This window comes from Dermacentor andersoni, chromosome 3 (genome assembly GCF_023375885.2).
Source record: "Dermacentor andersoni chromosome 3, qqDerAnde1_hic_scaffold, whole genome shotgun sequence".
Classification (NCBI taxonomy): Eukaryota; Metazoa; Arthropoda; class Arachnida; order Ixodida; family Ixodidae; genus Dermacentor; species Dermacentor andersoni.
The window spans coordinates 155,830,465-155,974,643 of record NC_092816.1 but is presented as its reverse complement, the minus strand read 5'-3'; the positions used below and the strand labels follow the sequence as shown (position 1 = coordinate 155,974,643).

Below are 144,179 nucleotides of genomic sequence, written 5' to 3'. Positions count from 1 at the left end.
TCCTCCATGGACTGGAGCCACTGTCTAATTTGTGCGCATGCGCGAGAGAGGCATGTGACATTCTTCTCATCCACCCGCTTCGCCTTCACCACCGCCGAACTAAAGCCCGTCTTTACGCCGAACCATGGATGACACCTAGACATTCATCACTTCTCGGTGACAGCTGTGGCGGGCCTTTGTGTGTGCACCCCGTTCTGGGAACAGCATTTAGAGGGAGGAATGTACCTTACGGCCGATTTTGAAAAAGAACCTGACAGGACAGCCGGTTTAATTTCCTTGTGCAGTTACTGGCTGTATAATTTTATCTTTCGAGACAATTATAGTTTTTCAAACCGACTTTTTTTTCTAAATGTAATAAAAATAGAAAAATAAGATCATATAGGATAAATTATGTGGTTATTCGATTTTGCACAAGAAGATTCGTTACCAATTGTCACTGCCAAAGGAAAAATTTATTTTATGGCGTCCAGCGCAAAATAATGCAGAAATTTCTAGTAGTACTTTTATGGTTAAATGAATGTCCAAATCGTAACGGCTATGACGTTACCGGTTTTCAGACGCTCGAAGCATGGCCAAAGCATCTTCCTTAATATCCTGGCTCTTGGTACTCGGAATGCCATGCTTACGAATGTCGTAGGGGCTTCGCAAAATCTTATCGGAACTCAGAAGTTTGTCGCCGTGTTATGAAGCGAAAGCACTGAATATTAAGAGTCCATAATTATCCCTTTTCGATCCGTTTTCTCACACAGCAAGCAACCATCGCCGTAAAGCAGATCAGTTGACATAGTTACTTTGCCTTCAATTTGATGCAACGCCCTATTAGTTTCCTTTAATGTGCAGAAGCCGTCGGTAGGTGGCAGGGACGAAGGCGTGCGAATAAGGACGCGAACAAAGGTACATTTTCTTTTTATACAGTAAGGATAATTTCATTCTATTTTCACGGAAAGGTGTCACTTGCAAAGAGTTCATCTTTTCTTTCTATTAGACCTGTGCGCTTTCTCAGGTCAACAAACGCTCTCATTCAACAGCAGCTGTATTTTGCAGCCTTTTGGACGTTTGAGCGGCAACGTTCCAGCGCCGATTTACTCTGAGTTTCGGCTCTTTTTCTTCTTTTTAACAAATATTGTGATGCTACTGTGATGACATGTTCCAGCTTAGGGCGTATTATTTATATCGCGGAGTGCACTGACCTGATTATTTTAGTGCAAAGCTAATTGGTGACCTTGCAATAGCAGTGCGTGGTAAGGGCCGATTCACGCTCGAGCCGCACGCCCCACCTCCCGCCTGCCCGCACGCATGTGGTCGGGCGAAAATTTGCAGATTACAGAAACCGACATCACATATGCAGTGCCAAAATCTTCTAGTCGGCTACATACCCAGTGTCCCATGTCTGCTCGGTAAGACAGCAGCCAGCCCACACCTGTGGCCCAGGCAAAGAGACAGCTTGGGGCTCTGGGTTAAAGAGCTTCTATCATCATCATCATCAGCCTGCTTACGCCCACTACAGGGCAGAGGCCTCTCCCATACTTCTCCAACTACCCCCGTCATGTACTAAGTGTGGCCTTGTTGTCCCTGCAAACTTCTTACTCTCATCCACCCAGCTCACTTTCTGCCACCCACTGCTACGATTCCCTTCCCTTGGAATCCAGTCCGTAACCCTTAATGAGCATCGGTTATCTTCCCTCCTCATTACATGTCCTGCTCATGCCCATTTCTTTTTCTTGATTTCAACTAAGATGTCATTCACTCGCGTTTGTTCCCTCACCCAATATGCTCTTTTCTTATCCCTTAACGTCACACCCATCATTCTTCATTCCATATATCGTAGCGTCGTCCTCCATTTAAGTAGAACCCTTTCCATAAGCCTCCAGGTTTCTCCGCCGTACGTGAGTACTGGCAAGACACAGCTGTTATACACTTTCCCCTTGAGGGATAATGGCAACACGCTGTTCATGATCTGATAATGCCTGCCAAACTCACCCCAGCCCATTCTTATTCTTCTGATTATTTCCGTCTCATGGTCCGGATCCGCGGTCACTACCTGCCCTAAGTAGATGTATTCCCTTACCACTTCCTGTGCCTCGCTACCTACCGTAAACTGATGTTCGCTTCCGAGACTGTTAAGCATTACTTTAGTTCTCTGCAGATTAATTTTTAGACCCACCTTTCTGCTTTGCCTCTCCAGGTCAGTGAGCATGCATTGCAATTGACCCCCTGAGTTACTAAGCAAGGCAATATCATCAGCGAATCGCAAGTCACTAAGGTATTCTCCATTAACTCTTATCCCCAATTCTTCCCAATCCAGGTCTATGAATACCTCCTGTAAACATGCTGTGAATAGCATTGCAGAAATCGTATCTTCCTGCCTGACGCCTTTCTTTAATGGGATTTTGTAGCTTTCTTTATGGAGGACTACGGTGGCTGTGGAGCCGCTATACATATCTTTCAGTATTTTTACATACGGCTCGCCTACACCCCGATTCCGTAATGCCTCCCTGACTGCTGAGTCAAATGCTTTCTCGTAATCAATGAAAGCTATATATAAGGTTGGCTATATTCCGCACATTTCTCTATCACCTCATTGATAGTGTGAATATGGCCTATTGTTGAGTAGCCTTTACGAAGTCCTGCCTGGTCCTTTGGTTGGCAGAGGTCTAAGGTGTTCCTGATTCTATTTTCGATTACCTTAGTAAATACTTTGTAGGCAACGGACAGTCAGCTGATCGGTCGATAATTTTTCAAGTCTTTCGAGTCGCCTTTCTTATGGATCAGGATTATGTTAGCGTTCTTCCAAGATTCCAGTACGCTCGAGGTCATGAGGCATTGCGTATAGAGGATGGCCAGTTTTTCTAGAACAATTTGCCCACCATAATTCAACAAATCTGCTGTTACCTGATCCTCCTCAGCTGCCTTCCCCCTTTGCATAGCTTTCAAGGCTTTCTTTACTTCTTCCGGCGTTACTTGTGGGATTTCAAGTTCCTCTAGACTATTCTCTCTTCCATTGTCGTCGTGGGTGCCACTGGTACTGTATAAATCTTTATAAACCTCCTCAGCCACTTGGACTATCTCATCCATATTAGTAATGATATTGCCGGCTTTGTCTTTTAACGCATACATCTGATTCTTGCCTATTCCTAGTTTCTTCTTCACTGTATTTGGCTTCCTCCGTTCCTGAGAGCATGTTCAATTCTATCCATATTATACTTCCTTGTGTCAGCTGTCTTATGCTTGTTGATTAACTTGGAAAGTTCTGCCAGTTCTATTCTAGCTGTAGGGTTGGAGGCCTTCATACATTGGCGTTTCTTGATCAGATCTTTCGTCTCCTGCGATAGCTTACTGGGATCCTTTCTAACTAAGTTACCACCGATTTCTATTGCACACTCCTTAATGATGCCCACAAGATTGTCGTTCATTGCTTCAACACTAAGGTCCTCTTCCTGAGTTAAAGCCGAATACCTGTTCTGTAGCTTGATCCGGAATTTCTTTATTTTCCCTCTTACCGCTAACTCATTGATTGGCTTCTTATGTACCAGTTTCTTCCGTTCCCTCCTCAAGTTTAGGCTAATTCGAGTTCTTACCATCCTATGGTCACTGCAGCGTACCTTGCCGAGCACTAGAAGAGGTTCTATACAAAGAGAGATACCGTAGAGTGGGTGATGTTTCCAAATAAGGTTAACAGCATTGACAAGCGCACCCAGCGATCGAGTAGAAAGTAAGAGCGAGGTAATGTTCAGGATGGCGGCAGTATGCTGCATACGGGTGTTCGTGATATTGCAGTTGAGTTGAAAATCGTAAAGGAGTTGCGCAGGGAATGTATAATGCGTAGAACAGATAACTTGGGGGCCTTTAGTGTAACATAATGCCTAGACTGCTAAGGAATGAAACAGCTGCAGCCGAGGTCGTTAAAATTGACAAGTAGCTTGATAGTAAAAGGGTAATAACTTGTTTAACCGGCTACTCTCTTGGTCTCTTTCTAGTGGGCTACAGATTAATCTGCAAAATGCTGTGTTGTATTGCGCGAGAAACACGCTTTCCAATACAAACAACGCTCTCATGCATGGTGGGCAAGAAATAGAATTAGGTGACGAATACAAAGTACTTAGCGTCGCTGTTTAGTCTAACCTTAGCCTAACTTTAGTCTAACCTTAGTCTAACCTGTAGTCTAACCTTAGCCGACAGGGAAAAATTATGCATATCCCACGCACTGTGAGAATCGATGTGCGCGAAGCTTTCCGGGCTGGATGCTTTGATTGACGATAATTAGAGATGATTTTGACGGATGAAGCTTAATTTCTTCAACGTTTAGGCTAAAACGAGAGTGGTGAGTTGATGTTAAACGTTACCTTGCGTGAACCACTGCTGTTTGTCTTTGTAGTACACCGAACACACAGGGAGAGGTGTTTGCTTGAGGCGTTGTTGTGCGCCATATTTTATAATTTGTGAGAGAGTTGAGCGGTGTCATTTCCCCACATGGCACATCGCATTGTCGCAGAAGTATTAAACTTGGATTACGGGGCTGTACGTTCGAAAACCACACTCGGATTATGGCAAGCCGTAGTGGCGGACTCCGGATTAATTTTGACACCGTGATGTTCTTTAACGTTTCCCAAAATCTAAGTGCACGTGCGTTTTCTGTTTCGCCCCCATCGAAATGCGGCTGCCGCGATTGGGATCAAATCCACGACTTCTAGCAATGCCATAGGCGCAAAGCTAACACGGCGGCTACAGAAGTAAGGATTTGACGGTCGACCGCTTCCGTAGTGTCTCTTGGACCCTGCGGTGCGCTTTAATTAATGCGGCTCTGCTTGCACGCGCCCTGCGTAAGTTGCCCGCTTGCCATATTTGCATGGCATTTATTTTTCAGAAATAGCAGCAACGTACTGCACCTTACCTTGAACTTAAGCTTATCCTGTTTCCCTGCACCCGCTGGGGTTTCCTTGCCTTCTCACGTGGCCTCCCTCTCTCTTATATTGGGACTGCCTCTTCTCCCTCTCCATCTCCTCTCTACAGTTCTCTCTGTGTGCCCTCTGGCCTCGCACGTTAGTGGAAAGGGAAGCGCTGCAGTTTCTGCAATACTTCTGAGGAGAGTCACGAATAATTGCAGCTGTCAAGCTGCTAATGTACCGACGGCCAGGGAGCTCCAGAGGGCATTCTTCACATTCGACTTGGTGGGGTGAAAACGAGTTTCTCCCGTCGCCTGTTTTCTCTTACACGCGCTGTCATCTATATACACGCTCTGAACCCCACTCCGACGTCGTGTTCGCGACAGCAGCCCACAGCAGCAGCAGCAGTGGGAAAGTCGAAGGAAGAGGCAAAGAAAGCGTCGCTTTAAAATAGAGAAACGCAAACAAGAGAAACGTAAACAACTGCGATAAACGATACCCGTCAACAGCAACCCGTTACCGAAAGGGCTGCCAAGGTACGTGTGAGTCTTTTTGCACAAAGCCCGCAGTGGCTTCGCTTTCACGGCAGGCGTGCGGAGAAACGGAAAACCTATGTAAACAAACAAGAAAGTGCGAATAATGCTGATGACGAGCCAGGTGTGATGCTGCCACCTCAACGTCAGCCCGGACTTACTTCAACAACGGTGAAATGCCATCACTCCAACACGGAAACAGCACCCAATGTCTGACACCTGCCTGGGGACCTGCACCGGCTTGGAAGACGCGCGCCGGTGTCAGGGGGGCGCGGTGCGCTCTTTAGAAGAGTCGATCGTCGTGCAGCGACGGCTCATGCCTCCCCCGAATCGCCATGATCAATCGACTTGGAAACAAGCATGCACCAGGAAATGTAAAGTGCCCTCCCTACTACTACTTCGGAAACCAGACCGATGTGCCAGCCCTTTCACGAAAAATGTTCGTTGATCCATTCTTCCGGACCACACCGGCTTGTGCAAGCCGGCGTGGTCCGGCTTGAATGGTCCGGCTTGAATGTGTCGCCATCGGGAGCTGTCGACTGATTTGGAGATGTTTTTGATGGTGATCAGAACAGTTTAGGTGTTGTCAGCTCATAAAAGTGCGTCGGGGAGCCAACCGTGTAAGTCTTTAGGTGCAGCAGTAACTTGTCGATGGGAAGCTTTCTCGGCTGCGCAAACATTCGACTTGCATCACCAGCCGCGGTGCGTGTATTGTGAGCAATTTTGGGTGCACTGTTTTAAACTCGACGAAGCGCAGCGGTGTCTGTGGATTGACAGCGTGAACCGGAAACGTTCTCATTATTTTGTCGCTTGGCGGGGGAACAGAAATGTAATAGTGCTTGTGTGGCCAGGCCAATCCAACTACGAGACATCTAAGCTTCAATCAGAATCAAGAATGTTTGAGCCAGCCACCTGTCGTACGCTTTAAAAGTCTATGCTATGCCTACAATAGCCTCTTCCATGAGGCCGACAGCGTGGCTGCAAACACGACAATCACAGCGGTCGGTGAACCAACATGAAACGTAATCTTTCTATTTCGGGAATGCTTATTTGCCCTTTAAAGTAGTAATATGTGATGGGTATCGCATAAAGAGAATCTGATGGCTATTTGGGAGGACACAATTGCCGCGAAATTGGTGGGGGGGTCGTAGAGGCTGGGCCAAGACAAAGAGTAGGGATAACATGAAAACCTTCTCCTTAAAAGAAACGCTGGTGAGTCAGCTCGTGCTACACAGAAAATTCAATGCGCAAGTAAACGTTGGTTGAATAACATCCGCAAAAGAGACTACGGCGCACAGAAAAAAGAAAGTTCTGGAACCATGCAAGAGTACTCGGAGCTCCAACGGAAAATTTGTAAACGGGTATAAGAGTCAAGTAATATTGCGCAACAAAAAATGACACGGACGTAAGAGAAGAAGACACACCAAGCGTAATATTTGTTGCGCAATATTACTTGAGTAATGGATTACCAACTTGCCCAGAATGCTGCTCTCATTAAGGGTATAAGAGGTGAACATGGTAACATCTTCGAAGGAGACAATGCACTACGGCGCATCAAAGACCTTACTAGGGATAACTTCGGCACGACAGAAAGCGTAGTTCAGACTCAGACAGGTCCAGCAACAACAGAGAAGCCCGAAAGATCAAAACTTAGCTTGGAAATGTTTTACTGGAAGAAAGCAGAAGAAAATTTCTCTATTAACACAGCCGCAGAACCCGACAAAATCCCAATGCAGCTAATCAAAAACCTCGGTCCAAAGAGCAAGGCACTGCTGACTAATAGCAAGTGAAAGGGATTAAAACGGAGAAAATTCCGGTTTGATGGTGTGAAATCACGGTGAACATAATCTACAAAGGCAAAGGAGATAAGGATAAGACGAGCCTGTACAGGCCAATTACAGTAACGTCGGTGATATATAGAATGGTAATACACGCAGTCGTAGACACGCCTTCTAAGCCGCACGGTCACCCAAGTTGTATAGTACCTAGGGCCGCTAGGTGTGTGCTCGTTACTGTGACGCCGTCGGGGTGGTTGTATTGTCCTCGTAGATTTGTCATCGGATTCTCGCAATGTCGTAGTCGTCCCACCGTGGTCGTCATACACTCATCACGCATTGGCTGTTTTGCCGCCGTCGTGAAGCCATCGTGGTCCTTTCAATAACGTCATAAAATATTCGCTTTCTGACGCTCGTCATACTATCATTGTCATTCCTTGTACGACGACCCAGTGGCCCAAGTTGTCTAATGCCTTGCGCCGCCATGTGCGTGCTCGTAGCCGTGACGCCTTCGTGGTGGTTTCGTTGTAGTCATCACAGGTTTGTCATCCGATTCTGGTCATGCCATCGTCATCAAACTGTCGTCGTTATGCATTCGCTGTCGTGCCGCTGTTTTGAGGCCATCGTGGTCCTTTCCATGTCGTCATAAAAAGTTCGCTTTCTCACTCTCATCATACAGAAATTGTCACGCCTTCTACGCCGTCCCAGTGGACCAAGTTCTCTAATGCGTTGGGCCACTACGTCTGTGGTTGTGGCTGTAGCGCCGTCGTGGTGACTGCATTGTCGTCATCGCAGGTTTCTCATCCGACTGAACTCATGCCATCATCGTCACACAATCGTTCTCATATAGTCACCATTCGTGCATTCGCTGTCGTGGCGCCGTCGTGAGGCCATCGTGGTCGTTTAAATGTCGTCATAGAACGTTCGCTTTCTGACTCCCGTCACACAGTCATTGCCCAACCTTCTATGCAGACCCAGCAGCCCAGGTTGCCTAATGCCTTGAACCGCTAGCTGTTTGCTCGTGGCCGCGACGCCATTGTGGTGGTTGCGTTGTTGCCATCGCAGGTTTGTCTTCCGACTATCGTCATGGAGTCGTCTTCACGCCGCCGTCTTCATACAATGATCATTCATTTGCTGTCATGCTGCTGCCGTGAGGGCATCGTGGTCGTTTCAATGTCGTCATAAATGGTTCGCTTTCTTACTCTCGTCGTACATTGTCGTGCCTTTCACGCCGAGCCATTGGCCCAAGTTGTCTAGTGCCTTGGGTCTCTAGGTGCGTGCTGGTGGCCGTGACGCCGTCGTGGTGATTGCGTTCGTCATCCGCCTCTTACGTTGTCTTTCAATCGTGATGATACCGCCTTGTCATGCTGTTATCCTCATTGCGTCATCGTGAGACAGTTGTTGTCATGTGCCCGTTGTCATAGCGCCGATGTCATACCGTCGTCATCATGCCAGCTTCGTCATTCGGTTCTCGTTACGCCATTTCTATGGATCCTCTCTCTCCCTCCCTCCTTGTATGGTTTATTCAAGCGAGTATAATGTGATGTAGTTTATCGCATAAGAAGTTCAGCATGACTCATTTTAAACTTTTAACACTTCTTAGATAAGTTCTTGAAAGCAACGTGGATGCTGCAAAATATTCCAATGTTGGTGAAGGAGGTGTGGAACCTGAAAGAAAACACAAAATTTCATCTCTAAATGCATTTTTCTTTTGAACAACGTTCTGGCATTTCAAATTGCATGGTCCTCATGTACATCGCCATGTGTTCGTTGGTTTTGGCATAGCGCGGATTCAATGGAAGTCAACGTGAATGAAGTACCACATCTTATCTTGATGGAGGACACAGAGAAAGAAGCTACGAATTGTCTACCCTGTGCATGCACTGTTCTCAACGACCCGCACGTTCAAAGAAATTAAACGGAGGTGAAATTCAATCATGTTACGAAACGAGGATACCTGAATTGCTGACTCAATAACTGAAGACATTAAAATGAAACAAATAAATCAATAAGAATTCTTCGTTCCACGTGGCAGTATGGTTGCACCCGAGCGTGATTACCTTTGCGTGCCACCTGTTTATAAATAAAATGAGTTAGCCGAACTTCTACAAGCAGTTCATTACGGAGTTGTGAAAGCGAATAAAACCAGCGTCCTCCGGATTACTTCCCCGGCCAATTTTATTTGCTCGAATTCATGCACGGTGGTTCTTCGATATCTCAGAGTAAGATGGAATGCTTAGTGGTGTGCGCAAAAGCATAGATACGTGCCCAGGCAGCACACCAGCAATGGTCCAAGCCTGGCCCTATTCTGGCAGTAAACGGTACCAGTCCTCAGCTAACGTTGACGCAATGGCAGCGTGCAACCCAATCCAATGCTGGCCCAAAGTTAAAGCCGAGATTGGGCGAATATTATGCCAATGCAGCAGCCACTGTGTTGATAACGTAGTATCAGCTCTGAGCTTTATTAATGCCAGCTTTGGGCCCATGCCCTTTGAATGACGAATATCGTAATTACGTTTGCTCTAGAGTAGGCAACCGTTATTACCGCGAACCTTTTGCTATTGCCATTTTTATAGTAAATGTCGCCATATTGTCGACATCGATTGTAGCTAAGAAAACGCGATAGACATATATTAGGTCACGTAGCAAAAGTCATCCGCATATGCAGATTTACCGCTTGTTCACAAATAAATAAGGACAAACATGCATTTTCTGTGGACCTAAATGGGGGACGTTGGATTATGTTGAACCAGTTTATTTACAAGCCAGAAGCAAGTGCCAAAGAGCCACCTCTCGTGAAGCTAGGTGGATAACATTAGATGAGGCAAGTTGCCGAGGTCGGTGGGCTGTTCAAGGCTTTCAGGGCAGCTCGCTTACGTGGGTAGGCTGGTTGGTCAGTGCTCAGATGACGGCGGGCTCGTCTAGGCCCCTGAGGCCAGCGATAACACAGTGGTTCCAGTGCATTGGCTGCCACCTCCCAGAGCGATTTCCCCCTTATTTGGAGGAGATGCTTGCGCTGGAAAATGAAAACATATCAGAGATGTCGGAATGACAAATGTCTGTGGCAATGTTTTCATGTTGCAAAATCACCATACTGCAAGAATTGATATTTGAGCAGAGAGGTTGAAGGGGTGAATCAATAAATTTCGTGCACGAGATTTGTGAGGCAACACAATTTGATATTTCGACATGCATGGTATATTTCGTAGGAGGTGTTAAGGATAAAATTTAGGAAACAAACACGAAATGCGCAGGATCCGTCCATCTTGTTTGCATCCCACACCTAGTCAACGCAGCACTTTAAAATTGAGGAAATGCAACAAAACTTATTACAGCATAAAAAAGCCTAGTTTCAAATGGTGTAGATACAATGCGTTCTTTGTGCAAAATTTTGCACATGAAATGCGAGAAGTTGCGTTAGGAACCACTAGCAAAAACAGGCATTTATTACTCGGAAAGAAAAAAAGTGCTGTCCAGTGCGCTTCCTGGAAATGATGCTTCACCTAGAACAGTGAAAACTATCGCGGTTCCTCGCAATGATTAGCAGGATGAGGCAGCAATTATGGTGTGGTAAAATCAAAGTCCTGGAATTTATGTGAAATTCACGAACAGAGATTTACACGTGTTCTACGTTGGGCACTGTTCAAAGGCTGTTAATAAAATAACGTAGGCAATTAAGGGCACTCTATCTTAGCCATGGCTTGTTCAGTAGTGTATATACCACTTGATGATGCTTCGGTTGGTAGAAGTTTATGGCATTCCTCCTAATACAGCATAAAAGAATTGTCAGTCCAGTTCACAGCGTTTCTGTTCAGTAAATGTTGATATACATACACCAGAAATATATTAGCACCTAAACTCACGCAAGCAAAAAAAAAAAAAAATAAGATCATAGAGCAGATTTCAATTATTCTTTCGGCTCTGCGCTCCCTTGCTGCAATAGCAACATTTTTCAGCAGTGAAGACCACCATTTTATTTTTGATTGCCTGTTTGTTCCTAAAATAATTCCGTTTCCCCTGTACGGGGAAGTCGACAGTGATCTAGCAGTTATATAAAAATTTATTTATTTAAATAAATCGCATTAAAATATACATGTTATCACATTTGAAATATAATCACTACACCTAAATAGCTGTTTCACGTTTCTAGTCAACCTAAATTTACAATCCGCATATCACTGCCCCAAAATCAAAGCAACCAAACGGAACACAACGTTGCAATCGCCAACACACACCGTGTTCTAGGCCGTCTCAAATCGACAAATCGATGCAGTGCAGAGCAACGTGAATGATATGCGCACAAATTGTGGCATTGAAGCGACAATAAAATGCGCTTGTGTAGCTGGACGTAATATTTAAGACAACAGTACCCTAAAATTTAGTTCATTGGAACAATCTAAAACGCACAACTTAATGCGCCGTTTCTTAGTTCACTCCATGTGGCCCTTAGAAAATTTACGAGAGGCGGAAACCAAATACACTCACCTTTTTAATATCTACATTCCTGTTTCCGAGTTCATCCCAAATCGAACAGGGTGGCCACCAGATCCGACTGTTTTTATTTGTTGCCTTTACTTGTAATTATTTCTAGCAGTCACAAAAATCCGTGGCCACACTGCTGCGTAATTTAACATGTAGGCTTCGCAGTAGGAATGAAGACCGCAAGTGAGTATTTTTCGCGATAGCTGTGCGCTGAGAAGAACGGACAAGACTGCAAGCAGTCACACCTCCCCTTCCGTACGCTGACTATTGCATAGAAGGAAGGGGTATGAGGAACGGGCGAATGAGGAAAACGGCGTAAACGCCACACTCTCTCCCGCAGTACCTATAGCCTCACCGCGCTCTGCGCGTGGCAGCGACGGAGAAAGACACAAGGGACAATAGTGACCCCACCGCATTCCCCTGTGCCTGCACAGGTAGCAGCATTCAGCTGCCTGAGGGCCTCATTCATTGCACTGACTAGGCTTACGTGGCTGTGAGGGGGAGAGGGGGTGGGGTCGAGAGGCGGAGAATGAGCCCCCAAAAAGGCGAAAAGGCCGCTGTGTCAAAGGCAGGCAAGGACGAGAGGGTGTTGACCCGAACAAGCCAAACTTCCAACTAAATTTTACAGTAATTCGTTAGTAACCAACCTGTAAAGTAACAAACAGGCAAGCCTACTGGAATAGGAGCATGATGATTAAGTCGCCGCAACATGCGACGCGTGGAGCTTTCTTGCTGCTGAACAAATAGAAGCTTCACTAATACATACCTGCCGTGGGGGCTTAGTGGCTTTGCTGTAGCACTGCTAAGCACGAGGTCGCGGGATCGAATCTCGGCTGCGGCGGTCGCATTCCAATTGGTGGCGAAATGCAAAAAGCGTTTGTATCCTGTACATTGAGGGCACGTTAAAAATCCACAGGTGGTCAAAATTGATCCGAAGTCCCCCACTACGGCGTTCCTCATAATCAAATTGTGGTTTTGTCACGCAAAACACCAGAATTCAATTCAATTCACTAATACATGCTCTCCATCCCGAGTCAATATAAGACGGTTCCATCAACTCTCTGGTTGTGAAATTCTTGCTTCTGACCAGAATCTCGATCTTCTGAAGCCGCGGAGCGCAAATGCAAAATCTACAATGCGCATGGCACATGTGTTTCTCATCGAAAGCTCACGTTCCCTTGCACGATCAATAAAGCAACGGCTAGTTTGTTCGATATACTACTTCCCTGCTTGCAGCGTTAAAATTAAATTATGGGGTTTTACGAACCAAACCACTTTCTGATTATGAGGCACGCCGTAGTCGAGGACTCCGGAAATTTCGACCACCTGGGGTTCTTTAACGTGCACCTAAATCTAAGCACACGGGTGTTCTCGCATTTCGCCCGGGTTCGATCCCGCAACCTCGTGCTCAGCAGCCCAACACCATAGCCACTGAGCAACCACGGCGGGTCCTGCTTGCTGCGTTGTGCATTGCCTTTGGTTTTTAGGGGGGGGGGGGGGGCGCATTTCGGTGAGGATAAAGTGCACAAATGGCCGTGTACCATGCACCATGCATGGGTTACAAGTGACAAAACCACAGGTGGTTCCGATAAATCTTATGTCCTTCGCTATGACGTGCATCATAATCAAATTTTCGCTTAGGTACATTATACCCCAGATTTTTAAGTATGTATTGATTTTTCTAAACGTGAATTAAGCTTAGCAACTCGCACAAAAATACATTTAAAAAATCTGGAACAAGCGATTTCGTTTCTACAAGCCCTGTGTTGTTCCAAGAAAGCCAACTTAGTAACCCATGTTGGCAAATTCACAGGTATATGTCGGTCCACTAATTACCGCGTTGTTGAACGGTAGTGCTCATATTATTCTTTGCTATATGTGCAAACAAGGCCAGCTTTGGATCTCTATCAGAACGACACAGCCCATATTGGAACCGCGCTGTTAGTCTTAGGCCGTCATTGGGCCAGGAACTGCCAATACTTATCGAGCGCTGGTCCCAGCTGACGTGCCGCCTGGATTGCGGCCTCACTATACCGGGTGTTCAAAATTAAGCTTTATGGTTTTCTTTAAATTAGGCACTGCGAGGCATGTGCAGACCATCTGTGCAAATAAGTTATGTGGCCAGGGGGACACAGTATGAGATGATAATTATTGCTGTCAGTAGCCTAATTGAATAATTAACTTTTTGTTGACTACAGTAAGTGGGTATGTTCTTATTGAGAAGTTAGAGGCAATCGTATTTCTACACAGCATCAGTTGGAAGAATTATTCTAGCCTGTCTGTGTCCCGAGATATCCGAGTCCAAATTTTAATTGTCGTTTGCACGATTACGCATGCAAGAGAGTGAGGATCGGCGCGAAGCTCAACCCTGATGTGACCCGGCTGTTGCGTGCGGCGTTTAGTCTGACAACAGGGCGGAGGCATAGGCAAAGGTGATAATTGTTCCCCTTTCCCTCTAAGTGCCCCACCTCGTGGTATTTTTTCATATTTCGCGGGATTTATTTGGAACGCGGAAAAAGGGACCACGTGAGATATATCGTGTCGGAGACAATGTATTGAGAGGTTTCTCAAGGTGCTCTACAACTTTGCTTATCACACTTGGGGTCTGCAGCTAATACTTAAAAAGTTCATTAATTAAACATAACTAATCATTAGTTAAGGGGAAAACAGAAAAAATTGCACGAGTAACTCTAGGCCAGAGCCAACATTATGCATTCGGTTCAACTCGCGTCCGAAGTGCCTTTCATTTTTAAAACTTTGGCTCAAGTTATATGAGACAGCCTGTATATGAGAAATAGGAGGGGTCCAAGCACGGAGCCCTGCGGTACACCCGAATAAACAGGACTCAGATGAGAGGTTTCTTCGTTAGCTGAAACAAACTATGAACGGTTATTGTGGAAAACCTCAAGGCAGTACAAAATTTTGGGATCAAGGTTTAGTTGGTGCACTTTGTAGATGATTAAGCTATGGCGCACTTTATCGAGCGCTTTTACGAAGCCTAAAGAAATTAGGTCTGCAACTGAATAGTGGTCAAGCAATAGGTTCAGTTTATGCGTGAATGATACTAGTAGGGTTTCACATGAATATGTTTTGCGGAAGCCGTGTTTTCAACACGGCTTAAGCGAGTTTGCTTCTAAGTTCGCAGTGTGAGAAAACAGAGTATTCTCGATGATTTTGCATGGTATACTGGTTAAAGAAATAGGCCAATAGTTCAGTGGGAAATGTTAAGTGCTTGTTTTGCAAAGTGGAATCCCCTTCATCATCTTCCTATCAACCGGCAGTGAACCTTTGTCAAGTGATTGCTGGAAAATCTTTGTAAGGATAACGGAACCATATGTGTTATGTTTTTTAGAAACCTTGCATTAATTAAGTCACAGCCAGCAGCAGATGACAGTTTCAGTGATGCGATTATTTTTTCTACGCTGACGGGTTCAATTATTAAAGGGTACGTTGTGGTGTAGTCGTAAGATAGTGTAGTTGGGCGCGTTACATGAACGTGTTCAGATAAGTTACGCGTAAAAGCGTCGTTTAGAACGGATGCACAATTGGCGGGGGGATTGGCGCTATCAGTGCTATCAACAAGGGTTATGGCGTCGTCATGTTTTGGGTTAATAGTGTGCCAGAACTTTTTCGTATCAGTAGTTAGCATGGATTGTAATGCGTCATTGAAAAAGTTATCTTTAGCTTGCTTAAGCGCTGCTATATGTCGCGCGCTTGTAGGTTGCCCATCTTTCAGCATTTGCTGATGGTTTAGCTGATCGGCACGAAAGTTTTTGTTAGAAAGGCGCTTCATGTGGGTGTTGTACCAAGGAGCATAAACATTACAGGAAGTATTGTGGTATTTCATTAATTTTAGCAATAAAAATATTCCGCAGTTCGATTGTACACTGGGATTACAAAATTCAGCCAGGAAAGCGTCGAGGAAAATACAGAGCTCCTTGTTAATTGATTAAAAGTAAGCTTTCTTACAGTCGTGAATTGTCTTGATCTTTTTTTCTGATTTTGGACATGATATGTTGATGTTGAAATGGATAAGAAAGTGATCGCTTAAGGACAGTAAGTAAGCAATGTTCGAAATAAAATCGGATCGTGTTGCTAGCAGAAGCTCAAGGGTGTTAACAACTTGTGGTGGGATTCTGATGCAATGTGTTATCAGTTGACTGAAAGAGAACAGTGCGCACAAGTCAAGAAAATATTTTGCTAACGTGGAGAAAGGGTGTATTACAATGGGTTCGCTATGCCAGGCTATGTTTGGAATATTGAAGTCGCTCAGTAGAAACAAGGGTAAGGAAAGCGTGTTACGACGATGTGGATTGCGTATGTAACTCGTTAGCAAAAGGAGGCGGCGTCAGTAGGAGCGCGATAACATACGTCCATTATACTTTTTTTGGTAATTGATTTCCATAATTTTCCAGACTTAGTTAGTAGCAATATTGATGTGCTGAGAGTCTAGGTGTTTATTAATTGCCAGAAGAACGCCACCAGCTTGACGCAACGTACGGTCGCAGCGATAAACTGAGAAACGATGCGCGGTAGAGAAGATTTCATGGTCTCCAATATGTAGATGCGGCCAAATTTCGGTAAGTACAGAGATATCTGGGTTAAATGTGTCGATTGTGGAAGTGAAAGTGTGGCGTTTGTTTCTAATGCTTCGAATGTTAGTGAAGAGGACAGACACGGGGGATAAGTGTCTTCCACTGCCCCTCGCACTTGCCTATGGACGATTAGGTGGCGCAGTACACGGCTCGGTGTTAACACGCGTATGTTGTGACGTACACTCTATCACGCTGTCTGTCACAGGATCGTACATGTACTGCTTCTTGTTTACGACTATTTTGTTGTATGGAAGATGAAACAGGGGTTTGCCGGCTAACACGGCGATGATTTACTGCAGAAAGCAGAGCGTTCTATATCACGCACTTCACATGTGCGTAACTCATCAGAAATTGATAACAACATGCGAATGCGTCCGACCTCTCAAGTTACAGCACTGTGTTTGAAATTGAACTGGCATTATAAGCACCAAAGTTCATCCCTGCTTAATCTGAATACAATGAGTGCACGCATAGTGCAGACAAAGTTTTCAAGCCATGACAATAGAACACACGTAATGCTCCGAACAAGCAAACAAAGCGAGCAAAATACGCTCAGTTGCGTCCTCCACGTTCTACGCGAACACATTTCAGAAATTTTTGTACTCTTCAATATCAACTCAATGTGCTTGGGCTTATGGTATATTTCACAGCCATATTTCTTTACACTTGCAGGTCCGCTTGCGTTCATTTACACTCGCCTAAATTGACTCCGTGACGTCCTACTCTTCTGAAATTAGCAGAAATGAGTGAGACGGCTCTTGAGTGCGTGTCTAGCTGTAATGATATTGCAGCGCGTGCAAATGCTTGAATGTCATCCACATTCGAGCAATATTGCAAACACTTGTCTTTTGCTGCTACCCACCCCACTTTTGTGCTGACAAAATATCAGCCTTCTCGTTGTGTGCTTCATGATAAGCACATTATCTTTGCGCACTGCAATGAGGAGCCGCTCTGGGCCTGATTTTCGCTTACCGGTGCTGCGGTCCACTCTATAGTTGCACTGGAGAGCCGGGTGTTCTTTGCTGGCGTTGTTATTAGTATCGACCTCTCCCGTTTTAATCCTGCATAGAAAGAAAATTCAGTTAGGTGAGAATAAAAAGAAATTGCAGAGATCTGATAATCCGAGAAACAAAAAAAAATATATATTAAGGCCTATTTTGGGGCTAGTGGGTACCCGATGGGCGAAAATCAGCGCTACATACCAATCACTAGACATACAGAAAATGTACAGTCTTTTGATATGTCTTTTTGATTCTTTCATAGTTTTTAGCAATGCAGCGCTACTTTCTGACAAAGTTATGAAACCAGGAAAGCACAGAAATTGACAGATTTTTGAGTCTGCAATAAAACTTGGAACAGCTAGCTCGACGTGAGATATCACGCTGTTGAAATTTTGCCAGTGGCATAGAACTTCGCCCCTTCTACAAGTAACGAGTGCAGTGCTCCTCTCCAAGAGATATTGTGGCAAATTCTACTTCTAGGGCAAACCGACACGTTTTCTCTGCTGCTGCGTCGTCGGAGATAAATGATGATTTTCGTCTAAAACAAGCTTCGAGCTAAATTGGGCTTGGAATTCCAGTGAACTCGATGTTTTGAGCAGGAAAGCAAAAAAAAAAACACCGAGCAAAGTGCGTAACACACCAGAAAACTGTTCAAAATAAAGCCGTCGTTCGACGAGCTTAAACTACGAAATGCAATGATTTCATTTCGGAAAGTCCACGAAGGGGATAAAAAATAACCGGAAGATTTCATGGTTACAAGGCGACACGCGATTACTAGCGGCGCAATAAAACGCAAGCCCCTGCGAAAATCCACGCATGAAATTTCAACGAAAGGGCACCTGGCTACGCAAGCAAAGAACATCGCCAGCAATAATGCAATTCGAGGAAACCGAAACGGAACTACGCCTGCAGTTATAGCTCAGACGCCAAAACTTCAATGCGCGTGTCCGCATATACCTGTTCAGGCGTTTAATCAACGAGATTCGTTATACTCGTACTAATGCAACGGCAGAAATTAAGCATTTAGTAGTATGGTACATAAAAATCAACCTACCGTTATCAACACTGGTTCACTGCTGTACAGCACACACTCCAGGGCCCGACGATCCAGCACACATGGAGGCTCACCGCTGCCGATTGTCGCCGTGCGGTCGCACTCCCACGAGTTGTCGAAGTTGCACTGGCTTCTTACAATTTCCGGCAACATCGGCGGAGTTGAAAATCACTGAGATCACCGAGAGCGTTCATCGACACGGCCAAATGCCTTCACAACGCGAACACAGTCGCATCAGGCTCCGCACACTCTCAAGTTCCAGCGATCGCCACAGAGGGCGAAAAATCAACCGCGGTGCGTTCCAGCATAAGCGGGCAAGTGGAGCTACTGTAATTTGGTCGCATACTTTAATTTGCATTTATTCTGCTAGGGGCGCTCAACGCAGCTAAATATTGGATCTATAAATGTACATAAAATAACCGTCAAACATAGTTAACGTCCAGTTTCTTGCAAAATAAACAGAAAATTGTTTTTATTAAACCTATGTTATGAAAACGTGTGCTTTATTACTTGAATAAAAGTTTCAACGTGTGATAAGCAGCAGCCCACTGGTATCGATTGCAGTCCGTGCCGTTTATCGATTCAAATTGTACGGCGGCTATATTTGCGATAGGGGTGGTCGTTTCATTTCTGCAGCATCACGCAGGTTTCTTTTAATTAGTCCATAATATCTCAGCCAGCTTGTGCGTCCGACATTCAATAGCCGCTCCCAGGCGAACGTGTTTAAAGACGGTGAATTTTATCAGCTGCGGTGTTTCACTGGCGTAATGGCTACATACACGGCTTTCGTCGTTAGCGATCTGCCGCCTCTGGCCGCGTAATGACGGGTTGCTTGAAAAAAATATACTAGCTATCGTGAAAACTCGTCGCTGGAACCGGGCACAGTCTGTCTGAAAACTACCCAAGAAATCGGATTAACCTTGCAGCCTCTGGGTGCATGCACCGGTGTGTAAAAAAACACTGCTTCGCATTTTCAACTTTCAATTTCTTCGGGTGCAAGCCGGATAAAAGATTCCTGTAGTCAATTTTGTTTTCAAAGTGTAAAATCATAATAAAGCTATTGCTCTTCAAAGGCAATTCAAACAAGGCTCTTGTTTTTTTGCCACGTTGCTAAAATTCCTAACACGGAGTACAGTATAAAAAATAGTTTTGGCTGTGTCTGCATGAATGATACACTGCGATAAATTCACAGTACATTAGTGCAAGTGTACTTCCGGTGATACAGTCTGTATAATTTCATTTGACACATAATAAAATTACTGTGTTTATTACCTAGTAGCTGGCAAGAAATTTAATCGAGGCTTCATAAGCACAGCCCGCACAAGGACACCATGAAAGAAATGCACACTCAAAACAGTGTTGTGTGTGTGTGTGTGTTTGCTTTTCTGTCATAAAGTGTTTTGTGCACTGTTTATATTTATTTATTTATTTATTTATTTATTTATTTATTTACAGACTTCTGCAGACCGAATCGGTCCAAGCATCATTTCTTAGCCATACATGAATCACAAACTCCCCCGCGCTTCCACCATAATAATTGAGGCTTTCTTCTTTTGCCTCCAGCCTCCAAGATGCTGCTCATATTTGATCACCCCTTTGGACTCTATTGTCTCTGGACGTACAAGTCAACAGTGAATGTGTCACCACAGAGCCAGAATCCTCGCAAGGTATGTTTCTGAACACTTCAACTAGAACTGCGATTTCTTCATTAATCGGACAAGCTTTTGTTTCACTATTCTTTGCTTGCATGTTTGTCATGGCTTCATGATTTCTCTTTTGGGAAACAAGGACAAAAGAGAGATTATTGGTTTGCAAGCTGCCCACGCCAAGCCATAAGACGCTCAACGGTCACCATAACGACAAGAGGCCCTCTTGAACTACGTGCCTCACCATGAAATGTTTGCAAGTTTACCAGATAGAGGGCTGTCAGCGCTATCAGGAAAGCAGCAGTCTGCAGTTTTGTATCGTACCGAGCGGGAATGCTAAAATTTGACATACAAGCTTACTTGATTTTCAAGGCGTTTTATGACAATTGGAGAAGTAACCTGGTTATACAATGTTAGCTAATGTTTTGCAAAGAAAGGTTATCGGTGATGGCTACGATACTTCAGGGAAGGTGGTTCCATTCCTGAGATGTGGGGGGGGGGGGATGAAAGATTGAACGAAAGACTTCGTGTAGCAAGAATAAATCCCTGCGTTACTGCCATCATCGATGCAGATTAACATGTACTTGAGGCTGCGGTATGAAGTCGTCGTGAAGTGTGGTATGACGGAAAATTTTATGAAATAGCGAAACATGGTGACTGCGGTGATTATCTAGGGGAATAAGTGCTGGTTAGTTTCATTAAGGTTACAGTCGCTGTACGGTTATAATTAGAAAGAATGAAACGAGCAGAGTTATTTTGTACTAGTTCAAGTGAAGTAATAAGACTAACGCGACTGGGATCCCATATTGCAGATGCATATTCAAGTTTTGAGCGTATTCGTGTCTTGTAAAGGTGTAGTTTTAAAGTAGACAGTGCTTTGGAAAAGTTGCACTGTAAGTACCCGAGCAGATGAATAGCATTGTTAATGATATACTGGATATTGGGCCAATTTAAGTTGTTTGTAATGTGTACACCAATATATTTATAGGACATGACGAAATATAAGGGAACATTGTTAAGATGGTAAGTCATAGGATTAAAATTAGATCTGGATACTGCATTATTTTTCATTAACTACAAAAGGCTCATGTTCAGTTTCCATGAAATCACTAACTGGGCTAGCCCTGCATTGTAAGAGATGGCTAGAAAAGGCAACTTCACAGAAATGGCCTACTCCACACTTCTCAAACATGAAAAGCCAATAAAATCAAATTTTCTTTCTCTTAAAACAGCAGATGACATACTTGAGGACAGTGTGTTCACAAAGCGTTTTTGAAATATACTCGCAGTTTGGATTTGCATTCATTCTATCAATAGTGGACGAGCAAGGGAAGCCTCGGCATGGGAACTTCGTCACGGTGCTCACAAATATGTTTGATTGCTGTAACGGTGGCTATAGGCTGAAGCTTTCCTTGCTCACCTCTGTTACTCAACTAAAGTGTTAATCTCCTTGTAACCTTTTTGCATTGTTTGAACACGCAAACCGAAATGTTTCTCAAACATGAGACCATAAATTGCATTTTACAAGAATCCGTGAGCATCAGTTGGGCATACTTATGTTTATTTACTGTCCTTGTTTATACACAATATTTGCAGATGTCCTTGTAAGCACTGTCGTCTCCATAACGTTTCTCGCCTTCCTACAAGCACTCCACCTGTGTCAAAGCCTTTACTGCTGCACCTGAACACTAAATGTGCAGCAGAAATATCAAGAACACACAGTATGTGATCTAAAATTTAGCATAACGTTTCTTTTTCCTCTACACTTCGTGCCTATCGCCAATGTTTTATGAAAACAATGCGACATTGCTGCTCGAGCTTACCTTACTGACAGCACACCTTTGCCGAGCACTTCTTATGTTTCTTTTTTTAATCTAGCTGAAATCGTCGAAGGCAGACAACATACGTATTGTTTGAAACACGTCAAACAGCACTCTACGCAACACAAGTACGAGTGTAGCTGAGCACAATATCGTTGTCCTTGCTTTAGCGCCACGCCAAACACGATAAAAAACTTCGCTCGATTTCACTTTTTGATTCCGTTAAATAGATTACTATCTGTGTTTCTGTGATTGACAGCATTAGCTCCACCTGACCTCTACGAAAATTGTGGGCATGTGCTGCTTCATTCAGGATTGACAATAAACAATGTAAGCTTGTTTGTCTGACGTCTTTTTTTGCCAGTTGAGGCCTCTCGGTCACCTGGCGATATAATAAGGGTATCGCTAGGCATTTTAGAATATCGTACACACGAACGCCGCTCCGAAAGCGGTAGCAATACGCCCAAAACCGGCGAGCGAGCAGCGCAACGAACCCCACCAGCGTCTACCGTACCGGCCATATTGCTCACTACGTAATGATGATGATATTAGTTTTGATTTTGCAAGCGCCATCTCTCGGTCGCATACTTTAGTTCACAACTCTTTTTCACACTCTTAGTTCACACTCTTTTTGCCGTTGTACTGTGGAAGGTACAGTTTCCCTTCTCAAATTTGTATACGTGTTCTGCGGTCGCATATTGTCGCTGGTACAGAGAATTGACAATAATTGTCCTGAGAAGAATCGCCTCGCCCGCCGGCCCAGGCCACGTTTTTGCACGAGACGTTCGTTTGAGGGATCGTCAGTCGTTTGTGAGCAGGCGCGAGTAAGAGGGGGCGCGAGAGAGAAAATCTGGGGGCTTTTGCTCCTTGAACATATGACTCTGCCTAGGTACTACGGAGGAGGCTTCTTAGCGTGTGTTGTCGGCTTCTGTCCCTAGGCGTGCCGTTATTGCGGAGTGGGGTCGAGTGCTCGGACGCTGGCTGCCAGCGCGGTAAAGTAGGCCAAGCAGCACCCGATGTGGCGACCGCTGTGTCGGACAGACTGACTCGCAGCTGCGGTGCTCGTGCTCAGTCGTGGCAGATCTTAGCTTTCTCGCGCCTTACGGCAATACACCTTGTAAATAACATCACAGATGTTTCTGTGGGAGCAGTAGCGACTGTACTAGAGCCTGGGCCGCATATACTGAATATCTAGAAGGCAGAGCACGGCGCCTTAGCAACCGCGCTTGAACACAAGTGCCTGAAAGGCCGTCGGTAACGATGACTGACCCTGCACCAGCGCACGCCGCAGGCGCGCGAGAGTCTGTGCGACGTACCTTCAGAGGCAAAGTTCTCACTGGTGTTGCAGAAGTCGCGGGGCGCGGTAGTGCTGAACCTATAGCTTCATAATTTGGCGGCTGGACGTAATTACATTTATTCAATCGTGTTTTACTAATTGTAACAACGTGTCATTATTTCGCATTATTGGCGGCACCTCCGGTACACCAAACGACGCCTCCAGGGCGAGGCCTGCGCTTGCCAGGGGTGTATCGGTTGTCCGCTAGGGCTGACAGGCAATTTTTTATGTGAACACCCCCTGGCACGCTTCGGTCTCCGCGGCCTCAACCCACGGGTCGCCGTGCTTCCAGCTTCGATCCCCCCGCTACCCCTTGGGTGCCTTGGAGATCCTGCGCGCCACCTGCTTTAGTATAACCTCAGGTGCCTTGAGACTTCCGTTTGCCGATTACATGTGCCATCCTGGAGCAGTGCTTGTAAAGGTGCAAGCTATCGTCCCGACGAAAAAAGCGACCCGCGATTTATACAACACGAATCAGAACATTGCCCCTTCAGACACAGTGATCACCAAATGGGGCGTCCGCACGTGCCCTGTCTCACCGCACTCCGCAATGCCGGCATGTCTAGGGGACAAATGCATACAACACGCGCTAAGATGCCTCCTCCTTAAGTGCCTAGGTAGAGTTATATATTCAGGGAGCAAAAGCCCCCAGATTTTCTTTCTCGCGCCCGCTCTTACTCGCGCCTGCGCACAAACGACTGGCGATGCCTCAAATGAACGTCTCGTGGTGGACTTCCCGACCGGCGCAGTCTTTCCTCCTCCACCGCCATCGAAGCTACACACAGAGGCGATACCTTCTTTCTTAATGGATTCGCTCTCTCCATTTGCTTTTCGCTTTTCTTTCTCCCTCACAGCTTCTGCCTCATAAATCCTTGCCCCTTTCGCTTTGTAACGCTCTGTCAACGAATCTGCGGGCTTTTTGGGCGCCAAATTTGCAAGGCTGCATATAAATGTTGCATTTGCTCATTGGCCGCATACAGCCGTAAGCAGAGAGTCGGTCGCGTTTTTTTCACGCATGATCACGCTTAAAACAACCCTTATATGCGGTGGTCTGGGATAAACCTTAGAACGTACCTCTTATACGGAGGACACTATGCAGGGCTTGACTAAGAGTGTTATTCCATATGGATGCGCTGTATAGAGCAAGCGCTGTTGGAATGTCACATTTCTGGTATAATATTTAAATTCGTCCCTTTAATTCATTTGAGTAAACAGCCCGGTCGCAGCTAATCCCACAGACCGAACATGCGTCACATTTAAAGGCATCATTATCATTATCGCCGTCGTCGTAGCCATCTAGCAAGGCGGTCGAAACTACTCTACCGATCGCTACTTGGCCCATTTCCAGCTGTGGGCACGTTTCATTGCCTGGGATCATGATCATCATCACCGTCGCTCTCGCTCTGTGTGCCGTGCACGAGTGCACGAGTAGCGCGCCCTCTCCCATACCCAGTCGCCCGGAACGAACCACCGCTGTTCCGAGGGAGTAGCAGACAGGCCTCCAGCTCACGCCGTACGTCCACCGTCCACTCCTGCTGGCCAGCCTCGGGCGCGAAGAACGAAGCAGCCATGGGTAACGCGCAACGCAAGACCGGCGAGATACCGGACGAGATGACGGGCCTTACCGAGAACCAGAAGAAGCTGGTCCAGGCAACGTGGCGTAGCTTCACCAGCCACAACCGCGAGTACGGCCCACTCGTCTTCCTGTCCTTGTTCGTCAAGCATCCCGAGTATCTGCGTATGTTTCGCAACTTCCGCAGCAAGAGCGTGTCCCAGCTCAAAGACGACCCGATATTCCGTGCCCACGGCTGCTCCATCGGCTACCACGTGACCTCCATGGTGGAGAGCCTCGGGGATCCGGCCGCCTTAGAGGTTCTGGTGCGCCGCAACGCAACCGAGCACCTTCGCCGCAAGGGCGTCAAGCCGTACCACTTCGAGATACTGGGCCAGTGCCTGGTGGACGTCCTCCAGGCAAGGGAAGAGCGCCTGATGACGCCAGAAGCCATAGAAGGCTGGGGAAAGTTCCTCGCGGTGAGCTTGCGTGTGAACGCGTTGCAGTCTCACGTCTTTTTTATAAAAAATTCGACAGAACCCTTCTCACGATGAACGTTGGCGTTAATGTGGATAACATGCAACAAATGTAGCAACACGCCGTATTGACACTGCCTCTGTCGCACTTACCTCTGGACACGCTAGGTGATCAAGCGGTGCCGTTGTAAAGTCCGCGTGTGACGCATGTGTAAATATACTGACACGAAATTGTCTGAATATATACGACAGGGATTCGACTCCGCATAATACCAGCTAAATGCTGAATTATATTTTTTATAGGAGAGCGGCACATTGTCAGTGGCACACACCCAGTGACCGAAGTTGGCCCGACCGTTGGTTTGATAGCCGGTTCCATCAACCAACACCACCTAGATAGCACGGGGCCTGTTCCCCCAGTCCATGACGTCATGCTACCTGGCCAGAAATTCCCGTTGCCAAGGCTGGCGTGACAAAAGCGGTGAATTCAAGATCACCGTAGCTTACTCCGGAACGTCCCCATTAGTTGGTATGGCTGTCGGGCAAGCTATCATGACGTCATGGATTGGAGTGTACAGGCCTTGCCAAAACGTCCTAAAATTCGGCGCTCTGAGTTTTAAGCAAAACACTTTATTTCTCCCAGTGTATTAGGTAGAACTTCCTGAGCAACAACGACCAGAGAATGCTTCCACGGCGGCGCTGTTTTGTATATTCTAGAATGGGTAGCAGCATTTCGACAAGGGCTTCTGTTGGTATTCCTGACGTAGTACCGAAGTTGCAATCTTGCCAAAGGCACTGGCAAGTCATTGGCACTAGATGAACGTTGTTGTGCCCACGACGTTAGACACGAATGGGTCGTCAGCACATTAGCGAAGTCTTCATATCTACCCGCTCGTACCCAGATCATGCGACAAGGTCACATCTCTTGTCCTTCGTATGCTTGTTCTTTGCTGAGCAGGCTAGAAGATCAATTAGATGTGGAATTATATCGTAGACTAACAGTTTTTGTAGCTTTCGTGAAAATTACACAGTTCAAAGCGTGGCGCTCCATACTGCAGGTGCCGGCTGGACCTGCGTTTGCACTTGCTGAAATTAGCAACAACAGAGAGAGAGCATAACATGTGCAGGAAAAGTAACGGAGGTTTCCATATTCATGCACACATTATGGTTGAGGCGAGGCTTCGGGTCTAGCGTTTGGAAACTGTTTTCGCAGGGCAGTGCAATTTTTGTGAGCGCACAGGGAGCTTGCCCTGTACTGAGGCGTATTCCGTGCGTAGCCATTGTAATAGTACGCGCCGTCGAGGTGACAATTATCCTAGGCTTATGTGTGGTTCTGCAAAACTGCAACTGCGTTCTGCAAAACTCAAACAGGAGACATATGGCACGACTTCTTGTACGATTGCGCGTGCGCAGCGTGAGAATCTGTCTTGAGCCGATCGGAAATTTGCGTCTTTTTGTTTATTATACCTGGTCGCTTACTTAAGATCGAGCGCGACGTCGCACTGTGTGTCTCCTGGTTCCAAGCTGAGCATGCTTGACTGGATAATAACAGCGGCTGTGGCTTCACGTTGCTCTAGCAGCATCATTTACCAGATACAGCAGGCCGGCACTTGCAAAGCACTACTACTAGGAAACCCTTCCGAATCCCTGGACATACGAACCGTTGCGCTAGCGACCCGTATATTCCATCAATGGGGGTATAGCGCGCCTGTCTTAGATGCGACGCGTTGCCCAGCTAGTTGGTGATTACTTATTACGACGTATTGAGACGCGAAATAACGCTAGGTAAGACCATGTCATATAAGAAAGACGCTCTTTCCAGTCCTGGTTTTACCGTCCTTGGACGCACGCGGATTGCGTATAGGTCTGTGCGCCATGATTGCGCATTGGTTGCCCTCTGGTCGGGCTTGGGAGGATGGAACCTGATGAGCAGACGGTCAAAACGGATAAGTCAGACGCGTCGTAACACAGTACAATGAGATAGGAACCCTTGCGCAGTGTCAGGTGTGACGAGCGCTCGCAAGGCCAGTGGCGTAGCGAGGACTTCGAGCACCGTGCACGGCAACCCCCCCCCCCTCCCCCCCGTTAATTTCTGTGCTTATATGGGGCCTGCCCCGCGCCCCTCCTATAACCTTGCCCTCTCCAGCCGCGGTCAAGTCGGGAATGGGAAACATTATATCACTTCTGTTGAACGTTCTTGTCCGGGAAGGCTGCGTTTTGGTCTTCATGAATCATGACAACTGGCGATTGACACTTACGCGCATGCGCGCGTCGCGCGCTCTCCGCGTTCTTCCTTCAGTTAATGGTGCGCATCATCAAGGACGTGTACGAGAAGGCGGCCGCCGAGCGCGCCGAGCGCGGCTCGATTGCCACCTCGGCCAGCGACATTGACGACCGCACTGCCGAGATCACCAGCGGTAGTAAGGGGACGGGCGAAGGCTCGGTGTCGGCGACGGCGGCCGGCAGCTCCAGAAAGCAATCGTCGCACAAGATTGGCGCTGGGTGGAAGATAGGCGCCCCTAAGAAGGCCAGCGCTTCCCAGCCTCGCAAGTCGGACCACGAGACGCCGATGAAGACCCCGTCAGCGCAGGTGTCGCCCCCCGACAAGCACCACGACAAGCTGTAGACCGACAAGGACTCCTCGAACGACAACAACGCGTCTTGCGACGCAAGTGGCAAGCACGGCCAGGAGAAGTAGCACGGGCTCATTTCATGCAGGGCGAGAGGGTGAGCTGAATGTGCGATGAGGACAGCGCCCTGAAAGGAGCAGCACTGGCTGGAATCCGACATGCCGATACATAACGTTGATGTATTTTTGTAGCGATTATTATTACACGTGCGCGATGTTTTGACCGTGTTGTGTCGATCTGGTGCGCATTTGAAAGGTGTTCCCGAGTGTTGTGAGTGGTAGCGTCGCCGATATGATTGAAATATATTATGTGTAATAAACGAGAATTATGTTAACACTGCAATGTACTAGTATAAAAAAAATAAATTATGGGGTTTTACATGCCAAAACTACAATCTGATTATGAGAGACGCCATAGTGGGGGACTCCGGAATAATTTGGACCACCTGGGGTTCTTTAACGTGCACCTAAATCGAACTACACGGATGTTATCGCATTTCGCTCCGTAAAAATGCAGCCGCCGTGGCCGGGATTTGATCCCGTGATCGCGTGCTTATATAAGCTGATACGTATATATCGGACGCACAGTTCGAGAAGGAGAGTTCAGAAGGCCCGGCCCCTAAAGAAAAAATGACAACCATTCGACTTTGTGAAGATGGAACGGCAGTGAAGGCTGACGACAGTCAAAGCTCTCAAACGAAAAGCAAAGTGCTTTCGCTGCCATTCCATCTTCACAGAGTGAAATGGTGGTCATTTTTAGGTTGCCACTCACCCGTCGTTGCTCGTTCGGAGGTGCCCGGGCTCGCGATTGTCGTTTTCGTTCAGCATCGCGGGAACGTTATTCGTCGGTGGTCGTTTCGCGCCGGCGCCGTTTACGTTCTCGTTGCTGTTCGCCACGGCGCTCCTCGTACACATGTTGTTCTTTGGGTGTACGAACTATACGTGTCCGCCACATCGATAACGCAGCTGTTGAATCGCTCACACCTCCTTAATGGCTCATATGCGCGTAGACGCGGCCTCCCAATTACAACAGAAGAGAAGTGAATTCTACGCTGGAATGATGAGTGGCAACGGAGCCAGCTGTGGAAGAGGACGACGCTGGCGCGATTGCTGATAATGAAAGTTTTTTTGCACAACGGAGCCAGCCGTGTAAGACTACGGCGACGAACGCGCGAGCAGTGGCACTAGCGTGTTTGCGCGGTTGGCGCCGATGATTTTATGTCCTTTTTGAAAAACTTGTACGGAACATCTTTTTATTAAAATTCAGAGTTCCGCCCGAGAGACGAAGCACCGATTGCCATAGCAAATTAGTAGATAGCTGTACGAAGTAAGGATAGTAGTTTTATCGGCCGTATAAACTTGTAAACATTCGCTTACTCACTAAATTGGCAATGATAGAATGTGCAAGCGTGACTCGACGAGGACGTACTAAGGAACAGACACAGAGTCAGCGCTGTCTTGGTGTGTCTGCTTCCTTCTACGTCCTTGTTCAGTCGCGCTTACACATTCTATCATGGACTCAAAGCAACTAGTCCGTCAACGTGTTTTAACTAAATTAATCAGCATGGTGTCGCGCGCACAGGTTAACATGAACACATATCGCTCGATGAGCGCGGAAAGCCCACTGTGAAAATTCTGGAGTGAGGAATCGCGGCACCAGCAAGCGAATTGATCTTCATGCATGTCTCGCTTCAGCGCGAACGAAACGTCGAAAGCACAGTGCATACGAAGCTACCGGACCTACGCGCACTCTGCAAACATCGCAGGCCTCCTTGAACCTCTTTGAGCGCGCACTTTGGCCACAGAACACCTACATAACCTTAGCGAAAGGAAACTGTACCTTCCACAGTGCAACGGAAATAACAGTAGCGGTGGCGTTGCGAACTACAGTATGCGACCGAGAGATGGCGCTGGCAAAATCAAAACTAACGTCATCATCATTACGTAGTTAGCAATATGGCCACTACGGTAGCGGCTGGTGGGGCTCGTTGCGCTGCTCCCTCGCTGGTATTGGGTGTTGGAACACCTCTTTCCAGGCGGTGTTCGTGTGTACAGTACTATAAAATGACTACAGATGCCTTTGTTGTATCGCCAGGTGACCGAAAGGCCCCCCTCAACTCGCAAAAAACACGTCAGAGAAGTAAGCTTACATTGTTTATTGTCAATCGTGAAAGAAAAGATATAAACCCACAATTTTCGTACAGGTCAGGTGGAGCTAATGTTGTCAGTCACTGAGCTTACAACATAAAGAAACACAGATAGAAATCTATCTAACGGAATTGAAAGCTGAAATCGAGCAAAGTTTTCTCATCGTGCTTGGCGTGCCGCTAAAGCAAGGAGAAGGAAGCTTCAGACAACGATAATTGTGGTCGGCTACACTCGTACCTAGATTGCGTACAGTGCTGTTTGACGTGTTTCATACTATACGTATGTTGTCTGCCTTCGAGGATTTCAGCTAGATTGAAAGAATAAACATAAGAAATGCTCGGCAAAGATGTACTGTCAGTAAGGTAAGCTCGAGCTACAACGTTGCATTGTTTTCATAGCACATTGGCGATAGGCACGAAGGGTAGAGGTAAAAGAAACGTTATGCTAAATCTTAAATCACATACTGTGTGTTGTTGATATTTCTGCTGCACATTTAGTGTACAGGTGCAGCAGTAAAGGCTTTGACACAGGTGGAGTACTTGTAAGGAGGCGGGGAACGTTATGGAGACGACAGTGCTTACAAGAACCTCTGAAAATATTGTGTATAAACAAGGACACTAAATAAACATATAAATATACCCAAATAATGCTCACGAATCCTTGAAAAATGCAATTTACGGTTTCATGTTGAAAAAAAAAAAACATCTCGGTTTGTGTGTTCAAACTATGCAAGAAGGTTACAAGGAGATGAACACTTCAGTTGAGTAACAGAGGTGAGCAAGGCAAGCCTGAGCTTGTAGCCAACGTTTCAACAATCAGACATATTTGTGAGGAGCGTGACGAAGAAAAGTTCCCACGCAGAAGCTTCCCTTGCTCGTCCACTGTTGATTGGATGAATGTTAAGCCAAACTTCGAGTATATTTCAAAAACTTTTGTGAACACGCTGTCCTCAGGTATGTCATCTGTTGTTTGAAGAGAAACAAAATTTGATTTTATTTGTGTGTCATGTTTGAGAAGTCTGGAGTAGGCCGGTTGCGTGAAGTTACCTTTCCTAGCCAACTCTTACGGTGCAGGGCTAGCCTAGTTACTGATTTCATGCAAGCTGTACATGAGCCTTTTGTCGTTAACAAATGAAAAATAATGCAATATCCAGATCTAATTCTAATCCTAGCACTTACCATCTTAACAACGTTCGCTTAGATTTCGTCATGTCCTATAAATATATTGCTGTACACATTACAAATAACCTAAATTGGACCGTTACAGGCTACGTCATTAACAATGCTATTCACCTGCTTGGGTACTTACAGGGCAACTTTTCCAAAGCACTGTCTACTTTAAAGCTGCACCTTTACAAGACTCTAATACGCTAGAAACTTGAATATGCATCTGCAATATGATAGCCTAGTCGCGTTCATCTTACTTCACTTGAACTAGCACAATATAACTCTTTTCTTTTCATTCTTTCTAATTATAACCGTACCGCGAGCATAACCTCAATGAAACTAACCAGCACTTATTCCCCTAGCTAACCGTCGCAGTCGTTCGTGTTTCACTATTTCATAAAATTTTCCATCATACCCCACTTCACGATGGCTTCATACCACGGCCTCAAGTACATTTCAAACCGCATCGATCATCGCAGTAAGGCAGGAATTTATTCTTGTTACACGAAGTCTTGCATTCAATTTTTCATCCCCCGTACATCTCAGGAATGGAACCATCTTCCCTCAAGTATCGTAGCCATCACCGATAATATTTTCGTAAAACATTAGCATTGTGTAATCAGGAAAATCATTGCGTTACCAGAACTCACTGCTCTTGTTTTTTTTTTTTTTTTTTTTTTTTTTTACTCTACTGCTTTGTAACCACTTGCCTCTTTAAGGGCACATGGCCCTGAGCGTACTTTACATAAAAAATAACATAATGAAGTGGAAAATGACTGCCGGAATTTGTGAGCATGAAGCATAATTTCCACAAAATTGCACTCAGCGGTTTTGAAGGTATTAATATACTTTGCAGTTTCATGTAACAAATTAACGCTATGAGGGAGCATGTGATACTTGGTGCTATAATGCCCGTCAACCTGATTTGCAAATAGCAGATGACGGAGTTTGTGCATTAGAAAGCAGGAGTTTGCTGCATTGTTTCTATTCTAGTCGCCACGGCTATAATGACGAGAAAAGAAACAAGCTGGGACTCAACTTCTTACTTCTGCAATTGTCATAAAACGCTTTTAAAATCAAGTAAGCTTGTATGTCAAATTTTAGCATTCTCGCTCGGTACGATACAAAACTGTAGACTGCTACTTTTCTTATAGCGCTCCCAGCCCTCTATCTGGTAAACTTGCAAACATTTCATGGTGAGGCACGTAATTCAAGAGGACCTGTTGTCATTCTGGTGACCACTGAGCTTCTTATGGCTTGGCGTGGGCAACTTTCAGACCAATAATCTTTCCTTTGTCCGTCTTCCTGAAAAGAGAAATGATGAAACCATGACAAACATGCAAGCAAAGAATAGTGAAACAAAAGTTTGTCCAATTAATGAACAAATCGCAGTTCTAGTTGAAGTGTTCAGAAACATACCTTGCGAGGATTCTGGCTCTGTGGTGACACATTCACTGTTGACTTGTACGTCCAGAGATAATACATTCCAAAGGGGTAATCAAATATGAGCAGCATCTTGGAGGCTGGAGGCAAAAGAAGAAAGCCTCAATTATTATGGTGGAAGCGTGGGTGAGCTTGCGATTCATGTATAACTAAGAACAGTGCACAAAACGCTCCATGACAGCACCCCCCCCCACACACACACAACACGGTTTTGAGTATGCATTTATTTCAGTGGTGACCTTGTGTGGGCTGTACTTAGTGAAGCGTCGATTAAATTTTTTACCAGATACTAGGTAATAAACACAGTAATATTATTATGTATCAAACTAATTCAACTTATTAACAATTCAATTATTAATTCAACTGTATCACCGGTAGTTCATTTGCACTAATGGGCAGTAAATTTATGGCAGTGTATCACGCATGCAAACACTGCCAAAACTATTTATTTTTTTATGCTGTACTTCGCGTTTGGAATTTCACAACGTGACAAAATAACAAGAGCCTTGTTTGAATTGCCTTTGAAGAGCACTAACTTTATATAATTGTCCACTTTGAAAAAAAAAGAGGACTACAGGAATCGGTTTTATCCAGCTCGCAACCGAAAAAATTCATAGTTTAAGAGGCGAGGCAGTGTTTTTTTTTTTTTTAATTTTTTACTCACCGGTGCACACACCCAGAGGCTGTAAGGTTAATTTGATTTCTTGGGTTGTTTCCAAACAGACTGTGCTCGGTTCCAGCGACCAGCTTTGACGCTAGCTAGCATATTTTTTTCAAGCAACACGTCATTACGCGGCCAGACGCGGCAGATCACTGACGACGGAAGCTGTGTATGTAGCCATTATGTCAGGGAAACGCCGCAACGGATAAAATTCACCGCCTTTAAACACGTTCGCCTGGTAGCGGCTACCGAATGTGGGACGCATAAGCTGGCTGAGATATTATTGTTGTCTAAATAAAACGACCTTGCGTGATGCTGTACAAAGGAGACGACTGCCCCGTTTGCAAATATAACCGCCGTGCAATTTGAATCGATAAACGGCACGGACTGCAATCGATACCAGTGGGCTGCTGCTTATCACACGTCAGTGAGGTCTCAAAACCTTTATTCAAGTAATATAGCACAGGCTTTATTAACGTAAGCCCAATCAAAACAATTGTCTGCTTATTTTGCAAGAAAATTGACTTTAGCTATGTTTGACGGGTACTATATGTACATATATACATCAAATATTAAGGCGCGTTGAGCGCCCCTAGCAGAAAAAAATACCAACTAACGTATGCGACAAAATTACAGTAGCTCCACTTGCGCGCTTCATCGTGGAACGCGCCGCGGTTGATTTTTCGCCCTCTATGGCGATCGCTGGAGCTTGAGAGTGTGCGGTGCCTGCTTTAGCCTCGTCGCAGATCGCTTTCAAGACACACGAACGCCGGGAACGCGTCCTTACAGCGTCCGCCAGAGCGTCTACTACGGCGTCCGCGATTCCTGTGGCAACGCCTTAGTAGACGCTGTGGTTGTTTCCACTCTCTACGGAGCGGTGGGCGAGGAGGACAGCATGGCACCGTAGCAGCCGCCGGAGATGAACGGCCCTCCTCCCTCGCCTCACCCCTCGGGCTCGCGCGCCACAGAAGGGGGCACACATCCGGGCCGCGTTCCTCGCTCGCGTGATTGAACCGCGATCGCCGGCTCACTCTCACACACTTTCCCTCATACGAACCTCAAGGCGACGGCAGAAATGCGCCTGGCGTCTCCGTGTAACAAAACATCTGCTCTTCCACGTGTGCCTGGGACATCTTTGAGTACCACGTGTGACAAGAATAGTTCAAGGGCGCGCTACAGGTCCCCGAGCCTACAGGGGTATTTGCCATTGAGTTTGGACCCCTTCTGGACCATCACCAAGATCGGCTCACATGATTATTCAAGGGCGCGTTACGGTTTCCTGAGCACACAGGAGTATATGCCATTGAGTTTAGACCCCTTTTGCACCATCACCAAGATCGGCCCACATGATGATTCAAGGCCGAGTTACGGGTCCCCGAGCCCACGGCGGTATGTGCCATTGAGCTTGGACCCTTTCTGCACTATCACCAGGATCAACCCACATGATGACTTTTTCTGTTGCTGGACGCCGAAAACACTACGAGAGGTTAGTCATATACAGCTTTCGCTATAAAATCATGAACCATTCCACTCTGTGAAGGTGGTTGACCAGCAAAGCTGTTTAGCACACGACATGGAGGTGACGCATAATTTTGAACAAAGGTACAAACCCATGTATTGTCTTGATGTGTGTTCATTATTTCACTCGCAACTGCAATCACATCCTTCGATAATGTCAATTCGATGCAAGTACGCTGCTGGGTGTTCGGTTGGGCCGGATCGGTGTGGCATCGCAAGGGACATGTCTGCAACACGGAAGGCGTAGACCACTCCCTTTTCCGTACCGACACATCCACATTGAAATCACCGAGAATGACAATGAGGGTAGTGATATCTCACCTAATTCATGCAAAGCGAGTAGCCATGAACCTTTCGAGTCTATGAATCATTGTATTTTTTTTGCTTGCTTACAGGGGTATGAGCCATTGCTCACTAGGTATGAGCTATTGTTCACGAGGGTATGACCCATTGATGATGACAGTTTTCGACATGCTGTTCTGCATGTTGCATGCGTGATTATAAAGAATTTAAGCACGCTTCGCTTCACTTTGCGAAGTACTTGTAGCCTCTGCCTTAAGGGGCTATGAGTCATAGTATTTTTGTTTGCTTACGGGAGCATGAATGCTTACAGGGGTATGAGCCATTGAGGATGATAGTTTTTCTGCACGGTGAACAAAAATGCACGGAACCCCTAGTCATTGCAGCTTCGCTGTAAAAATCCGCTTTTCTTGGGTATATAGTTATTATCGCAATAAAAGTCGCAGTTTCACCCGAAAGACGAAGCGGCGATTGCGGTAGCAAATTAGTGGACAGCTATAGACCTTTTCATCGGGCGAGGAGGAAAGGATGCGCGGCGAGCCTTTCCTCCTCTCTGACTTTTGCGATCCGGCGCGGCGATGCTTGAAAGTATTGCTGTCGTGGGCTGCGGAACGATTTCGAGATGTTTTAGATCGTACTTTGTATGTAACATTTACGCAATCTCCGTTCATATAAGGTCGTCAGGAAAGCCTTTCTGTGCGTCGGTAACTACAGTACGCGGAAATATCTCTTGGGGTCGCAAGCATGCGACGCGCATTGTAAGCCGCGGTGTGTGTATGTCTTGTGAACTATTTTGCGTATGTCGGGTTTAATTCAAGGAAGAGGACCGGCGTCTCGGTATTACCAGCATGAAATGGTAAATCTACTCACTGTCTGATCGCTTGGCGTAGGCACTAAAACATAAGAGCGCATGGCCAACCTAAGGCAACCACGAAACTCCAAGCGGCAGGCGCTATCAAATATTTGCGATACACCGGCATCGTTCTCCGGATTTCAAGTCTAGTAGGCTTGAAATTACCATATATCTACGCTAGCCTTCCTGCATGAGGTCGATAGTGCTGCGCAACACAGCAGTTACTGCGCTTGGTGAACCAGCATGATACATTTATAAGCTATGTGCTTCGGCATTGCCTTTTTGCCTTGTGAAACCATAATATACGAGATGGATCGCATAAAAAGAATGCGATAGCTATTTTTGAGGACAAAATTTCCGTAATACGTGTGAGTCCGTCGTAGATAACGGAACGAACACAACCGAAAAAACGTCGGTCATCATCATCCTCTTATCATCATCATCATCATTGTCATGATCCTCTTTATCGAAAAAGAAAGAGAGAAAGGGCTAACGCCTCAGTACGATCGCACAGTCACGCCGCACAACGTTTATAGATCTATAAACGTTAAAGGGACCCTGAAACGATTTTGACGATTTTCTGCAAACGTCGTTAGAGTAGGTCCTACTGATCATTAATTGACACATCTAAGTGCTCCGCGTAAAGCGCGTCATTTATTATAAGGTTTTAAAAATGCACATCGCTGCCGATCGCAGCACACTGCTCGGCAGAATTTTAAGCCGCCCCTACCCATATGACGGAAATCGCCCATATGACGTCAGTGGGGCGAGCTATCCGATTGGCTGACCAGGGCGCGTGATCGATAATTTTTCTAACTTTATGGTAAACAAATGATGTTTGTAATAGTTGCAATGTTAGTTAATTTGTTTTTATAAAAAGAAAGTAACATAAAGAGAATGCACAAGAACAATATTTCAGTACACTTAAGCACTTCCGGCACACAGCAAGTGTCGTCTGCTTGTGTTACAATGTGCTCTGTCTTTGACGAGAGCTCCGCCGTCAGTGTCGGTCTGTCTTTTCGCGAGCGCCATGATTCGACTTTGTTGCGTTGTGGACTGCAAACGTAGCGACTGGCAATATGTCAAGCTGGCAAGCTGCGACATCGTGTCCTTCTGCAAGCCAGCAGACGAGTGGACTGGCTGCAGCGCATTGGACAGCCGCTATCCGATGGGCGCCAGGATTTGCGCGATTGCGGCCGTCACTTTACACCGGAAGATTACTAACGCAATAGCGTTTCGCGAGTCCGGTATTAGGGTAAACGCAATCGCAAGGGGACAGGGTCTGGCCGTGTCCCCTTGCGCGTCGTTTCAGGGGATGAACAGAAGCGCAAATGTGAATGGTCTGCACGGTGCACCCACCTGGTGGCATAGAGCTCAACCACACACAGTAGCAATAACAAAATATATTATTCTTTGCTGCTGGTGTAAATTTTTCGCAGGAGTGTAATCGTTGACACCATGTTTTTGTAAGTGTTTAAAATGTTTTACACTTGGTTAGAGCAATATGAGCTCTTTCTTTGGCAGGTTAAGCTCTGCGCCAACGGGTGGCTGGACCATGGAGACAGATCAGGCAACTCAAGCACGTCTACGCTGAAGTTCGTTTCATCAGCTTGAGTTTATGCCTCCACCGTTCCGTCAAAACTTTCTTCTATTGTGTGATTACCGGAATACCAGACACGTTCGGCGCTACGACAGAATGCTCGCAACGCACGCTGCTTCGATAGCTCTCGCTTGGGATTGACGGCCAAGCCGCTAGCGGAGACGTTTGGAGCGGGCGGGGGCGGGCTCCAAAACAACCGGAAGTGGACGCTGTGACGTCGCATCGTGACGCAGAACCAGTGAAGGTGGAGCTTAGCCCCAATCGCTCGGCGAACGAGTTGAGGAGGAAAAGCATGGCTAGGGAGGAGGGTAACTTGTAATCGCTTGTAGCTCCATTAATACGTAACGCTTCACTTAAATTGTTGTGTGGATGTTCTACTTAAGCTGTACCCTACGCGTCTACAAAATTTGTCCGAACCGTTTCAGGGGCCCTTTAATGCCGCATGCATGGACCATGCGCTATATCGATCAAAGATATCTGTGATCCAGCACCTACCACTGCTTAGGATGCTCGCGCAGTTCGTAAACGCACACTTTGCTGGACTAGTTCACACTGTAGGATATGCTGTTATTACTAACCAACACTATTTTATTCATGGGTGGAAACCTCATCCACTGAATCAAGTAGTCACGCAATGTAATCTGCAGCTAGCAGTTTGAACGCTTGTCAAAGTATAACAGCACAGCTCCTATCGTAGCAGAATGGTACCCACGCTGTCATTCTAAAACTCTCTATTAGCCTTCTTTAAAAGCTTTGCAACTGAAGTTCTCGTAAGTGGGCTTTAAATAAAACGCATGGCTCTTCTTTCTACCTGTTCTAGTTTGGCGATGTTAGTTTTTGTAAAAGGGTCCCATATCATTGCAGCAAATCTAAAATGGGCAGCACAACGGATTTGTAAGCCAGGTGGTGAACAGAAAGGGATTAAAGCTTAAGTACTCGCCTGAGGAAAAGGATTTTAGCTTCGCATTTGCAGTGGCAGGAATAATATGAGTATTCCAGTTGGGATCGTTCGAAATCCAAAGCCCTAAATATTTACAGTTACTAACTTCAGAGAGGAAAGTGTTATTAATACTGTAATCAAAGTGTAAATGTTTCTTTTTATTTGTTATTCTTGTGAAAATCGTTTCTCAACGTTTACCACCATCTGCGATTCTCGACACCAAGAAGCAATTTTCTGAAGTGCCCTGCTCAGCAATAATTGATGCGATTTGGTATTAATTTCGGAGTATAAAACACAATTGTCGGGAAAAAGTTTAATATTAACTAGAATATCTCGTACGAGATCCTTGATATATAGGAGGAACAAAAGTGGCCCCAACACCGTGCCGTGGGGTGCACCAGAATCCACCGTTACTGATGCAGATAAGCTGTTACGAAATTAAACAGACTGTTTATTGTGGGTTAGGCACGCAGCGGTCCATTCAGTTAGCAGATTATTTTTGAAAACGTTACGCAATTTATAGAGTAGTGTATTGTGAGGAACTTCGTCAGATGCTTTTGAAAAATCCATGAACATTGCGTCAATTTGTGTAGCACTCTTAATTGATGTTGCAAAATCGTGGATCGTTTCTATCAGCTGAGCACACGTGGAGAATCCTTTTCTAAAACCATGTTGATATATGGTTAAAAAATTGTGATTATCAAGAAAATTTTGGATTTGATTATGTATAATGTGTTCAAGTAATTTGCAAGTTCTGGATGTTAATGAAATCGAGTGACAGTCGGTAATGTTGTTGGCTCCTCCACTTTCATGTGACGGTTTGATCGTGGCTGTCAGCGAGTGGTCGTCAGCCAGTAATTCGGTAGTTCACCGTCGCGTAGCGACTTATTAAATAAAACGTGCAAGTACTTAGGCACCTACTCGGCATATTTCTTTAAGAAACAAATTTTGGTTGTTGTCTGGCCCCAGTGACTTCTTTGCATTCAGTTTTAACAGCATGTTGAAGATACCTTGTTCTGAGATTGTGAGGTCTGGCATACGTGGCAAGGGGGCGTCACATAAAGAAAGGGGGGCGCCATCATCTCTAATAAAACAGATTTGAAATGGTCATTAAATGAATTGGATATCAATTAAAAGTCTGCTACCTGTTCCCCGTGTATTTCAAAGGTCCCATTACAAGGATTTAGGAGAAATAGTTCCCCAAACCCTTCCAGTGATGGTATAATACAACTAGGTAATAATGCCCCGTAGTAACGCGTTTTGTCTATGGTGATTTCATTCTTACATTAAAAAGCAATTCTGAGATTAGATTTTCACAATACGAGGCGTTGGAGCAAGATTTTTCTCTTCTTAAGTCTCTTTAGCCGCCTCCGTAATTTCAGTTTCTCCTTGGGAAACCACGCATTCTCACTTTTGGTTTCTTAACAATGTTCGGCACAAAAGGCACTTGCACATACCCGTCGACACAAAGTAATATCCAAGATGCCCCTGGAAGTGTGGCAGATGCCTAGTTTCACGCGCCCAGTAATCCAAGTTGGTATGAACGAGGTTCACTGAACGGCGGCACGTAAGTTGTAGCACACGCCAAGTAACATGAGATGGCGGGAAAACGGCACATATGCAATGTCAGATACCCGTGATCCAAGTTGGCCCGACGCTCGCCTTCGAATCCGGTTCCCTGATATCACACAGCAGCGGGATGCTGTGAACCACAAGACCATGGACTACCCAGTGATCGAAGTTGGCTGGAAAACTTGGCTGGAAACGTTGTGTCCGGCCCTCCCATCTCTCCAATCACTGTACAGGCGCCACTGTACAGGGTGTCCTGCAAAGGTCACGGATCATTTCTACTACTGCATTCGAGTTGTCGCAAGCTACGACAGAATGACGCCACCGACGGGCACATATACCTTCACGGACTATTATATGATAACCAGCTTCGTGACAAGATGCGATGAACGCTTCTTCTTTCGAAGATGGGTGTATATTGTGAACCCACTACCGGTGAAACCGTGATTACGTGCAGCTGTACTTTGCGTCTCTGCGTGGAGCGCGTAATTACCGCTCGGCGAACTAGCCCAGGAAACATTTGATAATAGTGGAGGCCGTTGGACACGGTGTCACTTTGATTCCGGCTGCGGAGTCGAATCTCGGCAGAACAACGTGCGTGGCATTAATATGGGCAGGAGAGACTTGGGGTGGGAAAAGGTGTTAAGGGTTTGGTGCCGCGCAAACGACAAACGTATCTGTTGAGAAAAAAAAAAAACACGCAACAACAAAATAATTTGGCTCGCTGGTTCTCCTAAGCCCCGCCAGCGACACGCAGGCCATGTTTGTATGCAAACCTTCCAAACGCGGCCTGTTGTGGTGCTTTGGCAAATTAACAACTGCACCCTTTTGTTTTAATGCCCCCGTTAGCATTCTTAGGGTGCTTCATGTACTTTACAGGTGGTACGTATGCATGTGTGCATGCTTGTTACTTTGTTTTGTGGACTTCGGAGGCCACAAGCCGGTTTCGCGGCGGCAGCCTTTGTGTTAGATGCCAACAGCTGTTAGGGAAACGCGATAGAGAAGTTCCGCCGCAGTACGCGCCTCATTCATAATTCGTTCCGATGATGGCAATGCGTGTTGTCGCTAAAATAATTCGATATAAACGCATTACCATCGACCGTCATCGCAGGATGGGTTGTACCGCATCTTTTAATGCGAGATTATTACGAGGCTCATGAGAGCGGACAATCCGGCTTTGGCGTGACTACGCCATGCTCCAAAAAGGCTACGAACCTTCGACCTTTTGGTGGGTAGTGGAACGCACGACCTTTCGTGTTAATTAAGGCACAGTTAAACAAAGTCGAATTAAATTAAGGAGTCGCACCCACGATCTTTGCTAGGAGTCGAACCCACGACCTTTGGTGTTTAATAAGGCGAAGTTAATTGAGGCACAGTTAATAAAGGTAGAGCTAATTAAGGCGCTCTAATCCACGCCATTTGGTGGGAGTCGAAGTCAAAGAACCCCAGCTGGTAAAAATTTTTCCGGAACTGTTCACTGTCCCTCCGAAACCAATATCGAGTTTGGGGGCGTTAAACTCCACAATCCTCCAGGCTGATGATGATGATGATGATGATGAAACTCCACAATCTAGTTATTCTTTTTTCTCATACACGCAAGAGGCTTCATTTAGTTTGCCAGGATGTGAAGCACGCGTGAGAAGAAGCGCCCGGAACAAGAGGACGCCGAAGAAGCTGCTGGAGTGTGTTAGGCAGTAATAGACAACCGATGACGGAACGCGGATGCGTTTCACGTCGGCTCCGTAAACTTCGAATGATTGCCGGCGTTTTTCGACTGGAACTACGAAATTCACATCTCAGGAGAAGCAGGAAGACCCGAGCATCACCTGGGCACCTAATCAACCAGGTGGGCCATTTCCATAAATCGTTTCAAACAGCTTGCCACGCCGTCCGGGAAGCCTAAGCCTAGCGAGAGCATCCCCGTCGCCATGTATCACCAGCCACGGCGACTGACGGGCTGAGCCTATCGCCGCGATCAGAGCCGGAGAAAACCCTTCTACCCGGCTCTCGCAGAGCATTAAGGTTAACATGGAGGTGGTAAGCGTAGACGGTGAAGATATTCAACCAGAAGAATTGGACCAAGTCCGTTGGTACGAAATGAAAAGAAATCATCGAAGTGATAAAACACCACTTCAGCGAGCTCACGAAACTACTTGGAACAAGAAAAAGGGCAATCGGCAGATTCGACAGCTAATCGTCACAAGCCGCATGCCACACTTACCAGTGGACGACTACAGGATCATTGTTAGACCAAGAGGCGGACTCAACGTGACCGAACACGGTGCAGACCGCATCTGCCACAGCGTACGACGTGCTGCGAATGTTGAACGCACAGCGGATGAAGAAGATAATCTTTGCCTCAACCAGAAGCAGAACATTGTAGTCCTCAGCACACCATCGAAAGAAAGAGCCCAAAATACATCGCAGTAACCAGTCTGAGCATTGTCAGCAAGGAATATGAAGTCTGTGCCTATCGCGCAGCACCGGAGAACACCTCGAAAGGGGTCATCCGAGGTATCTCTGCCGATGAAAGCCCGGAAGACATCGTTAGGAAGGTGGTCAGTCCACGCAACCCCAGCGTCCTCTACGCCAAGCGTATGGGCAATACAAACAACGTAATTTGCATTTTTGATGGATATTACGTCCCTAGCTATGTGAACTATGGAGCTGTGCTCGTTCGATGCGGACTTTACAAGAAACAATTTGACGTCTGTTACGAATGCGGAAGACTTGGTCACCGAGCGGACGTATGCCTCAATCCTACTGATAAAATTTGCCAGAGTTGATTCGGCACCAAGAATCCAAAGCAAGACCACGAATGCAAAGAAGAATGCCAACTATGTGGAAAAGACCACCCGACCGGGGATAAACGATGCCAAGCAAGGTACCGCCTCCCATACCTCGTCAAAAGACGAAGATGGGAACGTGCCCGGAGAGAGAAACAAGTGGAATACGAAAACTACGGCGATAAACAAAGAAGACCAAGCACAGCCAGCAGGAACAGAAGAGCCACAAGCACATCACGCTCCGGCAACCGATCAAGGTCAAGGTCCCGACCCCGCAATGGCAGCCCAATCAAGCCACCACAGACCATTGGCAACAGCAAGGACACTACCGGCGACTACACCACCGGACCCCCATCACAGGTGAGCTGGGCTGACGTAGCTTCCGGGGCGCGCGCGGAGGCAGAGGCTGCACCTAACACTAGAAATAGAGAGTTAGAAAAAGAACTAGCAAAGATGAAACGAATGATGCTAGAACATCGTCAGCGGATTATTGCTCTAGAAGAAAACAGTACACTGCGGAAAGAAAACATAAACGGGCGGGGTATTAAAAAAGGGCGGGGTATTACACTGGATATTATTGAGGAAAAAGAGGCAGATATGGAAGAAGAGGCTCACACGCCAGCCAATTGCAAAGCCACGGATGATAACGAGATGATCACAGTTAAAAAGACCAAGTCCGTTAAGCCTCTTGAGAAAAGACAGAATGAACTTGAAAGCGAAATTGACATTCTAGAAAACAAACTAGACATCATAGATACACGCTTTAAAGAACTGGGTACGCAAATTACCCAGCAAGTTACACAGGCTATTATGACGCAAATACAACAACAATTTAACACTCTGTCGCTACAAAATTTGCCGACATTGAATCTCGTATGGGGACCACAAACCGGTGTAGGCGGCCCCATCAAAACAACCAGTAAACCATGTAATAAACCCTCGACACCTACGGTGGAGGGAACCGGAAAAGTGTAACTGCCGCCATGGATTGACACGACCATTATACTATCTGGCAATGGAATTGTCACGGATACAGTAGAAAAAGATCCCACTTACATCGACACCTAATCAATAAGGAACATCCTGATGTCATAATGCTATAGGAGGCACACTGTAAGGCCAAATTATCTGGGCCGATTCTGTAGTCAGCACTCTGTAGTCAGCTGTCAGCACTCTAGTCAAACGTGCCTACACGGTCTTTCAGCATGATACAGGCATTGCGGATGTACACAATATATTAATCGAGTTAATATACCTACCAGGAAAAACAAGGTCTATTTCTCCTTAATGTTTATAGTAACCCAAGAAACAAACGTCCCAATTACCGATTACTTCTCCGCAAGGCTCTCACTATCACAGAAGGCAGAGCCTTAGTAATTGGAGGGTATTTCATTGCTCAACACGCGGCTTCGGGATACAAATTTGAAAACCCCAAAGGTAGACACCTATGGCTAGACGCACAACAAGAGGGCCTTACCCTCATCACAGACCCACCAACACCTACGACCATCAACACCAACAAAACGGTCGCTATGGTAAGGCTAGGGCTGCTATCGTAATAGCCGCTACAGCGTATGTAGCCCGAGGACTCAGGTTTCGATTGATTCCTATCTCGACTCTGCACATGGCGTAAGAGTGTTCCGAAAAAGTTAATTTTGAAGCAGTCGTTCAAGTCAACGTAGTGCCTTTAAAAACCTAAGCGTATCACTGCAGAAGCGTTGAAAGCCGTGACCGAATCGTTTAATCGCTCGCAGCTATCGTTCCGCGTCCTGCTGGCAGTAGTTAGATGCCGTGCACCGTGATATAAATTTGTAAAATCCGCGTAGGACTTAGTTTCACAGCCTCCCACTAGATGGCAAAAACATTAAGATGTGATTTCCGTGTCGGTTTTTTTCAGGATTCCCATTCAAATATTATATTTTCACTTCCGAAACCGTAGCAATGTGTTGCTCATTTGCGAAGTCATTGCTTTTATAATGATATTTTATTCTTTGGACAACATAAGTACAAGATGCGCACATCTTTGTGTTACGTAAACAAAGGACTATAGCGCTTTCTAACGTGGAATGCACGTAAAACGACCCCCCGCCGTGGTTGCTCAGTGGCTATGGTGTTGGGCTGCTAAGCACCGGTTCGAGGGATCGAATCCCGGCCACGGCGGCCGCATTTCGATGGGGGCGAAATGCGAAAACACCGTGTACTTACTTAGATTTAGGTGCACGTTAAAGAACCCCAGGTGGTCGAAATTTCCGGAGACCTCCACTACGGCGTGCCTCATAACCAGAAAGTGGTTTTGGCACCTAAAACCCCATAATTTTGCACGTAAAACTCAAACAGGTCCGTGAAATTACAGAGGCCTCTATACTTGTGGCAAAGAAAGGAAATAGCAAACCGGCGTTTTTAATGCGTAAGTATTCTTACGCGAGTACCTCAGCAAAATGCGCAATTTGTGAAGTTCGGACATTTAGTCGATATAGTAGTGTAAGGTAGATTATTGGTAGCTTATTAACCGGTAAGGAACAATTGAAACAAAAGAAAATAAAACTGATCAGTCAGAATGCTCATACGGATACATATGGCTCCATTGAATGCGCGCAGGGAACCCTGGTAAGGGTGGTCCGACTGAAATTTTGGGTTGGGACAAAACAAAAAGTAAAATAACATACTCTGCTGAACAAACATTCCAAATAACAAACTCAAGCATTTGATTTACCCTTGGGACAATCAATGGTGTGCCAGACGTAAATTGGACATTTCCCTCACAAAATTACGATGTCGTATTCCACCCTCAAATTTTTATCGACACAGGTCTTGTCTGGCGCTGTCCCCTCTATTTCATTTCTGCAAAGAACCTGAAACCATTGATCATATTTTTTATTAATTAACCTGCGGCCGATTCACAATCCAGAGAAAGAAACACTTCCAAATCCCATTCAGAAAGTTAGGCGTTAATATAAATACTAAACCTTCTCTCGTTCGGGGCTACTACATTGGGTTTTAGCCATAGGAAAGTATGCTGGGCCGTATGCGAGTTCCTTGGTCACAGAAGGAGAATACCTGGTTAATTAACTGATTTATTATTTATCATTTTACAAAATTCCAATTTCCCTTCACTCACTGATTTATTATTTATTAATTTACAAGATTCCAAGTAACTTAATTAACATTTATTTATTTCTAGCTTGCTTTTCCTTTCAAAAACGCACGCTTTCCTATAACCGCTTTCCGTTTGACCGCCGGCTTCCTGGCCAGTTGCCCTTAGCGGGTATGCACCATGGTACAGGAAGCAAGCAAGGAAGCAAGCAAGTGAAATCGGGTTTACTGATTGTTAACTATTCAGCAGAAAACAAGTAAAGTTATCGCGTTTGGCCATTCTGACCCGGTCAAGTCGGGACTGAGGAACTTTACTAAAATTTAGGGACTGTTCTCCTAAACATAGAATGTTCGGCAACCCTACTGTCCATTGTTCGCTGTCAACTGGTGATATTCTGGAACTTGAATACCTCGACATAGCCGCCGTAGGTGCGCAGTGGCTTCGGCGTTGCGCTGTTCAGCCCGGGGTCGCGGGTTCAAATCTCGGCCACGACGGCCGCATTTCGGTGGGGACGAAATGCAAGAACACCCGTGTACCTTGCATTTGGTGCACTGTGAAGAGCCCCAGGTGGTCAAAATTGATCTGCAGTCTCCCGCTACGGTGTGCATCATAATCATATAGTTTGGGCACGTAAGACAACTCAATTTAATTTTTTTTACTTATTGCACCGACAGTTCCGGATTTCCGGTGAACCAGCTCATCATGCACCACTAGTCCACACGTAGACAATCGCAGATATTTCGTGTATTACATCCATGCAGTCGTGAAACGGACATTTATGTTATTTTCAACTATACGGAGGAAACGTTTAACTCCAAAAACAAATCTTCGGTCTCGCGTAATTCTTAAATTCGAAAGTTCCGCACTTGATTGTATTACGTCCGCAGCTTCGTAACAGAACGACTGCCAGCTTTATCACGGACGTTATACCCTTATTATGTCCGTCAAGTGAAAATTTCTTACAGTAATTTTTTGTCGGCAGAGCGAATATTGGAGAATAAGGACCGAAAAAGAAAGAGAGCTGGACAGCAGGAGGAATCGCCGACAGTACTCACACGGTAACAGCACTTGTTCTTGTTGCATAGTGAAATGGCGCAGCCCACTGTGGGGGATCGGCCATGAATCGGCCGGTGAAGGAACTGCTAGCTTTCTTTTTTAATAAATTGAGATTTAAAGTGTCTACTGTTACAGGTATGAATAATCAGTTTTCTAGATATTTAGTGAATTTTCTAAACATTATAAGTATTTAGAAGAATTCTAAAATGCAATTCGTTTTGTCTCACGCAGAAAGATGCTGAGGGTTTCACAAACTTTCCTGTGGCTGTAACCCAGTACGGTAGCCCCAAAGGAAAGAGTTACAGGAAGGGTCAAATTCAAGCCAAGCTTTTGGAAGGCTTCTTCTAAAAATCGTTTCCGTTGTATAATGAAACGGCGACATGTCAAGAACTGCTCTAGAGATTCAGGCTCATTGCACAAAGGACACAAGGGCGATATAGCCAGAACAAACACTACTATCGCCTCTCCAATGTATGATAACGTGCACATCCGATCTCCCTATCTCTGATTGCCAGTTCAACGCCGATCGACGTCGCACATATTCATCCTACGCGCGCTTTCGCTCTCGAGGCCGTTTCACATGCTGCGACTGGAACGACGCAAATCGGTGACACCGCACGCGTCGCAATGCGATTTTCAGAGGGCCATGTCACATGATTGCGATGTCAACAATGCGACTCAGGCAACGCCCAGGGTTGCTTGCCGCCAGGTTTTTTGGCACACGCCGCATAGTTATTTTAATGAAGAAAACGCATACAATATAATATTGTTGACATGTCTTTATTAGGAGCAATTCGCCAGGATTTTTGGCACACGCCACAGTTATTTTAATGCAATGAAGAAAACGCATACAATATAATATTGCTGACATATCTTTATTAGGATCAAATGGTATGCACGTTTTGTAATTTAAAAATTTTTTGAAGTCTAAATTTGTTTTGGAGTGCGCAACGGCGGTTTCTGAATTTCAGTGCAAACAACAGCTGTTTGCAGCTGGCTGTTGAGCGCTGTGTGTCGTATAATATGCCTTCTATGTCTGTGTCGTTCTGCCTACGATACAACAAATTACAAGATGACCTATAAACAAGCCCATGTAGCTACCCTCACCGTATTTTCAGTATTCGGAAGTCGACTGCAGCGAAGTCGTCTTGTCAGCGCAACGAGATCCAGGTGCTACCCGTGCTCAGCGCCAGCTTCTGGAGAAATGATGCGTGTGTATTGCTCGTAATTGCACATAAGCGGTGCCTGCTCCTAGCCATATTGTTACGGGGATGTTGCGAGTATATAAAAACTATATTTACAATATATATATACAGGATGAGTCAGAATAGTCAAGATGGCTGACCACCAACAATACGCAGCAGCCAGCGTCTCCGATCTTCTTCTTCCTTTGCCTTCTTTCGTCCTTCCGTAACAGGACCCCCGGGTGGCGAAGCGCCGCCTCGGCGCATGGCAGGCGAAGAATTTCGAGCGAAGTATGGCTTCAGCCGCGAAACCTGCACGATGTCGACAGGCATCTGACTTGAGGATGCATCAAATTGTAGCGGCGAAATCTCGTAATTGACGTCGTTAACTTGGCGTAGGACTTCATAAGGCCCTGTGTAGCGAGAGAGAAGCTTCTGGGAGGGGCCAACCTGACGATATGGTGACCAGAGGAGCACCCAAGCACCTGGTGCTAACTTAAAATCACGATGGCAGCGGTCGTAACGCTCTTTCTGTATATGCTGTGAGGCTAATAAACGAGATTGGGCGACTTGACGTGCCATGCCAGCGTGATAGATGACTTCACGAGCGTACTCAGTTGCAACACGTGGCACAAAAGGGAGGATGGTGTCAAACGCCAGTGTGGGGTCGCGACCATACAAGAGATAAAAGGGTGAATATCCTGAGGTGTCATGTCGGGACGAGTTATACGCGAACTTCACGTAAGCCAGCGTGGCGTCCCAGTCGCTGTGATTGTTGGCGACGTACAAAGACAGCATCTCTGTGATTCTTCGATTGAGACGTTCCGTAAGACCGTTCGTTTGTGGTGGGTAGGCGGTGGACAGCTTGTGCTCAGTGGCACAGGAGCGGAGGAGGTCGTCGACAGCTCGAGATAAGAACGAGTGGCCGCGGTCTTTGAGTGACTGTCGAGGTGCACCATGGTGGAGAATGACGTCGTGGAGGAGAAAATCGGCGACGCCAGTTGCGCAACTAGTCGGCAACGGTTTTATTATCGCGTAGCGTGTCGCGTAATCAGCAGCGACGGCGATCCACTTGTTCTCTCTAGTCGTTGTCGGAAAAGGGCCAAGCAGGTGAAGGCCTACGCGAAAGAACGGTCCAGAGGGAACTTCAATGGGATGGAGTCGTCCGACAGGTCCCAGGGGAGGTTCCTTCCGGCGCTGACACAATTCGCAAGTTGCGACATAACGACGCACAGAGAGGTAGAGGCCCGGCCAGACGAACCGGCGTCGTACGCGGCCGTATGTACGCAAAATTCCAAGGTGTCCCGCCGTCGGTGCATCGTGAAGTTGTTCGAGAACGACGGGTCGCAGATGATGAGGAAGGACAAGCTACAACTCAGGGCCGTCAGGGTTGATATTCCGGCGGTAGAGGATGCCATCATGCAGCACGAACATGCGGCACGTGCCGTCGGTGTTGCCAGATTGCACTCTGGCGATGATGGGCTGTAAAGATGCGCCGCGTTGTTGTTCGGTGCGCATGTCGGTCATGTCAGTCAAAGCCATCACGCAGGTCACCGCATCATGTGCACCAGGATCGGGAGGATCCACAGGGTGACGCGAGAAGCAGTCAGCGTCCTTATGGAGCCGTCCACTCTTGTAATGGACACTAAATGAAAATTCCTGGAGCCGCAAAGCCCAGCGACCAAGCCGTCCAGTTGGGCCCCATAGGGAAGACAGCCAGCAGAGTGCGTGGTGGTCTGTGACGACCAAAACCGTGCAGTCATGCAAATATGGCCGGAACTAGGCGACAGCCCAAACTAAAGCCAAGCACTCCCGCTCGGTGATGGAGTAATTTCTCTCCGTAGGTGACAGCAGGCTGCTGGCGTAAGCTATCACGCACTCGGTACTATTCTGGTGTTGGGCGAGAACAGCACCGATGCCATAACCGCTTGCGTCAGTGTGGACTTCGGTCGGTGCAGATGGATCAAAGTGGGCAAGTATGGGAGGGGTGGTCAGAAACCCGATGAGAGCGGCGAATGCTTGAGCCTGGTCCGGGCCCCATGAGAATGGCGTGTTCGCGCACGTCAGAGGTAGAACGTAGCACACGGAAACTGCGTACGGCGCGAACTTTTTCCGGATCTGGTTGGACACCGGATGCGTCAAGGAGGTGTCCAAACACGGTGATCTGACAGCGCCAGAATTGACACTTCGTGAAGTTCAGTTGAAGGCCGGGTTTTCGGAAGACCGCAAGAATTGCAGCGACTCTGGTATGGTGGCTGCCGAACGTGGGAGAAAAAACAATAACGTTGTCAAGGTAACAAATACAGGTGGTCCATTTGTAGCCCCGCAGAAGAGATTCCATCATACGTTCAAATGTCGCAGGAGCATTGCATAAGCCAAAGGCATGATTTTGAATTGACATAAGCCATCCGGCGTGACGAAGGCCGTCTTCTCGTGGTCCATTTCATCAAATGAAATATGCCAGTAGCCAGATCGAAGATCGATGGACGAGAAGTCTTTAGCTCCGTGCAAGCAGTCCAAAATGTCTTTGATGCGTGGTAGTGGGTAGACGCCTTTTCGCGTGATCTTGTTGACGTGGCGATAATCGACGCAAGTACGCCAGTTACCATCTTTCTTTTTCACAAGGACGACAGGCGAAGCCCAAGGGCTGGCTGATGGCTCGATGACCCCTTTGTGGAGCATTTTGTCCACTTCTAATTGGATGACTTGGCGTTCAGCATGCGATACACGATAGAGACGCCGACGAATACGATTCGTATCTCCAGTGTTTATACGGTGCTGAACAACAGATGTTTGGCCTAAAGGCCTGTCGCCGAAATCAAAGATGTCACTGTACGATACATGCAGGAGTCGTATGTCCGTGGCCTGTGCAAAGATAAGGTCAGGTGCAATCATTTTCGCGAAGTCACCCGTTGAGGAACCAGAGCTGTCAGCTGCAATTGACGCTAATAAGCCACTCTCGGCATTCAGATTGTCAATGTCAAACTCGCGACTACTAGAAACGCTGGGAAAGAACATGCCGGCTTGAAGCACTTGAGGGCACAGGCTGAAATTAAGAAGCGGTGGAACGACATCGTTTTTAGTAACCGCCACCAACGTATGCGCAACAGCAACGTTCCGGTTCAAAAGCACGTCGATGATGGGGTGAAGCACTTATTCACTGCCAGGAACCTGTGGCTGGGCGGTAAAAGTGACATAAGTAACTGCCTCGGGTGACAGAGGCACATCTTGAAGCGAGCACAAACGCGGTGGGGCGGTACTCGGAGCATCGGCGTGTTGAGGCAGTTCTAACTGAAGAACGCCGGTCGCGCAGTCGATGAGAAAAGAATGAGTGTATAAAAAGTCCAATCCAAGGACAACGTCGTGGGGGCAGTTGTCGATGACAGCAAAGAGAAAAGAAGTAGGGCGGCCGGCTATCATTAAACGCGCAGTACACATTCCAAGAACAACCAGCACGCCGCCGTCGACCACACGAAGCGCTCGGGCAGCTGCTGGGGTGATGACCTTCTTTAAACGTCTATGTAGGCGAGCACTCATCGTAGATGCGTGGGCTCCAGTGTCGACGAGTGCTTGGACAGGTACGCCGTCTATTTTAACGTCAATTATACTTCTCCTTGTGGGCACAGACAGAGGATTTGCTGCAGTAGTCGGCAATGCAGCAGATGCATTTCTTACTTTTCCGAAAGGATGCGGCCAAAAGCCACAGGGGACGAAAGGCGACGTGGTTGTGGCGAACGGGAAGATGGGCGACGTGTTTGCGGTGAACGAGACTGGTGTCCGCGCGGCGATGGTGAGCGGCTGTTCCACGTGTTCCGAGTAGAGTTGTCAGCGCTGTTAGACTCGTCGGTGGGCGAAACATTGCGGGTATTTCCATCAAAGCGGCTCAGGTTCGTCGGCGTTCGAGGTGTTGAGGGCCACGAGCTGTGACAGTATCGGGTGACATGGCCAATGCGGCGACAGGTGAAACATATCGGCTGGTCGTCCGCAGTTGTCCACTCAGTCGGGTTGCGATAACGTGGAGAGAAGCGTCAGAGTGGAGCGAAAATAGTAGAAGGGCGTTCGTTAGCTCTGGGATTGTAGACAGCACACACAAACTGTAAACGAATGTTTTCAAGTTCCTGGCGAACGATGGCTTGTACGAGGGGAACTGAAAATGTGGTAGCATCAGGGCTACGCGAACAGAAAGCTGCGGACGCCATCGCACCCAGTTCACGTCTAACGGTTCGCACCACGTCGCCTCGGCTTTTGGCCTGCTCGAATTGTCGGCACTCTTTAATGATTGCGTCAACTGTAGAGCAGCTCTTGCACATGAGCAGATTAAACACGTTGTCAGCAATGCCCTTAAGCACGTACCCGACCTTCTCAGCTTCTGTCATGTCGTGATCGGTTTTACAATAAAATGCCAGCACGTACTGGATGTACGAGACGTAGGACTCCGTGGGATATTGGGCACGGGAGGCCAGTTAAGAGTGCCGTTATAAATAACTTCAAGGCACTTGAGAGTGACTCTAGTTGTGGGACATCTTCTAGATTAAAGTTAAGCGACGTCTCTTGCGTCCAGTCAAGCTGCTTATGGCAGCTTTTAGCCAAGGAGGACGTTTCTAGTGCATACTAGAAGAATCAATAAAGTTAAAGTTGAAATTGATATGTGTACTGGGAAGGCTAGTTATCCAGCTAGCCTACCAGGTCCCTTAGATACGACAGCAAAATTTGGTAAAGGGAGTAAATGTCACTAGACATAGCAAAAAAATGCAATGTTGTCTGACACCTGAGTGAACGGGGATTCTGCTCAATCAAATATTCAGATATATCGGTGAAAGTACCAATGCCTGAGGGGCACCTCTTGTTTGCTTGTGTTTACGAGGAGAAAAGCCACTTGGGAAACAATACAATTCTCTCTCTTTAAAAAAAAATTCATTCAAACATGCTACAATCTAACCTGGAAAGCCGTGGCCCTGTAACCGAGTTATAATATTTTAGGTTCAATAATATCATAGGTTTTAGATATATCTAAGGTAACTAAAGCCGCAAACTGGTTTTTGTGCCAGGCGATGTTAATGCGACTTTGAAGGTCTACAGCGCGTACCGTACTGAATAACCAGAACTAAATACAATATCAGAGGACCTCAACAGTTTATTTTAATTTATAAACTCTATTATATGCTCAGTAAGCACCCTTTCATTAAGTATCACTATATTTGACCTTAACGCAATCGGTCTTATGTTGTCGACCGCGTACCCAGTCACTTGCATTTTAGGTAAAGGAATAATTCTCGCGTTCTTTTATTCGCGTGAAATCCATGCGTAGTTCTCTCTTGTGATTTTCCTTTTCTTTATTTTAATTGAAGGCCCTGATTTCTTTTCCACGCTAGTGATATTACGTGTGTTCGTCGTAACTTGGCGTTCCAGCATGCGTACAGCATATGTGACGCTCTTAGTATGTACCAAGGTTGAGTGCCTTGTGAAATATTTTCGATATATATATATATATATATATATATATATATATATATATATATATTGCCGCTAGGTGTCACGCGCCAGCGCTAAGAAAGAAGTGACTGGAACGCGCGCTCGGCAAGAGGTGGGGGCAGAAGAAGAAGAAGTAGTCGAGGCTGCGGACGCCGGCTTGAGTAAAACGTTTACTTTTAAGCTCACACGCCCAAATTGTTAACTCCCTTGTTATCATTATTATTTTTAGGCACCTAATTAAACCGCCCGATTCTTGGCCAATCCCCCACTGTGGGTATGTGCCACGGCCACGTAGGACAACAACGACAACAACAACAAGTTTTTGTGTACGCCATCTTGTACGACTGTCTGTCTCGCCGACACCTGGTACATCTTTAATTGTCTTTTCGTGACAAAACTGGTGGAGGTGCTGGGTACGCTTCATCCGATGCCACGAACCCCTCCTGGTAGCAGGAGTACCAGCCCCATACTAGTGGACACCCCTGTTCACCGGGCCAGTAGGAGAATCCGAGGATTGCCTCCGGAGCTTGACCATCTCTCCGTAGCAACATCGACGCCCCCACGGACCAATATGGAAGGAACATCGACCTCTCCATCGACCGTTATGCAAGGTACGGCCACAACGGCAACTCAGTACCTGCTGCAGAATCTCCGAGTGCCGAAAGTGTTCCACGGAGATATATTCGAGGATGTAGAGGACTGGTTAGTCCAGTTTGAGCGCGTTGCCGAGATAAATGAATGGACCGACGCGGCAAAGTTGAGGAACGTCTACTTCAGCTTGGAGGACGGTGCCCGCACTTCGTGGCTCGAGTTCCGTCGTGCCTTGCTAGAGACCTACACCAATGCTGATCGCCGTGAACGAGCCGAACGGGCGCTCCAATCCCGAATTCATCTGCCGAACGAGAGCGTGACGTCGTACGTCGAGGATATGACGCGCCTCTTCCGTCGGGTGGACCCAACCATGTCCGAGGAAAAGAAGTTGCGCCATCTAATGCGAGGAGTTAAGGAACAGCTATTTGCTGGCCTTGTTCGAAGCCCGCCAAAGACCGTGGCTGAATTCTTAACCGAAGCCACCACGATGGAAAAGATGTTACACCAGCGCTCAGCCTTCTATGAAAGGCAATTGAACCCAACTTCACCTTCGGACCAGCGCTCAGCTCCGTATGACAGGCACGCGAACGCTGCTTCACTGACGGACGCGATTGCCTTTGGAAACGTGGATGTTCTCCGAGATCTTATCCGCTCTGTGGTGCGTGATGAGCTTCAACGGCTTACCTGTCCGCCTCAGCCCACGCTAGGTTCCATATCTGCCCTCGTGAGGAACGAAGTGCAGCAAGCGATCCAAGGTCCCGTTCCAAGCAACAATGCGCCGGCTGTGACAGCACAGTTGCAGCGGCCGTCGTATGCGGAAGTTTTGAGGCGAGTCCCTGTCCCCGCTCCGACCCATTTCGACCCCGCCACGCCTTACGCCACGTCATACGTCCCCCCGCTCCCATCTGTGCAACCGATCCAACGCATGGAGGATCGTCGCCCGCTGCAAAGGAAATCTGACGTTTGGCGTACCCCGGACAGAAGGCCTCTGTGCTATCATTGTGGAGAAGCCGGTCACGTATACCGCGAGTGCCCATACCGCCGCCTCGGACTGAAGCTTTTGCCGTGGATTCGCCTAGGCCCAGATATGGCGGAAGGCCTAGGGCGATTGAAGAATACTTGACCCAGCAGAGTATGCCACTGTTCCCGCGGCGGCAGTCGCGCTCGCCGTCCCCCAGGCGTTTGTCCCCCGCACCTAGAAGCCCTCCAATGGCAGCGCAGGGACGATCGCCAAGCCCTCGCCGGGAAAACTAAGAACAGCGACCTTCGGGGGCGAGGCCGCTGATAATCGCCCTTCCGAAGACCTCACATCGACGCGAGCACGGTCCATTCAGCACGATTCAACGACGACAGCAGCTGAACTCAGCGACAGACTCTCGCTTGACATACCTGTTGTGCTCGATGGCCGCCACGTTAGTGCTTTATTGGACACGGGGGCCGACTACTCAATCTTGTGCGGAAAACTAGCGACGGAACTTAGAAAAGTTATCACGCCTTGGTCTGGAACGCAAATTCGTACTGCTGGCGGGCATATCGTAACACCGTTGGGCATGTGCACGGTCAGAGTACAAATTCGTGGGTCCACGTTTCCAGCCAGCTGCCTTATACTCCGCGATTGTTCTCGGGACCTCATCTTGGGCGTCGACTTTCTGCGAGAGTATGGTGCCATTATAGACCTCCGGGAGCGCACAGTGACTTTTTCGACAGAAAGAGCAGCGAATAACCGCGACAATTACCGACGTAACGCGCTTCGAGTTTACGCCGACAGTGTAACTGTACCACCACGCGCAAGTGTCCTGGTAATGGTCGTATGCGACGATCTGCGTGACGGCGAAGCTGTTGCAGAGGGCAATTCCTCTCTTATGCTGACTCATGGTGTATGTGCAGCCCGCACTCTCATTATGCTTCGAGGTGGACTTTCGGCGCTCCTCGTGACGAATTTCAGCCAGGAACATCGGTACCTATTTCGTCGTACTACTATCGCTTTCGCTGAGCCCATAGCAGACGTTGCTGAATGCTTTGCGTCTATGACAAAGGACAACCCAGCTCACACACTCAGCAACATCGACATCAATTCAGACCTTTCGGAGGAAAAGCAAAAAGCGCTGCGTGAGTTACTACTTCGGTTCAAGGAGTGCTTCGCATCTACTTCTAAGGTACGCCAAACGCCCATCACGAGACACCGAATAATCACGTATGACGATTCTCGTCCCATACGACAACTGCCTTATCGCGTATCGGCGAAAGAGCGCAACGTTATTAATGCACAAGTGAAAGAAATGCTTGACGATGACGTCATACAACCATCCCAAAGCCCTTGGTCATCGCCGGTGGTCCTCGTCAAAAAGAAAGACGGAACGCTTAGATTCTGCGTTGACTATAGAAAGTTGAATAACGTCACAAAAAAAGACGTTTATCCGCTTCCCCGGATCGATGATTCGTTAGATCGACTCCGGCGAACCAGGTATTTTTCATCCATAGATCTGAAGAGCGGATATTGGCAAATTGAAGTTGACGAACGAGATCGCGAAAAAACTGCTTTTGTTACCCCGGATGGACTACGAATTTAAAGTACTTCCGTTCGGCCTGTGTTCTGCACCGGCCACATTCCAGAGAATGATGGACACTGTTCTGACGGGTCTGAAGTGGCACATTTGTTTAGTATACTTAGATGACGTCGTCGTGTTTGCGGCGACCTTCGAAGAACATCTGAAGCGTTTAGAGGCGGTACTTAAGACGCTCCGCTCCGCTAGTCTCACGCTAAAGCCAGAAAAGTGTCACTTCGGTTACGAAGAGTTGAAGTTTCTCGGTCATGTCGTGAACGCCGACGGCGTCCAGCCTGATCCAGACAAAACATCTGCTGTTGCTGCTTTTCCGACTCCTCGTGACAAGAAAGCAGTACGTCGCTTTCTCGGTCTGTGTGCGTACTATCGTCGCTTCATCGCTAATTTCTCCCGGATCGCCGAACCACTCATACGCCTCACGCGAGAAGACACACCCTTCATTTGGACGGATGAGCAGGACGCAGCTTTCACCGAGTTACGGCAGCGCCTGCAGGAATCACCCGTCCTCGCTCACTTTGACGAGGACGCTGACACCGAGGTGCATACCGACGCAAGCAACATCGGTCTTGGCGCTGTACTCGTTCAACACCAGGAAGGCGTCGGGCGAGTGATCGCTTACGCCAGTCGCACCCTTTCACGCGCCGAGCTCAACTACTCCACCTCCGAGAAAGAGTGTCTAGCGGTTGTGTGGGCCATCATGAAATTTCGGCCTTATCTCTACGGTCGCCCTTTCAAGGTGGTGACAGACCACCATTCCTTGTGCTGGTTAGCCAACTTACGAGACCCGTCCGGGCGACTTGCTCGATGGAGTCTCCGTCTGCAGGAGTTCGATGTTACCATCGTCTACGAATCGGGCCGCAAACACGAAGATGGGGACACGTTGTCGCGCGCTCCCGTCAAAACTTGCGATAAGGACATGGACGAAGACGGCGCATTCCTTGGGGCCCTCACCGCATCTGACCTGATCAGACGGCAGCGCGAAGACGCCGAAATAGGCCCTCTCATCGATCACCTAGAAGGCAAGAATGCTACAATCCCACGACACATTTCTCGCTGTCTCTCGACCTTCTGCCTCCGACAGGGCGTCCTCTGCAAGAAAAACTCGAGTGTGAGCGACAAAAAGTATCTATTGGTCGTACCTGCCGCCCTCCGTGATGACATTCTCCTAGCCTGCCATGATGAGCCCACGTCTGGACACTTGGGATTTTCACGCACTCTTGCAAGAGTACGCCAGACATACTACTGGCCCAGACTTTCTACCACGGTGAAGCGTTACGTGCAAAGCTGCCGTGAGTGTCAACGCAGGAAATCGCCGTCTTTGAAACCCGGGGGGTTACTCCAACCCATCGCACCACCTAGCGCGCCGTTTGATCAAATCGGCATGGATCTTCTGGGACCCTTTCCCTTGTCAGCCAGCGGAAACAAGTGGATTATAGTCGCCACAGACTATCTAACACGCTACGCCGAGACGAAAGCTGTACAACGTGCCACGGCCTACGAAGTTGCCCAGTTCTTTATCGATCAGATAGTCCTCAGACATGGTGCCCCATCATACGTGATCACCGACAGCGGAACTGCCTTTACAGCCCAACTGAAAGAGGAGATATTCGAGTTGAGCGGCACGCAGCATCGCAAGGCCACTGCCTATCATCCGCAGACCAACGGACTGACGGAACGGCTAAACAAAACCATTGCTGACATGCTGTCTATGTATGTAGACGTGCAGCATAAAACATGGGATCAAGTCCTGCCGTACGTTACATTCGCGTACAACACCGCCATTCAGGAAACCACACGATTCACACCGTTCCGTCTTGTCTACGGGCGCGAGGTCCAGACCACGCTAGACGCAATGCTCCCGCATGACACCGACGCATCACTTACTTCCGACGCCGAGCAACTTACTCAACACGCAGAGGAAGCTCGTCAACTCGCCCGCATACACATCACGAAACAGCAGAGTACAGACGCACGACGCTACAACCTTCGACATCGGCAAGTTGAGTACCAGCCAGGTGACCAAGTCTGGGTGTGGACGCCAATCCGTCGCCAGGGCTTATCTGAGAAGCTACTTAGTAGATACTTTGGACCCTACAAAGTGATACGCCGCGTTAGTGAAGTGAACTATGAGGTCATTCCCGACGGTGCCGCGTCGCCTCGGCGTGGACAGCACCACTCGGAGATAGTGCATGTTGTTCGCCTCAAACCGTATTTCGCGCGTTAAGGCGGCGCCAACCCGATGTCATACGAATTCCATACTTCCAGTTTCTTTTAGTAAGCATCGTAGTTTAGTAAGCATCGGCGTCGATGCTTTTCTTTTGGCGGGGGAATAATGCCGCTAGGTGTCACGCGCCAGCGCTAAGAAAGAAGTGACTGGAACGCGCGCTCGGCAAGAGGTGGGGGCAGAAGAAGAAGAAGTAGTCGAGGCTGCGGACGCCGGCTTGAGTTTTTGTGTACGCCATCTTGTACGACTGTCTGTCTCGCCGACACCTGGTACATCTTTGTCTTGTCGTGACAATATATATATATATATATATATATATATATATATATATAGTATGTTTTGTACACCGCGAAAAACTACTCTTAACGCCACAAGATCCTCGGTGAGTTCGAAACTGCGCAAGAACTATTAGCAAGGAAACAAGGCTTCGATACAACGTATCACCACCCCCGAAACGCATCTTCCATGAGGCGCCTACTGCAGCGGGGCTCCTGTCTCGCACTCTCCTCTGGACACACTGCGCCGTCTAGCGGCGTTCGCAAAAAGTTCGCGCATGGTCTCCGAGATGCGTCATTGTTTCCTCGCTGGCCGCATACCCAGCGACTTGAACTTGGCGTGAAAGAGCTTCGTCGAAGAATGGCACGTACCCACTTCAATCATGGCGCAACTCGCTAAAGCATTGGAGTGAAAGGCGTTGTTGTTGTTGTCATGAGTGGCCGTGGCACATACCCACAGTGGGGGATTGGCCATAAATCGGGTAGTTCAATTAGCTGCATAAAAATAATAATAATGATAACAAGGTTCAGGTTGGTTTTATTATTATTAGACAATACAATTACAAAGAAAATGTAATACAGAAGGAGGTCCCAAAGTAAAAACTGTCAGGGGGACCTCCTGTTACAACATGTACAAAATATGTAATATAGGATTAGCAACGAGGGTAAGAACAGCGTGAAAATACAATCAACATATTAGAAGTAATTACTGAAACATTGGGTAGTGGAAGATTACACAAAAATTAGCAAAAATAATTCCATCTTGAAATACACATGAAGGTACTATCATTACAGTAATTGAATAGAAGTATAATGATTATGAACAAAAGTGCGCAATCCAACAGTGCAACAAAATTAATTTACAAACGGCTGATAATCCATCAACATAAATCGAGAAAAATAATGAAACGTGGCTACACAGTAATAAATGTATACACACACGCATACATAGATACATACCTATATATAGACACACATATAAACGTATGTGCACTTGTCGAATAATCAGGTAAGGTATGTTGTTAATAAGAACTGTTTTAGAAGCCGCCGGAAACAGTGTAATGAAGAGCATGATTTAATATTTGATGGCAGTGAATTCCAAAATGAAATTGCGGAAAAGAAGGCTGTCATTTTACCGTAGTTAGTGTTGACTTTAGGAAGCAAGAGATTATTATTTCCAGAAAACCGCGTGTTATTTGTATTGAAAAGTTGCGTTGAGGGAAGTAACTCAGTTGGAATGTCACTGTTTCTACTTCTATACAATATAAGACATAGTTTCAGTTGAAATGTGCAAGTTAAGGGTAGAATTTCAAGAGTGCGAAAAATGGGCGCTGCTGACGCGATGTATGAACTGTGGGTAATTATTCGGACCGCCCGGTTCTGAAGGTGAATGAGGGTTGTCAGATGTGCAGGATATGTGTTGCCCCATGATGAAACGCAGTAAGTAAGGTGACTGTTAATGAAAGCGTAGTAAAGTGATTTTAGTATGTATTGCTGAAAACAGTGTCTTGTTCGAATGAGCACGCGGATGCCGAAAGCAGTCTTCTTAGTGACAGAGTTTACGTGAATGTTATACTTAAGTTGGGGGTCTAATGTAACACCAAGGAAAGTAATAAAATTAGATGGGGTAATGACGTAGTTGTCAATGTATAGTTCAGGGGTTCTTGTAGGCGTTTTTTGGGACGAGTGAAATAACATAAACTTTGTTTTAACAGGGTTTACATTTAGCAAGTTATTTTTACACCAAGACACAAGATTCGTGACATCGGCGTTTAACTTTCTAAGTAGACTGTTAATGTCTTTATCACTAGTGAATATAGTTGTATCGTCAGCATAGAGGATGCACTCAGAACTGTTAAGCGATGATGGTAAGTCATTAATGTAAATGAGGAATAACAGAGGACCCAAAATTGATCCTTGTGGAACGCCCTGGTTTGTTGTTATTGGAGTGGATAAAACGCTTCCATATCTAACAACCTGGGTTCTATTAGTAAGGTAGCTTTGCAAAAGAGCTAAAGCAGGTCCACAAATTCCAAATGATTCAAGTTTAGCGTACAAAATGGAGTGGTTAATAGTGTCAAAAGCTTTAGTTAAATCAACAAATACCGCTCCCGCCCATAGCCCATTGTCGATAAACTGCTTTAGGCTGTCAGTTAGTTTTATCAGTGCTAATTCGGTTGATAAGTTAGCACGAAAACCAAACTGCTTAGAAGTCAAAAGGTTAAATTTTGTTAGGTAGTTCGTTAGGCGATTAACAAGGAGCTTCTCAATTACTTTACTAAAAAATGGCAGTATCGTTATAGGGCGATAATTAGAAAAGATATTTCGATCACCTTTTTTAAATACTGGAGTTACTTTTCCTTGTTTGAGACTCGTTGGAAAAACGCCGGTACGAAATGCAGTGTTAATAATATCAGAGAGGACAAAAGATAACTCACGAGCAACAAGTTTGACTTTTGATGGATGAATTGAATCTAGGCCACAGCCTGTGGTCTTGAGCCCTATTATAGTGCGATGAACTTCATTTGGCGATGTCGGTTTTAAGAAAAAGGAGTGAGGCACGCGGGGCAACTTGGGCAAGTTAGGGACACCGGCTGCAGAGCTCTTGAAAAATGATTCATTAAATGAATTTGCGACATCTATAGGATCAGTTAGAGTGCGGGTGCCGTCCGTAAACTCTGTCACAGGTGTGTCCTGTTGATTAAGATTTAAAAATTCTTTAATTACATTCCAATTCTTTCTCCAGTCATTCCCATTTTCCAGCACTTTATTTTCATAGTAGGTTCTTTTAGCCTGTTTAAGTAAGACGGTGAGAGTTTGTGAATATAATTTGAATCGAGCCTTAAGGGCGAGGTTAAATGGTTGGAGTTTTAATTTTTTGAAGAGGTTATCTTTTTTATTTATAGAGCGCAGTAGTCCTCTAGTGATCCACGGATGCCTGGGGGTGGAATACCACCGTGATATGGAGGATACAGACGTACAAGTATTTATAATATCTGTTAGTTTATCATTTAAAGTGCTGAATGCTTTGTTAACACAAGATTCCTCGGATAATAGGCCCCAGTCAGAGCCGGACACCAAATCCACAAATTTTCCTGAATCAAAAGAACTCTTAATAACCATTTTATTTTTATAAGTAGTTTGAGTATTTAGTAAGAGAAAAATTGGATAATGGTCTGTGAGATTAAAATTGACCACACCAGCTTTTTGATTAGTCATGATATTACTGAGTACATGGTCAATAAGCGTATTTTGACCGGAAGAAGCACATCGTGTTGGAGAATCTAGTAAAGATTCCAAACCATGTCCAATGAAGCACTTGGAGTACTGGACACAAGAACTATCGTTAATATTTGTAATGTTAATGTTGATGTCGCCGACAATGATTACATTATAATTTTTGGTAATGAACGAGTTTAATAAACTATCAAGTTCACTACAAAAATCATCGTAAGATGACGATGGGGAACGGTAAATTGAACCAATGATAGTTCTTTTGTTGGTTGGTAGAAAGTGATTGTCAAATTCAAGCCAAACTGATTCGCATTTGGCCATGGAAAATGAGATATCTGCACGCCGTTTATAAGATAATGTGTTGGAAATAAATATTCCCGATCCACCGTGGCGATCAGCCAGACGATGACAGTATTCAGAATGATAGCCCGGTATGGAAAATAAGGTATCGTCAGCTGCAGATAGCCACGTTTCCGATATACATATGAGCGAAAAGTGGTGATTGGTTAAAGTAAGAAAGTTAACCATATGATCAAAGTTTTTGGGTAAGCTTCGGACGTTAAAATGTATGATAGAAATCTGAGAAGTGCACGAAGAACTAAGTAGTTGCTTCAGCTCATGAACAGTGTGTGACGCCATGGTGACGCCATGGAGTTAACAATTTGAGCGTTGGAGTTTAAATGTAAACGTTTTGTGTTTGAAGAAAATATAAATAATCAGATTAAAACCGGGTATAAAGTAAAAGTTCATTAACGAGTGGCAGATACCCAATGCTTTCGTGGCGCAGCTCGCTAGTGCGTTGGGCTGCTTTATTATAGTAACCCGTGTGACTTTAGTTCAATTCTAGCCCGCTCAGGAGAAATTCTAATGGCTTCATTCTTTCTTGACGATCTCGGGAAAAACAGGTAGATAAGCATATGGTGGGGCATCAAACACTGCGTGAAATAGCGCGAGAATGCTAACTTTATTACAAAGACTTCAACCCACTCTTCAACGTCGGCGCCATCGGTCCCGCAGAAAGTTCCGGGATCCTTGGGTTGCACAACGACAGCCGAAGGTGACAGCGACGTAGCTGGCGACGGTGACGTTGGAGGCGGCAACGACGTTGATCCCGCATGCTCACCGTCATTTATGGTGAGGACGGTGATGTGACGTCCACTGCGGAGCTCCGTTTCCATCTGTGGTACCCCGCACCTCTCACCAATATGTTAGGGGGATGTTGCGAGTATATAAAAACTATATTAACAATATATATACAGGATAAGTCAGAATAGTCAAAATGGCTGACCACCAACAACACGCAGCAGCCAGCGCCTCCGATGTTTTCTTCCTCTCCCTTCTTTCATCCTTCCGTAACAATATTGCCCGACTGATAGTCGTGACCATGGATCCGGATCATGAGACTGAAATCATCAGAAGAATGAAAATGCGCTGGGGTGCGTTTGGCAGGCATTCTCAGATCATGAACAGCAGGTTGCCATTATCCCTCAAGATAAAAGTGCATAACAGCTGTGTCTTACCAGTACTCACGCACGGGGCAGAAACCTGGCGGCTTGCGAAAAGGGTTCTACTCAAATTGAGGACGACGCAACGAGCTATGGAAATAAGAATGATGGGTGTAACGTTAAAGGGGGGGATAAGAATAAGAAGAGAGCAGATCGAGTGAGGGAACAAACGCGAGTTAATGACATCTTAGTTGAAATCAAGAAAAAGAAATGGGCATGGGCAGGACATCTAATGAGGAGGGAAGATAACCGATGGTCATTAAGGGTTACGGACTGGATTCCGAGGGAAGGGAAGCGTAGCAGGGGGTGACAAAAATTTGGTGGACAGATGAGATTAAGAAGTTTGCAGGGACAACATGGCCACAATTAGCACATGACCGGGGTAGTTGGAAAAGTATGGGAGAAGCCTTTGCCCTGCAGTGGGCGTAGCCAGGCTAATGATGATGATGATGATGATGATGATGATGATGATGATGATGATGATTAGCTGTAGACGTGAAAGAACCGTTCATACTTAAAGGATGCTATGAGTCACAGGAAGGTATGCAACTGGCTTATTTCAATGCAGAGTTTTGATTTGTTTTTGTTTCACCTGCATAAGAATAGGCTGCTTACGTGCTTTTCGCATTGTTGTTCGTGTTACATGACGTTGCGGGAGGGTGCGTTGTCACTGTGCCACTGTAGCAAGTCAGTACTGTTACGTAACTGTTTAATTACCGTTCAAAGCGAGTGTTAATACAGGTACCGCAAGGATACAAAGTCCGCAACATATTAATGTTTTATTGGTTTCTATGCAGGAAAGAAATCCTTCGTCAGAGAAAAGATGCAGGTGTAGGTATAGTAACGTGCATGATATATTAGAAAACAATTTGACGACGTCGTTTAGTCAAGCCACGGAGTGAAATATGCTATCGTAGAAAATTCATTACGATAGCCTGCGCGTTTGGCATGTCAAGTTTAATAACCAAGTGAGGTAAAATAGCCTTTCAAAGTGCATCAGGAAATTTATGAGTGAAAAAAAACCGACAGGAAAAGAATGCAACTGAACGGTCGCGCGTTGAGCTCAACGTTGAAACTTCGCGTACTTTGCTGTCCTGCCATTTGCCCTCGCCGAGGTTGCAATTATTTAAACTGCTCCGTACGCGTGATTTTCGTATGCTACTCAACAGAGGCAAATTGGGACGACCCCAAAAGTCTATGTCGCTTCGTGGGGATCAAATACCTGTTAGTATTGACAACTCGCCAAGGTGTGTCTGTAGCATACGAAGCCAACGTGAAAATGCACTTGATGTTGAAGTTTATTCAAAAATAGGAAAAGTACACAAGAAATAATGTACAGGACATCTGAATCCCTAGCTCAAAGCTAGTTGGGATCCATGCTAATTATTATTTACAGTCATAACGGCAATACGACAAAGTTTAAATAAATCATGTACACATAAATATTCGTTTTTGAAGACAAGGCGGGGTACGTGTAATAGCTACAACAAGGCCACTTCACTTGCTACGTAGCGTACCAACGAACGCATGGAAATGGGAGAATGGAATCTGCGGTAGAAGTTTTTTCATTCGCCCTTCTCGTACGTACCGGATTCGGTAATCCAGGTCTCCGCGCATTGCACTTTTTGATCGAGACGCCATCTCCGAAAACAAACCGTGAAATATCTCGCAGTGTAATTTCGACGGAAAATCGCTGTGACGTTGCGACCAACCTGTCTGTCGCCGTCGAAAGGGGGCGCGGGGGACTCGGCACCGCGACTGCGATTTTCGTCGCATGCGGTGAAAATTTCCAGCGTGTTGAAAATCGGATCATGTGGAGCAGGCTTCAGTCTATATCGCGGGAAACAAGGTAGAGGCGTCCGATATTGTCGTCTACAACGGCCGTCAGCTGATTGTTGCCGGCGTTTGTCCATCCTCAGGCGATACCAAGGCTAAAGACACGGGCACAGGTGAATGCACATAGAGAACGACACATCGCCCTAGAAAAAGTTAAAGATAAACAGGAACGTAGGAAACGCAGAATACACAGAAAACCTAGAAAAACAGAAAGTGTAGGAAACGACACACAGCGCAACGTCTCGTTTTGTGTGTGTTTTATATGTGCCTCCTCCTGTTCCCGTGTCTTTATAGCGTTGCTCCCGCCTGGATATAGATAGCCAACTCTATAGCCGACCGTTGCTTTCGCGTTTATTTATCGCCGTTGTGATGACAGCTTCACCGGTCACTTGCCGATTTTTTAAGCCGATTGTCCAAAGACGGCGGCAAAATCCCCTCAAGCACTCTCCTCCCCCCCCCCCCCTTACACACACACATGCACACGCCGTTGTGACACCTACTGTGGCTGCTTGCTGTCGCTTTCTCCCGATTGTCTAAAGGAGACGGATGGATTCTCTCCTAGCCGGCCCCTCCCTCCCCCTTCTACACAAACACACATGACGTCGCTTCTCCCTCTCTACAATAGAGCACGTGAATAGAACCCAGACATCCATTCCTTATCGGCCGGATCCGATAACGAGTTGGAAACTTGAAGCCCTGGTCTCTTCGCGCGTCGGCGGTGAGTTCACTGTTGCCAGCGGCGCCTTCCTCCCTGCCAGCTCTGATTACGCGCGCTGCGCACCCTTCGCAACGCGTGGAGGTCAGCTGCCGCTGGTGCTTGATTTGTGCCTCTTGTTTTTCGGCAGCGACGGCTGCAGGCTTTGTTGCAGGAGACTTCAGTAAGCGAAGCGAGAGGCGAAGAGCTCTTCTAGATGGTCACGGGCTCTGACGCTTAGAAGAAAGGGTCCGCCATGAAGACTGCAATACAAGCCCTCACGCTCTCGGCGGTCTTTCTGGCAACCTCCGTATCCTCGGCGCCTTCTTCGAGACAAAGGAATGTGAAATGTGGATACGAGGTGAGTGCGTGCGATTCGTTGTAGGTCTACAGAGCCAAACGGTTGTCGGGTCTCGGACTGTGCTGGCTGTAGAGCACTCACAAACCAAAGAAAGAAAAGACGTCGTCTTGAGCTCTAGAGTAATGTTCGAGACGATGCCCTGGAGCATTCATAGATTCTGTGTCGACCTTGCGTGTAGTTAGAAATAGAATTGCTTGGAAATAAATTGGAGCCGAGGACGAAACACACTGATGAAGATTTCGTGGTTGGCATCGAGCGCAGGTGCGTCATATGCTTGCACACACGTCGCAGCCTATAAAGTCCTACACGCCAGTCATCCGTGGTTTCGTGCATAATTTATTTATCAAGTTTAAAAAGAAAAGTGCACGGCACCAGTTGAGCCTGGTAAATAATGCAGGCAACAAGGCCCGAATTGACAGAGATTTTTGTTCGTGGGTGCTGTCTCACATTGACCAACCGCGTATGTCAGAACCTCGCGATCGGCTGGCAAAGACTCTTACGAACAGTCCATGGGTAAGAACGTTTTATAGTGAAGCTGTTTAAGGGAGTTTAGTAACGCTTCTTGTGTGGCGTCGTCGGCGTCGGCATGAAAACAACCACCACAATAGGGCCAACAACGCATCTACGTCGTATCTCGAAAGCGGTGGTATTGTTAGTAATATGATTTGGCTTATATATTTTATTTTTTTAAACATTCAACTTTATAAACCATATATATTGAAATACCACGGTCGAGACGACGCTTTATTCCAAGAAGGAAAAATGGCGTCGATGCAAAAAACGAACATGAGCCGATGATTGATGATGACTTTGTACAGATGAAGATGCAGTCCGCATAAATGCTTACACTAATGTCCCCCGTGGACGGAAGCGGCCAGCCTAGCCGCGCATTAGACAGTGGAACGGAGATGAAAGGGCTTCAGGCGGGAAAAGTGCACGATCTCTGTTCCGCGGCAGCGTCGGTCAGTTGGGGCATCAACAGGTGTAACGCGATAGTTCACCGGCGAGGTCTGCTCTATGACTTTGTAGGGGCCAATATATCGAGACTCAAGCTTCTCACATAAACCGGGTGTTCGTGCAGGTGTCCATAGGAGCACATCGTCACCAGGGCGGTAGAAAACGACGCGGTGAGAGGCATCGTACCGATGTTTGCGATCGTCTTGGCTGGCATCAGTGTTCATACGGGCGCGACGATGACATTGGGCAAGACGAGACACAAACTGCTCGCAAATGAATGGTGAAGCGTTGATGGGGCCAGAGCAGAAAGAAACGTCGAATGATGAGGTTGGGTGGCGGCCGTATACTAAGAAAAACGGAGAGTATCCGGTGGTGCATTGAACAGACGTGTTGTATGCAAATGTTACAAATGGGAGAATCGCATCCCAGTTATGATGGTCAGGTTGAATATGCATGGATAGCATGTCGCACAGCGTGCGATGAAATCGCTCTGTTAGGCCGTTGGTTTGAGGGTGGTAGCTAAACGTTGTCTTGTGCACGGTGTTGGACGCTTGCAGAACTTGATTAAGAGTGCTTGAAAGAAATGCCTTGCTTCGGTCGCTCAAAAGAACGTGAGGCGCCCCGTGACGTAAGTAGATAGCCTGCAAGAAGAAGGCCGCTACTTCTGAGGCAGCTCCTGAACGTATTGGGGCTGTTTCAGCGTACCGGGTCAAGTGGTCAGCAGCAGTGACGATCCATCTGTTGCCGTCTGGAGTAGGCGGGAGCGGCCCGAAAAGGTCAATGCCGACGACAGACAAGGGTTGTGCTGGACAAGGAAGTGGTTGTATCGTCCCCACCGGAGCAGTAGTAGGTCGGTTACGGTGTTGGCAAAGCGTGCACGAGGCAACATATCTAGCGATGCTCGTGAAAATACTTGGCCAAAGGAATCGGCTGCGTATGTGCTCGTGTGTTTTGTGGTAGCCCAAGTGGCCCGACGTAGGGTCATCGGCTGAGGCCTGCAGAACTGCAGCGCGAAGAGAGCGCGGAAGAACGGGAACCCATCGATGGCCTTCCGGGTGAAAAATGTACCGGTAGAGCACGCCGTCTTCGAACTTGAACAGTTTGAACTCTTTCCGTAGCCTGGCATTGGGTGGAGATGAAACACCGCTAAGGCGCTTGATGACACTATGGCAATGAGAATCGGCGCGCTGGTGAGTGCAAAGCATTGAAGGGCGGTTTCATGGAGTCAAGAAAGAAATCGGTGTAATACACGATGCGTCCTCCGTGCAGCCAATTTGACTAGGAGATGTGACGTGCTCCGATGATGGTGGTAATGGGCATCGTGAAAGAGCATAGGGATCTTGGTGCTTCCTTCCTGACTTGTATAAGACATCGAAATTATATGCTTGTAATCGGAGTACCCAGCGGCCAAGGCGTCGAGACAAGTTTATGATGGTCGACAACCAACATAGGGCATGGTGGTCGGTCACAACCGTGAAATGTCGACCGTGGAGATATGGACGAAATTTCTGAATGGGAACAGACAACAGCCAAACACTCTTCTTCGATTATCGAGTACTTCTTTTCCGCGTAAGTCAGAACGCGGCTTTCTCAAAATTCGTGGTCGCGCTACAGCAGTACGGCACCAATTCCTTGACCACTAGCGTCAGTATGCAGTAATGTGGGCGCCTTGTCGTCAAAATGACAAAGAACAGGTGGGGATGTTAGTGTGCGCTTGAGTTCTTGGAACGCGGCTTCAGACTGATCGTTCCAATCGAAGGAACTTGAACTAGCAAGGAGGTTGTGGAGGGGCGAGGCAATGCTGGCGAAGTTCCGTATAAAACGTCGAAAGTATGTGGCGAGTCCAATGAAGCTGCGCAGTTCTTTTGCACGAAGTGCATGGGCGTGGAAAGCTGAGCACTGCGGAAATTTTGTCCGGATCGGGTTGGATGCCGTCTTTGCTAACGAGATGACCCAGAACTTTAATCGTTCTGCTAGCGAACCGGCACTTCCTCGTGTTTAGTTGAAGTCCGGCATAAGAAAGGCATGTGAGCACTTCATCTAAGCGTTGAAGATGGTCAGTGAAAGTCGAGGAAAACACGACGATGTCGTCGAGGTGACATAGACAAGTTTTCCACTTGAGGCCGCGAAGAACAGTGTCGATCATTCTTTCAAATGTGGCGGGAGCATTGCATAGACCGAAAGGCATTACGTTAAACTCGTAAAGACCGTCCGGAGTAGAAAAGGCGGTCTTTTCTTTGTCCGCTTCGTGCATTGGAATTTGCCAATATCCGGAGCGAAGAACAAGGCTGGAAAAGTATTGCGCGCCTTGCAAAGAATCGAGGGCGTCATCGATACGGGGCATCGGATATACATCCTTACGGGTGATCTTGTTTAGCGCGTGGTAGTCAACACAAAATCGTACCGATCCATCCTTCTTCTGCACTAAAACGACGGGTGATGCCCAAGAACTGGCAGAGGGACGTATGATGTTTCTTTTCAGCATATCGGCGACGTTCTCCTCGATGATTTTGCGTTCGGCCAAAGAGACACGGTAGGGACGACGGCGTACAATAGTGTGGCCATCGGTGTCGATACGATGGAAGGCAACGGAAGTCTGTCCGAGTGACGAAGTATCCATATCAAAGGAGGCCTGATGCTTCGTGAGCAATTTTAGCAACAATTCACTCTGAGCAGCAGTAAGGTCAGGACTTATAACGGAAGCAAGGGCAGATGAAGCAGATTTGCCCTGTTGTGGAAGAGCTTGCGAGGCGGCAAGAGGAAGGAGGGAGACTGGTTGGGTATCCACATAACAGGTCACTGCGGAGCCTTGAGGTAGGAGGATTGTCTCAGTGGTAGCGTTTAATGCGATGATTAATGCAGAACTTTCTTTGAACCGCACCAGGCAGGAATCGAAGACAATCCCACGGGCAAGACAGCGGCCGTAAGGAGTGATGAACTCGTCGCCATTGGTGATGTCCGTAGAAGAGAGACTTATGATTTGCTCGTAGCCCGGATGCAGTACAGAATCGGCAGCAGTGAGAAAACGCAGTCGTGGCTCATCGGTACTCCCGCTGCAATGAACAGTCTCGGTCATATGGACTACACGTTGACGGCAAGATATTAAAGCGGACGCTGACGAGAGAAAGTCCCAACCTAAAATTAGTTCATGAGCGCACGGGAATAAAATCGCGAACTTAATGTGATGACGGATACCATCAATGAAGACGCGTGCTGAACATTGGACTGATGGTCGAATGATTACTCCATTAGCCCCAATCAAGGATGATCCAATATAAGGCGTCGTCACTTTCCGCAGACGACAGCACAGGTCCGCCCGCATAACAGATATAGTTGCTCCCGTGTCAATCAGAGCTAACAAACGCACACCCTCCACAGACACCAATAACATGTTCGAAGGACGTTCAGGAGGACTTGGAGCACTTCGCGGCGACGCAGTTTTCCCTCCATAAACTGCACTCGTTAGTTTTCCGGTCGCTGGTCATGGCGTTGGGAGACAGGTCGAAGTGGCGAAACAGAACGTCGGAGTGGCGATGGGAAGCGGCGTCTCGAGGCACGTGTGTTGTGTGCGGTGTTGGAGAAGTCGGCCGGCGATGGAGATCGGCGAACGGGAGGATTATCGTCATAAGTGCGGTAGACGCGAGGAGATGGCTCATCGCGTTCAAAGGCAGCGTAACCACGAGATTCGTCTTGCTGACAGCGTTGGCAAAACCGGGAGATATGTCCTCGAAAGCCGCAGTAACAGCAGACAGGCCTCGACGAACGCCAGGCAGAGTAGTAAGGCGGGTTCGGAGCTCGGGCGACTAAAGGTGCCAGGTGATCGTGAACAGGCGCAGGTGGTGTGATTAGAGACGGCGCGGCTGGCATTGCAGCAACCTGGGCGTAAGAAGCCGGTTGTGGGCAAAGAGAAGCGTTGGTATGGTGGGCGTTCTGCAGGGAGGCCAATTCCTCATTAATAATGCTGCGCAGGTCAGCAGAAGCAGGTTGGACGTGAGCGCTGCTGCAAGGGGGTGAGCCATGCGCTTGCAATTCCTCGCGAATTATGGCTCGAATGATAGACCGGAGCTCAATACTGTTTGCCAGGGGGTTGTCGGAAAAGTCCGGTTGCAAGCGGATTGATTGCAGGGCGTCGAGGCGCTGACAAACGGAGACGACGTCCGACACCGTCGAAGGGTGTTGAGCGGCCAGTGCGTTGAAGGCAGTAGATCCTATACCCTTAAGAAGGTTTCGCACGCGGTGACTTTCTGGCATGGCACTGGCATGACACGGCGGCCCAGCGCGAGGATGTCCTCAATGTACGAGGTATACGACTCGCCATAGTGCTGGACGCGCTCAGACAGCCTCTTTTTCGCAACTTCCGAACGAACCGTGGGTGTGCCAAAAATCCGCCGTAGCTGCTCCCTGAAAGACGACCAATCACGGAAGTCCCTCTAGTGATTCAGGAACTATGTCTTGGCTACTTGAGAGACGTAACATGGTACGTTGTTTAACCTTGATGTCTCGTTCCAGTTGTTGTATTCGCTGACACGATCGTAGTTGTCGAGCCAGTCTTCAACGTCCTCACCAGGCAAGCCAGAGAAAATTTCAGGATCGCGATACCGGTTGTTGGCAGGGCTCGGAGTGGGGGTGGCTGGCACTTGAACCGAGATGGTGGACGCTGCGGTCTGGTCTTGCGACATGGCGGCCTCTTGGCGTAAACGGCGTCCCGAACGTAGCTCCAGGAGAGATCTTGAAGTGGATTGATGTCGAAGGGATCTTAAAGCGCCTCCACCACTTGAAATACCACGGTCGAGGCGACGCTTTATTCCAAGGAAAAATGGCGTCGATGCAAAAAACGAACACGAGCCGTTGATTGATGATGACTTTGGACAGATGAAGATGAAGTCCGCATAAATGCTTATAATATATATATATATATATATATATATATATATATATATATATATATATATATATATATATATATATATATATATATATACCACAGGCGGGAGCGCCAGTGATGTGATGTGATAGAAAACTATTCTGCAGAAACCGTCGCCGTCGACTGCCCGCGTAAATGAATAGCTGAACGCTGCACGAAAGTTGATCCTTTAATTGAAGCAATGATGCGCTTGTTGACGAATATTTGTTGATGTCAGGGTATTTATGTAGAGTTTCTTGGTTGATTTCGTAATTCCGTAGAGAACAGAAGCGTTAATCAGCACAGCTGTAGCGGTAGTATAGGTGGCTATACAAATAAACCGATTCGTCGTATCGTGTTGTTTCCAGTTGAGCGAGCGCCGGATAGCAGACGCCACAGGGGGGCGACTGCTATCCCGTAGCTGCCACATGGGGTCGGCAGAAGGAGACGAGGCCTGTCCTTCGCCGAGCGCTCCACTACATGATTTTGACCATCAGTGGTCCCACAGCTTTCGTGTGAGAGCATGTGCCTCTCAAAAATCTATAATAGCTGGCGTTCGGGGACCAACCCGGCCCGCAACCCATATATATACTCCTTTCCACGGATAGCAGTCACCCCTTCGGAAGCTACGCAAGAAGTTCGGCCAAGGAAAGTTATCACTCCGCACGTTCCGTCGATGCTTCGCTGGGCGTTTCGTCCATGCTTCGCTGCGAGCCAACAGCATTCGCTCGCGCGAGCATGCACGTGAGACTCCTCGCGATGGGTTACAAATAAAAAATCCGAGAGGTGCGTATGTTTCTAAGGATCGAAACTTTTTTCGTTCAATACTGAACCTATATAAAAAACAGTTTCACACAATTGCGCTCAAGAAACATCCATGGGCAAGTGCGAACGAACCCACCGCAGGAAGTCCCGCTATAGCCTCCGCAGCGTTCATTGCTACGAGTATGTATGGAACGGAGTATAGCTGCGTGAGAGCGTGCGGCCTTTGCATCAGCGGTGAAAGCCCAGCCGCAGGCGACCACCGACAACTAAAACGGGTGAAAAGGAGCTGAGAAAGCTATTCGCTTTAAAAGGCACCAACGCCGTCACACCAAATTCAGGACGCACAGTCAGACGCCTGCATTGGTTAAGGCGCAGCGAGTACGAACATGCGTCGGGTATGACGGAGAGACGCATACTATAAGCATCTGAAAATAGGCTCGGGTACAGCGAAGGAATAGCACCGGATACAGTGAAGCGTTTCCAAATTCTTGGGCAGATCTTGAGCACTGACAGCGCTTACCTCTAGATCTTTCTAAGAAAGGTTTGAGAACTCGTTTGTGCAGCTCCGCGGTCGTTGGTGTGAGAGTCGCTAGGATTGACGTTCAGTCGCGTTCAATATGAGCTTCAATACGGCAGCCACATTTACATGAGTGCGGCAGAATCCAGCAGTAGCGCGCCATGAGTAATTCGATCCGCCAACGTCTAGATCTAGCGCATCACCTATGGTGCAAGGCTGGCGGTATGCGCTTTCCTAGCGCATTAGCCCCGTTTACATCGGTGGGATGCGCTGGAAAGTTGATGCGATGCGATGCGCCAGTTGTCGCTTTCATGTAAACGCGGCTTATGACTAGGATCCCGGGATTTCTTTGCAAAACAAGCAAAAATAAGGCTGTCTAATACCGCCACCAATCAGACACTTACGCCTCTATAACTATATTCCGCTCCGCAAGGATACTGCCTGTGTACACCTCGTACCTTTCGCGGTGCGGCAAGTTGGTTGTGAGCTGTAGTATAGAAGAATGCACGAGACTGTTATCGGTAAGGTGCAGCTCATGACTTCAGAGTGCATGCATAAGTGCTTCAACCTTTCTTTTTTTTACAGCGAAACTCTTAAGGGCTAGTTAAGGAACGTGTCCGTGCGTTAACACAAAACTATCATGATCATGATTGGCTCCAGCGTCTTGGTCTTTCAAAGCTGGCTCGTTGGCACACCTCTGCGCTACTGCTTGAACACCCCCATGCCACTGCCCCAGCGTTCGTCGTCGTAATAATTAAATTAATTAATTCATTAGTCAAGTAATTGACTAATCATCTAATTAACTGACATGAAGACGTAATCTTTCGGCGATCCTGTTAAGGGTTAGTTCCCCAAGGATCGTGTCCGTGTGTAGACACAAAACTCCCCATGCGTGGGCCCATGCCGAAGATAGTGCTATGCCGGGCCGACCCGCGGCGGAGGCGAAGTTCGCCATTTAGGGGCCTGCATACACAGCTTCGCTGGTCATTCTTCTTCACAGAGTGTAAGGGCACTGACTTTTTTTTTTCACTGGTTTACCACGTTAGCATCTTTCCTAACCGAACTCATGAAACATCGCCCTGCAAAAACAGGAGCTAGGCCACCTTGTGCCGACCTACGTTCCAGCCTCCTTATTTTGTACCTGCGAGAGCTACGCACCCTCCTCATTTGCGCCTTACGAAATATACGAGTAGAGTCCACTACCATGGTATATTTTCTTTCTCAGAGCTGTCCACAGACCAGGCCGGGTATGTTGAACGTCCACTTGCTAGCCCACACACACATGGATCTGGGATGGCTAAAGACGGTTGACCAGTACTTCTATGGAAGTGAGTGAACATTTACCTTCGTTCTTGTTCGGTCCTGTTTCTTTTTTTTCTCGTTAAGCCAAGCGTACTTTCTAACGTTTTCGGGTGAACAAGAACTCTCAAACTGCACGCAGACTGGTGCTGATGTTGTACTTTTAGTGTGCGTAAATATATATATATATATATATATATATATATATATATATATATTTGAACGAGAAGACCGGGGATTAACCGAAGGGCCCGATTTTTATTAGTCATATAATAAGAAGCCAACAAACACTCACACCAAGGACAACATAGGGGAAAAAACTTGTGCTTAATAAATGAAATAAAGAAACGATAAATTAATTGAAATTAAAGTGCATGAGAAAACAACTTGCCGCAGGTGGGAACGGAACCCACAACTTTCACATTTCTCCACTTTTATAGCGACCCTCCTCGACATGACCACGGCTGCTGCTGCTGTCTTGCCGAATAGGCACGTGCCTCACGCGTCACGTCGCGTGCGCACGAAACCACGTTCACACGAGTGCATGCGCGCGTGCGTAGTTTGCTATTAGGCCAAGACGCAGGAATGAAATGTGAAAATTAAGGCAACCTTAGCCTTGCGCCTTCCTTCTCCCATCATACATCTCAACATTCTTCCCCCGACAAACATCGCCTTCCTCTTTGTAACGTCACTGCATCGAAGTCTCGCAGCGTGCATTCTCGTGAATTGCTGTTGGCATCCCGGCTTAGATGGTGATCGGTGTAGCGCATAAAGATAACTGTTGCATCACCTTAAAGTTGTGACCGGTATGGCGCATAGGCATCACCTTACACATTGCATAGATGACACTAAAGACAGCTGTACGCGTGGCATTTAGTTTTATAGAATTTAATTTTGTAGCATGTAATTAAACGCTTCACGAAAGTATCCCTTCATGTAGATTCCAACGTGGCCGTTGGATACGCATAATTTTTTTAACGCTGCTGTTGTGTCTTCTTTTTTTTTTCTCGCAGCCAAAAATGATTACGCCAACGTTGGCGTGCGTTATATCTTCGAGAGCGTGTTGGAGGAACTGGAGCAAGACCCGAGCAGGCGGTTCATCTTCGTGGAGACAGGCTTCTTCAACCTCTGGTGGAAGAAGCTGAACGAGACCAAGAAGGAGCGATTCAACGCGCTCGTGCAGTCCGGTAACGTTCCTGTGCATGGCGTATATGTCCCTCTCGTCCATGTCCTCTTCACTCCTTATTCTGTTTTCTTGCGCCGTAATTGTTACTTCTTCAAAAAGACGATGAATCTTGTAGCTTCCACGTGCCACGTGTGGTTTCGCATTTGCACAAACGTTGAAGGGAAAAGCTGGAATATAAGTCAAGCGTCAGCCAACTAGCAAAGCTCTAGCAACCAACTAGCCCGCCTCATGGCATTGACTACAATGTTAACACTCAGGTAGCACACTTCGCATTTTATTTCAATATATAAGCGAAGCAGCAAGTAAGACGTTTGTTTTCTATTTTCCAGGTTAAACTAATCCAAATCAGCATCCGAGGACTTTTTTTCAAGAGCGTTCTTACTTGGGCGCGTTTTGCATCCGCAGCTTATATGCATCCTTTATTTCCTTAGAAGTTGACCGCGAATATATTTATGCAGAGGCACCACGAAGTGGTTCTTTCTGACGAGCGGAAGGACCTAAGCATATACTCCTTCACTTCGCCCCCCCAACTTTCACTAAGGTCTTAATGAAACAGTACAGTTTCCGACTTTCTGAAGCCTCACGGCACGGTACCTAAATAAGGTTCCACTTTCCTTTCCCTCAGCTGATGTGCTGCTTCTCATAGCTCTTTTGAGTTCTGTTAAACAAAAAAAAAGAGTGGAACCTGAATTGAGCTAGACTGACTTGTGGAGACTGCTGCTTTTTACAGAGTGAAACAGGAGCGACTAACGACCTCGACAAAATTATAATTGCTAGAATGAGACATAGACGAAGGCGAGGAAAAGGCAGGGAAGTTAACGAAGGACGTGCCCTGTTGGCCACCCTACACTTGGGGGAGCGGGAAAGATAGATGAGACAAAACAGATATCAGAAAAATAAGGTAGAGGCAGGTATCAACAAACTCGCATAGGAAGGTTCTCTAACAGTAACAGGCGTTTGTACAGTCCAGTCGCCGTCTAGCAGCCCAATCTGGCTTTGTGGCCTTGTGCATGCGAGGCTGCTTAGGCGGAGGTCCGGGGATCTCCTTCTTCGAAAGCGCTCTGTTATCCAAACGGCTTAAGCCATAGCTCGCAGGGCGCATCGCTGACCGCCGAAGTTGTACCGTGGCGCGGAAGGTGCTCTAATGTATCCTCACAACCGCAAAATATTGCACGTGGAAGTGTTGCTCAAGATTGCTAGGCAACCTTGGTTTACTTACGGGCTCGCAAAATGAGCATCAAGGTATAAGAGAATGTGCCAAAGCAAAGCGAGTGCTCACATATAAACCTCGGGCTCTGTATGCAACCATGGCCCGCTCGAAACGACTTTGTTCAACAGCCCTATTAGCCCAACTTGCACGTTACAGAAAAAAAGGTAACCAATTACAATTATAATTGCCTCGTTCAAAATTGTAATCGATTACAGTGACCAATTAGTGTCCAAGGAAAGTAATTGAACGAATGGTAAAAAGTCTAATTATTTCGCGTTACTTTCCTGGCAACCTCGATCGACATTGTAAAAATGCTGTAAATAAAACCAGTCGAACTGGCTCTTCCAATCAGTCCTCTGCAGCTCTTACCCGCTGTTTGTATTCCCCAACAATAAGCTTTCAAAATTTTGCCCGGTCATCTTCTCTCGTTCCCTGTGAAAACAGCAGCAGCAACACTTGAAGCTCGCTCGATGTGTGCGCTGGAGGGCGGGGATGTAAGGTGCGAACGCATTGTGCATAAGATTGTGGTTGCTCAACGCCACGATGCTCGCGGCTGAGTCCTGTGTGAAGTGCAGTACTTCGTTGTAGCTGGAACAAGGGGGAAGGCGCTGCCAGTCGGGCCATTAAAAAACAGAAGAATTGCCCATAGCTGGTATCCAGGCAATAGCGTCCTAAGTGGACATCGCTGTCGAGCCATAGAAGCACCCTTTAAGTTTCTCGGCCAACACCTAGGGGACGTGCTCTCGTCGCCCTCTCCATTCGTTAGCCATTTCTACTTAAATGATAATTGTGACAAACGCCAGCAAACGTTCACGTTCCTTGAAAAGGTGGGCACATCTGCAATGTATATTAAAATAAAATTAGATGCTCATAATCACTCTATGTCCACTGCAGGAGGAAAGCCTCTATCAGCGATGTCCAATTACGTCTGTTTTGCGGTAGCATATTCGAAGTTATAGCTGGAAACTTCCTAGTTTCGTCACTCCTCCTAACTCATTGTCGTCCTCGGCTGCATTTCTATTTCCTCGGCACGCACTTTGTAACTGTATATTCTGTAAGCTGCATGTTATTCAGGCCTAAAAATACTGTTTGCGCGTTAGAATGTAAATACACACGCGTATATTATTCACGTATCATACAGATAAAAACATATATATGTTTACAATGGTCAAAAACTTCTGTCAATGTCAGAGAACTCGTAGGATGCACTAAGCGAAGAATTGAGTAGCAGTTCTCATCGTCTGTCAAGGCCGGTTAAAAGTGCTTCCAAAATAGAGAGAAAAATGTATTATAAGAGAAACGCTCCGAGGTCGTAGGTGTCCAAATCTGCAAGCCTGCCGTGTTGAGGTGGTCGAGGCATTGCTGCAGAACGCTGGTGTGGAAAGGAGGGGAACCATGTGCATGTTTAATCCCTCTACCTATTCCACCTAATAGGCCTTCGAGCCATCCCTTAATAATAGCATTTTTATCATCATCATCATCATCATCATCATCATCATCATCATCCCTGTGCCGAATGCGAATTGCAGACCACTGACACTCGACTAGTGGTCTGCAATTTAATTACACTAAGCGTTACCGTGTAGACAAAGTAATTGTTATATTAGAAAATTATGAAACTCGTTACGTCAAGTATATGGTAATAACGTTGCATGAGTTAAAAAAGAATACGTGATATAGTTTCGTGAAAGCGTGCCGTCTCATGTAGTCTGCATCCTGCAGGTCGCTTGGAGTTCATCAGCGGTGGCTGGGTGATGAACGACGAGGCCGGCGTCTACTACACTAACACAATCGATCAGATGACCTACGGCTTGCGCAAGCTCAAGGACACTTTCGGCAAATGCGGCGTGCCTAGGATAGGATGGCAGATTGACCCGTTTGGTCACTCCAGGGAATACGCCTCCCTCCTGGCGCAGGTAAGAAAGACGTCGTGGTCAGTCAACCTGGTCGAACAGGTCGCATTGGGGTGGTCGTTTCAGAACGCTTTGGCAGCGCTGCAAAGTTAATGTAGAAGAGGAACTAATTAGGTTACTGCTAGCGTAAGCAGGCTCGACCGACGATAAGGAAACCGGGTCATAACTTACATACCTGGTCGTTCTCATAATACAGCTGCAAGGCTGCTGCCGTTCAACACCTTCGCAGCTCGGCCAGAGCGCTCTCAGACGACCTCCAGAATATGCCATTAGACTCCATCAAAAGTTTCCACCACCGCATGGTTTATTGTTCTCGTAAACCTATCTTAAACTGGAAGCTTTCTTTGCGAACGCGTGATGAACCCTGCGCACAGTGGACTCGACCCAGTGTGCTTTGTCCCTGGTAGACGTTATATGCACTTGTTGGGGTGCTTTGCCAAGTTCGGATTACTGCGGACTATAAGCGCGACAAATTTTATCTCGAAAATGTTTTGTAAACGCGGTACCAAGTCTCAAGTGGTAAACTAATGTTTCAAAAGATCTGCTAGTATGTAGTGCTCGTGGTATTAAATAACAAGGCAAGGGTTAATGGTAAATAATACTGAAATTCGTGAATCATACCATGTTTCTTTACAACTGTGTGCCGAAGTCTCTCTCAACATATGGCGCAACTCTCTGTGTGACAGAAAACCCCTGATGTCACAATGTCCTTATGCGCTTGTGCCGCCTCATCAGCTGCTACATTCTCTGGGATGTTGCAGTGACCATGCATCCAATAAACAATATTATGTCAAGTTCTATACCTACTCTTGCAAGATGTTTTAGTGCCTCATAAATGAAAGTCGAGTTCGGCGAACTGATGTCGACATTACTAGGAGATGATAATGCTGCCTGGGAATCGTACAGAATACCTATTTCCCCCCGTTCTTTTGCTGTGTTTATGTGCCGTAGCACCTATAACTCGGCAAAAGGTTCTGTTGTAGTTGGTGAGGTCACACGAGTTAGTTTTTAGGTCTGTTCAAGGTTGCTTTCTGGAATGACCAATACTGAAATAGAAGAACCACCTTGACAAGACCCACCTGTATACGTTTGGACGTGGCCTGAGAATCTGAAATATATCTGATATAATTCCAATTCGTGGGCTTCAAGCATGAAGATGTCTTTTCTTTTTCTAATTATTCCTTCGACAGAAAGCTCTATTTTCGGATCTGTGGCTCGCCATAACGTATCATGTATGTAATATGTTGTATGTAACCATTATGTATGCATTTTCACTCGATATGCTCGTGCAGCGTCGGTCGTTTATTTCAACGTGCACACGTATTGTCTTCGTTGCAACGTATAAGTGCGCCAGCCGGAGGCTGCGGTCTCACCAGTTTGGTTTTTTTTTTTTTTTTTTTTTTTTTTTTTTTTTTTTTTTTTTTTGAGGAGCGCGCTTATAAGCGAAGCTTGAGCGGCGATGGAAAAACCTACCCCTTTACATGATCACTTGTTGGGCCGACATTTTGGGGCTTCAATTGCGTCCCACGAATCTCCCTCCTACTCGTTTCTTTCCTCCGTGTGGCAACTTAGAAATAAAATGAGCGAGATGTATACAAAAATGCTAGGATGAAAATCAAGTGTAGCTTACCTGAGTAATTCAAGCAGGATATGCGTGACTATTTGTCACCACCCCAATTCAAGGGGGATGCCGATAAATCATCATCCTGCCAACAAAGAATCGTTTTGTTCTTTACTTGTGAACGCGATGATGATTTATCGGCATCCTCTTTGAAACGGGGCGATGATAAATGGTCACCTACAGCCTGCTTGACTTATACTCAGGTATGCCATACTTGTTTTTCATTCTAGCATCTTTGTATACATCTCGCTCATTTTATTTCTCTTCCCCAAAACTTGTCTATCTAACCTGTACCGCTACGTGTGCCTGTACCGGATCCGGTCCTATCAATCTCTTCCGTGCTTTTTTTCCACCGATACTCTAAACGTCTCTTGCTTATCTGGATTGCTGACCGGTTGATTATTCCGTTCACGTTAAATCAACCACATAAAGCTGGTATGGCACCGCTTGACAGGACCGCTACAATGGTACATGCCAATTTTTTTGTAGTTTTCGCTTTTCCGTGGAGGCTGAATCTACTCAGCCTGTATGCGCACGCGCAATGATGAACGTGCCAATTTGCCTCCCAGCGGCGGCAATTTGTACTTTCGTCTACTCTAATTCCCTGCCTACACTTACGAAATGAATCGACTAGCCTAAACCAATTTTTTTTTTTCTTTTCCCCAATTTTTCTGTATTTGATTTAAACACAACAGTAAATTTCACTCGTGCTTTTATTCACTTCATTGTAGGTTGTTCTCATGGGGCTATAATTAGCAAGAATCGAAGCGCTCCCTTCGCCCTTTTTTTTGCGCTTTCGTTTTACTACACTTTCTGTCTTTATACAGAAGGCGGCTTCTTCAAGTTGACTTCGTTACGACAGAAGAACTGGAAAAGTGTTTCTTCTTTTTTTTTTTTGCGGCTGTCAATATGCAACAACACGAACAATATTTACTCATTGCTCAGTAACGTTCCTTGTCACTTAACAACATATAGCTTTTTATTGATGTTCGTTCTGCTGTTCCGCGCGGATTTGCACCCTGTTGTTATAAGGGCAAACGCGCAAGTTTTACTCGTGTGCTTTGCGCGACAGGAACATGATTATTATTTATGCGCGGGGCATGAACCTGAATGTTGTGAATTTGCAACTCAGTGAGTAAAACAATTCTATTTAAGCACGTCTGTCTAAACTCTAGCTAACCTTCACGCTGTGGATATTTTTTCAAGGAAATACTGAGTGAATAAAATAAGTTCTCACAATTGCGAAACCAATTAAGTGAATGTTTACTCCAACGGACACCACTCGAAACTCTTCAAGAACAGTGCGCGTAATATTACGCTTCTGTCACTGCTACAGCAGAAAAGACAATGCACCTCGAGAGCTACATGAATGGCCAATGCCACGCTCTGCAGCTGATCTACGAACCAGCACCACGCTGAAAGAATTCAAAACGAAGCCAGGGGTTAGACGCGACAGATTAATGTCATTACGGAGTTTTGCTGGACTTCCCGAACGATGTAGGGTTGCAGACATTTCTATCAGCTTTTTGTTTTATTCTTTTATAATATTCTCTAAGGCATCCCTCCTCGAAATAATAATAATAATAATAATAATAATAATAATAATAATAATAATAATAATAATCGAAAGGCAGGATAAAAGAGAAAGCATCACCGGGAAGTGCCACCAACACAAATGAAGACAGCTCGCACAATAAATAGCGTGTCACTGACTAAAGCTTTATTCTATCAGGAAAGGGCGATCGATGGTGCGCCCCTGCGAATGTTTACTCGAACTGGTATAGCGGAAAACAGTGTAAGGCTTACTGCGCATCACATTTCGCTAGCTATCGCGTGACAGCTACGCATTCTGGGCGGTGCCGTGCATTTCGTGGTGGCTGCATTGTAGCGCCACTGAAAGAGACGCAGGACAGACCGTATATATACACAGCGGCGGTCTTGTTTTTTTGTGTGTGTTTGTGTGTGGCGGTTTTGTTAGCGCTACAATGCCTTCACTGAGTATCAACCAACTAGGCAAAGAATAAATTATTTTGCAAATTTATCTCCTTGTGTGAGCTGCGTTGGGACTCACTCAAAAAAAAAAATATTTAAATCCACCGAGCTATGAGCTACAGGTTCCTTTCTTTCTTTCTTTCTTTCTTTCTTTCTTTCTTTCTTTCTTTCTTTCTTTCTTTCTTTCCTTCTTTCTTTCTTTCTTTCTTTCTTTCTTTCTTTCTATTATTTTGCAGATGGGAATGGATGGATACTTCTTCGGCCGGATCGACTACCAAGATTTCAGAGCACGCAAGAAGGACCACCGGCTGGAGTTTATTTGGAGCGCCAGTGATAACCTCGGTAAGTTCAATTCGGTGTGCGTTTGGCAGCACATGCAAAATAAGATGAAACAAATTAGGAATGTGGCAGCGCAGATGAAGATGTAGAAACTTAGATGTAAAATAGAAGACGCGAAATTGCCGCGCGCGACAATGTTGCATATATTCGAAGGCTTCTTTCACTTTCGGAAAAAAAAAAAACGCTTTTATGCAGCACGTACTCAGCAACGGAAAGCTGTATCGGGAGTTCTTTGATGTTGTTCTACAATGCTCTCATTGGCGCTTTTCATCTAATTATAATATTTGAGGTGTTGATGATTTAATTAACTGTAATTATGTAATTAGGCGAAATGCAAAAAGAAAAAAACTCCGAGTATCTCCAAGCGACGGCAAACAACATTACCTTTGTTCTGTCACGTGGCATTTGCGTATTTTTTTTTTTTAATTTTGGTGTATGACAGGGACACCGTGTACATGTCTTTAATTTACAACTAATAATTTTCTGCACTACATTTCTGTCCCTCGCACTGTGCACTGTGCTCCGAATTTACATACTTAAAGAGAAATTCCGTGGTGCTTGTTCTTTACTTTGCACAGGAAAGGCAGCCAACATTTTTACGGGTGTCCTCCCAAATGTATACAGTCCTCCGAATGGATTTTGCTTCGATATCTACTGTTCCGACGATGCCCTAGTGGTAAATATACCTTTTTTGTGCGTGTGGGTATGTGTTAGAATTACACGCTTAGCTTCTTTGTATACATAGTAAGCGATGTATAACTTTATCTTTATGTACTATACTACGATTGATTATGCACTTAACCTTGTAAAGCGTATGGGCTCGCATATGTTTAAGTTGGTGCATAGTGTTGAAGCTGTCCTCCATCACTACATATAATCGTGCATGGGAAGACGTCAGTAAATGAAATGAAAGAACTCCAAGATGTTTTATGGTGGCAGCAGTAAGGGGAAAAACATATGGAAAAAAAATTTGTAATAGCAAAACTATTTTCCTAGCGATGTTTGTGATTTCGAGAAGCGTGATTTATTGGTCGGCTTTCCGATTAACAGTCACTGCTCTTATCGTGATTCTTTTCCAATTGGGCAAATGAAAAGGGTAGGCAGCGAAAAACAAAATGTTTTCTTTTTTTTTTTTTTTTTTGTAACGCCGCCTGCACTAGAATATCGATTTCAAGTGCACAATGAATTTCAAACGACATTTTAATGAAAAACGCTGACACTTTTGTTCCTATTGCCTTTTTTTCTGGTTACCTGCCTATTCTAAGCTAGTCAGCGATTTATTCATTATGCTAACCGAAGAAGCTTTTTCGAACAATCGCCTTACAATACCTTTATGGACGCCAACCCTTAGCGTTCGTGTGACTTTGAGCAATCATCAACAATACGCGATGAAGTGCTAAAAATAGCCCCGTACAAAGGCTTCAAACTGATCAGGCTGGAAATTAATGCGCAAAGAACACAGCCCTTGCATCTGCATGTTTTTTAACACAGCCCATGCGCAGTCGTGATAAGCAGCGTCAGCTGCATCTTGAGGCTGGCAGTGATTTGTTGTTCTGTTCAGTCTGACAGTTCATTTTGTATTCGCCTATTTTCTTCAGTGACAGGTGCAAGTAGACCCCGAGAGGCACGAACTTCAGAGCACTCTGCTACGTAACATGGAGGACGTAAATAAACTAGGAGAGGGCGTTGCGTCACGCAGCCGGCCTCGACAAGCCGGCTCTCCGTGATGCCGTTCCCTTCGCTCTTTTCCTCGTAAGGTCGGCCCGACACGGGACGCCTGAGACTAGGCGTATTGGCCGAGAATATGTGGCTCCCGGTAGTTTCTAATCCACGTGGCGCTTGCTCGACTTATCTGCTATATTCTAGGCACTATATCTCTGCCGTGACTCTGCCTGCAGCAAACAGTTTCACACAATTATTACTAGCGGGAGCTCTCGCGATAGTGTCTACGGGATCTGCAATTGAGCGGGGCGGTTCAGGCAGCGTGGGAATGATGGGTAGTGCATTGATTGCCTAAACTTCGTTCCTCTGGCTTCAAGCGCATCCGTGACATTCTAAATCGATCATTTTCGACAAGGTGCCGTGTGATAAATAATGAAATAAACTTTAATTAAGTGGTTCGACGTCAGGATTCCAACGCGGGAGCTTTGATATTGAAATCATTACGCCACAGACGCATGCATCGACAAGTGGCATAGAACGCCTTTATGAATTTCTCGCAGGTAAGCCGGCGCGCGTTGAGACGTCCGGCACGTTTCGGTTTGCCCACCACGACAGGCTGAACCGCTGCAATTAACAGCGATTACTTCACCGGCTGGATCCATCCTTAAAGCTGCAAATGCCATCAAAAATTTCCCGCTCTGAGGCGACAGTATTGTGCCGCCTCGGGCTTGTGGTGGCATTTATGGAGGCCCACTCGTTCCGCATCGGAATGGCGGATACGCCCATGTGCGCCTCTTGCGGAAGCACAGAAACGATTGAACACATTTTATGTATTTCTTCTCAATACGACGTCAAGCGCGAAGTTCTCCTGACAGCACTGAACCAGCTGGACTCTAGACCATTTCCCGTAATGAAGATCCTTGGACCCTGGCCGTACGCGTCGATGGCACAGAAAGCCACGAAAGCGCTCTTGAAATACCTCAAGTCGACAGGTCTTGGGAACCGTGTGTAGACTCGCTGCGAACCTTCAACTGTGCGCGAAACTGTGCTCTCTCTCCCCTCTCTCTCTTCATCCCCATACCTCCTTTCCTCAGTGCAGGGTAGCAAACCGGACGTGCGTCTGGTTAACCTCCCTGCCTTTCCTGTCTTCTATTTCTTTCTCTCTCTCTTCCTGTGTCTCTCTATAGCGATCACGTCTGTTCACAGGGTCCTCTGCATTCATGCAAGTGTACATTGCTTGAAATTTAGGATAATGAAGGCAGATAAAGGGCATAATACAAAAAGCCACAAGAAAGTTTCAATCCACAAGCGCGACGATCAGATCAATCCGTGTACTGCCCATCATTCCCATGGTGGCTCACCGATTGCAGAGTTAGAGTTCCCTCTAGTAATTATTGCAGGGCTATGAGCTGCAGAGCGGGTGCACTAAAACGTACCGCGCACTCTGATGTGACGATCACGTGCTGGGCCGACACGTTCGACGTCTATCATGTGGCGCCTTGTTCTCTCCAAGTCATTTCCTTCTTCCCTGACCGGGGCACTTTAACTATTCCATTGATATACATTTCCGCGCTTCGTCGATGGTCCGAGAGATGATGCGTCCACGTTGTCACCAGAATAGGCGAGTCGTGAACGGTTGCTGATTAGAAAGGAATAGAATCAAGCGACAGGAATCTTCACACAATACTGGCTCACATTTACTTGACCATCTTCTGCCCTCAAAGGCAATTATAGGTTGGCGGCCGTAGGACGGAAGGACACCGCTCGAAAAAATTATAGGGTTTTACGTGCCAAAACCACTTTCTGATTATGAGGCACGCCGTAGTGGAGGACTCCGGAAATTTCGACCACCTGGGGTTCTTTAACGTGCACCTAAATCTAAGTACACGCGTGTTTTCGCATTTCGCCCCCATCGAAATGCGGCCACCGTGGCCGGGATTCGATCCCGCGACCTCGTGCTCAGCAGCCCAACACCATAGCCACTGAGCAACCACGGCGGGTAGGACACCGCTCGAGTGCCTCTACATGTGTTGTAAGCGACGCCTTGCTTCGGCTCTATCGCGGGATTTCGTGCTCGCTCGTCTTCTAACCGCACCCGCAAAAGTCTCATTGCATGAAGAATGTGGTGCTAGAGGGTGACGCAATGTGAAGAGGGTGTAACAGAGCGTATAGGAGTTAGAGCAGGAAAGCGTTTAAAATGAAGCTTTAAAAAAAAGTAATTCCCCGGATTTCCATGCAATCTGATTATGAGGGGCGCCTTAGCCGGGACTCCCGAATTATTTCGATCACCTGTACTTCTTTAACGTGCAACTAAACTTAAGTATAAACGGGTGCTCTTGCATTTCGCCCCATCTAAATGCAGCCGCGGCGGCTGGTATCGAACCATTCGAGCACAGCAGCGCAATACCATGTCCGCTAGGCTATACCGCAGCGGGTGCGAAAACAAAGGTTTCTTGCCAAACGACATAAATTATGCGATGAAAGAAAAACGGGAACAGTACCTACCGTGCACTTGAAGAGAAGAAAAGTAGAGCTGGAAGACTTGGTGTTCTGCCTTTCAGGCAGAACACCGAGTCTTCCAGCTCTACTTATTTTGTGGATTTCTTAGACTTTGCCAGTGAACTGCTATTTCCTCGGTGTTCTGCCTCGGTGTTCAGCCTCGGTGTTCTGCCTCGGTGTTCAGCGCTCGGTGTTCTGCCTGAAAGGCAGAACACCGAGTCTTCCAGCTCTACTTATTTTGTGGATTTCTTAGACTTTGCCAGTGAACTGCTGTTTCCTCCTTAACTTCGATGGGGATGGAGTCTAACGCGCGTCCGCCGGAGTCGGCAGTGCCCGCGGCGGCTGCCTCCAGGAAGCGCAACGGCACCGAGAGCGACACTGACAGCGACGACACCATGCAGTACTATGTCAGCGGTGAAGATTCTTGTGACGACGCCTTCGAGCTGGTGCGGAGTCGTAAAGCAAAACGAAGGTTTCTCAGCGCATCCTCGAATTCGAGTGAGTACACCGTGAGATCTTCGCGGAATACCGAGGAGCTCACCATCCTGTTCACGCCAGTTCTCGCAACTGACAACCTGAGACGCCTCAACAGGCAAGCCGTGTCTTGACATCTAGAGGCACTGGTTCCGAATGAAATCAAAGACATCAGAGTGAACACCCGTAAGTAGGTCCTAGCGATTGACGTAGAACACGCGGCTGCGTTGGATTCTTTGCGCAATGTCACAGAACTTGACGGGATGAAAGTCCGCCGTCATATTCCGCTGGGCAAACAAATCAGTAGTGGCGTAATTTACGATGTTGATGAGACCATTGTCGACTCCGATCTGTCGATCTTAATCGAGCCAGCTACAGAAAACACCATCATCACAAACGCGTTTCGTCTCGGCACGTCACGGTGTGTCAAAATCATATTTAAAGGCGAATCCCTACCATCGCATGTAAAAGTGGGCCACTTCCGACACGCAGTTCGCCCCTTCATATCAAAACCGCTGCAATACTGGAAGTGCATGAAGTTTGGGCATGTGAGTAGTGTGTGCAAGAACACTACCGCCTGTTCTCGCTGCACTGGGCCCCACACCACTAACACATGGGAAGAAAGTGTGCTGAAGTTCACAAACTGCAGCGGCCCTCACGATGCCTCCTCGAAGGAATGCCCTTTAATTCGCAAGGAAATGGCAATATTGAAGAAAATGGTTAGAGACCACTCGTCTCACCGAGAAGCAGCAACATCTATTAGGCGGCGACGATCGCGTCGCCGACGTCGATCACGAACCTCCAAAGCCTCTGCAGAGCGCCAGCCACGTACACTGCCACCCACTCTTCCGCCCAGGCCAAACGCAGTCAGCTCAAAGGACAAAGATGCAACGAACAGCCCTGCTGCTGACGCGTGGCCTGCACTCCCGAGGCTACATGCTCCTACTGAGCGAAATCAGACTTCTACAGCAAGGGACACTTCGACTGTTCCTGATAAACTGACAGACCAAGATCAAGAAATTGTTGTCATGATCAGCTCTCTGGTGAGTGCTATTCGTGTTATTCTGGACAAGATACAGACACCAACAGCTCGAAGTACGTTGCAAGTGCTGGATGCCATCAATCCGGTTCTAGCGAGCCTTCAGAAATCCAGTGCTCGAGAACTTCTACAGCAGAACCATGGCTCATCGACAGCAACAGCGATCGTTCCGGGATGATTTCAGAAGTGCCTCCATATTCCAATGGAATGCGAGAGGCCTAAGGTCACGTATTTCGGATTTTCGACAGTTCGTGTTTGACTACCACTTTCCTATACTGGTGATCTGTGAACCGAACTTACCAGCCTCCATAAGACTATCAGCATATGAACCTTTTGTTTCAACAACGTGTGTCTGTAGTACTAAGGTTCTGGTTTACATTCGCAAGGGCCTAACGTATTTTTCGCAACCCGTAGCGCCACACGACGGTAACCAATACGTCTGTGTTAGTGTGAAAAAGAAGAGGCTGTCTTTTACAATTATTGGCGTCTACCCATCCCCAACAAGTCAGTTTGACAGCAAAAGACTAGAAGATATTACTTCTACTACTCCCGGTCCTTGGATAATAACAGGGGGCTTCAACGCTCACCACCATATATGGGGAAGCTCCAGGATAAATTCGAGGGGCAGGTCACTAATATCATTTGCATCAGGTCACAACCTGTGTCTTCTAAATGACGGAAGTCTGACATTTCTGCGAGGAACAACGTACAGTAGCTGCCTTGACTTGACTTTGGTGTCACGTTGCCTGACTTCGAGCGTGCAGTGGTTCACTGATATTGAAACCCATGGAAGTGATCTTAATCCGACCTATGTGATAATCAATGGTCTAGACGCCGCATTACCGGATGTATCTCGCCAAAGCGATTGGTCAGTCTTTCAAGATCGAGTAGAAGACACCTGCAAGAAACATATCGCACACAGATTAGAAGACATAATTGTAGACGCAATGCAAGATTGCACGCGTTGCTTCACACATTCGAAAAAGCGTACAGAGAATGACATTGAATTGGAAAGGCTTCGTACAATACGTCGCCGTGCTGAAAGGAGGTACAGGCGCACAAAGTCAATTCTTGACCTCAGAGAAGCTCGGCGCATGCAAAAGAAGATAAGACGCCGAATGGATAAGCTAGCGGATCACAGATGGAAATGCTTTTGCGAGTCACTAGACCCCCGCAAGCCATTGCCCCGTGTGTGGCGTACCCTACGGGGTCTTTGCGCAAGACACCAGCAACGACACCCTTTTAACGCCCTCGCTCTCTATCAAAACCACCGTCAGATAGACGTTGCAGAGGAATTTTGCGCGCAAATCGCCGGCGGCACAGTTTTAGTCCCTGACATGGCTTTAAGCGACATCCCCGGTCCACGAGATACCAGTATGGAGGCTCCATTCTCTATGGAAGAGTTAGAAGCTGCTATGGCGCTCTGTAGGTGTTCGTCTTCACCAGTGCCCGATGGCATAACATATACTGCTTTGCGCCACCTAGGCCGAGGAGCACGAAGAGAACTCCTCAACCTTTTTAATAGTTCATGGCAAGATGGTGTCATCCCACAGGAGTGGAAACGCAGCCGCCTGGTACCGCTACTAAAAGCAGGAAAGTCGCCGCTCGAACTGGCATCGTATCGGCCTATAGCACTTGCCAGCTGCGTCGGGAAACTCATGGAACGCATGATCCTCATGCGTCTCGAATGGTACCTAGAACACCACAAGATTTACCCTGATTCTATGGCGGGATTTCGACGAGGCCGTTCATCGATTGACAGTGTCATCGATTTAGTGTCATCTGTAGAACAGCAAAAATCTTGGAAACGATTATCAGTAGCGCTCTTTCTGGACGTGAAAGGCGCTTACGACAACGTTTCCCATCAACCCTTTCTAGAAGCACTTTTGACAATTGAACTAGGGGGGCGAGTATATCGATGGATCAGAAACTACTTGACGCAAAGGTCCTTACGCACGGAAGATGGCCCGACTACCGACCACTACATATGCCGAGAAGTTCCCCAAGGTGGGGTTCTAAGCCCTATTCTTCTAGGGGTTCTTCTAGTATTCTTCTAAGGTGGGGTTCTAAGCCCCGAATCCCTACCGGAAGCAGTGAGTGTCTCAATCTACGCGCCGACGACACCTGCATCTGGTCATCAGCGGTCACTCGTCTGCAGGTTCGCGCAAGGCTGCAGAAAGCAGCAACACAGGCATCTGACTATATTCACACACAAGGCCTTACCATCTCAATAGAAAAATGTGCGTTAGTCGCTTTTACACGAAAACCAATGTCTCGTTATCCAGTATGCATTAAAGGGAAGCTGAAAGGTTTTCCAGAAAAAATGAGTGAACATCTGTACATAATGGTTTTCAACCCTCCGAATTCGAATATCGTATCGAAATTGAGCGAAAGAAAGCGCAAATATATTTTATTTCGACGAAAACTGCAGCAGCGGACACGCCCAGCTCGCGCGCCTCGTTTCCGCCTGTGATTGGTCGGGCGCCTCGTGACGTCAACACTAGTAACCGACCGCTGCCGCTACACATGAAGCGTGGTGCCAGGTAGTTTGGTGCTGTTTTTCTGAGACGGTAATGGAAAATGTAGAGAGACTGCGTTTTTCTGGGTAGTTCGGCGTTACTCCCTACATGTACGAGCCGATTGCGACCTCTCTCGATGAAGCAAACGATGCTGGTGCGAGCAGTGCTTTCGACGCGAACGAAAGCAAAGTCTTGGGATCTCCTCGTGTTGGAAATGCTCTTTGGTGAGTATGTTTTTTGCAAAGCGATCTAGTGATCTCGCGGATCTTTCGCCGTTTGAGTGAGCTCGTTTCCGGTCAAACAACTGTGGTGTTGTGTTCCTGCATGCCTCCTCGTGGAACGTAAGCGGGGATGCGATCGTCGGCATTTGTGCGCTGTCCAAAGCTGTCGGCAATCTACAAAGAGGGTTTAAATGCGTGAAAAGCTTCCCGGTTCATGCAGTACGTGTAGTGACCTTCATCTCTTGACTACCACGTTGACTACCACTCACGTTGATTACCTCTCACGTTGACTACCACGCACGTTGACTAGCATTCTACATACACGCAGACGCACCAACAAAGGAATGCAGGGCCGATCGAAGCAGATTACGATGACACGCACGCAGAAACAAGCGCGGTCAGGCACGGTCGCGGACGCTGCGAAGGAACGAAACACTAGAGTTGACGTCACAACACCGCGGCTTCCGGTCTCCGCTCGCATCGTCAGCGTCAGCAGCAGCACGCGGCATTCGACGGGGGGCGGAGCTACAGCGCAATTTCAACCGACGATTACGTCGCTCCTAATTGAAAAAAAACCCAAATTTTACCTACATGGTTTATAAAGTTCCCGCATTCGTATAAGAGCGTCTTATTGAATTCGACAGACTCTTCAGCTTCCCTTTAATGGCCAGCCTATCTCCTACAAGAGAAATCATCGGTTTTTGGGTGTCATTGGGGACCGGGACCTCTCTTGGAGCCCTCATGTTGCCCACTTGAAGAAGAAGCTCACATCTATTGTTCATGTCTTCAAGTTTATCGCCGGGAAAACATGAGGATCATCAGTGGGCTCCATGGTACAGTTATATCGAGCACTTTTTATCGGATTGCTACATTATAGTTCTCCCGTGCTTGCTAAAACATGCAAGTCAAACCTTCGAGAACTACAGAGCGTGCAAGCACAGGCACTACGTGTTTGCCTAGGACTTCCGCGGAGCGCCTCAACAGCAGGAACCATTATAATGGCTCGAGACCATCCGATCACGACTTACATTAGCATCGACACGCTTAGGGCCCATGTTCGTCATGTTTCACGCGTGCAATCAAGCTCTCTTGCCTGCCTGCCAGAACGCCGACCACAGGCGTCCTTGTCCAACGAGGTCAGCATCCATCGTGCCTGTCTACCATCGGGCTTCACACCCTCAGCACGTTCAACCTCAGCTTTGTGGTGTTTAGAACAACCTCAAGTGCGTCTCACGGTTCCACGGATAAGAAAGAAGACCGACCTGCCTACCTTGGCCCTGAAGCAAGCAGCTCTGGATTGTTTGAACACTTTCTACTTTGACCGAGTCCACATATGTACGAATGGCTCTTCCACTCAGACCAGCTCCACCGGCGCAGTGGTTATACCATCACGATCAATTAGTGTCCAATACAAGATTTCTCACTTGACAACATCGACCGGATCGGAGCTTGTTGTCGTCCGAGGTGCCGTTGATTACATTAACAATCAACCCGCTTATCAGTGGGCAATATTCTGCGATTCGAAGGCGGCCTTACAATGTCTTCTGTCATCTCTTCATCGCGGGTCGTGCGAACAACTAGTGTCGGAGATACGAGAAATGCACCATCGTATGATAACGAAAGGGCACGACGTCGTGCTTCAGTGGCTGCCTGGCCATCGCGGTATCTCCGGCAACGACCTCGCTGACGAAGCTGCTAGGAAAGCACACGAAGGAGCAACCCTTGTTTCTGTACCTTTATCGCGGACCGACGCAGCCCAACACCTAAGCAAGGTAGCACACCGTATGACATTAGAGAAGTGGCACACACCTGAATTAACCCAAGAACGATTGCATTCCCTCGACCCCTCTATGAAACTGCGCCTGTTACCAGGGCTTCTGCGAAATGAGGAAACAATGCTGTGCCGCTTACGCTTGGGCGTCGCATTCACCAACGCATATACGTTTTTGATTGGAATGACTGATAGCGCCGACTGTAATGCCTGCGGTGCCGAGGAAACTATAGAACATCTACTGTGCTACTGCCCATCTTTTCAAAACGAAAGACATGATCTCTGCACAGCTCTCAATCAGCTAGATAGAACACCGTTCACCTTGAAGAAGTTCTTGGGACCATGGCCTCGCATATCACAGCTACAAAAGGCCACAAAAGCTCTGCTGCGATATTTGAAGGCTACTGGATTGAGTCAGCGTCTGTGATCCGGACTGAGTGACCGAACGATATACCCAGTAGACCTTCTCTTCTTCTTTTAATCTTTCCGTCCCCATTTTCCCTTTCCCAAGTGTAGGGTAGCCAACCGGGCTCAGTCCTGGTTGTTGTTGTTGTTGTAGCAACAACTGGTTAACCTCCCTACCTTTCCTTTATCATTTGCTCTCTCTTCTTCTCTTTATTGAAGCCTGCGCAAATATATGCAATTCGCAACGGGCTTTGCGAGAACTTCGTCACAAACGTGCGTCTGGCTTTTATCGTGCATAGCATATGTGGTTGCACAACACGCGACTACATGCGCGCCCTTTCCGTCCGCGACCTAGGCCGATGCTGAAAGCTATAATGCAATGGGAACGCTGTGTCAACTCGATGACGCGCAGCCGCGCTACGCTACTCGGTAAGAGGCACTAACAACAGCAACTAGGTGAATCCCGAGATTAAAACGTCGCATTAAATGTAAAACAACGCGTGCGTGGCAGTATGATCTGCGAGTTGCGGACGGGTATTGTGATGCGGCAGTTAACGAGTAAAAAGTTGTTGGCACGTCCAGACGAACGGAAATTGCTTAATATTCTTGTTGTGTTCCCTCTCGCAGGATGACCCTGACAGTGATGAGTACAACGTCCAAAGTAGGGTGAACGACTTCCTCAACTACACAAGGGAAACGGTATGTACACCCCGCTGTGAAAGCTCCGGTGTTCTTAATAGGCAATCGTTTAGTGTAGGCTGTCACGCATCTTCGTGCATGTGTATAGGCACTTTGTACTCGGGAGCCAGAGGGCACTGCGACGCTTCCATTTATTACGACAGCGTTGTCGAAAATGGTTCTAAGGATCAGAAGAAAATGGGACGACAACGACCCAACCTTCATCGCTCGTCTAAGTGTTAGACAACGAGCCTTGCCTTGTTCAACCTCACAAACGTTCACGCTTCTCATCTCGATCGCAAACGTATACCCAATGATGTTCAGGACAACCGTACTTCAATATTACCTTCGTATCGCGGAAAATTTTTGCTCGTGGTAATAGCGAGCGGAGATGTCACAGTGACTGTTTGTCAAGTACATACCGTCTTTATTCCGTTGCTTGTCGGGCTGTGTGCTACGGATCGGCTGTCAACTGTCGAAACCTTCAGCGCAAGGTGCCTAAATTCGTGGGCCTGCACAACTCTTCGAGAAATGTATTGCGAGTCCGTATTGCCTCTCCAGAGTTAAACATTTCACCAGAATTATTTGTCTTACAAATAAGTAATTTTCCATGGTCTGTTTGTCTGCTGATTCGTTGACGTACAAACGCAACATAAGGACTATGAGAAAAAGCCGTAGTGGAGGGTTCCGGATCAGTTTCGAGCATCTGGGTTTCTCGAACTGGACCCCAGCCTCTGATAGGCCCACTTTTCCGCATTCTTGCCTCATTGAAATACGGGTGCTGTGGTCGGGAGTCGAACTCGCGACCTCGTGCTCAGCAGCGCAACACTGTTGCCACTGAGCGACTGCAGCTGGTTTGCATCGCCCAGATCTGTCTTTGTTGCGCAGCTTTATCGATGCTGAACAAGATCGGCTGGATGTGTCCGCTTCTTTAGCGCTTAATTATCACTTAATGTCTTTTAGCTCATTTGCGGTATATACTGAACGGAACATTTTCCCCTTCGTTGGAGAAGGCTTGATAGGCGAGCGGCGCGCAGAGAAAGCAGACATCGTCGCCCCCGAGTTCAGCAAAGTTAATTGCGCAATAAGATACAGAGTTGACGTTGATGTTATCTGGCGCCTTCAGGCAATTTTTTCAGCATTTACGACATGCTATGAGGAGCGTGAGAAGGGCAGAAATACAATCCCCAGAGCTGCAAGCATCCGACTTTGTGATCGTTCTGACCACTATACGTCTCTGTCCCTGTGTACACGTTTTCACTAAAAGGAAAAAGAAAGAAGAAAAAACGAACAGTGCACGCGATGAGGCTCTAGGTGAGTGACGCGCGAACTGTTCAAGAGGCCCGTGGCAGCTAAACGGTTGAGGAGAGTGTTGCTCTATCAGCTTCTTACTGTGTTTCATTTACTGACGCATGCATTCCTATGGATGAGTGTTAGCCGAACAGTGTGCGAGGGCCGGTCACGCACAGAATCCATTTATTATTTAACCGAGCTGTTTTAATATTGGTGCTTAAAGCGTACACATAGCTTCGAAATAATGTCGTGCACACTGCGCCGTGAGAGTGTATATCGCATTTTTATGCACTGGAATTTTTTTCTCGTCTCTATTAATACCTAATATTGCAGGCAAGCTTCTACAAGGCAAACAATATCCCAGTTACTATGGGCAATGACTTCAACTACCAGAGTGCCGGTCATTGGTTTACCAACTTGGACAAGCTGATCCATCACACTAACCTCAGGGTAAGCAGCGTGCTTGCGAAAAACATGAGCACACCTTGGTTTTCCTCACATGCTTTATCTTATAACGTAACTGCATGCAGACAAATCTCTAGGCACGTGGCAACCGCTCGTTCTTTTCTTTGAATATAAACCTTTCAGTACAAGGTTTGAATGTACTTTCATATTAGGATTAGATTACGGGACCTGCCGGTGTAAGCGGCGCGATTGATCTCAAATGCCTTTCCACATTGTATGCTGATGTGAAGGACTTTTGAAAATACTCTTATGTGTGTGTGAAGCTTCCTCTACGGCATATACTATGAAGATACTTGCGAACCTTGATAGCACTATATAGTGGAATTTAGTGCGTCGTCCAAAATATGTTTCCAATAATCTCTTACTTTCAATTCTTTTAAAGCATGAAACGCGGTTGAAACTTTCTAAATCAACTTCTCCGCGCTCTCACCTTACTCCTCCCTGCATTATTATTCCCCTTCGTCCTTGCGGCTATGTCAAGGCGAGCACTGGCGTGTATTTTACTGTTGTTTGATCTTAATGCAATTCGAAGCGCGGGCCTGCAATCTTAAACTGATTGCTGTTAAGATTACAATTGGTAATCTGAAAGTGGGGCTAGTTTTATGACCGCATGGTTCTCTTAACTGTGCAAGAAGATGAAGACAAAAGACGACAGCATAAGTGGTATCATGAGCTCTACAATCTCGAGTAGGCGTACTTCCGCACGTGCTTTGTTTACTACGGCCATGCACAATCTTACAGTCGTCCATCTCCTGGCTATCAGCCTTCATCGCCGAGGCAATTAGTCATGCAGCCAAACTGCCGCTCCGGCGTTAACAGTGGCAGAATGCGTTATGCGTAATAGATCAAGATGATACGAAGAACAAGTGGCAAAGGTGAGGCTTAGGAGAGGGGTTATCGGCGCCTGGCTGTAGTCACCAGACTGACAGCGCTTTTGACCTGTCCATTCTTAAAATATGCTACGAAATACACTGGTGATCCACTTGAAAGTATTTCCAAAAGCGACCCTATGTAGCGGTTCGGGGATAATCCTTAACTTGAAGGTCGATGCACCTGCGAGCAACTTTTGAAAATGGATACCTCGAAAGATGTAACGCTCTGAACAGACCTCATTGCGTTTTAGATCTCATGCTATTTTTTGGAAGTATCTTTGAACTCGAAAACAAAAAAAAGTAACACAAGAAGAAGAGATAAAGAAAACGAAACACACGGTTTAATATTAGCAATTAGTGGGCGTCAAGCGAGGGCCTCGCATTATAAAACTACGTAGAGGCGGTTGCACGTTCCATTAGCGCCGTCATTCGCGAGCAACTCACGCTTCAAGACTGCAATGCAATGCTTCGGACTCTTGTCGATTTCATATTCAGTGAGGTCATAGAGGAGTACATCTTAAAGTACTAACTTCCCTTTCAAACACACTTTCCCTATCCAGTTTTCATTAGTAAGATCTTGATGAGGGCTAGTTGGTTCATATTTAGAACTGAGTTTGAACAGCGCGAATAAAACAAGGACACGAGGAAACAAATACCAGCGCTTGCCGGTGGTATTTCTTTCCTCATGTCCTTGTTTTATTCGTGGTGTTCAACCTCTGTTCTAAATATCCAGTTTCCTCCGCCTCCAGATTCTATAGAGGCGTGAGGACGACACTGTATACCAACACGAAATGTTCAGCTCTGTAATTCCTAACGTGTCATTTATGCTATTCCAAGTTTCATACCGCAACATTCTGGCTCAAGCACGGGAAACTTAATTCGAACCCTATAGTAGGCGTTTCTGATACACTGGAGCGAAGTTTAAGTTACTGGTAGTTTCAGAAAAAACAAAGAACATACAATTATATATAATTCATTCCATTACTAATATGTATTTGCTCAAATAACATTTTACTGCTGATTTTCCTGCACAAATGTACTCTCAATGTAACGAAATAAAGATTAACAAGCTATGTTTAATTTTCATTGATATGGAACTTTTCTTGCGCATTAGAGCGTTAATAAAAGCATGTTTTCTCTCTCTCTCTCTCTCTCCTGCCTTTCTCATTTTAGTCAGAAGACACGAAGGTGCACCTGCTTTACTCGACACCTTCGTGCTACCTGAAGGCTCTGCACGAGTCAGGCGTCGGCTGGCCCACCGAGACGCAAGACTTCTTTCCGTACGCCAGCGATCCCCACGCCTACTGGACCGGATACTTCACCAGCCGACCGGCCTTCAAGTTCCTCGATCGATACACTAACAACCAGCTACAGGTGCGCGCAAGCTTGACCGAGTCAGACCGGGACCTCCAAGATCGCAACGACGCGCGCCTCAGCCAGCGATCTCAGAGGCCGCGGTCCGACCATATAGTTTGTGACAAATATCATTAGGCTGAAGTCCGGCGCTAGTGTCTACGGGAGTTTCAAGCATGGGAATTCAGTCAGCATGGGGTGAATGACGACTAGTACATGGATTAGCCTAAACTTCGTCCTTCTGGCCTCGAAGGGTTTTGCGACTTTACAAATTGATCAAAACATTGCTTTACAAGCCCAAAAATTTGCAGCTTTTACGGGCAGGTGCTAATTTTCCTGCTGTGAATAAATGGCTAGGATCGTTTGCAATTTAGAAAGACAACGCGTAATGAGTACCATCACAAGAACGTCTAAAGCCACAAATACAATGATTAGATAAATCTATACAGGTGAACCCATAAATGTATTGTACCCAAGGTTGCGGAACAATCGCAGGGCAGTTTCCTATATCTAACTGCTGTATCTGTGTTTGGTGCACAGTTACAAATTTGTAAACTTCGTGCTTCTATTAGTTTCAGACTTACCAATTTAGGGCAATTTTCTTCAAAAATATTCAAAGCGGTAAACCAAAATGTTGCTTTGTAGAGTTTCAATTTCTCTTTCAAATACAACATATTTCATTTAAGTCGAACAAGCGGTTGTCTGATAAAAGCATTTCTTCGTTTTACGTGTATTTCAATGTGGAAATTAGAGTTGGGCTTGAGTTAAAGCTTCTTTTTAAGTTGAGATGGCATGATGTCTCTGATAGAGGCAATTCCAAACAGTTGTGTATGAACGTCTTCCAAGTAACGGAGAGATGGACCAAAAGTATAACGGTCGGCTATAGGCGAGCATTTTGCAGCTGCATTTTGTACAAACACCTTTATAGTGAACGCAGCGGACTGAGAGGGAGTACAGAATACCGAGCGTAATCAATAACGGTACATATGTGATTGCCTTAGATTTAAGGCGTCGTTCTTTTCTTTATTTACTGTCATCTTGTGGCCTGCGCAATGCCTTGGCGACAAATAGGTTATATATAATCGATGCAAATCACAACAAACATAACATGCTTCATCCTCCTCCTCCTCCTCTTCAATTAGATAATAGCTTTTTCTTCCCTAAGACACACAGCCTTCGATTCGTCCATTCTTCGCTAGAATCCAGCCTCAAATACTAACAAGAGTTGTAACTCAATTCTAAAAGAAATAAATAAGAAAGAGGTCATACGCCCAATGTAGTCATTGCTGCTGCTCAATTATGCCCTAACTATAATTTTTTTTTGCAGCGAAGCGATTGCACTAACGAAACGTTATTTCAGGCAGCCAAGCAACTGGGTGTTCTGGCTGGCCCCAGGGAAGTCACGGAGGCCTCTCTTGACGTATTACGTAAGTACTAATCGCGTGAACGTTACGTAAGAGCTGCTGACTCTAAAATCGCACTTTCTAATCAGAAAGAGTTGAACGTATAGTTTGCGTATCGTGAAGTACTTGTGCAGAAATAAAGGTAACTGATAAGGAGATTCTCATGTTTGACATTGCGCGTTTGTATTTACTTCAATCCCTCCCTACGTAATGACCAATCGGGCCCTCGGGTAAGAATATAAACGAATGAATATTCACTAACTAGACACCTGATTCCGAACAAACGGATATGTAACGTGTGGAAAGAGCTTTAATACCAGTTGGCTGAGGCTAAGCGGCCACTTGGAAGGCCGTTACTGTGTGGCGGGTACCAGCGGTCGTGATTTTCGGATGGCCCTGCACGGGAAAATGCAGTGCCTTCACTTTCCGCTCTTTCGCACGGTACACCAGAGCAGAGAGAGAGAGGAAAGGGGAAAGGCAGAAAGGTTAACCAGACATGAAGATCCGGTTTGCTACCCTACGCTGGGGAGAGAGGGGAGGTGGAGGTAAAGTGATAACAAAGTAGATATAAAGAAAGAAAGGAGCATAGACATACAATCACAGTCAGTCACTGTCGCCGCATACTGTCACCGTACAGCACAGTAGAACTTGCAGCACTATACACATCTGTTCGGCTACAGGCGCTTGTCCCAGTCTGTTGCCTTTAAAAACTGCAACAGTGCCCTCGTGGCCCTCCGCTGCGATGCCCCCCCCCCCCCCCCCACTTGTGATGGCGGCATATTAAAATAAGTTCCTCTATTAGAGGTCTTCGGTCAAAGCGCGCTATCGTGCGAGCGATCGTCTCTATAAATTGTAGCGAGGGCTGTCACAGAGAAGGTGTTGAAGAGTCTGCTCGTTACCACAGTCATCACACGAGCCGTCATCGGCCCATCCGATTCGGAAAGCAAAAGATTTGGTGAAGGCCACCCCTAGCCATATTCGACAAAGCAGGGTAGCTTCGCGATGACAGAGTCCAGCTGAAATGCAAAGGCGTCGAGAGGAGTCTAGGTTGTGCAGCCAGTTGTTTTGAAAACTTCCTCCAAAGTAACATTATACTAGTAGGAAGACAGAAACGGTACAGCGTAAGGTACCTGCTGCGTGTTTTAAAAGGAAGGTTTCTTTGGGAGCACTGCCGGACTTTGCTTATCATGGCGTGCCGAATAGCCTCACACACCACCCCCCCTCCCTTCTTACAGCATTCATGTAACAAATCGGCTTATATGTAGTCCCATCTGTTCTACCTCTACAGACGTGCTGGTGGCCATCTTTGTTCTCCGCAGAATCCCTCAACGAAACAGCTGGCGGTGCATAAATATTCTCACTGCAACTAATGTACACCTTCGAGCGCATCATTCCTTTATTAAAAGGCATATTTACCTCGGCAGCTCTTATAATTAGAGGTGTTCGAATAATGAGATTTCTGAATCAATTCGAATACCTCTTATGACCTCGGAATATCGAATTGGATATCGAATATTTTCTCATCTCTTAGGAGAGCGAAGTTTTGAGTAGAATGCGTTTGGCGAGAAATTGAGGCGTGTTTACGTTATTTTATGCACGCGATTCGTACCCAAACTTTGCGGCCGGTCTACTGAGCAGCTTCTAAATGAGAAAGAACTGCTTTCATTCATCTGGCCGGTCATGACTATCCCAGAAATAAAGCCAGGAAACTGCACTTCACCAGATGCACGTTGAGTGCTGTGTTAGTCGAAGGATACGAGTGTGCATGGTATGCAGCACTGGTACGATGTTCTCAAGGTAAGAGGGATCTAATGATGGGTCTGGTGAAATAACTGCTTTGCCTATATCGAGACACCGTATTCATATATAGGCTTCCTAAAAGCGAGGTATTCTTCTGGATGGCGTCGAATATATATTAAGTAGAAGTGGTCTACCCCGTGCGTTCGCTCGGGAACTGGTGCCCTGCGCAGCAGCCGCTTCTCTCCCTCAGCCGAGTCATTCGGAAGAGTCCTCCCTCGGCACCAGTATCTCTCCCTTGAGACTTTAATAAGTTCTGTTATCTCTGATATTGCAACAGAAATGGATATTAGACAATATTGAGTACGATTTGAGTCAAGGACTATCCGATTCCTGTTCGAAATTTCGAATATCAGTACACCCCTACTTGCAATACACAAGAAAGGTGAAACCTCGTTGCTCGGCGTTCACTGAACCGAATTTGATTTGCGTTGCTGCATTTAAAAGAAAGGGCTAAAATTTAATGACGATCGACATCAATGTTGTTTCTTGAGGCTGTCAATTTTTCTAATTCGGAAATCCCAGAAAATTTAAGAAAACGACGCTAGTACCGAGTTTTGAACTGTTTAAGTCAGTAATAAATAATGGTAATATTGTGGTAATAATTAATATTGTGTATTATACACTGCTATCAAATCTACTACTTAGATATGAGTAGAACTTTTTCAAATCCCTCTTAAACATCATAACAATTTCGTGTGAGCTCCTAACTCATATATCAAATTTGTTGGCTTTAGATGCTCCAACAGGTGCAGTTTACAAAACTTGAATGTTGAAAGACAAGTTCCTGATGCACACTTACAGACATATAAACTTCGCGCTTGAATTTTCCCGAAGCTCGCTCATTTGTGGCATCATTTGTAAAGAAATACAAGACCCTCATTCATAATTCTGCTTCCTACAGCTGCAGGAATTTCAGTTTCTCGTGCAAATCCACCATATTTCGTTCAAATCGATCCAGCCGTTATGTCACGAAAGAATTTCTGCACTTTACAGGTGCTCGAATGTATTCGAGAGCGTAGCCCCCGCCCCGCTCAACCCATCCTTTTCCCCTGTCCTTCCGCCAAGCATTTTGGTGGCCTTCAGGTGTGTCGTTTGAGGTTGCTCACTGCACCGGCAGGTACACTTCCTGAAAGCCTCTGAAAGTGCCCTTGCGATGTCTCGCGTCTGCCTCGGCTACAAGGCCTCCGCGAACACTCGCCAGAGGGGTTCTAGCGCAGTTCTCATTGCTCCTGTTGGGCGATTTCAAACGCGCACTTGTTTTGTTGCAGCGGGTGCAATCTGCCAGCACGAGCATAAACGCGTTCTGTCCATGCCACAGGGTTGTGCGAATTATATAGTAAGTAACATAAACGTTGGCTCGCACAAGAAACTGGAATTGAGCCTGTTCGTGATGCCATCACACCGTAGACAAACATCCATTTCATCATCCTTAAGTGACACGATGCTTGTTACGGAAAAGACAAGTCAAAGGCTTGCTTCTGTTTCGTTACAGGCGAAGCCTTGGCCGTCGGTCAGCACCATGACGCAATAACGTAAGTATAAATTTATATTTGAGCGAGTCTCTGCAAGCTGACAAGATTCCGTGTTCACGAATCAAATCCTGCGGTTGAGAGATTCGGCCTCTCTTCCGCCTGCAGCGGATGAGTCGGCCTTGTTACGTGCCTGGGTATCGTCGCGCTCCATCCATGGTTGCCGTATTTCATGAATGCTCTGCTCATGCTCCGTGTCAGTAAAGCCACACAGCGTCGATGTAGAGCTCGCCTCTCAGCTTATCAACTGGTCGCATTGCACAGGCGCCCGTGCAGCCTATGGCCATGATTCGTCGACGTCACCATGACGCTGCACCAGCCTTTAGTTAAGCAGCTTTTGATGACATAAAGCTTGTGCCGCTTATCAGCTACAGGTGGACGTTGGGCGTTGCTTGTGCCAATGTTCACTTCCTTCCTTGCTCGTTCCGTTCATTTAACCCGCTTTGGGTGTTCTTGCTGTTCCTTTCATCTTCTAAATTCATTTTAGGGGTACCGCCAAGCAGGCCGTAGCCAATGACTACGTAAAGCACATTGCGATTGGTCTCAAGGCGAGTGACGTAAGTTAGCATTTATTTGCACGCGTTTATAATTTAGCTGGGTAGTCGGTGTGAATTAGGTGTCAATAACCGCTGTCTTTGTTTTTTCGCTTTCAGAAATACACGAACTACGCTTTCGAGAAACTCTTGGGCCTACACCCACAGTCGAAGGTCCCGGAACTCGTTCGCTGCCACACTTTGAATATTAGTGCCTGTGACGTCACGGAAACGTCCGAGCAGGTCAGTGCGTGTGTGTAACGGGACTTCGCGGCACTTGCACTTCACAGTTGTCCGTCGCCTGCACACAAAATAAAAGTAACCATCACGCCATAACGCAGACGCACGTGAAGGTGTTCAAGAAGATGCCTTGTTGACATATAGTGCGTGCATGGTGTACTTACTGCGAGCAGGGTGAACAAAGTGGTTTTGTAAGGCGGGGCCTTTCAGCCTCTTCCGGTGGATTACATGAAGGGTCGGTCATTACTAGCATAGCAGATCGCGATGTTCTAGCAGCTAATAAATAGGCTTCTACTCTAATCTCTGTTTTATAACTAATTGCATTAGCGCACGTGTTGGAGAGCAGAACCCCGACAGCGATGAACTCACGCGCTCATTTAACGGTAATTCTTAGACTAAGCACGAGTTTCGAGATAGCTGCATCCTGAATGCGCGGCGAAATTGTGCTACGGATTGTGTACCTCGTAGCAAATTTTGGGGATGGAGATGTCCAAGTCGGCGTTATATGCGATTCTCGTTTCGTCAACATATGACTTCATCGCAGCCAATCCTAAATTCTGTGACATATGCTGTTTCTTAAACTTTCTTAAGCGGAAAATTGCGATTTGTGGTCTAGATATCTACCGCCTTAGCAATTAATATTTCTTAATTTAAGACAACGGAATTTATAAGAACTCTTCATCAAATGAGTGCCGAAGGGTGCAGCATGACTACAGATAAATAGAAAACAATGAACAGACCAATGCAGTTATTTCCTTTTGAGAAAGTAGGAACTTTAGGGACCAGGTGCCCAAAGTAATTCTCACCAAATAATAGTTCTGTTGTAAATCCGAGTATCAGGGCGGGTATCGCGAAAGGCATTCTTACGTGCTAAATATTCGTTTTAAAAATGTCACCAGTCAGTCCTAACAGCGGTTTGTTTTATAATGGACACGTTGGATATTTAACAACAGCTTCTACGAAGCAAACGCCTTCTGAAGCTTGTGTTGAGGGTTCCAGGCTTTAAATTGATGCCGTGTTTTTCGGTGCGCATTTTCGAAACTGACCTCATTTTAACGCATACTTCACCCTTACTCACGACGCAACATTTATTACGGCAACCATTATACGGTAAGGACCACACTGACGCATTTTAGCAGAAGCCGTCGGTGCTGTCGTGCTGTTCCGGTTGCGAGGCGTGTGCGCGGCCCAGCCCTTGACGCACGCCCGTCACGTAATCTGCTGCGTGCGACGGCAAGCATGGCGTATAGGTCAAGCAGCGACAACTGTTAGTCGCCGTGTTAGCTTCGTGCATGACGTCTTCCCGCGTACCCATGCGTGGAAAGTCACGTGACCTGCTGATCGTGGAGACGCGGCACAGTTGAAATGGTGGAGGAAGGGGCAACACGGAACGCTCGCTTTGAGATTAAGCACGCTCGCGCTCCACGCTGGCATCGCTCGCCACGCCAGCGTTTTGTCATTGAGTGTTCGCGGTGATCGAGTGAACTCTCTTCATGTGTGTCCTTGGGCGCGAGACACCTGACTTGTTTAGTTAGTGTGCAAAATTTCCCTGCCTTGCTTCACGTTTGTCTGATGCGTTGCTATCGCTATCAAAACTGTGCCTTTCAAGTGAAACTGCGACTCTTTCCCTGCCCACTGGAACTTTTCTGATTTTGTTTTCTTGTTTGCCAGTTTTCCGTCGTAGTGTACAACCAACAAGCGGCGCCCTTCCACGTCCATCTCAGAGTACCAGTAGTAGGCGACGGTTGGCGAGTCCTCGACAGCAATCGCTCGGAGGTGCCTGCGGAGGTACGTTGAGCACGCCTTGAGCGCACCTCCGCGCAATTTTCCTTGCGCCCTTTCGTACCACTTGCAGATTGCTTGTGCTTCAACTATGATCCGGCGCTATGGGACGTCTTCATCCCAGGCGCCCCCATAGAATGCTACTAACACGTTGTCATTGTGTTACGAGGGGTTTGTGCATGAACGCGATGGCGACGCAGCAGTGACTGGCGCCGCGAGTAATGCGAGGTTGGCAGGCAACTGCTGCGTGAGCTGCCTTCCGGTCGGCACATTGTTCCTTTAAAGATTGTAAATACGCTCACTCTTTTATGCTACGTGTGATCTCTGTCGCAATATTATCAGATGCTCGACAAACCACTCATGGTGTAGAAATTTATCGACATGGATGCTGCCCGTCGTCATGGCTTAAAACAGTAATGCGAAGAGGACTCCCCGCTAGCAGCGGTGTTGCGTGTGCGGAAATTCGCTGAATGGTCACTCACAGCAGGTTCAGCTTGAGCGATGGAAGCGAGTTTGGGATCTCCTGCCGTAATGGCTTGAAGACCTGAATGTCACAAAATAGCGTGGGATGGTAGGGGGCCGTCCAACGCTTACTTAAGAACAGTATAGCGAGGAGTATTGTCACGGTGCTGCCATCGATAAAAGAATGACGTTGTTCGTTGGGATAAAGAAAACGACGGAGAGGTTGGAAGAGAAACTGTCAGCCATCTTTGCTATCTTCTAGCACTCGGTAAATAGCTTGTAAAAACACTTTCATTGATATCTCGACTCGAAACAATATTGGGGTAAGCGGGAGTGCGCATTTTCAATTTAACGAAGTCAGTCTTGTGATGAATGGAGCCTCTGTACGCCAAAAAAAGAGACATGAAAGACGGTCGTTGACGCCATCTTGAAGCTTCCGAACGAGTGTCCCGCGACAACTTTAACTATGGTAGCGCCTGGTTGCATCACATTTGAAGCATGACATTGCATTTTAAAGAAACTAAAGACGCCTAGCAGTCTTTCAAAACTGTTTCTCAGCAAAAGCTGGCCAAGACATGTGATGTCTGATTGGATATATAAATATATGCTTATAGTAACCAACCCATTTCCACAAATGAGTGAGGGGTCCTGAAAAAACCTTTTCTCGAGCCTAAAATGACTTGGTGTTACTTTCTAATATACCTTTAAACTAATACGTAATACGCCAAAACGCACAAGCTTGTTTTGCCTTACTGTGTGAGGCTTATAATGCCAGACTTGATTATCACGTCATTCAAACGTTCGCAACTGGCCAAGGGAGATTAGCGTAGTGATGACCTCAGAATTTAATTTGAGAAAACCTGGCGTTCTCTAATGTCCACCCTCCACTCGCTACACGAACGTTTTTGCATTCTGTCTCAAATGGAATGTGGCTCCGTTGCGAAAGACTATGTGGAGGTTTGTAAAAGCAAATGAGTACTATTAGCTGCTATTACTCAATTAAACGCTAAAGTCATTTGCCTTCATTAAGTTCATAGGACTTTCCTATTAGGAATTCACTAGTGTGTATTTATCATTGTAGGTAAAGCCTTCACTGCTAATCACGTATGGGGTATAGCGGTGGCAATGATGCTGCATATATTTGATGTCATCACGTAGCTTGAATTACGAGCACAGCGCCAAGCTGAGTTGCCCAATCTCTTAAAAAAAGAACACTGCTGGTGGAAGCCACACGAAGTCTCAAGCCATACAATGCTTAAGAGGAAGCTTTAGCTCGGGCCCAACTCCAACGCGGCCTATTCAAATACATGTAAAAACGCAAAAACGTTTTTATGAGATAACCCCTGGACCGATTTTGATGAAATTTGTTGCATTTGAAAGAGAAAGTTAAATTCTAGTGACTGTTGGAAGCGGAATTTCGATTTAGGGCTTGAATTTTCTTAAAACGATTTTCAAATATTTGACCGTTTGTAAAAAATAGAAGCACGAAGTTTACAAATTCATAGCTCTGCATAAAGAACTGATATCGCGGTTCTGTAAACGGCATCCATTAGATCATTGAAAGCGGACAAATTCAATATGTCATTTTACATCTTACGTGAATTTGTTGCGTTGGTTACAATGGTTTTGCAAAAGTTGTATTTCCCTATGATTAAATTTTTTTATGTTCATGTGTAACATATCAATTTTGTCCGCTTTAGATGTACTATGACATGCAATTCACAGAATTGTATTATCATTTTTAGTGGTTGAGTTACAGAGTTGTTAACATGATAGTTTCGTTTTTTGAAAATTTTCAATTTTTGCCAATTTTTTATAAAAAATTGACGACCTAACTCAAAAATTCGAAACCAACAGTCACTAGATTTTAAGTTTTTCTTTTAAATGCAGCAAACCCCGTCAAATTTGGTGCAGTGGTTGCCGAGAAAAACGAGTTCTCCTTTTACATGTATTTAGATAGGAGCCTGATCCCGGTGACCAGAAAAGGGTAACGCACTCTCTCACCAGAGCAGGATTGGCCACCCTGGTGCAGTACTTGGCCACAACCTCCTATATGATGATGATGATGACCCGAGCTAAAGCTTCCTCTTAATGCCAGTCAGAACTTATAGACATGCTTGAACCTTTCCGCTAATCAGCTAAGCTTCATCCGTTTGTTTATTCCTAGTTTTATTTTTATTTTTCTCCGTGGTAACTCGAGCCCCTCATCTAAAGCAGCAAGCCCTGCGTATAGCAGAGCTTAAACCATCAGCTCGCAATAAACTTTTCCCTCTCTCTTTCTCTCTCTTGGCTATGGTGCCTTGAATTCTAAAGAGAGACCATGTCGTTTTCTAGGACATGGACGCGCAAACATCGAAATACTTCTTGTCGAGAGCTTTGTTTCTTAATAGAACAAGGATAATATGCTTGTCGAGCAAATCGCATGCTTGTTTGTACTCTTTTCCTCCTCGATTCTGCATTCTCAGAGTGCGTACTACCACCATGAGAACGTTCGTTGCCTTTTAGAATACCGCTTGCTCCAGGAAGAACCATGCGCGGTAATTCGAAGCTTCTTCTAAGCTACAACTTCCTTTACCTATGTTTATAGATCACAAAAATACCGGCGGGCGTGACAACCCTACCGGAAAGATTCAGCAAAGCCGACAACGAAGTCGTCTTTAGGGCCGATCTCGCGGCTCTGGGCTTCACGACGTACTTCATCGAATCTGACCACGCCTCGGTAAAGCCGCCCAGGAACGAGATCGAAGGTGACCATTCGCGCCATGTGCCTTTTCTTTCGTTTCTTATTTGATCATGACGGTACACTCTTAAACAAAATTAAACCCTTTAATTGTGTCGTACACTCTTAGGCAAAGTTACACCCTTTGGCTTGCCCCTTCTGCCACACAACAACAATTGTTATCTGCCTTGATGCGTTTCCTTTCTTTAACGCTGCGAGCCCGGAACTTTCCAGTAACGAACGGCACGCGCGTTATCAGCATAGAGCAGTTTACACCCTTTGGAGTGCCCCTTCTGACAAAGCGCGTGCCGTTCGTTAATGGAAAGTTCCGGGCTCGCAGCGTTAAAGAAAGGAAACGCATCAAGGCAGATAACGATTGTTGTTGTGTGGCAGAAGGAGCAAGCCAAAGGGTGTAACTTTGCCTAAGAGTGTTTCTTGCAACACAACAATAATCGTCATCTGTCTTGTCCGCATTCCCTTTCCTTAACGTTGTGAGCCCGGGGTACTTCCAAGTCAGAAACGGCACGCGCGTTATCAGCACAACAGAGAATCCTCGACACTAAAGTAGCGGGCGCAGCGTTTTCAAGAAAGGAAACGTTAGCAAGACAGATGACGATTATCGTTGTGTGGCAAGGTACGACCCAAAGGGCGTACAATTTGTTTAAGAGTGTAAACTAAACCGTTTACACCTTCTGGGGTGTATCATTGTCCCCGAACAATAATCGTCACCTGGCTTGCTTCCATTACCTTTCTTGAAAACCCTGCGCTCGCTACATTTCTATCAAGAATGCTACGTCACACTGATAATGCGCATACCTTTGGTTACCTGAAAATACCATGTACGCAGCGTTAAAGAAGGAAAGGCACACGAGATAGACGACGATTATTGTGGTGGGACACAGATAGTGCCCAAAGCGTGTAAACTGTTTTTTAGACTCTTAAGCAAAATGCACGCTTTGGATCGTATCTTGTCACACAACAATAATCGTCATTTGTCTCGTCCGCATTTCCTTTCTTTAACGCTGCGAGCCTGTTACTTCCAAGTCAGGAACGGCGTACGCGTTATCAGCACGACAGAGCATTCTTGGCAGTAAAGTAGCGGGCGCAGCGTTTTTGAGAAAGGAAATGGAAGCAAGACAGATTATTATTATTGCTGTGTGGCAAATATACTCCCCAAAGGGTGTCCATTTGTTTAAGAGTGTAGAGTATAGGTTTCTTCTCTAATGCCTACTTATATACTTAAAGAAAAGAAAGAAACTACGGTTCAAGAATCAATGTGCGATTCTTAGGATGTCTCTTTCTTTCGCGTTCCGACTGGTTACGTCATGGCGCGACCCTTCCAATACAGACTGTGAAACACTAGTTGAGTGTCCGCACTGTCCTGCGAAGGCGTCTTCATGATTACGTGTTACTCTATATACGACGGTGATTCCAACAAAGCATAACACGAAGTACACGCCTTCTCTTCTGGCTCCTCCTACTCCTCCTCCTAGTTTACGTTGCCCTCTGCGGAACTGAGAGCCTCTTTTCACGGCAGATGTCTCGAAGCAAGATAGGCTCTCTCACTAATCTTCAAAATGGCTGTCCGTTGGATGACAATCGTTAATCGTTTGTCACTTTCTATCCTAAGTATAAATACGAATGCTGGCCTTACTTACAAAGTAAATGAGGATGCTGAGGATGCTAAATGATGTCGCGCTCTGATGGGAGGAACTGAACTGGAAAGTGTGTCCACCCTGCATAATATATATATATATATATATATATATTCTTTTATTTATTTATTTATTTGTGTGTGTGTGTGTGTGTGTGTGTGTGCGTGCCTGCGTGCGTGCGTGCGTGCGTGTGTGTGTGTGTGTGTGTGTGTGTGTGTGTGTGTGTGTGTGTGTGTGTGTGTGTGTGTGTGTGTGTGTGTGTGTGTGTGTGTGTGTGTGTGTGTGTGTGTGTGTGTGCGTGTCTGCGTGTGTGTGCCTGCTAACGTGGCCCGTCTATTTCTGCAAAATGTTTGAAGGCAAACTTTAGTCATGCCGTATTATTCTTGCGAGCCCGCTTAGGACCCACCTCGGCTACCATGCCTTGGCCCGGCGTCCAATTTGAATTCTTTGGAGGTTTCGTTTACTTGCTACCCTCTCCTTTGTCCTCCAGAACTTCCGAGGGACGACACCACGGTGACTTGCTACGATGCCGGCACCAAGGAAATGGTCCTGCAAGGAAACGTAAGGCTTAATATCCCACGCAGTTGCGCTGGTCTATTGAAATTAGGGGCTGGCCATGGCCGGGATTGTGTAACAATTACATTTCGTTTCTGTTGCTTTATCTACCCGCGGTATCGGTGTGATCGGCCCGCGACGAGCTGTCGCCCATAATGATCTACCAAGACAAAGTAATTTACTTTAAAAGATCAGCCAAGTGAAACGTCCTCTGCGGCTCTGCTTCCAAGCGTTTGCAAACGCCCGAAGCCTGGGCGCTGGCATCACGTGCACCGCTGCGACGTTGCTGGCCACGGGCACACGGGTTCCGTTACGCGCCCAACGGCGATACTGTGCACGGCAGACGGTCGAAACTTGTAATTACCACGAGCAACATGTTTTCTTACGCTCCTCGCTGGTCTCTCAGCTCCCTCTTGCTCACGGTCTTGCCGGTATACATACAATGCTGAAGGTTTGTCAAAATTGGCACACCGTCAAAGTGACGGCTTGTTTTTACGGTGTACAATATACCGGCATAGTTTTCCGCGCTTTCTTCTCTCGGAGGTGCGTGTTGTTCAGGCACATGTTTTTACTAAGCTGTACCGTGGAGGCTTTCATGAGACAAAGTCCACTCGTATGGGCTCCGTAAGTTTTATTTTCAGCTCAATGTAAGTAGAAATCAGTTCAATAATAAGAACTACCACAATTTCATCTCCCTTTGTGGATACCATGGTGTTGGGAGCAATAACGCATTCAGACCTGTATAAACGTCGGCTATTACATCTTATCGGGTTAATACACGCAAGGCCCTTTATCTGGGCGCCCACTGCTTGCATTTTTTCACATGCACACACCGCAGGCGCCAACGAATGGAACTCGCTTCGTATGCGCTAACCGATATCAGCCCCGCGAAACTCATGGGCGTATCGCCTACGACTGCGTGGCAGTGCTGCTGTTTGCGCCGTTGACTCGGTTTTACTTGTCTCTGCGAACCCTTGAGTGTTCGCACGCACTTGATTCGATAATTCCCACCAGTGCGACAGTGGCGCGAGTTAGGAGTACAGTTCCTCGATATCGTGGTGGAGTCGTGGGGCGGCGGCTTATCGACATTGTGGGCAGCGCACAGAAGGTTTCTGCTCGTGGATTCAGCCGAAATGCCCTAAAAAACGAGCGTGCCGTGAAAAGCGATGGCATATGTATTTATTGTTGCTCAGAAAGGCGCACCATCCTGGTGCGGCAGGTGTCGTCTAGGAGCAACTTCCGAGGCTTGAAAGGTTGCTACCGGAAGTTCGTTAACTGCCAGAGATAGGGCACGTGGACGGCGAGTCTCGCAAACATCCGCCTGCCCCATACGTCGCTATAACTTACAAATGTGTCGCCAAACTCTCTTGCGGTGGTGCACAATACATTTGTCGTTCCGTTTACGGGGCAGCCCTTTTCTAGAAAAACAACCTCGTTAGTAATCAAGCTGCTGTGGGCGCTTGAATGCCGATAACGTGCTTCCAATGAGTGCGGGAGACCGTGTACGTCGGAGTGCTGGTACGAGATGATCGCCGGCGTGCTTTCGGGGCTTTCGTGTAGTTTTATCTGGCGAATTCATTGGACCACGGGAGTGTCCAGCACACGGGATCCGCCGGCAAAGTGAATTTTCTCGCTCTGTAGACGTGCAACTTGAAAGCGAAGCGTACTCTACGTAGCTGTCAGTGTAATTCAGCCTCTTCTACCAGAGTGAAATGAAATATTTTAAGAGGCAGCTTCAGAAAGCTCTGGAGCTCCAATCTAAGTATGTGCGAGCGGAGAAATTTTAGTTTGCTGGGCGGGAAGGTAATTTTTATTTACGCAATAAATCTTTATTAAAAATTTCTCGAAAAGCGCAAAATTTTGGGAAACTCAGTTGTCGTGTTTAAGACTTTCTATCTAAGCAGGATGAACAGACAATGGCAATTCCGCAAACTGCACGTATTAACATATCTAAAGCAAACAAAACTGATGATATATATATATATATATATATATATATATATATATATATATATATATATATATATATATATACACGTCTAATTTGTGAGGTGAACGAGAGGGTCTATATGTCACGGTTAGCACCAGCATACCTTGGAGACTGTAGGTGGAGGTCAACTCTATACAGAGGACTGTTCATAGGCGTCAAATTGGTGAACTTGTGTTGTAGACTTGGGTGGCTGAAAAAAAACAACTGTAGATACCTCGTAAACCTAGAAACCTTTATTCAGCAAGCGTCACTAATATTAGAAATTATGGGGGGACCCACTGGCTCTGAAATACACCGCTTACAGAATGAAATTGACCAACTGGTCGCCATTGCACAATGCCTGCCTTATATACATTCCGTCATGGTAAAGACATTAACTACTGTGTAAATTCAGCTTAACTATTATACCTTAGCTACACTTTAGCTATGCTCATTTTTAGAGCTATGAAAACAAAAGCATCGGTCTATCGCGGTCTCGACACTGGATACATCGGTCTATAGCAGTTTCGACAGCGGGTATAAACTCACACAGAGTGAGATATACGAACACATATGCATATAAACCGATAAGCATGGCACAATCATGCATAAAGTGGTACTGCTTCAGCAGCAATTTACCAACACGCCCAACAAATGGCAATGCTTCAGCAGTTTAATTGTCACGTTCCTTCACAGGAATAATGTTCTTCAGCACCTTTGGGTTTTGATCTAGAATTGCCGAGATTAAATACCTTGGAACCAGCGTGATATTGTCTAATTTATTAGTAATTAGTACCTAAAGGTTATTTATTACATCATTTATTCGTTACGATATAGCTTACTAGGCACTCCAAAGAATCTTTTCACCATGTCTCTGCCTAAAGTCCAAGTTTACAGGTCAAATTGTTTTAATGCCCGCGTTTCAAATAGCATAGTACTCGGAAACCTATAACAGTATTTTAATATAGTATGTTGCATCAGTTATGTGGTATTCTATGCTACTCTCTTCATTGTTTCTTTTTTTTAAGTGATTATCCGTGTTGAATAGTAATTTGTAATATTTTTCTATACCCATCTGTTCTATTGGACCGAACTCCTCGCTAGAAAACAAAGTATTTACTGTATCGGGCTTTTGTGATATGTTTTGCCTCTTATTCATTTATTCTTCTCGATATTCTCAATGCTGTTTTGTGGGTTCGAGAGCTTAGTCGAGCGGTCGTCTAGACTTCTTTTCCTCTGAACCTACCCCCCCCCCCCCCCTCTCGCCCCCGACAGTGTTGTTTAATGTTTAACTGAAATAAAGTTTGATTTATTTATTGATTGATTGGCGTATACTACATCAGTGCGTCATAATATTAATACAATATTTTCTAATGCCAGCAGGAAAACCACTGCGTTTTTTTAAAAAACCTCGTCAGTACTTTCACTGTATCTGAGCCGTTCAAGGGTTCAAAGACGCCGACGAATTTCAGGTTAACTACTTGAATAGTTGCAGAAGAGGCGGTACCGCTTCAGACGTGAATTAAATCCGCTGAATTGAATATGTGAGCGACGTTTTGTGGGGCACATTTCAAAAAGTACAACATATACCTTAATATATCTAAGCCTACCACCCCGTGCGTCAAAGTGGCACATCGTTCTCGAGGATTTACCAGGAATGGGCACAAACCTCGTGCCCCAAGTTGCTTACTCTGCAAGACAGCAGCCGGCAGCAACTGTAATGTAGTACTTCGCTTTTGCAAAGTACTACTTACAAGTACTACAAGCTCTCCCACGCTGTTTAAGATTGGCTTTTTCGTATACCTCTGGTATGCTGCGGTCGAGCAAGCTGCTCAGGGGGAATATGTCAAGTTCTGTATTCAACGAGGAGAAAGGAAACCGAGGGGTCAGATCTTTATTGACCATATCATAAGAAGCCAACAAACAAAGACACCAAAGACAGCTTAGGGGAAATTACTTGTACTTATTTACTGAAATAAAGAAATTATAAATTCATGGACATGAAAGTGGATGAAAAAAACAACATACCGCAGGTGCGATACTAAGCCAGCAAACGGCGCGGTAGCTCAATGGCGCCGCGGTAGCTCAAGTGGCAAGAGCATCGCACGCGTAATGCGATAATGTGGGTTCGTATCCCAACTGTCGCCAAATGTTTTTTTCACGCACTTTCATTTCAATTAAGTTATTGATTAGTACATTCAATTATTAAGTACAAGTAATATCCCCTATGCGGTCATTGATGTTTTTGTTGACTTATTTAGTTGTGTATTAGTAGCACGGTGCATAACACAGAGTTCGCAGCATCTAGTTTAGGCACTAATTGGCGATATACTTGTTTTTGTTTTTATTATCATTGGCCTCTCCTTTGATTTGCCCTACAAGTAACACTGCGTCTAACGAACTCACCCATCAGAATAATTGGATGTGTTTTAGTGCGATAGTCACGGACAGACGTCGCGGCTAGTTAGGTGACGCCTAGCGCATGGTAAATCGAGCAACGGTTAAAATTGACCGCGAGCTTCTGAGACGACTAGTGGATCAAATCACGGAGCAATGAAACAAAAGACTAGTAGGGAGTGTGACGTGACAAAGCGTAGTCACAAAGCATAAAAAGAGAAATCATGGGAAAAGCCCCTAAGCATGTGATTGAAAGCGTTCGTTGAAGGGGCTCGTCGTCTGCTTGTCTGTCGCGTCGCTCGGAAGTTTTAACTCGCGGCTAGTCGTACTGACGCTCCGGAGCTAGTGTCGCCGTTCCCACGGCAACAGTGTTTCCAGGAGTGGGGGCCTCGAACTAAAGGCATCAACTGCAGCGAGCAGATAGCGAGCTGCACGGACTGGAGAAAGCAAAGGCATCCCCGGCGGCCAGATACACAAACCAAGCCACATACGGGGCTGCTGTTCCCAGGATAAACACGTGATGTGCGCATTTCCCGCGATTCTCCACGTGAAAACAGGTAGAGAATAACCATTTGAAGGCGCCACACTCCCTCTATATAGCTTCTTTCTTTTTCTACGGAGGAAGCACTCCATATGTCGTCCCCTTATGTAGTCCTGCACAGATGGCGCTGCGACTGGGGAGGCGCAGTTGCCAGTTTTAAAAATGGAGTGTCACGACAATCATGACTCCTTGAAGCAGTTGAAGAAATGCTTTGAATCAATAATCAATCGAAAGGGAATTAGCAGAGTGCCTTGTAAGTGTTTGCTCTTCCAAATCTGGGCCCGCGTTTGTAAAACAGTTCGCGCGCTTTAGCGGTTCGTAAGAATCGTAAAATTCTGTTAGCCAGCCTATCATTAACGAAGGCCGATCGGCCAATGTCGTACCGTCCTTACATATGAAAGCATTTGTGAATCCGGCGTTTGAACCACTGCCAATTGCTTCGAAAATGTGGGTTTCCGAGCGTTTTGTTAAGGGGATGGAGGAGAGCTGCATCTTCGAGGAGCTTGACCACGCAACAACACATGGCTTCCCTTTCAGATTACAAGGGCGTACATCGACTGCGAGACTGGACTTCTCAGCGCCATCTGGTGGAAGGGGACGACTATGCGTGTCAATCAGTCCTTTTACTGGTATCATGGACATCCGGGTAACAACACGCAGTTCAAGTACCGTGCTTCCGGTGCCTACATCTTCCGGCCCGAGGAACAGGAACCATTACCGGTGGCGGATAAAGCCGAGCTGGTCCACATTGAGGTCAGTTTCATTGATCCATAAAAAGAGAGAATGTGGTTATATTAGTGTGAAAAGCTGACTTCGAAAAATTGCGTGTGGCTCTTATGTAAAAAAAAAATCATCTGCAAGAGGGATAAAGCAGAGGATGAATTGTACCATATTTGTGACCAATTGTACGAGCCTTGCTCATATGTTCACGTTTTAGCGCGGGGGAAGACGAGACAGTGCGAAACTGTAAGTTACTAGATTAACTCTTTATTGGGCAAGCTTGTGCCCAGAAAGACGTGAAGTGGGAAAAAATGGAGCTTGGTATGCCATATAATGCGTATGGCAGACAACTGGTGGTCTGTTAAAGTTACAGAGTCGGCGGCAAAGGAAGGGAAGTGATGTCAAGGACGGCAGAGAATTAGGTGGTAGGATTGAACTTCTAAGTTTTCGGGCATAACATGGAATCAGCTGGCGTAAGAGAAAGGCAATTGGCGCTCGCTGGGAGGGGCCTTCGTCCTGCAGTGGACATACATAGGTTGATGCATGATTGTGACTTCTTCATGCATTGGCAACGTCATTCAAAAGTGAACTACCGAAGCCTGATCCAGCCTTGGCTCATAAACTGAGTCTGTCACTGCGACAAAAGAAAAGTCCGGGTTCCTTTTGCAGTTTTACGTCGCACTTCGTTTTCCACTTCTTAATTCCCTCGCGTTTCACTTCAGAAGGCCGCGATTGGTTGTCAACGTTGTCCGTGTATACCACCGTCTCGAAGTACGCCAACGCGAACCAAAGTGGAACTCCACAACGAGGAACTCCAAAGTGCTCAGTGAGTGCTTTTGATTTGCCTGAACGCACTATGAGGATAGCCTTGCGAGACTTATTCCACTGCAGGGCGGAAGATAGTCCGCAGACTAATCAGCTAGGCACGCCGGCCGCGCAGTGATCAGCTGAGGGATTGACGTGGCGTTGGTAGCATCGGTATCACAGCCAGTTTGTCTGTGATTGTCCCAGCAGTGAAGTGCACCCAGGAAATCTCATCATGATAAGATGCCATGCTGAGCATCCGTTCCTATTTTTCTACATTTGAAATCAATAAAGAAGACATACTGAGGACCAAGCAAGCGTATAGCTTTTGTGGTTTCAGTTCAAATCAGTTCAGTCTATTTCACTCTTACAATAACTTGAGACATGTTGGCTTGCCCACTAAAACGAATGGCAGCGCTTTTCGGACGCCATTTTTTCAAAACTGAGAGCGTACAAAGTGTGATCTCCAAGAACACCAGTACGATGTATTTAGAGCTGATACAGTGTATCTGAAAGGGCTTAGAAAATGGTACGGTACAGGTACAGGTTTAGAAACTACTAATAAACTTTAGTAGTGGACTTTGACTACTATTTCACTCCGCGTAGCTTTCACATATTAACATCGTGGGGCAAAAGCGTGCTCATTTGAGATGAAGCGTGAGGGAGACATCTTCTGATTAAAAAATATTCTTCAGACCTTCACGCGTAAACCGAGCAATAAGCCTTGCCGTAAAAGTAATGGCTTGTTCCCGATAAGGGGAAGTTATAGCTCAGGGCCGATTTCCGCATTCAAATACATATAGAACGCAGAAATGCTTACATGAGACAACCATCCGACCTATTTGAATCAAGTTTTATTTTTATTTTTGTGCATTTGAGTGAAAACGTTTCTTTGTAGTGGCTCGAGGAAACATATTTTTTTTATTTAGGGCCCAGAATCCTTTCAGCGAAATTCTCAATTATTATTAATTTGTAAAATATGTAGCAAGACGTTTGACAAATTCATAACTCTGCACCAAAAAGAGATGTCGCAGTTCTGTCCAACTGCATCTCGTGTAGCATTTAAACCGGACAAACATTTATTAATTTACAGCCTACGTCAAATGTTGCATTGTTTACGAAGATTTTACAAAGGCCCTGTTCATACATTAGTGGTATATTTCAGAATGGTGTATAGTAAACGAATTTTGTCCGCGTTAGGGGTAATAATTATTCGGAGCAGTCTACGAAAGTGTGACATCGCTTTTTAAAGCTGAGTTAAAGTTTAGAGTTGTAAACTTGACACCTAAGTCGTTCTTTTGTAATCTTCCACAATCTTTGTAAAAAAGTTTACTGTTTAAGAAATTCGCTACCTATATTTACTAGATATTAAATTTTCCTTTTAAATTCAATAAACTTCATCAAACTCGGTGCAGTCGTTGCCGAAGAAAACGATTTCTCCATTCCCATGAAACTGAATGGGAGCTCCCCACCTAAAGCTTCCTCTTAAGTGTAGACCATACCGTGTGTGTTCGTGCCGTTCGTTCGTTCAGGTTAAGAGCAAACGTAAATTGTCTTTGAGCTTCTCAGAATGTTTAGTACCTCCCATGGGGCTTTTATTTGGTGGCACCTAATCAAATTCAGTCATCACAAGGGAACGCAAATGAGTGCAACTGACACAAGAGTCCGCGTGCTTTCAATTTCCGCTGACGTTGAAAATTCGCTTTCGTTAGGATTTAAGGTCGGCGGTTTTCTTGACAATGTGCTCTGTTATACTTCAAATATCCTCATCTCTGATACGTACTGATAGGTTACTGCTGGGCAACTTCACCGTTTCACTGGTCAAGTTAGAACGCATAAATACATGGCTTCCGGCACTTATGTGGAAACGCACCGTGTCTCAAAGTCATCCGCGACTTACTTTTCTCCCCAGAAAAACGGCACGATCGTCCAGGAAGTCCACCAAAAGTTCTCCGACTGGCTGACGCAAGTGATACGGGTGTACGAAGACTCGGACTTCGTCGAATTCGTCTGGGTAGTTGGCTCCATCCCGGTGGCGTAAGTATGGCGGCACATTGCATAAACGCAGCCCGTTGTCTTCGGCGTGTTCCAGCTAACTTTAGCCAAGGTTTACAGCATTCGGACGTACTACAGGAGAAAGAGAAAGAGAGAATGTTGCTGGCCACTCTGTGGACCTAATCAGAACAATTCTTGCTTTTGGTAAATTTAGTCACATGATTATTCGATTATATTAGTGTATGAATGTTGCAAGCACAAGATTTGGGCAATAATTTCCAAATTAAAAAGTTGTGGAGAGCTTTTTACCAAAGGTTCGATTCTGCAGTCCTTAAGGTCTTCCAACCGACTGCGCAATTATTTTTTCCCGCGTCAAAAAAAAAAAAAAAAGGCCCGAGAAATATGAAAAATAGGGGGGGGGGGGAGAAATCGGCGGAAACGCTTGAGACTAATTATGTGTGGGAATGCGAAAGCATTATACCGTTTGTAGACGCCGGGACGTCATGAAGGCGCTCATTTCATGCACTCATGACGTGGCGACACCTCCTCCCCATTGGCTGCGCCTTCACATGCCCAATGACGCGCGCACTAGACCCCAGCTTCAGTCACCCAGATGGCTGCGACGTGACGTGTGCAGTGACGGACGCACTAGGCACATCTTTGGTCAGCCAGAGCCATGGAGCCGCCGTGGCGTCGGAGAAGCTTGGTTGTCGCGCATCCCGGAGGCCCGGGTTCGATTCCCACACAGACCAAAATGTACTAAATTTTCTTTTCGAAGTCATTTATTTAGTTTGCTTACAGAAACCTCCCTCAGAAATATGACAATCCGAGCATTTTTACGTGTTTTTACTCTTAGCGCCGTCTGTCACTTTTGACAGTATCTTTCGGTCATGCCGAGTACGACGGATTTAGCGCAATGGAGCATATAATGCTTTCGCATCAAAATGTCACTTGGGAGCCGCTATTGCAGTGCTTCCAATAGCGCCACTTTTAAGCCACTACCGTATAACTAAGAAAAGACAAAGTGGTGGTAGACCTGGAATGACGTAATTATTGCTTTCGCTCGCTTCTATACCTTTCTTGTCATCCTCCGTTCCTGACTGGGGAATTCTGGCGACGGCGGAGGTGGAGAGGCCGCTCGGGCCACCGACAAAGCCATTGAAGGAATAGCATTGTAATATATTCGTTATTTCATTCCCGCCCAGAATCTTTAAGCTGCTTATCCTTATCATAAGCACCCGTGTCTATTGCTTTCGGCAGTGCCACTGAGACCAATTACTGGCGGGAATTTCGAAGACAACGCCTGTGTCACTGCCCCGTCATTTTCTCGCTGGCTAAGTCTGCACACTATGGGCGCCGTTAACGAGAACCAAATCTTTGATGCACAGATTCTACACAAACAAACGATGCGATGAATACTTTTGGCATAAATGCTTAAAAGCACTTTACCGCTTTTCCTTTTCCCGCTTTTCCCGCTGATAGAATAAGGAGAGAGAGAAAAAAAGTTAAGGGAAGACAGGCAGGTTAGCTAGTCTAAGTACCAGCTGGCTACCCTGCGCGGGGAAAAGTGAATAACAGGTAATAGAAGAAACACATAAAAAATTTGGCTGCGGCTTAGCTCAGCTAACCCTGGATAGGCAAATCGAAAACTTGGTTTAGCCTGGTTACGTCTTGGTTTCACTTGGTTAACATTTGATTTAGCTGTAATTATTATACTTAGGTATACAGTCATCGTTAAGCCAGGTATGACGGATGTGCCTAAGTCGGTGGCTAGACATGGCTGTGATTAGGCTTGGGTAGACACGCATCGTTCGATGGTGTGACTCCTATTGTACCACAGGGAAAGCGCAAGTGCTAGACATGCAAAGAGAGCACAAACGGACAGGGCGCGAACGCGGCCGCTACATTGATCTCTATGGTGCGACGCATGTTGCGTTCCGGACCCTCTCCTATGAAGCAACTTGCCGGGCGATATCCGCGGGATTGTCAGACGCCGCTTGGCGACGACGGCTCAAAGCTTCCCGCTCCCGCGCAAAGCTCAGAGAAGACGGCCGCGGCCTCGCTCTCATTCATGGCCATGCTCGCACTCACTAGGCGAGCGCGGCGCTCCTCTAAGGCAGGCGCGCGGCGAGTCACGTGGTCAGGCGGCGACCCAGCTGCGGAGAGCGCATGCGCCAAGCTGGCGGCGGCTAGCGCACGCAGCGGCGGCGGAGCTCGCAGCGGCGAGTGACGTGATGCGTTGCCAAGGCTACGGCGCAGCTGCAGTCAAATGACGGTCAAATCGTTGGCGACGGCGAAAGTCGGCTCGACACGGTTAGTAAAGCTTTCGCTTTAAAAATTACAGTTCTAAAAATTCACACGATAGCGCGGTACTCCCCGCTACAGCTTTACAGGTCGGTCGCACAATTAATAAGCCCTTAACAACGTAAGAATGAGTAGAGGATAGCGTTGTAGGGAGGAGCAGGAGCACAGGGCTGCCACGGAGGCTGAACCGGCGGACAGAAAGTAGTTTACAGGGGGAGAGACAACCGCGGCGGTGTCTTCGTACCTGGCTTCCTGGTTGGTCGGAGAGGCGTTGATGTCATGCTGGAGGTTGGTGAGTTTTTCGCATCGGCGAAGCCGTGGCCCAGCGTAGTGCTGCGATGACTGTTGTAGAAAAGGAAGATAAGTTGGAAAAGGGACGCGAGGCTCTACGTCACCAGGGGACCGCCATGACAGCAGAGGAACGCGAGGAAACGTAGAGCCCAGGACTTTCACACATAGTTCAGCGGATACGTAAGTCTATTCGCTTACTTTGACAGTTACCATCGATGGTTCCTGCCTAAGTTTTTTGCAGGATGAAAAGCGGCCTATTCGAGGCTTTAATTTAGCATCATACGTCGTCTCTTCAGTTTATTTGAATCAATGGCAAAAGCGTAGCTTCGGGCACGTAGGTTGCCTGGAAGACTTCACCACTTGTCTGTCAGGAAATCATATGTCTGTCAGGAAATCATATGGTTTCACTGACCACAGTCCCTAACACAAAGTGTTTTTGCGGAACCAAGACAGGAATTCTTACTTCGATCGCAGCTATACACGTTGTCCAGCAGGAAGGTTGCTGGAAACATCGGAGTTATTCTGTGGGTTCTACAGCGATGAAACTTTTACGCATCTTTTTTCTTGGCAGTATAGAAAGGTGCAATGTCCTAAAATCAATTGAATTGGATCATCCCGATCCGCTATAGTGATACGAAACGTTTCTCACATGACTGTGGTTTACTCGTTAAATACTAAATGCAATGTAAGGTACGGCGCTACGTACGCCTTTTGATTAAATAAAACAACGAGGAAGACTAAGTGATCTGCGCAAGCGTCGCTTCTTGGCCTTGCTGAGATGGTTTTGTTATCATCATCACCATCAGCATGGCTACGCTCACTGCAGGGCAAAGGCCTCTCCCATACTTCTCCAATTACCCCGGTCATGTACTATTGTGGCCTTGTTGTCTCTGCAAATTTCTTAATCTCACCCCCCCCCCCCCCACCTCACTTTCTGCCGCGCCCTGCTACGCTTCCCTTCTCTTGGAATCCAATCCGAAACCCTTGCTGACCATCGGTTATCCTCCATACTCATTACATGTCCTGCCCATGCCCATTTCGTTTTCTTCATTTCAACTAAGATATTATTTACTCGCGTTTGTTCCCTCCAGCAATCTGCTCTTTTCTTATCCCTTAACGTTACACCCATCATTCTTCTTTCCATAGCTCGTTGCGTCGTCCTCAATTTAAGTAGAACCCACTTCGTAAGCCTCCAGGTTTCTGCCCCGTAGGTGAGTACTGGTAATACACAGCTGTTATACACTTTTCGTGTGAGGGATAATGGCAACCTGCTGTTCATGATCTGAGAATGCCTGCCAAGTGCACCCCAGCCCATTCTTATTCTTCCGATTATTTCAGTCTCATGATCCGTATCCGCGGTCACTATCTGCCCTAAGTAGATGTATTTCCTTACCACTTCGAGTGCCTCGCTACCTATCGTAAACTGCTGTTCTCTTCCGAGACTGGTAAACATTACTTTAGTTTTCTGCAGATTAATTTTTGGACCCACCCTTCTGCTTTGTCTCTCCAGATCAGTGAGATCGCATTGCAATTGGTCCCCTCAGTTACTAAGCAAGGTAATATCATCAGCGAATCGCAAGTTACTAAGGTATTATCCATTAACTCTTATCCCCAATTCTTCCCAATCCAGGTCTCTGAATACCTCCTGTAAGCATGCTGTGAATAGCATTGGAGCGAACGTATCTCCCTGTCTGACGCCTTTCGTCATTGGGATTTTGTTGCTTTCTTTATGGAGGACTGCGGTGGCTGTGGAGCCGCTATAGATATCTTTCAAAATTTTTACATACGGCTCGTCTACACCCTGATTCCGTACTGCTTGCATGACTACTGAGGTTTCGACTGAGTCAAACGCTTTCTCGTAATCAATAAAAGCTATATATAAGGGTTGGTTATATTCCGCACATTTCTCTATCACCTGATTGATAGTTTTAATGTGGTCTATTGTTGAGTAGCCTTTACGAAATCCTGCCTGGTCCTTTGGTTGACAGAAGTATAAGGTGTTCCTGATGCTATCTTCAAATTCTGCAGTAATTTCTACCTCTGCCCGCCAAGATGGCTGTGCTGTGCTGTGAAGTCTACACGTACGCATTGCGCAGAAACAGTGCGCTGCGCCGCCCTCATCATATTCACCATACCACCACCCTCCTTCCTCTTCACATCATATCTCTCTTATTCTTCAAACCCCTTCCCCAGCGTGAAGTAGCGGGCTAGAGGCACTTCACTCAGGCCGACCTCTCCTCCTTTCTGCCATTAAATATTATCTCTCTCTCCCAAAACGATCATTAGTACACTGATCCTGACAGAATACACAATTCCGCATGGGGGTAATTCATAATGGCTAGAACAGTACAGCCATAATGATGAAGACAGATGAGACAACACGAAGCCCTGTGCACAAAATACGTAACATAAGCGCTTAGACTTGCCTAAACCCGTCCTTATGTTGGCGCTGTTTCAGGTATCATACAATGATTTTTTAATGATAATGATTCAAAGCCGATGTAATGAACACACTAACTGGCGCTTTAGGATATATGTACAGATCCCGAAATGGTCATTGTGTGTTCGTGACATTGGCTATAGTGACATAGTTTACTAAATACGAAATGTAGAGCGATTTTACCCTTGTTCTTATACAGTTTACTGCTTCGTTCTTTCCTAGCTTGTGACCGTATACTTATTTTCTCCTTCTCTGCAGCGATGACAAAGGAAAAGAAATCATCACAAGGTTCGACACTGAGATTAAGAATGACGGCGTTTTTTACACAGATTCCAATGGAAGGGAAATTCTTCAGCGACGGTGAGAATCCGTGACACATGTGTTTCTTGCCTTCGTTCTCTCTCTCGCTTTTGTTTTTTGAACCTGCACCTTCAAGTAAGCCGTGGATACAGGTAATATTGAAGTGGGACCTGCCTCTCTGCTTCCTACAGAAAACCAGGTGGTATGGCCTGCGGATTTTAATAAAATTATTTCATGCTACTTTCGTATAATCCGTCCTTCCACGTAACATTCGATCTATTGCCACCTGTGAGGCTTCCTCTGCTACTCAGTGTAATTTAAACGATGCAAGATGCAGCCCCGCTCGACATTCATAATAACTAAATTAGTAAATAAATAAATAAGTAAGAGAGGAGATTAGCGAAGTTCCGTAAACAGTCAGGTCCGAGCGCTTATATCTATTAAAGAATCTTGTGTCCCTACCTTGATGTTTTAATTTGCAACCATTCCAGCTAGCAACACCCTAGTAGTAAGTTCCGCGCTAATATCACTGCTAATATGAGTGCAGAGTAAGCCTGCAAGTTCTGTAGGCTTACTCTGTCTAACCTTCTTCTATACGCACTCGATAACTAGCGGGTCTTTGCAAAATGCAATCTGTACATCATTGTCTTTTTATTGCAGCCACATTCATGCGAAAGCACGTTCTTGATTTTCGACAGCACAATCTTGTTTACAGCCCTCAATTATGAGCTGTACCCAAACCCCCTTTTATTTTATTTTACTTTCAGCCTAAATTACAGGCCGACGTGGAAGGTTAATATAAAGGAGCCAGTGGCTGGAAACTATTACCCGGTCAACAGCAGGATCTTCATCAGGGTAAGGTCGCTGTCCAACAATCTGAAAGTGTGACAAAACAGACTCAAGCTCACGTCCCCATGAACACGACATTGTGTAGAGAAAAGGAAAAAAAAATGTCTAGTGGTGAAAACTTTATTTTGTTACAGGCCAGTGGAAATCCTTTCCTACTATTCGCTTGTAGGCATAGAACAAATAACACATATATAGAGTACCGTAGATTGAATTAAACACTTTACTTCTTCTCGAGTACAGTTCCAGAAGGGTGCAGAAGAAAAAAGCGTGCGATGCCTCAGAAAGGCGTCTGACCCGCGACATTCCTTACTTTGGTATACATCCTTCTGACTAACGGCAAATTGTTGGCATCAAAAGAGCAAGATGTTACGTATTACGACACACTTTGCGTGTCTTACACAGAGAATTAGCTGGATGTTTCGCTTGGAAAATGCGCTAGCGGTAGTCTTATAATGCATAATTTTTTTCAAATGTGATACAGTTTAAACTAAACTTTCAATCATCAGTCAGCGCTCGCGTAACGTCGCCTCCCTCTACATGTGTTCCGTCTGATTTGTTCGCGTTGTAGGTAAACATTCTGTTAGCAAGGGCCCTTTCAACAGGATTCAGCTAGAGTACCGACAGGGAAAGATCGCCGGGAAATTAGACAACCCGAAGCACATTGGCAAGCGAAGCTTCGATTCGTTAAGTAGCGTTGTCGAGATTTGCCACTCATTTCGCAGCCAGAGCACGTCAATCAGGACTGCGTATCAGGACCACCTATCACGGCGGGGCCATTTCGAATTGGTATGAAGGAAATGAACGCAAGGTTCCTAAAAAAATTAAAAAGAGAAAAAAATATTCGTGGATTAGATTACTTCGAACCGCATCTTGATCTCAAACGGGAAACCAAAAGGGAGCCCAAATTCTGATCGTCAAGACGAAATCTGCTAGTGCTGTCAAAGAAGGCATCCAGAAACAGTGGCTGCATTAAAAGAAAAAAAAAACATGACAACAGAGAAGAAAACGCTCACCGAGTGAACTGCCGTTCCCGAGATATATACTGGCTGAGCCAGGCATCAATACTGCTCCGGGGCTTGAAGGACAGCTGAGGCAGGTCCAGTGACTTAATGGCTGAATTTGCCAGTCAGCACACCTGACCCCTCAGGTCCTTGTCGACTTCATCTGGTACTTCATAAGGCTGCGCACTTCCCGGTCAGACACTAAACCCTTCACCCATGCTGCCCCACGCGCCAGCGCTTAAGGACGACAACTTTTTGCTAAGTAAGCAGCGGCGGCTGATTTTAATGTGCAGTGTGTACTTCACTTTCCGAGAATACGATGTCCGAATTTTCTCTGGTGTCATTAAATATTTCCTGCCTGACCCGGTTTAGTCAAAGCACTTTGTATAGGGAACACCGATCAATCACGGTCCTGCACCTTTCGTAAGCTGCTGCACTCGTGCTGCATAAGTAACCTTCATGGGCCCCGCAACACGTTTCAAATGGAAGCAGTTATGCTTGCTCAGCGATTCAAAGGAAATCCTGCTTCATGTTTTCCGGCCAAAAGCCATAACTGGCTCATAAACACGATGGCCTGCAAAACGTGGTGTGCGGTACAGAAAGTCATGTGAGCTTGCCTCGCGCAGACACGGGCTCGTGCCACTGCTCGCGCGTTCGTAGCCGTCTTCTCCCACAGCTGGTTCCGATGCCGCTCATCATGTCAGCGTTCCCCTACTGCCTCTTGCCTCCGTGCCGCTCCTCTCATGTTCGTCGTCGCCTTCTTCCACAGCTGGCTCCAATACCGCTCATCGTGCCACCATTCCCATGCGCTCGTGCCGCTGTTCTCGCGTTCGTAGTTTTCGTTCACAGCTGGCTCCGATACCACTCATGATGAGATAAAAAAAGCAAAGGCAACTAAGATAGAGTTAATTCAAGCACTCTAACCCACTACCTTTGGTGGGAGTCAAACCCTGGAGCGTATGTGGACGTTGAACCCACGACCTTTGGTGTTAAGCCACTGTTAAGACAGTTAATTATTGTAGATTTATTTAAGACACTCGAAGCCACGACATGGTGAAAGTCGCAACCACCACCTTTGGTTTTAAATAGGGGAAGTAAATTAATTACATTAATTAATTACGTGCGCTAAATGACTCATATTTATTGTGATAGCAATTATATGGACACTGCAGGCGCATTCTACAGCGAAGCTGTATGTGGCTAGGGTTCCGTACATTTTTGTTATTCGTGAACAAAAACTATCATCATCAATCCCTCATACCTCCGTAAGCACTCATACACCCATAAGCAAGCAAAAATGGCTCATAACCCCGTACGGCAGAGGCTACAATCACGCAGCCAAGCGAAGCGAACAGTGATTACATTCGTTCTAATCACGCATACAACATACGGAACAGCATGTCGAAAACTGTCATCATCAATGGCTCATGCTCCCGTGAGCATTGGCCCATTCCCTCGTAAGCAAGCAAAAAATGCAGCGGCTAGGTACCGCCTAGAGCGAAGGACTATGCCGCCACCTCATCCGGGCTTGACCCGTAAGGAGGCGGTTATATATCGCCAACTTCAAACAGGGTCGTTATTCACCCCGGTGCTGATGAGGCACGTGTGTCCAAGTGTTTATGAAAGTGATCTGTGTTGTGTGTGCCGAAAGGAAAGAGCCACTGCAGCTCACATCCTTTGGGATTGTGTTAAGAATCCGCATGAAGCTGCAAAGATGACAACGATCCCGCCACGGCTCGAGGCCGCAACGAGGTGCTATGACCAAGATGTCCAAACCCATGCCGTCCAGCAGATCTCGGCGGCCCTCGAAAGGCAACGACCGAGCGAAACCGGAGGGAGGCTGCCACCCCAAAAGAGGGGCAGGCGCGGTTGACCAAAGGGAGTAGTGCGGCCGCGGCCGAAGTAGAGGTGCCACACGCCGCGAAGACGTCATGGCCGCGTCACGGTAACGCCTCCCTAAAAGGGGAAGGCTAACCATTCTGCAGGCGTTCACGACAAAGTTCCATCACTCACTCACTCAGCGGCTCATGCCCCCGTAGGGTTCATCGCTACTCACGTTGCCTAGGTTAGTTGCGATGGCACTACCCTGTGATCGTTATCGCTTATTTTAATGTGCGTTAGTCGGGACCGAAAAGGGAGTGGTTTACGTGTTTCATGTTGCAGACATATCGCTTGCGATGCCGCACCGATCCGCCCCAACAAATAACCCAGCGGCGTACGTGCATCAATTTGACATTATCAAAGAATGTGTTCGCAGTTGCGAGTCAAATGAAGACCACCGATCAAGACAATAAATGGGCGCGCGTCCCTTTCGTCACGATGACCAATTTGTTGCAAATTCTGTCACCTCCGTGGCGTGTGCTAAACTGCTTCCCTGGTCATCCACCTTCATAGAGTGGAATCGCTCATGATTTTTTTTGCCGCGACTGTCGCCGTCGGCGTCACCGTGATGTTGCAGATAAAGTCCAAGGGCGATAACACCGTCGCCGCTCGTCGTACGTACGCTGTATGTGCGGGAAGAAAGCACGCGAGGGAAGCCGACGATCGTGGCTCAATCTGGCACGTGCTAAGGAAGAAAGCGGAAAGCAAGCGCGCCGTCTTCCGTCACGCGAAAGGCCGTGGGAGGGAGGGCGTGGCCGTTGTGCTCCGGCAGCAACCGCACATTTCGCGACCGTGCGCAAGGGGAACTGATGACCGCAGCTCAATCTCGCGCGCCATATATGGAGAAATGTGGGGAGGCAGCGCGGGAGGGGATGGGGGAGGGGGGCGACTTCGACTCCGCCAACGAGTGCGTACTTTCCGTTTCCGGCTCATACCTTTGTGCGTGCTGTTTGCTCGTCGCTGTTTGCGTTGACGCGATGCACAGCACCAAGGTCACTTCGCTCGCTGCTGCTGCCACGCTTGCTCGCGCCAGCGTTTTGACAGCGAGTGACCGCGGTCATCGAGTGTGATGTGTTCATATTTGCCTGTGCGTGCTGACACCATGCTTGTTAATTCAGTTAGTAAGTGACTGTTTCCAAGTTCATACCGCCGATAAGACTGCTATACTTACTTCGTATAACTAATAATTTGCTATCGCAATCTATGCTTCGTGTTTCGGGCGAAACTGCTACATTTCTTGCTGGTGACCGTTCTTCGCATTGTCATTGTTATGAAGTTATCGCTCGGCGCACCTGTATGCGAAATTTTTTTAGTGTTGTCACCGATTCTGCATCGAAAGAGTCTGGTCTTTGATTAGATCACGTGCGCGACGCGAATGGTGTTGCGTGATTTCTTACGTACGCGAGTGCCAGCGATATTACTCTGAAACGTCCGCTGATACATCCATGTGGAACTAGCGAACGCGCCTAATCCGTGAATTTGATTCGTACACGGACGACCGTCTTCGCCGCTATCTTTGTGACAGTTGAGCTTTCGTTGATTTTCTGGGCACGTGTTCACCCAATGAAACGTTTGATGCTCAAAAAATGAACAAGCAAAATAAGATGGCAATGTACGCGCGAAAATATTTTACTACGTTGCAGTATCGGACTGTTGATTTCCGCAGAGTAAGGCGTGAGGTAGGTAGCGGGAGAAAAGGGGAGTTTACAGAAACTTTCACGACCGCGTAATGCATTAGCTCTGCTTGCTTATGCTCCTAGCGGTGAGTAGGGATAATGTGAGACCTCTCGTTTGTTCGGCAGTACCGCTAAGTGATCGCTACGGCCGGCGACCATGGTAATATTGGGCAGGAGACAACTCCTTGCGGCATTTCTTATATATGCCTAAAAACAGGCTTGCAACTGTTTTAATTTCTTGCTGTTTCTTGGCCTTGAACGTGTTCTTCATGAGTGTCTCGTGTTCATTTCTTTCGCAGGACGACGCAAAGAAAGTTCAGTTCACAGTGCTCACCGATCGCTCTCAGGGAGGCAGCAGTCTGCGAGAAGGCTCAGTAGAACTGATGGTAAGCGTGGACTTACTTGCGAATGCATCACAATGCAGAACTGCCCACAACAGCACGGAGACGCACAAGCCCAACAACAAAAACGAAAAGACAAACTCAGCAGTCACGAGTCAATAAGTGCGCTAAACACCTCTACTGCAACAGACCCCTTCACGCGACCTAGCAACCCAAGTCATACAACCAAGTGAATGTTTGCGTAAGCAATTCTAAAGATTGGACTTCACTTTACAGTCACTGTTCACTACTCATTAGCTGTTGCCTCTTTGTGCCCCTGCAAGTGGGTCAGTCCGTGCTAACCCAATTAAATATCTCACATGACACATGTGCCACATGTCCAATATTGTCATGGAATCAAATGAGAGCACATACGAAACATATGCGTTCATATGAGATTATTGGGCATGTGGCATATGTGTCACGTGCGATTTTTGAAAGGGAGGTGGCGATACGAGTTATCAGTGACATGGTCGAGTTTGCAGTCATCCGGTCCATTGGGTGCGTGAGTGAGGAAACAACTTTATCAATGACGTACGCCTCGACGAGGGAACACACAGCAGGGATTGTGACGACCACAAATTTTCTGCTGGGACTGCTGAACGCACATGTACTCATACGGCTTGTGTAGGCTTCAGGTACGTGAGAAGTCGGAGCCGAGCATTGAGGCCTGCCGACCTACACGACGGTGTTGTAAAACTCGGAAGCCACAGGCCGTCTAACACTGTTCTGCACTTCTCACTTGATGACGTATAGCGCGCTTGCTCATTTCGCAATATTATCAGATTTAAGAGGTAATGGCCATTAACCTTACTTCCTCGTTGATATAAACAGGCTATTACGCGTCTGAGTGAAGTTCCTGCCTCAAAAAGTGCCGCGGCGTGGATGTGTGCAGGTTCACCGGCGGCTGCTGTACGACGACGCGTTCGGCGTCGGCGAGCCGCTCAACGAGACGTACTACAAAGGCCGGGGTCTCGTGGTGCGCGGAACTCACCGGGTCACCCTGACGCCTTTCGCCCACGCAGCGGAAGTCCACCGACCGCTGGCAGTAGCGATGTACTCGGCCCCCACCCTCTACTTTGCCCGCGTCGGTAGCAAAGACTACACGGCTGAGTGCAAAACCAACGTGAGTGCGCGTTCGATCGCTCATGAAGGGCTGGTGAACCCCGGGGTAAACCGCAGTGCATTCACAGTTGCGTGTTTTGACGACACTGCAAAGTATTTACCGTGGTGACTGACTGGGCAGAAAAGCTCCGACGTTTTCTTTAAATGTAGCTCCCGGAACAGGCTGTCGCGAGAAAGGTTCCTAGCGACGCGTTTGCGAGAAAATAGCAGGTATTCTTGTTCGCATAGCAATATTACTTTAGGCACTTCAATGCAACAGTCCCACGACAAAAGTATCTGTATTATAATGACGCGAGGTAGGCACTGACAGCATGTACATTAGACCTCTTGCTCAAACTTCGTGTGTTTCCAAAGCCGACTCCAAACCTCGTAATGCAAGCCTCGTATTGCAATGTGAACGTTGCAAAGCTGGGCACCAAAATCTCTCCTCGTCTTCCGAAAATGTTGAGCCCTCAAATCGCGACCTGTTGATGCCGACCGTAAGGTCGGACTCAACACTTAGGTAACACGTCCGGAACATCTTATGGTTGCTGAGGCTTTAGTAAAGCACATTGCTCTGCAAACTAATACTGCACATAGACACATACGTACGTAACTGTGTACACGTGTATGCAATGTTAGGTTGCACAGCGAATCTCTCTACTATTATGGCACCTTAGAGTGTGCGAACAGGAGGAGGAGCGCCGGCCATCTACAGGCATAACGTAGCACTTTCGCAACACCGGAGACATTTCAGAGCACTTCACACTGCTCCACCATAAAAGGCGGAGTAGAAAATAAGTCACGTGATTCTGTCCCGGCCCATCCTTCTGCATTGCTTATAATTTGTCTGAACTTTGTTTAATGCATTTATTGATTTATTTGTCTCAGTTTCATTGTTTTGGTTCAGTTCATTTATTTTGTCAATGGCTCCAGCGAAGCCCATTTGGTGCGGTCACGCTGAGGCGAGGAAAACTTGCCACACCACGTAATTCAGCCGCAACAGTTAACCTTGTCGACCGTCCAAAGCACGGCGTGTGTCTTGCACCAGCAACAAATCGTCTTCGCCTTGCCGAGGTGCTTCACGAGGGGCTTCGGAGGCTTCGATGCCTAAGTGGTCTCCTTTCAGGCGCGTGCCTTGTTCTTTCAGACGTGGGACTTCTTTCAAAATTAACCCCGTATGCATGCTTTCATTCATGTCGTACATTAAGCCTGATTTCATCTGCAAACAAAAATAAGAAAGCTCAGCTGAAGCATAATGACACAAATAAAGGAATTATTTCTTGGAACGTGAGTTTGCCACTAATGTGTTCGCTGTTTTGCATGTTCATGCCCTAAGGCGTGCACCTTTTAGTTAATTGATGTCATTTTGTGCTCCACCCACAGTGGTGGCTCACCAACTTTGTTGTTTTTTTTTCGTTTTCCTCTCTGTCATCTTTCTAACCCCTAACCCCCCTCCCCAGTGTAGGGTAGCAAACCGGAGACTCATATCTGGTTAACCTCCCTGCCTTTCCTCTTCATTCTCTCTCTCTCTCTTTGTTGTTGCGCTGATAAGTACGAGGTCGCAGGATCAAGACCCGGTGGTGGCGGCCGTATTTTAATCGGGGCGAAATGCGATAGCGCCCGTAAACCGTGCAGTGGGTGCCCGTTAAAGAAACCCATGGGGTCAAAATTAATCCGGAATCCTCGACTACGGCGTGCCTCAAAATCAGATTGTGATTTTGGCACGTAAAACCCCAAGATTTAAGAGAAAAGTTATTTTGGGTTCTTTTCTAGTGTCGGCGTAAGTGAAAAGCAGATACACGACATTCCTATACAGGCAAGTTTTTCTTCAACTCCTTTTTATTAGGTGGAGAGATTACGTATGGGAAGTTTGGCTACAGAATGCGCCGGGCTATCTTTCTTTTTTTTTTTGGAAGCAGAGAATGAAAACCAATTTTTTTTGTTGATATCTTTTTTTCGTCCCGTCGTCTCTGCAATGCACTCACCCTTTTCACGCAAATTGTATCATAGTTCACAAATAGCCGTCCGATGCGTTTTATGCGATCCCCTTTAGTTATTACTGCTTTCCAGGGCCAATGCCAAAGCACAAAGCTTATATTTATCGTGCTGCTTTGCCAACCGCAGTGATCGCTGTGTTGAGCAACGCCACCGGCGTCATACAGGCGGCTAGCGTAGACATATCATAGTGATTTATGGTGTACCAGACTTGAAATGCGTGAGAATACGCAGTTCTAGAATAGCGCCTGCAACTACCCGCCGTGGTTGCTCAGTGGCTATGGTTTTGGGCTGCTGAGCACGAGGTCGCGGGATCGAATCCCGGCCACGGCGGCCGCATTTCGATGGAGGAGAAATGCGAAAACGCCCGTGTGCTTACATTTAGGTGCATGTTTAAGAACTCCAAGCGGTTGAAATTTCCGGACTCCTCCACTACGGCGTGCCTCATAATCAGAAAGTGCTTTTGGCACGTGAAACCCCATCGTGTTCAACCGTGGTTGCTAAGGCGCTGTGCCTTCTAGATATTCAATATATGCCTCCCACGCTCCCACACTGTAAGATAAGTGATACCCTTAAATGTGAATAAGGATTAACTCTGTCTATAGTTCACACCTTTTCATACAATAAGGGTGTAAGGGTGTGAGTTATAGACAGATTTACACTGGTTTGCCATTTTGGGGTCTGAATTATTTTACGCGACAAGCAGGTGCATGACCGGGGTTGTTGGAGAAGTATGGGAGAGGCCTTTGCCCTGCGGTGGGCGTAACCAGGCTGATGATGATGATGAGGCTGCATTGTTGGCTGTTCTGTACCAGCGCAGCCATATAAATTCCTAGCTGGCCTAGAACGGGGAGCCGGTAAAACACGACGTCAGAAATAGAAATTACTGATAACTGGCAGAAACAGAAAAAGCCGCCCAATGATGGTGTTACCTATTCGTTTGACGTTTACACAAGGTAACTGATTTTTTAGTCATCTGTGAATATACGTTTCAAAACAAAAGTTCGGGTCTGCGACGCAATCTGCGTTGCTGATTGAATACCGAGTACGCCGACCATCGCCACACGAAAACGGCTGCAAAACTTGCCAGTTTCTACTTAAAGAGAAAAGAAAAATAAGGTTACAAAAGTAGACGAATACGCCAAACATGATACCGTAACCAAAATTCAAAATGCATATAAACTACACACTAAAATGTTTCCGCCCTTAAGCATGGCGCTTTGTCTAATTCAAGTACTCTCGCTGTTATACTGTCATACCATTGACAAGAAGAGTAATCGAGTCACTGTCCACGAAGGAATACCCTACAGCCTCGAGAGTTAATTTCTGTTTGTTACGGCACGGCCAAGATTCAAGCACATTTTGCGCAGGCGAAGGGCTCCTACCTAAGGTTGTTTCCACTGTAAGATCGAAGCTGAAAGTCATTCCTGAATGTGGTCCTGCATTGACGCCGCTTCTCGAGCTTCATCGTATGGTGTCTCACGAACGAGCAATCTCCGTGCCTGCGTGCAGTGCTCGGCTCTTGCGAGGTCGCTGCCCCGCAACGTGCAACTGCTGACCCTCGAGCACTGGAACAAGGAGGACAAGGTGCTTCTGCGGCTGGAGCACATCTTCGAAAAGAAAGACGACGCGGGTGAACTCTCGAAGCCGGCCAACTTCAGCTTACAGGTGAGAGATCGTGCTGGCCGCGTCTTCGTTTGTAGGGATCTTTACTTAATATTTCGGTACCCGCCGGACTAACAAGCGCATTTACTGTGATATGGTTTACGTTGGCTATCTTAACAGCAATATTGTTTTGCTTTTGTGTCATACTGATCATACTGCTTATAGTTATTGTTACCTATGCCATTTTCCTTTATTTTTTCTCTTCGATATTCAGAACACTAAACACTCTATGCCACCTAACAGAAGCGACAAGTATGGGTGCTCTTTTTCTACGGGGAAGGGAGAGCTAGTTAAACAATTTCGTGTTTTTCTTTTGTATCTCCCGCATTGTCGTCTGGATGTAAAGGCTTTTTTTTTTCTTTGTAGTCAAGACAGCATGTACGCCTTGTGAATGACGGCACTGCATAGGTCCATCTGCAAGAAAATAAAATAAATAAATAAAATAAATAAATAAATAAAGGAATATCTAATATTCGACACACAGGAGTATTTGCGCACATTCTTGCATTGCGACAACCTAGCTTCACTGTAGAAATAAAAAGAAATCCAGTTCAGCAATGTCCAAATTCAATATAAGATAGCATTTTCCGATAGCAAAGGCCTCCAGCCCACCCTCCGCGTCGTTTTTCCAGTCTCTTTGCCAATGTTACCGATGTGCACCTGGGTCCGACAACATGAAAAAGTTCGAGTTACAAATATTATTTTTTAGAAGGATTTAAAACGATTCAAGTTCAAAGTCGCGACTACACCGCGACGGTTCCGGAGAGGAGTCCACAATTACAAGCTTTTCCTTTTCTTTTTTTTTTCTTTCCATTGCAGGCTGCTTTTGTGCGGACGATTACCGACGTGACGGAGATGAACCTGGCCGCCACAGAAACGAAAGACAAGACCACGCGTCTCCAATTCGAGGCAGGGGACAACCACGAAGCTCAACGCAGCGTGTCAGGTATGGCGCACGTTCGGCACCCAAGCTGCGTTTATCGCTTGCCCGTGTGTGTCCTCGCTGGGCGCCGATTACATTCGCTAAAAGAAACGCTCCGGCACAACCGCGCGAGCTCTCGTGTCCCCGTGCGGTCCTGACTGACCTTCCGAGTGGCCCCACGCGCCGAGGGAACGTTTCGCTCAGAATGGCTCGCGTGAGTGCGGCTGCCGTGGAGCGGTAGTCAAGAGTTCGACGAAAGTTCGTCTGGTCAGGTAACATGATGATGAAGAAATTGCGGCCACTGACCAAGTCAAGGTGAAAAAACACACAGAGACGTTTCGGGACCCGTACGGGTTCCTTGGTCACACTAAAAGCGGGCAAGAGCCGCGAGTCGTTTTTATGGCAGAATGTGACGTAGGGAACGGGTGTAGTTAGCGGGAAGATTGCCATCAGTCCTGTTGATAGTGTTGTCAGTAGTTTGAATAAATAAAGATTCTAACAAGAGTCGCGTCATCGAATTCTTTTCCTTAGCTATTACAGCAGCGTTTTCCCAATCGATGCGGTGACTGCGATTATCGGCGTGTTCGGCAAGGGCGTTCGAGACTTTTTTCTTGTTGGACACGTCCCTTTGGTGCTCTTTTAGTCTTCTCGTGAATTTGCCGGTTTCACCGATGTAGCTGCAGCTGCAGTCTGCGCATGGTACCTTGTATATGACACCGGGATAATTCTTGCTTTCAAGCCTATCCTTTACGTTAGCGGTCCATTCGCGGGCAGTGGGGATCGTACTGAGCCGATCCTCGTCGAGCGGCCCGTTGTGTCCTGCGTCAGCACGGTGTGCAGACCCGCATCACATTCTGTGGACATTTCGAGGGCTCCAAACCAGCCTTCGAAGTCACCTGCACCGTGCGGTGGCCTATACGTCGGGGCGTGGACATTCGTCGTAACCGGCCTCCAGACTCGCCCGAGTGTATTGATGGACCACAGTTCCACTCTTGTACGAACAAATTGCAGAACCTGACGTCACGGTGACGGCCGTGGCACGGCCATCAGTTTCGGAGCGAGTCAGATAGATATGTGGCCGTGCCGAGAGAGTGATGCGTACGCGGGTGAGCCACTCGGCTTAATACTGGCACCGTTCTTTTTTTGAAGCGGGCTCTCCCCAGGCGGGATTTCTTTCCTATAAAGAGACCACGCTAACCATTTAGTCCCCAGCATATTATTCATGCCCTTCCTTTTGTGGTACTCCAGCGTTTCTGATTTGAGCACAGGAAACTTAGCTCAGAGCCTATAGTGGCGATTTTAGTACTCTAGAAAGGGCTTTTAGTTGTGAATAGGTCAACAAACTGTACTAATTAAGTTTGTTTTGCTCAAATAACATTATCTTGTTTCTTGCACTAATTCTCCATGGCTAGAAATAAAAGCTGTTTTAATTTTCCGTGATGTGAAACTCTGTTCGGACATTACGGAATTAATAGTCTAGAAACTTCTTTTAGAAAATGTTTGTGAAGATTGCCTGAAACGTCCAGTCATTGTGTTTTGCTGAACTCTCAGACCTACTGTTTTAATATATTTCGGCCAAGTGTAGATGACTGCCATGTGCTCAGCTAAGCCTTCAAAATTTTCAAAACGCGTTCTGAAAAAATATCCTCGAATGCTCTTCTCAGGACGTCTTTAGGACCTGGTGAAACCAGACAACTGAACTTGATGGGGATGTTTTGACTCTCACGTAAGGACGTCCTCAGGAAGTTCAAACGTACTCAATCGTACGTCCTGAGGATGTCCTGAGGGTTTCATTGCGTTGTCTGGATTTGAAATAAAACTCTTTTCCCTTGATAAACTTGACTCAGCTCAAGCCTCCAGAGTGGAGTAACTAATCAAATAACATTAAAAAGAAACACTTCCTCGCAGGCGACGACGACGGATCACTGGTCGTGTATGGCCCAGAATACTACGTGTACCTGACGCCGATGCAGATCAGGACCTTCTTGGTGACTTTCTCTTCGGGCGAGAAACATATGGTGTGTTCCACCGACTAAAAGCGGGAAGAGTGGCCAACACACAGACGCATACGAAGCTTTCGTTGCGCGTCATGTCTACTTGTTGACGCACGACTCGCCTGTATTTGAACAATAAAGTTGCTATAAACACGAAACTCTTCCCAGGCTTGTGCTGGGAACTACTTTTATATGAGCAGTTCAGTTTTTTTTGTGTGTTTTTGCCTACTCTTGAAACGTTTTATTAACGACTGAATAAAAGGGATGAACATTTTTATCCTGCGAAGCGCCTGAAGGAATCGGGCTGTAAGAAGTAATGTCTTTTATGTGTTGCCTAAGAATAAGTTTACCTTAGTGGTCAGTTTTTGTCGGCCCAGTCATTCCCACTGATACTGCAGTGTCCCAGAAGCCAGTGAATAAGTTTGTCATGTCTGTTGTCATGCAGTGGTAATAACTTTGTCGAACATACGATTGTAATTATTCATTCGAGTCTGGATGCATTGTGTTTTGCCTGCTTTGGTTGACTTCCTTGCAGTCGCAGAATACTGCTCGTTATACGGGGTGTCTCCTGACTAATGAATCCAAGAGCAGCGAGTTCTGTCCCGTCAGTGTAGTCACACAAGATATCTTCAACTTGATTTTTACGTACTATACGCTGGGTGGATGAGTGCAGCGACAAAACTGCATATCTTCACCGGAGCACCGGTGTGTAGGTACATTTTGACGGTTTTCGACGTGTATAGGTGTGTAAATGTATATACGTGTGTGCACATGCATGAGCATCGGCGTGTGTACATGTTTACAAGTACGTCTTGGGGATATTCCAAGGTACTTGCTTTAACGCTTGGAATGGCATTCCAGCTGCCTTATTAGTGGCGGGAATAGTAAGTTGTATCTGAGGCTGACTCAGATACGTCACTTCGCAGAATACGTCACAAACCACACGCACATACTTAAACAAAAGAGAAGCGCAAGAAGAAGAAAGAAAAAGCAACTACATCATAAAAAAGACAAGAAAAGAATGCATGACAATTAACATAAAGCAAGCTGAAACGCCTCAAATGGAACGGAAACGTCACTACATATTCAGTAACCGTAGTTCTTTATCAAATAGCGTTTGTACCGCAGCCTTGGGTGCTGTTCTTGAGGTACTCTTGTGATCTGAGCTCGATTCCGCTCGGCATCAGAGAAATTTAAGGGACCTTTCTCGTCACTTTAGAGGGGCACATTCCCAGGGGCACACACTCATTACTCCTAGTCGGCGTAAAGGAGTTTCTGCGAGCAGTGGTGCCTACTCAGTCACGCGTCTACAGTAATTCATGTCGGCGTGCGAGAGCTTCATTAAATAGAGGCACGCATGTACACACTGGTGCACACTCAGCGACTCAAGTTGATACAATAATTAGTTTCTAACCCTGTTGCCTCAGCAAAGCAGCCAAATGGACTAACCTTTAGACGCGGTGGTTGGCAGCGAACAAGGTATGCGGGAAAACGGTTAGATAGAAACATAGATTCCCAGATGGACGCATAGATAGAGAGCCCCCGGAAAGTGCATGAAGCATCCAAAGAATGCTAACGCATTGATAAGCGACACGGCCTATGGCTCCCAAACATATGTTCACTCAGAAGCACGCGTGGCATAAACATGATCCAAAACAAAAATATACTAGCGCTGACTACCTGTGAGACACTACAGCAACAGATTTAACTCCACTTACACGTGATCGATCTTTGCGGCGTCCAGCCAGCCGTACGGGTCTACCTATGAAATTGATCTCGAGTCGCTCTCAACTCGCGCTCTGGGCTACCTGCGTTTTTTTTTCTGTCGCTTTACTTGCAAAGAGGAATGACCGCATCCACTCACAAGCGCCATCGGCGACATGTACAAGCTAATAGAAAAAGAAAGAAGAAATATGCTCTCCATAGCTCTAACTCGGAGCTGATCCAGAACTGCATAGATGGAGAAACCTTCGAGGCTGTTCTAGGTCGCCCTAATCTCACTTACCAATGGTATTCATGCGCTGTTATGCCCCGCACGTGCTGTCGCGTAACGTACTCCACTGAGTCTACAGTGTCGCGTCGCGTTTATTATAACTCTATAGGTGAGGACATCAGCACTTACACGAGTGTTACAACACCAGTCCCACTCCACCGAACAGTTTTTTTTTCATTCTTTCTAAGATTTGCTTCTTCCTTTCTTTCTTTATTTGGTTCTCTCTTCCTTCCTTTCTTTCCTTCTTTCTTTCTTTTATCGGGACATATAAACGGACAACGGAGAGATTCCACAGTGAGATTCCCGGCTAGATACCAAACGCGTTGCCAACGCCACGATGCGCCTATACACGCTGGGACGATTCTGCAATCCTGCAGACGGGACAACATTGGGGCGAGTGCGTGCGGTATTCGGCTGCCGTGGCGCCACACCGGCGACCAGGAAGACGCCGAAGACGCCTCGATTCGCCCGGCGAGCAGCAGCCGTGCTCCGATGCATGCGGGTCGGCAGGAGGCTCGACGTATCGCAGCGCCGTCCGCGGGGGGACATATGAAGCAAGCGGCATCTGTAACTTGCACGCACACACACGTGCTATCTCTCCATCTGCCTCAATTTCTCCCACTGCCTCATTTGTACACGTATACAGAGACAGCACACACACGGAGAGGCAAGGAATACGCATCGTTGATTGAAGAAGTTTGACCGATGCGCCAACTTTGTTACGGCCAATGATTCCAACCAATGATAGCCTATCGCACTACTAACGTTTAGTGAGCCGCACTAGCATGTGGCGCCACATACCTCGAGCACGATACTTGTGATATTTCGACTCTCAGCTGAATTTCTCATTCGCGCTTGCGGTCGCGGTAAACTGTACTCGTACATACGCCCACCTTCTGATCCATATTTGAGAAGGCACCCACGACCGCAGGTCGCAGTAAACCTGCAAGACATGCACGCCGTTTGCAGACCCGCACATTGATACGTGTGTTCGATGTCACGTACGTGTCGGGTGATTCCTTGGTACATAGAGATAACATGTGAATTCGTGTCGTGAAGCTGGTAGCCGCATAAAGTAAGCCTAGATAACCAACGCCGCTGGCCAATAAGTAGGTTGCACTAATAATAAGGAGTTTCGTCTAGAGACTCTTTTCAACATACGGCTCATCTGAATTAACATTAGTGTAGCTTGGTCAATCTATTTCGGGCTCTGCATGACTGCTGGATATTTTAAGTGCGCTAAGAATAGGCAATAGGAAACCGATTGTGTGCCACGACTGTCTACGACGTGACCTCGCGCTTTGAAGTGAAAGTTACATCACCTATAGTTTCTGTTTTCGTATTTGACGACAGTTACGAGCCTAATTCAAAGGACTACCCGCGACCACCGAAAAATATGATTGCCCGAGAACACTTGTGAAGAATCCGAAGTGCTGGCCGAACGTGCGCTTTGGCACCATATCTAGGCTTACTGCATGAACACGCCCGGACCATGAACTACAACAGCAGTGAAATGGTAGCGCTCGGTTAAGCTGCATTCACACTGTTTACGGAACTCCGCTGACGAGAATTACGCGGTTCGGTGCCACCCTATCGCGCCGCCCACTGATACGAAACAAATATTGTGTGGGCGACGCAATTCGCTGCGTGTCAGCAACGTCATGCACGTCCGCTGAATTTAGTCTGTTGCATGTATCCTAGCTTAAGACGCACGGCCTTGCCATGGAGGGACATGCGCGGGCGTTTGGTCGAGCTCACTAAGCATTGAGAGTGCAGACGTACGTACGTTTACGATCGCCATCAAGGAGTTCGATCCCGATTGAACGGACATGGAGGCAGCAAAATCATGATACGAAATGTCCGTGTAGCCGCACTCTATCCGGATCTGGCTAAAGTGCAGTCGAAAGCGCCCAAGTGAAAGGCGCTACAATCGATCCGGCAGGAGACTTAACGACCTGTTTGCTACAGTCACTAACCACTGTTCGTGTAGTTCACAATAATTTAATACAATGTGTCAAGCAGAGAGCTGCCTAAGTGTCGTGGGCTAGGTGCGAGGTACCATCGAGCACCTATTGTGTACCTGCCCTCCCTACGATGTCCAACGCCTCTCTCTGCGGGCAACTTTACGCCGACTGGACTCGAGACCGTTCACCGAGTCAAAGATACTCGGACCGTGGCCACACCCGTCACTGGCTCGAAAAGCGATACGTGCACTAGTGCAGTACTTGAAGTGCACCGGCTTAAGAGACCGTTTATAGTGACCCTGTGTATGGTGTCCCTCCCGCACGTACTCAGTGCTTACTCTCTCCCTTACTTCCTCTTTCTATTCCCCTTTCCCCCACCCCCACTCTAGGGTAGCAAACCGGATGCTGTTCTGGTTGACCTCCCTGCCTTTCCTATCCTTGTTTTCTCTCTCTCTCTTCATCCCGCAAACCCGCACATGACCGCATTCGACCGGGCGGTTGCGTGCTGTATCCGCCCTCAAAATTGACATCATCCCGCAAAAAAAAAAAAAAAGCAGCAGGTACTCCTCCAAGGCAGCAGCTACCTAGCTTGAATTTCGGAGAAGAGCGCAACTGAACTACGCAAATTTATCGGCCTCTAACGGCTGCCATTTGTCGCTTTCAATTGCCAGCACCAACCCTCATAGCCGCCTGTTGAAACAGGTAAAGCCAATGCTACCGATGTTCTTTTTTTTTTCATGCGGTTTACGCATTCAACGGTGCAACAACGCGCCGGCATGATGAATTGGTTTAGCGAGTCGACGCTCCCAAAACACAGAAAAAGAAAGCAGAGCCGCGATACAGGAAGGTGCAGCGTGCCTTTTGCCCACCAAACACTTACGTGTGTACCGCAGAATCACGTGACCGACTCCTCGTGACGTAGGCCGGGAAAGGGCTATTGGTGCACGTATTTATAAAACAACTACAGAATGGCAATGTCGTGGTGGTTACTTAGCAGCTGCAGGAAAAGCCAGATCTGCAGATCTGCAGGAACTGCAGTTGCTGCCAAGATCTCGTTCGCTGCTGATTTCCTTCTTTTTAACCTTTTTTAAACTTTGTAATCCTACAGCAGCCTAAATGATAACATTCGTTATAAAGAAAATCTTGCGATGTAAGGTCGATGGATACTGGCCTTCGAATCAACGGCCAGTTGCAGTAAAGCGCGTTAAAAACACTCGGGTTCAGCTTTTTTTTTTTTTTTCTGATTCATAGTAAGCCAGGTTATGCACGCTCATGTATAACGAGCTACAGCCCCCCTTTGTCGTCTTCTCGTGGTCCTCTCATTTACACTAGCGCATCTCTTCAACCGCGTTTTCTTTCTATTCTGTCTTTTCTTATTTCTTGCTTTCGTACATCAAAGGCACCCTCGTAGTTCTCACTTTTCTTCGAGAAGGGTCATCTTTCTGGCTTCCTCCCGCCCGCGAGTTAAGCAGACCGTTTCTTCGAATCTCTGTTCTTGATCTTT

General features: G+C 46.6%; 2 protein-coding genes and 1 long non-coding RNA gene across 3 annotated transcripts; 2 read left to right on the top strand and 1 right to left on the bottom strand.

Annotated features, from left to right (window-relative positions):
- Positions 1-9,930: 9,930 nt before the first annotated feature.
- LOC129383010 (uncharacterized) lies at positions 9,931-18,579 on the bottom strand. The gene is made up of 3 exons (XR_008610958.1): positions 18,324-18,579; positions 17,241-17,329; positions 9,931-10,207 (listed from the first exon to the last, which is right to left on the bottom strand). It is a non-coding gene; the product is annotated as an uncharacterized lncRNA (long non-coding RNA).
- A 6,031-nt stretch (positions 18,580-24,610) lies between these two features.
- On the top strand, positions 24,611-25,231 carry LOC129382885 (hemoglobin subunit alpha-D-like). Its single transcript, XM_055067116.1, has one exon. The coding sequence runs from the start codon at positions 24,695-24,697 to the stop codon at positions 25,229-25,231; it is 537 nt and encodes a 178-aa protein (XP_054923091.1). The 5' UTR covers positions 24,611-24,694.
- Positions 25,232-66,524: 41,293 nt separating this feature from the next.
- On the top strand, positions 66,525-138,909 carry LOC126524580 (lysosomal alpha-mannosidase-like). The gene is made up of 25 exons (XM_050172881.3): positions 66,525-66,856; positions 75,224-75,326; positions 76,311-76,484; positions 79,416-79,609; positions 83,456-83,561; positions 84,137-84,234; positions 94,776-94,847; positions 96,453-96,569; positions 98,630-98,830; positions 100,170-100,236; positions 103,505-103,544; positions 104,029-104,098; positions 104,195-104,317; positions 105,986-106,102; positions 109,146-109,305; positions 111,423-111,493; positions 116,932-117,147; positions 119,831-119,955; positions 125,207-125,308; positions 126,016-126,103; positions 130,955-131,041; positions 131,931-132,161; positions 135,650-135,805; positions 136,622-136,748; positions 138,633-138,909. Exons 1-25 carry the CDS (start codon positions 66,752-66,754, stop codon positions 138,758-138,760), a joined length of 3,078 nt encoding a protein of 1,025 aa, XP_050028838.1. The 5' UTR covers positions 66,525-66,751; the 3' UTR covers positions 138,761-138,909.
- Positions 138,910-144,179: the final 5,270 nt, after the last annotated feature.

Bases quoted from the DNA above. Each gene is read 5' to 3' on its own strand.
- LOC129382885 (XM_055067116.1), top strand. From the start codon at position 24,695: ATGGGTAACGCGCAACGCAAGACCGGCGAGATACCGGACGAGATGACG.
- LOC126524580 (XM_050172881.3), top strand. From the start codon at position 66,752: ATGAAGACTGCAATACAAGCCCTCACGCTCTCGGCGGTCTTTCTGGCA. The intron at 66,857-75,223 runs GTGAGTGCGTGC...TTTCTTTCTCAG, and splicing joins ATGTGAAATGTGGATACGAG to AGCTGTCCACAGACCAGGCC. The intron at 126,104-130,954 runs GTAAGGTCGCTG...TTTCTTTCGCAG, and splicing joins ACAGCAGGATCTTCATCAGG to GACGACGCAAAGAAAGTTCA.